This window comes from Kogia breviceps, chromosome 12, assembly GCF_026419965.1.
Source record: "Kogia breviceps isolate mKogBre1 chromosome 12, mKogBre1 haplotype 1, whole genome shotgun sequence".
Classification (NCBI taxonomy): Eukaryota; Metazoa; Chordata; class Mammalia; order Artiodactyla; family Physeteridae; genus Kogia; species Kogia breviceps.
Window position 1 is genome coordinate 76,864,286 of NC_081321.1, and position 144,179 is coordinate 77,008,464.

General features: G+C 39.8%; 4 protein-coding genes across 13 annotated transcripts; 2 read left to right on the top strand and 2 right to left on the bottom strand.

The window, feature by feature from the left end:
• Positions 1–13,112: 13,112 nt before the first annotated feature.
• Positions 13,113–32,323, top strand: NUDT4 (nudix hydrolase 4). Of its 2 annotated transcripts, none has more exons than XM_059081245.2 (5): positions 13,113–13,646; positions 23,950–24,060; positions 24,849–24,893; positions 26,698–26,785; positions 27,075–32,323. In XM_059081245.2, the coding sequence occupies exons 1-5, from the start codon at positions 13,548–13,550 to the stop codon at positions 27,275–27,277; spliced, it is 546 nt and encodes a 181-aa protein (XP_058937228.1). In that variant the 5' UTR covers positions 13,113–13,547; the 3' UTR covers positions 27,278–32,323. The 2 variants fall into 2 exon arrangements, with proteins under 2 accessions (XP_058937228.1, XP_058937229.1); XM_059081246.2 differs by having other exon boundaries at positions 13,137–13,646; positions 26,701–26,785.
• Positions 32,324–33,757: 1,434 nt separating this feature from the next.
• On the bottom strand, positions 33,758–70,757 carry UBE2N (ubiquitin conjugating enzyme E2 N). The gene is made up of 4 exons (XM_059081247.2): positions 70,514–70,757; positions 38,616–38,862; positions 38,282–38,422; positions 33,758–37,440 (listed from the first exon to the last, which is right to left on the bottom strand). The coding sequence occupies exons 1-4, from the start codon at positions 70,541–70,543 to the stop codon at positions 37,400–37,402; spliced, it is 459 nt and encodes a 152-aa protein (XP_058937230.1). The 5' UTR covers positions 70,544–70,757; the 3' UTR covers positions 33,758–37,399.
• Positions 70,758–77,200: 6,443 nt separating this feature from the next.
• LOC136792281 (uncharacterized) lies at positions 77,201–88,561 on the bottom strand. 3 transcript variants are annotated; one of them, XM_067009859.1, is made up of 6 exons: positions 87,992–88,524; positions 87,140–87,171; positions 86,513–86,762; positions 82,702–82,913; positions 80,132–80,293; positions 77,939–79,802 (listed from the first exon to the last, which is right to left on the bottom strand). In XM_067009859.1, exons 5-6 carry the CDS (start codon positions 80,227–80,229, stop codon positions 79,289–79,291), a joined length of 612 nt encoding a protein of 203 aa, XP_066865960.1. In that variant the 5' UTR covers positions 80,230–80,293; positions 82,702–82,913; positions 86,513–86,762; positions 87,140–87,171; positions 87,992–88,524; the 3' UTR covers positions 77,939–79,288. The 3 variants fall into 3 exon arrangements, with proteins under 3 accessions (XP_066865961.1, XP_066865960.1, XP_066865962.1); XM_067009861.1 differs by having other exon boundaries at positions 78,301–79,802; positions 86,513–86,633; positions 87,992–88,561; XM_067009860.1 differs by lacking the exon at positions 86,513–86,762 and having other exon boundaries at positions 77,201–79,802; positions 87,992–88,527.
• MRPL42 (mitochondrial ribosomal protein L42) lies at positions 87,820–121,124 on the top strand. Of its 7 annotated transcripts, none has more exons than XR_010835859.1 (7): positions 87,820–87,869; positions 89,448–89,586; positions 94,556–94,619; positions 95,362–95,446; positions 101,767–101,930; positions 120,581–120,796; positions 120,955–121,124. XR_010835859.1 is itself a non-coding variant. In XM_067009864.1 (6 exons), exons 2-6 carry the CDS (start codon positions 89,517–89,519, stop codon positions 120,998–121,000), a joined length of 429 nt encoding a protein of 142 aa, XP_066865965.1. In that variant the 5' UTR covers positions 87,830–87,869; positions 89,448–89,516; the 3' UTR covers positions 121,001–121,124. The 7 variants fall into 7 exon arrangements, 5 of the variants coding, with proteins under 5 accessions (XP_066865965.1, XP_066865967.1, XP_066865968.1 ...); XR_010835858.1 differs by having other exon boundaries at positions 87,867–87,904; XM_067009864.1 differs by lacking the exon at positions 120,581–120,796 and having other exon boundaries at positions 87,830–87,869.
• The last annotated feature ends 23,055 nt before the right edge of the window (positions 121,125–144,179 follow it).

Consider the following 144,179-nt stretch of genomic DNA (forward strand, 5'->3'; position numbering starts at 1 on the left):
AAAACTCATCAAAATATACACTTAACATCTCTGTATTCCACTTTATGTAAAGTATACCTCTATTTAAATAAGGAACAAAACCTCTAAATGTACATGATCTCAATTTTATAATGAAAACAATGTTTATATATGTACATGCAGAAAAGGATTTGGAGAGGATTTTTGGGTGGTGGAATTATGTTTGTTTAACTTTTTCTTTTTTTTCAACTTGTCAACCAGCATTTTAATAGTTAAAATAAACCCAAATATACAAACATATTCAAATGTGCTACAATGACCCTCTCTTGCCCTTAATCTAGATTTTCCTTCCCACTACCTCAAAGGGTAGCGTGTGGATTAACCAAAGCATCAAGGAGCCACCCTGAGGTTCACAGAGCCCTACGTTTCCATGGAGGGATACCACTGAGTATCCCTCCCTGGTGGAGGTCCTTCATGGTTTGCACTCGCTGGTCATTTGTTTCATCTTTCAGATAGCTTCATATGCCAAGTCACACCAAGAATTTGGTCATTTTGAAGCATGCTTTAAGTAGATCTTTTTTTTTTTTTTTTTTGGCTGAGCCATAAGGCGCATGGGATCTTATTTTCCCCATTGCACCCTGCAGCGGAACTGTGGAGTCTTAACCACTGGACTGCCAGGGAAGTCCCAAGCAGATCTTATTTATAGAACCCAAACCCCTCTTAGGTCCAGAGGAGGAAGCTTCAAATCACAGAAGGCAAAGCAAATGTTTTATGGCATGTGTCCTGCCAAGCTTCTAAGAATAGTTATGCCATTAGTTCCAACCCCATAAGCAGCTCAGCCTGAGCTCCACCCCCTCCAGTAAGCCTATTACAGATAAATTAACCCATCATTATGGGACAGGGAAGCCTTCTGTGCCAGGTGTGCTCATGGCCAAGGCTGGGTGTCTGCCACCTCTGGATGGTAGCAGCTCATGTTCACATGCAGCCCAGGAATCTCAGCATGGGCTGCTGGCTGCTTAACCATGCGGACACAATTACCTCCTAACAATAATAGCACAAACAACCTTGGGGCAGTTAGTTGATGGGCGAAGAAGATGAAACAAAATTACATTCCTCCTCCTTAAAACCCCTGCATGATGGATACAAATTGAGAACTGAGGTAGGTGGGAACAAGCGAAAACAGAAATCCAGCCTTTCCTTGGGATACAGCCAAGGAAGCTGGTGAACAAACAGTACTAAGAGAAGTTTGCACTCAACAACCTGGCTTGGATCTGGACAAGGATGCCCACAGGATCCATCTAACTAGCCCACTGGACAGCTTGCCAAAGATGTCCCACAGGACCTCAGACTTACCTGGTCTCAAATTGAACATCCCTGCACTGCCTCTACCCTGCTACTTCTTTTGCAAAGTCCCCATCTCAGTAAAGGACACCCCAATCTACCCCTTTACCAGAGCAAGAACCTAGAAGCCATTTTATACCTCCTCCTCCTTCATCTTCCACACATGATCTGCTACCAAGTCCTATAGATTCTATCTTCTAAATAATCTTTTTGACCAGCCTTTCCCTCCAGTTTGTGCCACCAACTGTCACAAAACTTGTTCTCTACTTTACTGCATGGCTGACCTTCCCAAATTACAAATGGCATCATGCCATTGCCCTATTCCAGTCCTTCCTTTGCTCTCCGTCGTCTACCCAGAGGTTTCTTGAGACAATGCCTTCACTACCAGGTATTTAAATACCTTCACTGCTCAGTATTTAAATTTGTGAAGTCATGTGATTTGATATAGCCAAGTAAGAGGCACTAAGGACCTGGAAAATACCTGTCCCACTTAAAGGTGTTCAAACCTAAAACTATTTTACAACAGCTGCACCAGTTCAGTAAAACTCTTTCTGATGTCATTTTGATACTCCTGTCTACACAACAGAGTCCAAACTCACTAGCCTGCATTTAAGTCTGTAAGGTAGCTAGTGTCTGCTTCTTTGGCCTTGTCTTCAGCTATTCTCAGCAAGCAGCTTTCGTTTTCCTGAAGATTCTCTTTCACACAGCAGTGCTTTTGAACATGACCTTCCCTTAGCCTGGGCCTGTCTTCTTTCCCTATCTTGCCTGGACACTCTCATTTTAAGACCTCTGCTGCCTTCCTGGAGACCCAGGGAGAGTAGTACTCTAGACATACATCCATTATTGTTCTACATCCATTATTGTTCTTCTTTCTCAACCTGCAACCATTTATTTTTCTTCCCTACTAGACAGTACTTAGGGGACTTGTCTAAAATTGCACAAATTATATGCTACAAAATAAACAGCAAAGGCAAAATTTTCCTAGAGACAATTTTCCTCCTCAACATTTTTTTAAAAATTAATTAATTTATGTATTTACTTTTGGCTGCGTTGGGCCCTCGTTGCTGCCCTGTGGGCCTTCTCTAGTTGTGGTGAGCAGGGGCTACTCTTTGTTGCAGTGCGCGGGCTTCTCATTGCGGTGGCTCTTGTTGCAGAGCACTGGCTCTAGGCGTCCAAGCTTCAGTACTTATGGCACACGGGCTCAGTAGTTGTGGCTCACGGGCTCTAGAGCGCAGGCTCAGTAGTTGTGGTGCGTGGGCTTAGTTGCTCTGCGGCACCTGGAATCTTCCCGGACCAGGGCTCGAACCCATGTCCCCTGCATTGGCAGGTGGATTCTTAACCACTGCGTCACCAGGGAAGTCCTCCTCCTCAACATTTTAAAGATTGAGAAAATATTGTTTGAATATCACAGAACACTTTTTTTTTGGTGTTAATTTTGGGTATCATTAAGGAGCTAATGGAGATTTTAGGGGGCCTCCGAATATGCACTACTCTATGTCTTTAGACAGTCTCTGCCCACGAAGCCTTTAGTGAATATGATATTGCAACAATCTTATGCCAGAAAAGCTGCTTTAGGCCTTGATCAATTTCACAAAATATTAACTGGGTAATATTAATTATTATCGTGAATTTTTAGTCTTCAAAAGAGAGAAAGGAAGAAACTGTTACATGCTCCAGTACATTTTAAAAAGTAACTCTAAGAAATAAAAGGGAACTCGACTCCACTCCCACAACTGGGTCACAAGCTCCATTGGCTGAAGTAGTTGAGTGCTCAGTCACATGAAATAGTTCTATTTCTCAGAACTTGTCCAAAGGGATCTCTCCTACCTGCAGAGATAGAAGTATGGAAAAAAGAATCTTTCCAATACCTTTAAGTTTGACCTGCTTCATTTTTTCCCTCCCTTCCTGTCCATTGATTTAAGTCATCGGAGAGGCATGGAAATAAAATGGGAAGTTGGAAAGGGAAGCGATAGTGAAGGATTAAGGGGAGGGAAGTAATGGGGGGAGCTTTCTAGGTATCTATGCCTGCAGTGGCTAAGGTTAAGTGAAGTCAACCACAAAGCTATAGTAACCTCACCACTTCCTATTTTGCACATAACAGGCTGAGCTCTAGCTCTGACTTAAAGGTGAATGGTCTGGAGTGAACTCATTTGTTGTATACCAGTTCCTTCCAGAACTTTTAAAAATCATTATTGTTGGGATTACACATGCTTTGATTCTTATTAACCAATGTGAAAGCAATTAAGATTTGGCTGGGGGAAGAAATACAGAGACACTCTATTCTAACATAAAAATGAACATGCTCATGATAGAAAACTGGGAAAATACAGAAAAGCGTAAAGAAAAAAACTCCACCTATACTCAAGGATCTATATATAATTATGACTATACTGTATGTACTTTTTACACTTTAACTTTGTAACAAGTTCTTGCCTTGTTTTTAGAAACTACTTAAACAGTTTTTTATAGTTACATAGTAAACTTTGACGTGGATATTGTAATTTGTATAACCATTTCTCTACTACTAGACATTTTGGTTTTTTTCAAATATTTTGGAATAATAATATGGATTTAACCCTTTTAAAAGCTCTCAATACCAGCAATGAGTAAACGAGAACTCCTCCAAGAAGGTGTAGGCAGCAGTAGGAGAAAAGTTTAGAAAGTACTGTAGCCACTTGTTTCCTTCAGCCAAGAAAAACAGGTACAATATAATGAATTATGGACAAAAGCAGGAAATACTCTGAAATTTCCTTAAGAAAAATGTATTTATTCCTCTGTTGACTTGAAGGTGGGACCAGTTCTAGGAAGGCTTTGGGGGAAGAGAGGAATGTTGAACAAGGAGTACAAATAAATGAGAGGTGGTGTAAAGACATGCAATTGGGAAAAAGAAAACTCAGGCTCTCATGAGACACCTCACAGAGTTTTTCTCCCATCGCTGCTTTTGATGGTGACTAGACTATCTGATAAGCTTTGCCACAAGTCCTTAGGTGGAACACTTCCTTAAACAAAGAACTTTAACAGCCATTTGTTGACAGCAATCTCCTTTCTACCCTGTCTTTTCACCAAATCATTCATCTTTTCCTAGGCTCTTTAAACTTTACCAGCAACAGAGTAGGGGGCAGATGTTATTGCACAGAATCCACATGGCTAGAATCACACTGTGGGAAGGAATGCTTTGAAAGTGATAGAGAATTTAGGGTCTCCCTAAAACCTAATTTCCCTGGATTTTTGTGGCAGTCTGGGGAAAACAAAATGCTATTTTCATTATACTTTCATTTGATTTTCACTTAAATCAAGTTTTTTTCTTATAAAGTTACCTTAAAATTTTGAGTTCATTCCGTTTTGCCAAAAGTGTTTCCAATTATTATTACAGTTTGTCTTCACAAAACCCTGAGAGATGGGTAGGCAGGTATTAATACCTCCATTTCAGAAAGAAAAAAACAGTTGAAGAAAATAAAGGCACTGCCACCAGAACCCAGATGTCTTGTCTTTTGGCCCAGTGTGCCTTTTCCTACAGACTGTCACAGTGGCTTTGGCAAATGGTATTGTTAGAAAGCCTATGGAGACATGGCTTGCGCTTCTGTGATCAAATATCTCAAAATGGTTTTGTACTTCAGTTTCAAACCTAACATATAAACCCTGAGTATTTTCCTCAAGCACATATTGATGTATTCTGTCTTAAAACATCCCTAAGTTTCTTCAAATGTGAATTTAAAACTTTTCTCATCTAATTAACCTACATATACATAGGAATCAAAGATAACTTTACCATTAATTTTTCCAAAAAGTTAAAAGGGATAAAAATGAATCTTCAGGGCTTCCCTGGTGGAGCAGTGGTTGAGAGTCCGCCTGCTGATGCAGGGGACACGGGTTCGTGCCCCGGTCCGGGAAGATCCCACATGCCGCAGAGCGGCTGGTCCCGTGAGCCATGGCTGCTGAGCCTGCGCGTCTGGAGCCTGTGCTCCGTTACGGGAGAGGCCACAGCAGTGAGAGGCCCGCGTACCGCAAAAAAAAAAAAAAAAAAAAACCAAAAAAAGAATCTTCACATATAGTACCATATTTGAAAAACTATGGTTGACATTTAAATGGCAAACAAAACTAGGAAATGCAAGTGTGTCTCTTAAATATAGAAAAAAACTACACTATGTGTGGCTTAAATAAGTGAATATTTATCCTAACATTTCCAAACTCTGTCAAATAAGGTAGAACAATACTTTTTTTTTTGATGACTAGATACATAAAGGTTCAGCCTGAAAAATTCATCAATAGAAAATGCATCTGTGTATGGATGTTTGCCTTTTAAACTAATGTGACTTGTATAGAAAACTGGAATACAGAGGACTCTTGGAGAACATAAAACTGAAATAGAAGACATCTTCTATACACAACACTTTAATGTATTACTAATTTTCTTTTCAAAAATGAAAGGAAAAGTGATAATGAAAGCTACTTTCATTAGCGATGGGGGGAGTCTGTGTGCACTGTGCATGTGCGTCTGCACATGTGTGTTATTGTTGAAGAGCAGTTTCCAAGAGCCTTCAATTAGCCTCTGAATGTGGTTATAATTTGGCACTTGACCACGCTGAATTAAATGCTCTACTCTATACTGCTATACTACTTTGTACTGTTTGATGTTTCCTGGAAAGACTGCAAGTACCTTTGAAACTGGAGGGAAGGGGGCAGGGCACAACTTTTGAAAAAATGACATAGCCTGAGGACATGACATAAACTGATTAGAACCAAATGGGTCCAAGATGGCAGACAAGTCAACTTCCACTAGACCTTGAGCCTCATTATACGCTCACTGTAACACATTAGCAGGCTAAATGACATACCCACAGGCACCATGACAGTTCCAAGGTGGACCATAACGGTCAAAAAGTGGGCAGTGGCCCCATTCCTGGAAATCCCTGCCTCTTCCTGAAATAGCTGGAATATTCCTCCAACTCGTTAGCCTATGAAATTACCCACCCCTATAAAAACTGACAACCCCATACCCTGGTGCCTTTCTCACCTTCTGAGATGGCTCACACTCTGTCTGTGGAGTGAGTTTCTCTCTAAATAAATCCACTTCTTACCTATAACTTTGTCTCTCACTGAATTCTTTCTGCAATGAGACATCAAGAACCTGAGTTTCATTAAGTCCTAAAACCAGGTGTGTGATCTCAGTTGGAAGACTGTGGGTTTTGGCCGGGTTTGAGTCCTGGCACGTGGGTTCAAGTCCCAATCTGAGGTGCATGATTTCATCTGCAGGTTAAGAACTCTGGCTTCTATATCTTTTGTATCCTCCATGCCTGCCACAATGTCTGTATTGAATTTAAAGAAATAAATTCATCCAGTATTCCATGAGAACCAGTCCTACTAACCATCCAATCTTTGAAATAAATTATTCTCATTCTCTGAACTATTAAACCAAATGTTATTATTACTTTATGGAACATCTTGACCCTTCAATAATCTGCATTTGTATATGGTTTCAAGATGATGATGATGACGATAAATAACCACTTTTCTATGGTCACTCCCTGAAGATTTTAAAGCCTCAGACACAATTTGGAAATGTAATGGCGGTAGTAAGAAAGTAACAGAAAGCAGGGAATCCATCATCCTTGAATCTCTTGTAAGTTGTCCATAGGGTATGGAGAGATCCCTTAGGAAGGAGAGTTGGAGTAATCACGTAGTTATCTGGGAGCTCAGACACATTCACTCGTACTGATATATAACTGTTACTGGGAAACTTCTTGTCTTACTCAAATCTAAAATTAATTCCTTTTCACGTGACAGGTATTTACTAAAACTGCATTCGTTGTGTTCTATCTGTTCCTCTTTCCTGGTTCTAGACAATTTCTGTCCCTACATCTGGATTCTGATTTACAAGCTTATGAGCAACCCATGACTATAATATCTTATTATTGAATCCCACATCTGGGTTATTGACAGTGTCACCTGATTCCAACTTTGACTCTAGCTTCCTAACAAAAGATTCAGACTCCTATTGCCCTTGTCTGGGATTTTTAGATGGGTCTGTTTCAGGTAGTGGTTCTTAATCCTATTGAGGGGTTCCCTGAAAAATGTATGAAAGCTGTTAACTCATCCCCTGTAAAAAAGATATATATGTACACAAACACACAGATCTGCATATAATTTCAAGAGATTCATGATCCTTTAGAGGCTCCTTCTGAGGGACATCTACTGGTAGGTTAACCTATAGTATAAAAAAGAAAAAAAAAAACTGCATCTGTTTTAGCCACTACAAACAGATGCAATTAACCTTTGCTGGAGTCTGAGAAAAGCTAGTGCTTGTCTTTATCACTTCCAAGATTTTCCTCCTAAAATAATCACCAAAGTAATATATGTACATTGTAGAAATGTTGGAAAGTGAGGAAAAGCATAAATAAGAATTTTCAAATCACTCACAATCCCAGCACTAAAGATACCCAATAGTCAATATTTTAGTGTACTAATTTCCAGTCTTTTAAAATTCATATTTGTTAGACTTTCACAACATCCTTCCTTCAAATTCTCCTTCACTTTTATATAAGAACCTGTTGTGCATTCAAAGACTTAGTTCAATCTTCAGGCGTATAAGAAACTTCCAGGTTGCCTAGGACTTGTCCCAGGCCTGCAAACTTTTGAGCTCTGAGTACAAATTTACCTCCCAGTTATCTTTATCTAAACAAAACATGGTCTCTAGCTGAAGGTTAGGCGTCCATCAGAGACTGCTATTGTGTCTTCTGGTTATTAGTTCTGCCATCAATGTTTGTCACTGTGATGATAATTGCAGTTCTGGAATCCTGAGTTCAACTCTTATCTCCACTGCCACCTTCTAATTTTGTGAACTGGGTAAATTACTTAACTCATCTGTGCTTCAATATTCTCATCTGTAAGATGGGAATGATAATGGAGAATAAATGAGTACGTGGAAACTATGTAGAACAGACTGTTACCCAGGAATCACTCAATAGATGCTAGCTATCACTGTTATCATTTATATATTGTTGTTGTTTCCATTCCTCCATGACGTTTTCTGCGTTGTTAGTTCTGTCACTGTTGATTGAAGAGGTAAAGACTCCCCTTTTCAAACATGATCACAGCCCCCCAAAATAACAATAGTTACTTAACATAAAATATTTGGTGTTCATATTCTCTAATTGTCTTCCAAATGTCTTTTTTGTTGTTGTTTGTTTGAATCTAGAGCAAAACAAGGTCTATACATTGCAACTGATTAACATGCATTCTCTTTTGAGCAAATATTCTTTTTTTAGCCTTTATCCCAAAACAAAAATGCAGAATTTGTATTTGTTTATGTAGCAAAAAACAACCTTCTTCGAATGAAGCAGAAGTTCAAAATGCTGTCCTGGAGAAGTCGGTGAAAATGTCAAGTCATTGCCTTTACTGAAGAGATAAGCACTTGGCATATACCTTTCTCTGAATGATAAAGAAGGAAAGGAGGAAGTGTACTTCCCGGGAAACTTTTTTATTAGCCACAGAGAACTGAATACAAACATGATGCTCGTGAAACAAAGTGCCCTACAGTAAACAGGAATTGAGGAAATAGAAAATGGATTGTAAATCTGGAAACCATTTCTCTATTTCAGTGAAAGAGAAGATTATAAATGGCCAAACCAAAGAGTCTGCTTTTAAAGTTTCGCAAACGCTGGTTAGATTGATGAATCCTTCTTAGGATTTTTAATCCTAAAGCTCGAATCTAATTTAAAGCCTTTGAATTTTCAAACTTTGCTCACTCCATTCTAGTCTGTGCCTTTGGTAAAAGAAACAAAATCACTTTAGGCGATATAAAATTAATCAAGAGTTCCACTTTCGGGATTCCCTGCTGGCGCAGTGGTTGGGAGTCAGCCTGACGATGCAGGGGACACGAGTTTGTGCCCCGGTCCGGGTGGGTCCCACATGCCGCGGAGCGGCTGGACCCGTGAGTCATGGCCGCTGGGCCTGTGTGTCTGGAGCCCGTGCTCCGCGGCGGGAGAGGCCACAACAGTGATAGGCCCGTGTACCGCAAAAAAAAAAAAAAAAAAAAGATAAAGAGTGCCACTTTCATGTCTCATTGTAAGATTGTCTCTTATAGATTCCACCTTAAACAAAGCCCCTTTTTCATTTTAAAATGGAAAGAAACCCCAGAATACAACACACACAAAATAGTAATTACCACGTAATAGAAGAAACAGGATAAGCACACAGTAATACACTGCAGGAGTTAAGAATGTGGGCTGCAAAGAGAGAATGCTGTCCTCTGTTTCTTTGCCTGTAAAATGAGGACAATAAATAGAAGCTGCTTCATAGGGCTGCTGCTGGGATCACTCATGAGATCATGAGAAGCACCGAGCACTGGCTAACACTCTGTAAAGACTGGTTATTATTATGATGAGAAAGACACAGGAAGGGATCTTTTGTCACAATTGGTTTTATCAGGAGAGGAGCTTACTTCATGGCAACAGCGTGAGTCAGTAACCAGATAAGGCAGCAAGCTCCCTGCACACATCCCTATCACACCGCCTCCAAGACACTCTACTACTATTAACAATACATTGTTAAAATAACCCAGGTAAAAGAACTATCCTACACAGGCAGTGTTAAACGGTTTCCCTCTCTGGTGTTCTAAACATCTGAAAATAGTACAAGAAATGGCTCTGTGTATAGTAGGTTCTAGGTAAGACAATACCGTGGTAAGTGAACTAAACAGAAATTAACCTGAAATTGGACTCTGATCCCCAGGGGAACCCGCCGGTGCAGCCCAGTCCTTACTGGCCCTGAGGAGGAAAAACAACCTTGCTTCCATCTCCACTGTGATCTGACTAGATATGATCTAAGCTTTGAACAGTGCATTTCAGAAGATGCATAATACACATTAGACAACACTAAGCAGGGAGCTTCAGGCTGGGGTGTGCACCCTAATACTGAGGGACAGACACAGGAAAATGAAGACCTAACATTTGTAATTCAGCCTTTCACTATTCTCTCACTTCAGTCACACAAGTTTCCTTTTCTGTTAGGTCCCTCTCAAATAATTGCAATAATATAGTAAGTTATTAATCAGTTAACAAAAAGGCGAGGGGGTAGTTATTTATAGTATCAAAACATTCTTCATTTTAAATGATTTGTTGCATAATTCCTTTTAAATAGACCTTCCCTCACAGTGTGAGAATCCGCAGCCCTCCCCAAGCACCTGGCCCTTTCCATTACTCCTCTACTCCTTGAGAAGAGGAGTCGGTGGACTTCTCTGTTGGCGCAGTGGTTTAGAGTCTGCCTGCCAATGCAAGGGACACGGGTTCGTTCGCTGGTCTGGGAAGATCCCACATGCCGCCCAGCGGCTGGGCCCATAAACTATGGCTGCTGAGCCTGCGCGTCCGGAGCACAGGCTCCGTAACGGGAGGAACCACAACAGTAAGAGGCCCGCATACCACAAAAAAAAAGAAAAGGAGGGAGAAAGAGATCTCCAATAACAATTTCCTTGTTAATAACTTAATCTTATGTTTCTTTAAATGCTTTGTAGTTTTAAAGGATTTTCAGACCCACTGTGATATCTTAGTTAAGCTTTGTACAAGGTGGTATAAATCGTATTATACCCACTTCAGAGGTGAGAAAAGCTACATATAGTAATTGGGTACATGTGAGACCTGAACTCAAGATCTTTTCAACCAAGTCCTATGGTCTGGAGGTGGAAGCAAGTGGCCCTGTGCTTTTGCTCACTAGTTTTGTGCTGTTGCCTTTCCTGCCTTTGGTGAGTTGGTTCCAGGCATCTTCCTCATTCCTCCCCAGTTAATTCTGATTCGTGTTTCAGCTCATTTAATTACTAAAATGGGAAGGACTTGAGTGAACCAACATTCAGTCAATCAGCATTTAGTGAATACCAACTAGAAGCCAGACCTTTGAAGAGTTTTAAGCAAAGAGAAAAGCAATCTTCCTTGTCACTTAAAAAGCCTACAGTGAGACTATCACTTTATCAATGTGAGCCAATTATCTAAAAATAATATTTGCATATTAGCTGTACTGGCGTCCCTGGCTAGCTGTGCTCTATCCCTGTTTGTAACTCTAGAAATAAACTTCAAGTGGTTTCTTTAAGAAAGCTAAGGCTTAGAAAATGTCTCTGCACAGACTTGATAAGGTTTCCAATTGTACCTTGGTAAAAATCTCATTTCTTTTTTTTTTTTTTTTTTTTTTTGGCGGTACGCGGGCCCAGCTGCTCCGCGGCATGTGGGATCCTCCCGGACCGGGGCACGAACCCGTGTCCCCTACATCGGCAGGTGGACTCTCAACCACTGCGCCACCAGGGAAGCCCCAAAATCCCATTTCTTAAATCACTTATTCAACATTAAGTCATTGTACAAACTTGCACCTGCTAGGCTCTGAGGGCAAGAAGATGAGTTAAATTCAACAGTCCTTAACCTAAAGGAGGTCAGAGCCTAGAAAAAGAAGACCAATGCCCACTCTGAGCTCTCCAAGGGCCCCCAGGCTCTGAACGGTCAGCCCTCACAGTTCCCTGGGCCAGAGATGGAACCCACCTCCCCACACCCGTGGTGCAGGCACACTGGCCTTTTTATTTCATTTCTACAAACTCTCCTCACTCCCTCCCCCTCTGGACTTTGCATAAGTCTCAGTTCCCCCAGCCTTAAAACTTCACCAGGATCCCAGTCTACTTAGCTCCTCTTCCTCCTTCAACCTCAGCTCCTGCCCTGCTGCCTTCTCTGACCTGCAGATCTGGTCAAATCTCCCCATAAAATCCTCTACCACCTGAGACCTTGTCACATTTGTACTTTTACCTGTACTTGTGTGATTGACCGTCTGCTCTCAGGTGCCTACGTTCCTGGCACGGCAGGGGCTGGTTTTAGATGCCAGCGCCTGGCACTCAGTAGGCGCTCCAGGAATGAAGACTGAACTGTCAAATGGGGCTGGACCTAAGCGGCCCGGGGTCTGTGGACAGGACAGGATGGAGGGGGTGAGGGGCTCCCCTGAGCTTCCTTACCACCTTCCTTAACACTAAGACAGGCCTCCTGGCTCCCATCTTGGCGCTTGCATGCAAACGTAAATATTAATTGTCCCAAGTCCCCGAGAGACTGTACGCCCCTAGAGAGCAGACATTCCATTCTATTTAGTGTTGTGACCCCAGCACCTGGCTGTGCCTGTTAGCTCAGCATGAGATACACTTGGGAGATATTAGCCATTGCCGGCATTAATGATGCATTATGGAGGGTGGGACAAAGTGAGAGAGGTTATCCAGGGTTTCAAACAAACGTTTAAGCTTGAGTTGACTCTTGAGAGAATATAAGCGACGCTACCCCCAACCAAAGACTGAAAAACAAAAAGGAAATCTGCCTTCTCCCTTCCCCTGCAAAACAAAAACAGTAAAACCTCTTAACCAACGTCTTCACCTTTCCAGGCCTCCACTCTCTTCTGTCCCCGCACTTGACGGGCGCTCTCTGGACGTGTACACAGTCACTGCGGAGACTGCCATCGCGGCGACGCCGCCAGGCATTTTCTGACCAGGGAGAGACTTTTCTGAGGAGGTATGTGGTTAGACCCCCTCTCGCGGAGAGGCTATTTAAGACCCTCACAGGGAAAATAACGGGATTTATAAACAGGGAGGTAAGGGTCTTTGCTTCTGTCCCTTCGCTGGCATTTTGGAGCCCGGTCCTCCCACGCCGAGCTGAAGGTCTAGCCCTCCGACCCCGCCGAAATCCAGCAGCCTGAAGGCCGAAGCCCCATCCCCGCCGCCCCTCCCCCGCCGCAGCGGTCTCGGCACGCAGGCGCGGAGGCGCGCAGGGCGGCGCGCCTGGGGGCGGGGCGTGCGCGGTCCCCTTAAATACGGCGGAGGGGGCGGTGCGAAGCTGCCGCGGTGCTGCTGCCCGGTCGGCGCCAGTTCCTGCCACTGTCGCCTCGTGGCGCGATCCTCGAGCCTCGCTATTTCTCCGGCGGCGGCGGCGGTGGCTGCGGCTGCAGGAGCAGGAGAGAGCGGAGGGGAGCGGGCGGTGGGCTCCATGGAGAGCGGCGGACGCCCGGGCAGAGGCGGCGCTTCCTCCCCGGCACCCGGGCTCCAGTGACCGGCGCTCGCGCCCTGCACCGCGTCGGAACGGCCGCCGGCTCCGGGACTGACCCGGCCTCGCTGCCCTTCCCCGCGCCGCCGCCTCGCCTTCTTGCTCCCCGACTCGCCCTCGCCCCCACTCCCCGGCTGGGTGGCGGCGGCCAGGTCCCCGCGGCGGCGGCCGGAGCAGCAGCGGCAGCAAGAGCCCGCCTCTATGATGAAGTTCAAGCCCAACCAGACGCGGACCTATGACCGCGAGGGCTTCAAGAAGCGGGCTGCGTGCCTGTGCTTCCGGAGCGAGCAGGAGGACGAGGTGAGGGCGGTCGGCGCGCTCGGTGCCCTCCTCGGGGGCGCCGGGGCGGGGTTGGGGTGGGTGTTCGGGCTGGCCGGAGTAGGAGGGTCCTTGCCCTTCCCCTCTGCATCCCCTGCCCAGCCGACCCTCCGTCTGGCTCCAGGGCTGGAAGGGATTAGCCCACTCCCTCCTTCTCTCCCGCCCTCCCTCCCTCCTTCCTTCCTTTCTCTGGGTTGATTGTGGAAACAAAGGGGCTCGCCCAGCCCTATGCTCTCCCACTGGGTCGTGCTTAGGACTGGAGGCCGAGACGCCTCCTGGACCCCGGAAAGGTCCCGTACCGTCTAGGTCCCGCCTAGGGGGAGTTACCACTTTAACCTGCGAACTGAGCGTGAAGCGAGATAAAACCATGAGTTGTAACAGAGAGGGTAGCAATGGCGTTGTTGTAGCCCAAGCCCTTCTGCCTCTGTTACATTTTCCTCCCCTGTTACAGCAGTTTGCGGTTTCAGATGAATGTAGGCACGATTATGGAATATCCAGTCCCCGTGCTTTAAAATAAAAACTCATTCGATCTAGTTCTGTCATTTCCACTTTCAAGTGGATCCTTTAACTTACAAGCACTTGGCATATTTATACTTGATTTTTTTTTAAACAAGGCCTGCTCTTGGAAAGTTTTCTGGCTATAGAATGATGGGTAGTGAAATATGTGGAATCACACCAGAAGGGAGAAGATGGACTAGAGTTGGGCAAAGTTGCCATTTTCAGACAGTAATCTCTAGCTGTCTGCATATTTACCAGGGCTTCTTTGCTATGTTTGGCTTGACGTCTGGATAGAAGCAGTCTTGTTCTAAGAGGAAGCAGCAGTCAGTCTTCTGTAATTCACCCATCAGCATTGGGTTGATAGGCCGTTGAGGTTTTCCTGGAGAACAGTTTTTATTTATTTGTTACATTTATTTAATTTAAAAATGGTTCACTGCTTTAAATTTCCATAGAGCAATAATAGGCGATTGGTAGCCGATGAAAATCTTTTAGCATTGCCACTTCTAAAATGGTTAGACAGGGAAAACATTAACATTCTGAGTTCTACTTCCATAACCAATTATGTCCAATACAATTACAGACTAAAGCTGGAGACGGGAATTTAATGGCTTCCTTATTGCCAGTCCCTGTAGTTAGGGTGAGTATGACATAGCGTACTCTCAGTGGCTTAGTTGTTCTTACTATGCTAACAAAGATCAAAGTGCCTCAGAATGGTGCTCTTCAAACTCTTGTCTTGCCTTTATTTTTTGCAAAGAAACCAAGCCCTTTAGTGCTGAGCTGGTGCTCAGTTGGGGGTCTCTAAGTGGTTAAACTTAAATTCCAAAGGAGTTTTCAAGGGAAATTGGTGTCTTTGAACTGGGCCTATTTAGGAAAGCCAGAAAGTAGAGAGGGAAAGGTTTTTAGCATTTACAAAGTCAACAAGCTTTAAGTGCATTCTGTTAAAAAGATTAGAAGGTCCTTGACAGAAGGACCATGTTAGGACAAAGCAAACTTTGAATATAAAATAATACAGTAGCCAGAAGTGATCAAGATAGGTCAAGAACCTTACCTGATTGGCTCCCTATTGTGTAATTATTTTCTTAGTTTGGTGCTTACTAGGTGCTGGGCACTACCTGAAGACCTTTAAGTTTGTTACATTTAATCCTCTTAGTGCAGGTTTATAGGTGAGGAGACAGTTGCAGAGCATAAGTACTTTGCCCGAAATGACGTAATTAGGAAGTGGTAGAGTCGGAATAAAGCATCGGGTCCCTACTCCTGATGCTGGGCTCTTAGCACAGGGCTCAGCCCCTAGCGACTGGGCACACGAGATTTGCTTGAATGAGTGAGATTTTGTGAGGCTGAGCTTGGAAGACTTTGCGAAAGTAGTGACTTTGAAGTCTTGCCATAACGTGAACTTGGAATTCAGGCTTTGTAAAAACAAAAGTTCCCATGGGAAGATATGGGAAATGGGAGGAAATTGAAATGATCTGTATTGTGTGAATGGTAAAGCAAAGTCTGAGGAAAGCTTCAGAAGTTAACCTTAGCAAATAAATGAGTTGTTTTTCTGCTTTGAAATTGTTTCCACTGTAATAAATGCTAAATTCCTAGCCTCTCTGGTCGACTCAAGAGACCAGTGCCATTATAAAATGAAATAAAGAGCAAGATTTGGAGAATTTAGTAGATAAGTTCATTGCATAAAACTTTGACAACCTGGAGGTTGTGAAACCAAGTGAATTGGTTTGTTAGAGAATATGCTCTGAGGGAAGGCTCTGGAATTCTCTAAATAATGCATAGCCAACTTTAATGTCTGGTTTAGATCTTCAAGATCTTCATTTCTGTAGTTGTGTTTATAGAATGTAAGTTGAAATAAAATAGTAATTGCCGTTTGACCCTTAAAAGCTATGCAGTGTTCTAGTCTGGCTGTCTGTACTGAAGGGGTTCTCAGTAGACCTTACTTTAGAATAGGTTATTGTAGGAAGGAAAGATGTTCTAACAGCAGGAGTCTTTATTCTTTTGGGTGTGGTTTTATGTATTTTCCCATTGTATCTCTTTCTGCCCTGTGAGCTAAATAATAAGCATTAGCATTTGTATAGGAAGAAATTAAGCAGCAGAAGTAACTTGTCCCGAGGTCACAGAAGCTGGCAGATCATTTTGAGCCCCTTTATTTCTAAATCTCATGTTCACTTGATCCTCTCTCCAGCTAGTTATTTCTGTGGGGAACCACCCTTACTTTTTGACAGTTGGGCTTCCAGTCAAGGCAAAAAGTAAGTGTTCCATAGAGTAGCTGGGATACTCTGCTTGTGCAGTGAAAGTGGACAATACATTCACAAAAGGTAACCCGAAATGGATTCCATTGAACATATTTTCATATATGATAGTTGAAACAGGGATGCAAAGATGAAAAGTGTCACCTCGTAGGGAACATGCTCTACAGCAGGAAGTGAGACAAATGACTGATAAAAAGGAAATAAAATAAGGTTAAAAGTACCATTAGGTACTCCAGGGTTAAGATTCAACGTGAGTCATTTGGAGTTGGATTTCAGTGAGTGGGAAAGGAAGAACCAACCATCACAAACAGAGCAAGACTTGGGGCTGTGGTCTAGTTAAGCTGCAGCTTAGGATAGCATAGAACAAATAATGGCTGAAAAACAAAGAGCACCTTAAATGTAAGGTTAAGGAGTTGCTAGGCAAGAAAGGAACTCTTACTTTTGAACAAGGAATATTTCGATTTTAGATGTATTCAAGTTTGAGAATGATCTGGCAGCAAAATAGGCTAGAATTCTAAAGAGAGAAATAGAAATGACTTGATCCTGGGTGGAATCCAGGCACAGTTGCAAGTGGGAATCATAGACAAAGAGTCTTAAGAACTTCCATTTGGACTTTTTGTTCCTATTAACTTTTAAGCTCCCTGAGCCAGGGGCTGCATTCTACAGATAGTAGAATCTCAATGCAGAATGTATGTTCCCAAAATGTCTGCATTCTACAAAATCATGCACTAAAACTAGGACTTGCTGAAAGAGTAGAGTCTCAAAACCTACGGAACTCTAAAACCAGAGCTCTCATAAACAAAAACTAAGTAATATTAATACTTCTCTCTACTAGCATTTTAACCCCTAGGATCAACAGTCCTTTTGAGACATATATTCTGGGACTCTTACTTCCTCAGAGATTTAAGTCCTTGAAGATACTTCAAATGGAAACCACTTTCATCAGAATTAACTATCCAAAGGTAGCCTTTTCTAAATCCAGGGAAATGTCACCAGCCCTCTTCATCCGTGCCTGCAGCTCTCCCAGACGTAGAGAAGGGCTACTTTGCCTATTCAGCCAGCCACTTCCTTCAAGGGAAGGCACTTCTGTACGATTCGCATCTGGTTTTATTCTTGTGATTTTGGTATATTGCTAAGGCTTTCTCTAATTTTGTAAAAGTTTATTTGCTTCATCACTTCAAAACATTAACATGCTAGGAGAAAAAAGTCATGGTCAACCCAACTTACCATTATCTACCCATCCATATAATCTAATTTGGGTTAAACACATTTTCAACACAATGCGCTGTGGGTGGATGTAATAACTATTGTTGTAACTTATTATCTTTTAAAATGTGTATGTGTGTAGTAGGTGTTCCTAATATGCTGCGGGCCTAATTTTGGCTAAATGCCTATGAAACAGTTAAGTATGGTAGAGCTAGTTTTAACCATTCATGCTATCCTTATTCATGATAATGTGGGAAGAAAGAACAACAACCCCAAAACAGCTTCTAAATAGCTACAATTCACAAAATAAAATTCTTCATTCTTAGATTTAGGGATCACTTGAGGGGTTCTCTGGATAGCTTTGTTTTTTCTAGGAAAGAAGCAGTAGTTTGTAGTGACTAGTTGTTCGCAGCAGCAGGCCATGACCCAGAGTGGTTCTAAGGATAAAAACTGAAACACGAAGGGCAATTTGGGGCCCCTTGGTGTAGGGAACTAATAATCCCATGTACCTCCAGCCTCTGAGGGCATGACTGCATTATATAGACGTTGAACAGAGTTTTCTAGTTTACACGCTTTTACACATCTCCAGTGAGGAGGACTTGGGCAATATAGAATATAGAATCTATATTATAGGTTATTCCAATTCACAGACAAAGCTTTGTCCAGCAAGACTCAGGACTGGTTCCAAGTGGACCACTATCACTATACTGTTGCTACTAAAAGTGAGGAATACTTCTGTTCCAAATCTTGAAACATTAGGTATCTTGGACTTCCCTGGTGGCCCAGTGGTTAAGAATCCACCTGCCAGGGCTTCCCTGGTGGCACAGTGGTTGAGAGTCTGCCTGCCGATGCAGGGGACGCGGGTTCGTGCCCCAGTCCGAGAAGATCCCACATGCCGCGGAGCGGCTGGGCCCGTGAGCCATGGCCACTGAGCCTGCGCGTCCAGAGCCTGTGCTCCGCAGCAGGAGAGGCCATGGCAGTGAGAGGCCCGCATACGTACCGGAAAAAACAAAAACAAAAACAAAAAAACAAGAATCCGCCTGCCAATACAGGGGACACAGGTTCGAGCCCTGGTCCGGGAAGATCCCACATGCCGCAGAGCAACTCAGCCCGTGTGCCACAACTACTGAGCCTGAGCTCTAGAGCCCGCGTGCCATAACTACTGAGCCTGCGCTCTAAAGCCCGTGCTCTGCAACAAGAGAAGCCGCCGCAATGAGAAGCGTGAGCACCACAACGAAGAGTAGCCCCCTAGCCCCCACTCGACACAACTAAAGAAAGATCATGTGCAGCAACGCAGCCCCAACACAGCCATAAATTAATTAATTAATTAATTTTAAAAATTAGATATCTAAGAAAAAGACAAATGTGAGAAATGACTTCTCAACAATGCCAGGTGAATAGTGTTTTATTCTGATAATTGCCCAGTACATGAAGAGGGATAAGATCTGGTAGTGTAGTAGGAGGAATGCTGATATGAAGGTGGTCAGGTTGAATCAGGGGAAGAAGTGTCTTCACTTTTCACCACTCTAATGCCATTGGCTTTGGGGTTTGAGTGTGATTCAAGTCCAACGCTGCAACTTGGTGGGTGGACTAGCCTCCTTTTTATAAACCTTTCCTTTGGTCTCAGCTCTGGCTTATCTGGAAAGTTAAAGTGTCTACTTTCATCTTTGTCATCTTGTCACTAATGTGGTGACAGACTGTCAACTTATTGGGTGCATAAAATCTTATATGCCTAGAAAAGTAGTTGAAAGGGAATTTAAAACCTGTGAATGACCATGTATGGATCTGTCAGCTGTTGATGTATCCTCTTACTGAATAAGCTTTTGTATCTTTTGTTACTTCAGTAATACCTTTCTTTTTTTTTTTTTTTAAGCATTGGTCATTTCCTTAATAAATAACAGTAATATATAAGTTTAAATATATTCATATCCATATATATGTTTAGTGGCAAATATCAGTAGACTTACTTCATAGCAACTGCTCTGTACCCTCATTCCTTTTGTCTTTTACACCTTATCCTCACTCCCTTCACTCTCTCTCACTTCCTTACAGTGTAGATTGTTTTAACCTCCAGCAAATTTCACCACTTTCTCTCAGATTTTGCATCACAGATGTCTAAGAGTCAACCTAGGATTGGAGCCTGTAGAATTATGGATTCTTTTTGGTAGTCTGAGGGAAGAAAGGAGAAGTTTGTAAAGGTTAATGCAACCATAGAATTAAAAAATTGTGATAAGCATTATTTTGAGACAAAGTATAGATGGAAGTGGATAGTCTGAGAACCGTTTTCTCTAGAAGTTTTTGTTTGTTTTTAGTAACACCATTCTTAGAGCATTAGTTAGCATGCTAAAGCTACATTATAGATCTAGTACATTGGGGATGTTATAGAATGTTTAGATGGCTTTGCAGGGGGTGAGAGGGAGATATTGAATAATAATGCTTTGTGATATGCTTCTATATGTTTCGATTCTTCCAATGTGTAGAAGCGGTTTTAATTGTCCTTGTTTCTGCTTATGGTGTTCAGATTTGTTTCTTCTACCCTGGCAGACCTCTGCCATAATTCTCTTTACTCTTGTCTATGGAGTATATCTCTCAGTTCTTGCTCTTTCTTAATCACCTTCCCCCCCCCCCCCATGTAGCCTTGACCTCATTTGAACTCCAAATCAAGTACTCAGGACGAGTAGGCAAGTACTTAATAACATACTGGTTTCCAAATCTGTACCATCTCCAAAGGCTCATTATCAGATTTCTTAAGTTAGTTGTTTAGATGCTGATCATCTAAACATTTAGATGGTATACCTTAGGTATTACTCATTTTAAATTGACCATTTTTTGAAAAGATACATTTGAAATTAATGGTTTAATCAAATTTAACCACTTTGGAATGTCAAGAGACTCTTGCAGCATCATAAGTTCTTGATTTCAGCTAAATCATTTGGAAGAGAAGCTTAGTCATGTGATAATGATATCCTGTAGATAAAGATTTGGTTTTAAATCGGAAGCTTAAGTGTTATTTCAAAAACAGGCACAGACTGTACTAATTGTTTTTCAACATTATTAACCTTATGTAATTTAGTTCTTAAAGACTGTCTTGGTCAAATAGGAACATAATAGTCATTGACCTAGATATATGACACTGAATTTCATTTTTTCAGAACTCAAACATTATAAATATTGATGGTTTTGAAACTGCCTATTTACTAAATGAAGATGTACTTTTCCGGTGGCTAGCCACCTGCACTGTCCTGTTCCATTATGAAGGTAATCAAGGAGGTTGCTTAGAGAGCATAGCATTGTGTAGTAAGAATTTTGTTCGGATAATAGAAACCAGATTATCCCTAACTCACGCCTAGTAACCAGGTAGAGGCTTCCAACTCTGTGGTCAGGACTGATGGTTACCATTTACTTTTCCCTTGATGTAAGATATAACACTTTGGTACCTTAAACATTTTTGTTTTAACTTAAAAACTTACATTCATTTGCCGGTCTTGATATAGTGTCAAAGTCTTTGAATACCGTAGATTATTGGCAAGTCTCTCTTTTTTTTTTTTTGCGGTACGCGGACCTCTCACTGTTGTGGCCTCTGCCGTTGCGGAGCACAGGCTCCGGACACGCAGGCTCAGCGGTCATGGCTCACGGGCCCAGCCGGTCCACAGCATGTGGGATCTTCTCGGACCGGGGCACGAACCCGTGTCCCCTGCATCGGCAGGCAGACTCTCAACCACTGCACCACCAGGGAAGCCCCAAGTCTCATTTTTGAATAAAATACAAAGGTGAAATCTGATTTGCAGTTCACTTTGTACATAGTAGGATTTTAACTGTCTGGATTTTTAAAATTTCCTTCTTTTAGTCTTTTTTAAGTTTCTCATCCATACTTAATTTGATAGCAATTTTTAAAAATTTATTTATTTTTGGCTGTGTTGGGTCTTCGTTGCTGCATGCAGGCTTTCTCTAGTTTCAGCAAGCGAGGGCTACTCTGCGTGCTGTGTGTGGGCTTCTCGTTGCGGTAGCTTCTCTTGTTGCGGAGCATGGGCTCTAGGTGTGCAGGCTTCAGTAGTTGTGGCTCATGGGCTTCAGTAGTTGTGGCTCACAGACTTAGTTGCTCCGTGGCATGTGGGATCTTCCCAGACCAGGGCTCGAACCCATGTCCTCTGCATTGGCAGGCAGATTCTTAACCACTGCGTCACTAGGGAAGTCCTTGATAGCAATTTTTAATAACATTTTAAATGAATCTTTGCAGACCCTTTTTTTTGATAATTCCTTCCTGCTGTCATTTATCATTAACTCTCAGTAATTATAAAAACAAGTACAGGGCTTCCCTGGTGGCGCAGTGGTTGAGAGTCCGCCTGCCAATGCAGGAGACACGGGTTCGTGCCCTGGTCCGGGAAGATCCCACGTGCCACGGAGCAACTAAGCCCGTGAGCCATGGCCGCTAGGCCTGCGTGTCCGGAGCCTGTGCTCCGCAACGGGGGAGGCCACAACAGTGAGAGGCCCGCATACCGCAAAAAAAAAAAAAAAAAAAAAAAAAACAAGTACAACTGGCAAAATTCGGGGAGCAAGCTTATCTTTTTTTTTTTTTAATTTATTTATTTTTTGCTGGGTTGGGTCTTCATCGTGCTCAGGCTTTCTCTAGTTATGGAGAGCAGGAGCTACGCTTTGTTGCTGTGTGCTGGCTTCTCATTGCAGTGGCTTCTCTTGTTGCAGAGCACGGGCTCTAGGCACACAGGCTTCAGTAGCTGTGGCTTGTGGGCCCAGTAGTTATGGCTCGCAGCCTCTAGAGCACAGACTCAGTATTTGTGGCACACGGGCTTAGTTGCTCTGCGGTATGTGGGATCTTCCCGGACTGGGATCGAACCCATGTCCCTTGCATTGGCAAGTGGATTCTTAACCACTGCGCCACCAGGGACGTCCCAACAAGCTTGTCTTGATAGGCTAATTCAACTCAATTGGTGGGAAAGCAGAAGAGCTAGTAATGGCCAACAGTGAGTATTTAGTCTAGGATCTAAAGCATTTAATACTCACTAACACTCAACAATATTGAAAGGATAGTTACTTCTTTTTACAGAGGATGACACTGGTACCCATCACCATGTGCATCAAAGAACGAAACACATCTTGTTTATGATTAGTAGAGTTGTAAACATCTTCAAGTTGAAACCTGTGCTTTCTAGTTCTTGCTAGATTTGTTTACTTTGGCTCTTTAGTTTCTAATTTTGATACATAAGCCCTATTTGCTGATACTTAAGAAAGCTTAAATTTAAGGCCGTCTTACATTTTACTTTACCAAAATTGCTATATTTAGACTTGGTGGTTCCCTCAATGTCAGCCATTAGTACTTTAGCTAAGGCTTTATCAACTGTTGTGTTAATTTACAGTGCTTTCTCTGGACTTGCCACTGTTCTGCCAGTTATATACTTGGAGGAGTGATGCTGGTAGGAGCAGTAGATTCCTATCCAGATCAAGAATGAGAGAAACGGAGCTCAGATCACTGGAGCATTAGTTGATCCACTGCTCTGTGGTGATGGTGTGTCCATAGGCAAAGGTGTGCTGCTTTTTTTCAAGTTGAGGGGGGATTGTGCACCTGAACAGGTGTTCCCTCATCTTCCAACCCTGTTTTAGAGGTTTGGGGGAAAGGTGGGACTTGTTAAACTGCTACTGTCAGCCTGGAACTTTCCATTTGGGGAAGGTTGAGTTCTGGCAACTCACTCAAGTAGGTGAATTCTGGGCTGGCTGTGAACTCCTGAGGGCCATCCGTTCCTCTGGCAGTAGGGAGGAAGCTGGGCAGACAGCTGGCACAGTATCAAAAAACCAGAACCTGCATTGGAGATCAAGCTTTGCTCTCAGTTGATTAATTTCTGGTGAGAATTCTTTGCATTTACTTGAAGGCAATATACTAAGGTAATTTTGCAGACAATTTTCGTTCAAGTTGGTCAAGATGTTACCTTCATGAACATTATTTGGTTATTTATCATAGCCTTTCCCCACCCCCCAACTTCAGTGAATTCCAACCTAACCTAGCACACAAATTTTCACTTATAGGATGAATATATATTTCCTGTTTCAGATACCATTAAAAAGTGAACTAATAGGATACTACTCTGTGATAATATAGTGTTTGTTTTTGTTTGTTTGTTTTTTAAGTGTGTGCACATTTCAGTCTTAATGCTGTTCTTGACCCAGATTTACAGAGTTTCCTGTAAAGACCAGTGTTTTAGGCTTTGTATGTCATACAGTTTCTGTTGAAATTGCCCAACTCTGCTGTTGTAGCATGGAAAAATGAATGTGAATGTCCATAGTGCTTCTGGGGCTGGAGTTTACGATTATGGTCCATCTTGCAGGTGCTGCTGGTAAGCAGCAGTCGGTACCCAGATCAATGGATTGTCCCAGGAGGAGGAATGGAGCCTGAGGAGGAGCCGGGCGGTGCTGCCGTGAGGGAGGTTTATGAAGAGGTAAGATGAAGAGTAGCACATTCTGGGTGAGATTCACAAACAAGGCACTTTGCTGCGTACACCGGGGAGAAGGCAAGAAGACAGGCAGATCCCACAGGTGCTGTTTGGTTGTCTAATTCAACATTTTAAAGCATGTGACCACAGCTAGTGCTTTGCTAAGCGGATTTTTTTTCTACACGGTAAAAATAGACAGTAAGTCTGATTGGTGATCAACATGTAACTTGATGGCCTTGCCCCAGAGCAAGGTTTGTATTAACTGAGCAAAAATGCACAGAGACATTCCTCATATGCTACAATTCCTTTTCAAATGAATAAAAAGCCAGTTGCTTTTATTTTACTGGCTTTATCTTAAAGTTCAGTAAAATAGGGGCGCACACGTGCACAGAAGCACACTTGGCCTGCCTGTCTTCTCACACCTGATGAGAGATAGAACTTGCTTTTACTCAGGGGCAAAACAGCATAGGTCAAGTGTCATAAAAACTTGAACAGCATTTAGGGCATAAATGAGAAGTGAATGGTAAGGCTGTCATTGGGTGTTGGTGCATAATTGGAAAGGTTTCCTAGGGACAGGTCTTAAGGGATGAGCATCCTCTAGGAGACAGCATGTGCCAGTTTGTTAGTTTGCAGTATGGGTTTGAATGGGGCACACACTGAAGTTCCAGTGTCACAGTACTAGGTAAAAGGAACAGGACTGTGCAGTGGAAGTGTAACACATAGAAAGAAAATAACTTACATATAAATTTTGTTATGTAGAGGTAAAAATTTTACATTTCATCTTTTTTTAATAGGCTGGAGTCAAAGGAAAATTGGGCAGACTCCTGGGCATATTTGAGGTGAGTTACGAAAGTAATCCTCATCTTGCTGGTGATAGAATTAATGATTTCTTCCTTCCTAACAGGCCAGCAGCCTGAACTAGACATTCCTCTAAAACTCTCAGTAGGCAAGCAAGTCATAAGGATTAGGAGGGAGGGAAGTAAAAGCTGCTTACCTTTCATATACCATTAATTATATACAGCATTATTACAGTGGTAATTTGTTTTATATGACAATACAGTGGGGCTGATATAGACAGACTTACCTCTTGGTTCACTGTATACAGTTTAGGTATAGACTTTTTAGGAGGTAATATCCTCAATATCACCTAAGGGCTTAGATCTCTCATGGATACTGTCTTGAAATGTACCCTTTGCCTTCAGCATGTAATGTTGGGTGATATACCTAATGACTTTATCCTGAAAGGACACCATGAGGATGCAGAACTCAGATACACAGACTAGATACTAGAAGCATAGAATTTTCTTGTATAATTTGTTATGACTGAAGTCAGAATGGAATTTGTGGAGAGGAAATTTGGAAGTGACAGGTATTCTATGGAAGGTGGGGAGAAATGAGGTCAGGTCATGAGACCCAAGCTGTTCTCAAATATATTTTCATCCAAAATTCAGACCTAGATACATGGTATATCAGACACATTGTGACTTTTTTTTCCCCCCAAGATACTACTTCAGTGTTAGTTTAGTCCTGCTGGTAGGACTATGTAAATACAATCCTTACAGATTTTAATTTTAAGCCTTTTATAGGGATTCAGAAAAAAATCTGATTGTACAGCACTTGACAGAATTGATGACTTCCAGAATACAGTAATTGTTAAGAATAAAGATACTATTCAAAATTTTGCAAATTCAGCACTTGCTTTACCCAGTTAAATAGCACCATCTCCTGGTTAAACTGGAAAACATATTGCGAGTTTTCTTTCATTCTCAAAGACATAAGACACTGAATGAGTGGGTTACTCAGGTGATTTGTGGTAGAAAAAAAAATAGGGCGATTATCTAAAGTCTTGGACTATAGCAAACAAGGCTAACTTTAATCAAGAGGAAGATGAGCCCCTTCATCTTAAGGCCAACTTGGGTTTAATTTTGAACCTAGACACAAGGCTAGGCAGCAGTTTTAATATGGTTGAAAATTGAGTTTGGGCATATAGGACTAAAATATTAATATAACATTCTAGAAATGGATTATCCTAGGTATTATTCTCAACCTTTGCTGTGCATAGTTCACTTGGAAGCTTTTAAATACTTAGGCCTCCTCTCAGACTCACTGAATCAGTGTCTCCTAAAAAAATTTTCATCCTGGGTGATGAAGTAGATGGTCAAGGTTGAGAGGCCCTAGTCTAGGTTAATAGGACTGTGCTCTGTATGCATCTTGTGACCCTGTAAGAGGCAGGTTCTAAGGGAACTGGGGCTATTTGCTCTTCTACAGAGGTCCTAAAGAAAGCAGTTTCCATAGTCACAAAAGACTGTTGGGATTAGCCCATAGGAATAGGACCTAGGATAAAGATGACAGGAATGCAGTTCTTTTAATATAGATTCCATTCCAATCTTAAGATTTTCTTTATGAAAATTGTCTAATAGACAGTAATCAAAGTGCTAAAAGTTTAGTATTGGGAGCTAATTTCACCATTTTAAATGTCTTGTCTCATATAAAGTCACTTTTATGCTGGGTTATATGACTTGAGTATACTTGCCTATGTTGGCAAATAGACTATGCTAATGTTTGCCACACTGAATTTTTCACTCGAAAATGTGTATATGGCTAGCTCTTGTAGATTAAAATGCTTTTCTTTTTATATTCAAGCAGAACCAAGACCGAAAGCACAGAACATATGTTTATGTTCTTACTGTCACTGAAATATTAGAAGACTGGGAAGATTCTGTTAATATAGGTAAATTCCCCTTCCTTTTGCTATCTGAATTCTCTTAATTCAAATACTACATATGTGTATTCAGTTTTCATCTTAAATTATTTTGGGTTACTTTTTAGAGAAGATCAATATACATCTCCAAATTTGAATTATCTTAAAATTGTTCCCCAATATATTGTCTAAGCCATTCCTCAAAAAATAGTCATTATTTGTGGAGACAGTTGAGGGGGCATTGTTAACAGTGTATAGCTTTTTAAAATTGACCTCATTATTTTTTATTTTTAGTAACCAATTTCATACTGTTTTTTAGGAAGAAAGAGAGAGTGGTTCAAAGTAGAAGATGCCATCAAAGTTCTCCAGTGTCATAAGCCTGTACATGCGGAGTACCTGGAAAAACTAAAGTTGGGTTGTTCTCCAACCAATGGAAATTCCACAGTCCCTTCCCTTCAGGATAGTAACACCCTGTTTGTAACTGCTGCACAGACCTCTGGGCTGCCGTCTAGTGTAAGATAGAGAGAATTGGAAGGACCTCTTCCACCATGTGCAGTCTCGTGGGCAGAGGCTTTATTATCCTTGGCAAACTCTGAATGACGCTTGCAAACTGTCTGAATTTGCCATGCAGGATTTTCAAACAATCTGCATGTTTTTCAGATGCTTTCAAATGTTCTTTAAAAAAAAAAAATAGTGTAAAATATTTTAATAAGCCAAAGCCATGTGGAATTTTTTTTAAATGCCTTAACTGTGCCCCCAGCCCACCCACCTTATTATTTTGGTTGGCATTTTCACAACATTTTTTTTTTCAGTTTTTTGTCCATTTGATGTCAGTCTGTGGTTTTTGTCAGATCAGCTTATTCGTGGGTATATTTTCCCCCTAAATTGTTTTCTCATTCACAGTATTAACATATTCAACAAATCCTTCTGTTGTGGGAATTTACGACAGTAATTCTTGATATTAAAGCAGTCCATCAACCCCAAAACTTGTTTCATAGGATCACAATTTTGATTCATAGATTCCAGATTTGGACTATTTCTATATGGCCCTATTTTCAGGAATTTGTCAACTTCTTTGACTCAGTTTTCACAACCGGTATTATGTCCCTAACTACCCGATATGGCCAATTCCCCTAAAACTCAGTAGTCCTTTAACACAAAGTTTAACTCTGTAGAGCTGGTGATTGTCAGGCAGGTACCGTAAGCAAAATGCATGTAGTACATAACATCACGAAAACTGTATTCATGGAATTTGAGTTAGCATGCTCCACTGCCAATTCCCTTCATCCATAATCTCTCTTTATACAGAATACATGAGAACCACATCTCCCTCAATGTAAATGGCTTTTAAAAACGTATTTCCAGTTTTTTAATTTAGTGACATCTCTTCAGTTAAACCTGCTGGTTACCACCTTAAATGCCAGTCAGTGCTGACTGCATCACAATTGAGTGAAATGGCCTTCTTGTTCAGCTGTTACAGACCTAGATTGTTAAGGCACCTTAGAACATCTCATCTTTTACAACTGGTTAGTAGGTACTATTTATCATATAACTAAACACTGGGGCACTGGAACATACCTGAATTAAGAATTACTTTGTCTTACACTTATCTTTATATTCACTTAAATCCAAGAATCCCATCTAAAACACATAAATACCTTGTCTGAAACACCTGTACTTCCCTGACCAAGTCAGAAATGAGGTGGGGCAAGTGAAAGATGATTCCATATGTAGACATTCGTTAGCTTCTTGTAAATAATTGTAACTGGTGGAATATAAAGTAGAAAATAAGCATAGTTATACATTTGTTCTATAAATTGTTAACCTTTAAAAATATAATTGCTGCTAAAAATACAGTGCTGTTACACTTAAAGAAAATTGGTGCCACTGTTTTGAAAATGAGATCTTGTGCCATAAATGCAGCTGAACTAAATATAAATATTAGTTCACAAATTAATGCTGTCAAAGGAATGAGTGAAGTAGAAAAACTTTTAACCAATGATATTTCATTCTAAATTATGTAGTGTGATCAAACATGATCATCCAGAATTTTTATATTTTTCTTTGTACAGAGGTTATGTATTCTGGGTGTTTTTTTAAAAGGAAACATTTTAAATCCCACAGATTGACACTTTATATCAATCTTCAATGGACTAAGTTTTTTTCTCAGTGATCTCTGAAGTTTCTTTAAATTATATACTTAACACAGCAGAGAAACTGGATTGTTTTTGTATATAAGACTGTCCACCTGAAATGTTGTCAGAAGTACTGGGGGTGGGGGGGAGGGCTGGGTATCCTGTATATGATATTATTAGAAGTAATAATGCATGAACTTATTTTATAAACCCTTGGACTATGTATTTGACATGTAAAATATGTACAGTATTAATGTCAGCCATTTCTTAAAAGTGAGCCTATAAATATTGTTGTATAATTTTCTTTGGTCAGAAACATTTGGACTAAGTAGTGCCACTGGGTCGGGTTTTCTTCAGTGCCATTTAGCAAACCACCTGTCTTTACTATGCAACTAGCAAAAATTTGTATAATGCATCAGAATATTTCAGTCATCACACTTTAAATTTCACATGAAGGGTTCTTCACTATTCTTTTGGAACCCAGCCTAGCAAAATTAGAGTAAAGGCCCTAAGGAGATTTATTTCTGTTAGGAGAAAAAAGCCTACATTTGCAGACTCAACAGTTGAATCTACTATAGATAACAAATAGTGTCTACTATCTCAACTCTTCAAAGTTTATAGTGTTGGGACTGTCATTTGTGCTTTCTGTGGGGTAGTTGGATAAAATTGGGCAGCTAAAGTTTTCAGTTCCGTGTGGCTCCTAAATTTTAAAAGGTTTGTAAATTGATTCACAGACACGAAGTAGCAGCTATCTTGCATGTTTGATGTTGGGTTTTTCGTTCGTTCGTTTGTGTGTTTTTTTGTAAACCGGTGAAATTTTCCAACCAGGCACATGCCATTCAATTTTCTGTTGATCACCCAGTTGTATAAAGCAGCAAAACTGAAGGGGGAATGATTGCTGTATACACTTTAAATTGCTTTGCATGGTCTCATTTGAGATAATTGGTGTAAGAATCTTGACTTTTTTTATATTTGGAAACATCAAATAAAAATGGGAATGAATTTTTTTTTAACATATCTTAACACTGTCCAAGTGAAAACTTGTCTGGCATTCCACAGTAACAACTTTACTGTTTTCCCATGGGTGGCCATATAATTATCTCTTAGTAGTGGTTCACGTATACACTTCCCTTTTATGATCCTTACTAGTGGAACTGAGTTAAAAGGAACAGCTCACCAGTAAGGTGCTGGCCATTACTCTCCTAATGTATGTTTTCCATCTTATTGGACACCAGTCATGCCACTGTGCTTATTTATTGCTAGTCCCCTTTCCTAATGGGGTTTGTGTTATAATTATGTTAACAATTTTCAAGGGCTCTTGCCTTATTCTATGAGTACTTTGCTGTAATATGTTGCAGACACTTTCTACACTACCATCACATTATTTTTTTTTTAATATTTATTTATTTTGGTTGCGCTGGGTCTTAGTTGCGGTGCTCAGTATCTTCGTTGCCACCTGCAGGATCTTTAGTTGCTGGATGTGGGCCCTAGTTCCCTGACCAGGCATCAAACCCGGGCCCCCTGCATTGGGAGTGTGGAGTCTTAACCACTGGACCACCTGGGAAGTCCCCATATTAGTTATTACAGCTCTGGGTGACTGGTGAGGCCATTATATTTACCCAAAATATTATTTACCTAAGATGAGCTTTAAAAATCCTCACATAAAAGTTCTACTCAAATCTCATTTGGTTTTTGATTAGGATTGTTAAACTGGAGGAAAAGAGAAAGCTTGGCCTTTTCTAATGTCTTCACGTTGGAATACAAGAATTCTCTACATGTCTCTTACACAGACTAAACACTAGTTGAGTTTATTAAAGTATAATTTGCAATGGATTTGTGACAGCTGGAACGTTGCTGTGTAGCTGATTGTCTCAAATGAAGTTTCCATCCAATACCTTGTTTCATAAATTCTTAATGCAACTGTTTACCATTAGCTGCGCAGTAGTCAGCATCTGCTTTATGTCCAGCATTAGAGCTACAGAACAGAGCAAGTTTGTACCCTCAAGGAGCTTATATTCTAGTGAAGTAGAGTGATAATTAAAGTTATTTATACATCAGAAAATGTCTTTCAAGGTGTTAGATCTATTTTTTTAAGACATATAGGTACCATCTTCAAAAGCAAAATTTTATATAAAAATGTGATCCCCATCAAATACTTTTATACATACATTTTATATGGAATTGTAGAACAAAGGTTGAAAAGTGATCTCATCCCTGGTGCTACTTTCCTTATTTTTAATACCTTCCTGACCAGTGCCACTGGCTAAATTCTAGCAATAAGATGAGAAGGCTCCTGAAGGCCATCTTGGCATTGCATATGTCAAAGACCCTAATTTACTCTGAAACTCAGTTTTGTTTTGTTTTTTTTTTTAATAGATTTATTTTTGGCTGCGTTGGGTCTTCATTCCCTTGCGCGGGCTTTCTCTAGTTGCGGCAGGCAGAAGCTACTCTTCATTGCAGTGCATGGGCTTCTCACTGCCGTGGCTTCTCTTGTTGTGAGCACAGGCTCTAGGCGCGTGGGCTTCAGTAGTTGTGACGCGTGGGCTTAGCTGCTCCGCTGCATGTGGGATCTTCCTGGACCAGGGGTCGAAAACTGTGTCCCTTGAGTTGGCAGGCATCCAGATTCTTAACCACTGAGCCACCAGGGAAGCCCCCAGAAGCTAGTCTTAAATTCCTCTACTGTGATGCAATTTCAACTAATTATGATCCCAAAAGTTACTCTTCCCAATATGTGGAACACTATTCTCTGGACATCCCATTTCCTGGTTCTAGTTAAACACCAGTGCCAGACATTATAATAGTACTGTAATTCTAAACTGCTTTTCTCAATTTTTACTCAAATTCATTCCTTAATCAAATTAGTGAAATAAAAAATACTTGGCCATCACTGTGTATCAAGAAATAAATACCTTTTAATCAAGTTACTACACTAGGAATCTAATCTCCGGGAATGTGGACACAGATGTACCTACCAAGATAAGGCAGCCAAAGTGGTGAGACGTGGAAATAAAATGCCCAGGCCCAAAGGGGTAATGGTTAACTAGTAATATATCCATATAATGGAATATTATGCAGACATAAAAATGGCATTCAGGTTAAGGATGCAGAGTAAACTGGTATGGCCTTTTTGAAAGCAACTGATTAGTAGTAGTAACTATCAAAATTTTAAATGCATATAACCCTTTCACCAATTCCACTTCTGGAACCTAGTCAACAAAAATACTTCAAGTTGCAAAATCAAAATATGGTCAAAGATGTGTATTATTTATAAAACTGGCATCAATTTAAATGTACAAACTGGGGGGTAAAATTATGGTCGTCTACTTGACAGACACTATACAGCTACCAAAGAAATGCGCTGCCACAGGTGGAGGTCCCTGCATGCCGAGACGTGCAGCCAAAAAAATAAAATCCTGTATAGTTTTTAAGTGAATGTTCTGAGAAATTTTCAATGTGAAAATGTTCAATAATCTCAAATGAAAAGAACTGGGTTTTAGAAGTGCACAATCTGTGTATAACTTATCAAAATATAATATATGTATTACTATCAAAGCAGAAAAAGGAAATCTGCGCCACAAGTCTTTTCCGTTATTGGAGTAACAGTAACGTCTCACTTTTTAAAAGGGGGAGGAGAGTCACATCTCCATCGGTTCTAACACAAGAGCAGTGGAATGGTCAATCACTGCCAAGGAGGTAGGGGTTAACTCAGCCTACAGACCAAATGGCGTCCCCAGCCTGTTTTTTGTATAGTCCACAAACTTGGAATGTTTTTTACATTTCTAGTGGTTGGAAAAAAAATACCTTGTGACATGTGAAAATTAAAGTTTTGTTAGAGAAGAGCACAGCATGCCCATTTGTTGAAAATTGTCTATGGGTGCTTTCTCACCACACTGGCAAGAGTTCAGTCATCGAGACAGACTCATGGCCTGCAGAGCCCGAAATATTCACCATTTTAGAATGAAAAAACACGGATTACAAGAATTTGGCCTTACTCCTTTGGTTACTTACAGTCCTAATGCTTCCTGCCAAAACATAAGGAAAACGGCACCAAGTTCAAATTTAGTGTAACCAACGTATCGTGTCTAACCTGCTTTTGACAGGTCTGAGTAAGTCTTCTTGAGTCATCTACTGCTGAACCTAAGCCAGAATACTTTGTAAACTTGCTAGGTTATAATGAAACGAGTTACTGGGATTTACTAATCTAGATCATGAACTATTTCAAAAGGAGTCACATGGTGGGTGAATATGGATCAGGAATATGTAAAATGGAAAAGTGCTAGTTATTCCACATGATAGGAAACTGAGTTATCAAATCTTTCATAATTTCTAAAACTTTTTTTGTCCCATAGGTAAAAATGCTTAGCAGAGCAATGTTAAAGCTCCTTAATGAGAACCATAAGATGTATTTCTACGAGATCATGGGATTTCAGTTGTTGCTCTGCTACAAGACAAGGAAGGTCTAAATATTCAGACAATTACCATATGCTTCTCCAACCAATCAGAAACAACTACATCAAGTCCACAGCGGCTCAGCTTGGTTACCAAGTCTGCATTCATACGCTTTTGAAATGCTACGCCAACTGGCACATATGAAATGAGATCAGCTAAAGGGTAGCAAAGATGAAATTGCAGGGAGAAGGGAGGACCCAGACTCTTCATGTTGAGTTCCATACTTAACAGGAAAAACTTTAGTCCAACTCCCAGTTTTGCAGCCACTGGGAACTTGTCCAATTTGTAACATAAAGCTGTAGCAAAGCCAACTCTTGGAACAAATCCTCCCCATTTCCAACCTCAATGATAAAAATGGAAATTAACTCAGGGGGTGGGGGAATTGGTTAAGGAAACAAAGTATCACCAGTCTGGATGGTGGAGTACAGATTTTTATTCTTAATATTTCAAGTTATTACAGTCAACATATTTTGCTTTTGTGATCAAGTCATTTAAAAATAAACCCCTGATATTTCTTAAACTAAGCAGCATGCTAAATAGCTCAATGAAATGTTGCCCCCAGCCCCAAAATACATTATTCCAATGAAATATTACATTTTTTAATAGACTTGAATTAGCTGCCCTATAATCATGGCATTTTTTTTTTGCCACCTTTTGTAGGTAAGGCTGTATTTTTTAAACCTTTGCTACTGCAACTAACAAAAGTTGATGTGGCTAGAGTAAGTAGCCAAGATTCCTGAACCATCAAATAGAAAAATAAAGCCGATTCCTATCATTCCCATGATACCATTTAGTTCCATTTAGCTAAAATTGTGTTTATGTCTTAAAGGATACCAGATTTCCCTGCCACACTCTCCTTTAATAGTGCTAAACCATAGCACCTATGGCTTTTGTGTATTGATTTTTAAATGCTCTGAAACTGTATTAAAAGTGTGTTCTTGGTGTAGAACAGAATTTAAGTTCTACATAATTTCATATCTGAGATCTCATTAGACAGCCTCTGAGAGGACCAAGACTAACTAGTGTGGAAGCAAATCACAGCAAAGGAGACAACAAAATTTAAAAATCACATGAAAAACAAAGCTCCTATTAATACCTCAGGATTTCAGAAAAGCTTCTGAATGGGCAGTTGACCTTCAAGAAGCACTTATCAATATATTCAGATTCTTTTCCTCTCCCAGGGCTTTGCACATGCTGTTCCCCAGCCTGGAGGTGCTGAATCCAGAAAAGCGACCCCTCCCAAGTGCTTACTTCACTTCTCCACCAGAGTGGAAACTGCTCTTTGTCCATGCCCCACTCCCCCGTTAGATTAGAAGGTCCACAAAGGAACGTCCCATGCCAATCTCATACACCTAATCGTCCCCAACAAGTAGTACAGTGTTGGGTACATATTAGGCACTTTTACTTGATGGGTAACTGTGTCCATAAGCTTAGTAGTTACAAAGTCAAAGGCTTACAAGCGTAAAGAACTACATAAAGGAGCAGGTGGGCTGGGAGAGGACTCTAACCAGCTGGAGAGTCACTGAATTAAGAATGACAGGCTCTTCTTAGGATGGCTGCTACTCAGCTCCTCCCAGAAGGTACCCTACATAAGGCAGCTCATGTCTGCTGCTGCCAGAACTTCAGATCATTCAAGTTACCAGAATTCTAGATTTTCATGTGAGTCTCCTGATTTTTTTAAATGTTGGCACTGAATTCAAAATGTTTTAACCAACCACACTGTGTGGGCCAAGGAAAATAGGCCCCAAAGCCAGATGTAGCTGCCAGTTTTCGAACTCTTATCTTGGACTCTTCCAGAGCCCCTTAAATCCTAAGAAAAGCTCAACACACTGGTTCTTGTTTCATCCCACTGGTTGAGAAAGGAAGTATTACCAAAACAATGGGGACTCTTATCAAAATTACACAGGAAAAAACCATGATGCCATGAAATGAGGAATTCATGTATTTGAAATGAACACAGTGAATTATTTCATTTCTGTGTTTCTATAACTCAAAAACTCAGTAGATATCAGAGGCCTATTTTAGATACATTTTTGTAGAGCAACAGATTTAAATCTGGAATTTTATAACTTATAAATCACTATGTAATACTAGCCATCATCATGAGCAGTGCCATCTGCAATAAATACAGCTGATCTCTATTTAACTGCTTGAAGTGTTCACTCATTTTGGCCCCAGTCAGCTTCCTTAGTGGCAAGACAACTTCTAAACAGCTCAAGAATTGTTATAAATGACAACTGCAGTTAAGTCTTTAAATTTACGATATTAGGGTTACGAACAATTTTATTCTAAATTAAACTAGCATTTGTTTCCAAGCAATGCATTTATTTGGAAGGATACCAGTTACCAGTCATCAAAAACTTTTGTATGTTGAAAATGTAATTTTAATAGATAATTCTTCATCTTACATAGGAGCACAATAAAATACACCACATTCTGAAAAAACTCCAGAAGTTACGAGAATAAGAGGGGGGGAAAATTCAGATGGGCTACAATATCCATTACCTTAAACTGCAAGAGACAAAGGTTCCAACCCACAGGTTAACATTTACATACTTATGACTGACTACATTTATGTCTTAAAAATAAAAGGAATCAGGAATTAGATATGGAAGGCTAGGAAAGAACAGTTTTGTGGGGGAGGAACTCTGTCAATGCAGAAAAAAAGAGTTGATTATCAAATTAAAGAAAAGGAGCTCCCACAGCGAATATGAGAGGGACGACAGTAAGAATCATTAATTGAGGATAGGATGCCCTCTAAGGGAGAAACCTTTCTGATGACACTTATGCAAGCTGGCTGCTTGAGATTTGCTCAGCAGGTCTGTAAGAAAGACTCATAAATGGCCTGAGCAAACCCCAAGTGATTATCAGATTGGTGTTTCCTAATAACACACACCAGTGGTCACACATGAAGTTCTGAGACAAGAATTAAGAGCAAGGTCATAACGCAAATGCCAGACACAAATGTGGCACATGTGAAAGTCCCACATAAAGCCAGTCACAAGTGTGGCTGTGCTGTGACTCTCCTCTACAGTAATTTTCAAACATTGTGACAAGACACCAATGATCATCTAACTAATCAGACAACACAAACACATTTATTTCAAATTTCTAGGAGGTAAAAAATGTCACATACTGATGCTTTAGGCATGCTCAGGGCCAGCTTATAAATACTCCATTCAGTGATATATCTTAACACAAATTTTGCATTAGTGAAAAGAAACTGGCAAAATCTACCTCTCGCCATTCAATTTGTCAGACGTTGAAGACCAAAAGAGAATGTTCCATCAGTTTTAATTTTTAAATACGATTGTCACATTGGGAAAAATGAAATAAACACAGTAAAATAAACTGTACAAAGGCAAAGTAGAATAACAAAAAATATTTTACTAAAACATAAGATTTACAGAAGTTTCCAGACAAGCCATACAAAATGGTCACAAGCTTTTTCTTGAAGGGAGAATTCTACACTTGACAGCAAAGTCACAACGTTATTAGTGAGGGCTGTGATGTTTGTTTAATGTTCCCATTTTGGTTCAAACAATCAAGCTTGTCCATCTACAGTGTCTAAATAAAGTTAGACTTGGCTAGAGAGCATATTCTAAAGAACTGGTTAGCTGCTTTTAACCAATGCAATTAGATCACCATAAAAAGGGGGAAAGGAGCCCATAAAATTAAAACTACCTTCCCCCCACCACCAAAAAAAAATAATAATAAAGAAAAACACCCACACCCCTGCAGCTAACCCTGACAACTACCTTCATTCACAGTGCTTTATACTCAAACCATGATGGGGAAATGAATAAAAGCAGAGAAGGGCCACTGCTTTTAAACGTTTCGCAACAATCCAGATGACACTTCTAGCCTCTGCTCATGCTTTACAACAGTGAATCAGGACAAGACATAGATTTGCTAATGTGCATTTAATCACCAAAGGACTGAAGATGTCTGGGCTTTTATTCTGTAATGTTTCTAAGACTGTGTCCATTAAATGCAAACAAAAAAGGAAGAAGTCTTGGCAGAACAGGAGAAGTGATGCACACTTGATGATCGGATCAATTTAAATATTATTCATGGCATATAGCCTAGTCCATGCTCTAGCTGTAGAAAAAAACAAGCACGCAATTATTACTTTACTTACTTCAATATGTTCCTTTCCAAACTCTATAAAAAGTAAGCAAACGGTATTAATTTAATTATGGAAACAGCATGCTGTAATCCCTTAAATTCATGCCATTTTCTATAAGCTGGATCAGAGCAGAAAGATTGTCTATATGTCTAATTACCAAAACACTACAATAGAATTTTAAAGTTCTACAAAATTCAACAGGATGAAAAGAGCTGTCTTCTTTTGTCTCCTTCATTTCTAGACATATAATGTTCCTCATTAATTATGTTAAAATCTGTAGCAAACTCCCTAACTATAAACTGACACATAGTTTAGTTTAATCAAACAGATTGCAAAAACAGCTCAAAGAAGCTTAAAGGTCTTCCATTATCTTTAAGTATTTCTAGATGAATGGCAGGCACTCAGGTATTTGTTAAGTCATGTGTAGTTATGCAAGAGTCCAAGATCTCCCAATTACAGGTCCTCTTTAAATTTGGGAGTCATGTAGCAGGCTATAAGATGGCGTTTGAACATCTTTTGTTAAGAGGTTATTTACATACTATAAGAAAGATCTGATTTCTTCCTTTGAATGTATTTTTTCTTTTTCTTGTTAAGACTCTAAACAATGTTTTTAAAACTGTGGTACAGGGGAATTCCTTGGCGGTCTCGTGGTTAGGACTCAGTGCTCTCACTGCCCAGGAGATCTTAGGCCCAGGAACTGATATCTGGCAAGCTGAGCACAGTGCAGCCCCTGCCCACCCCATCCCCCCCAAAAAAGGTACAGGTTGTTTTTTTGAAGTGGAAGTGGTGTGAAGGAGAATGAATATTAAATACCTGTTTCTATGGCTTGGGCTTCATTGGTCTTCCACTGCTCCGCTACATCATTTGCTAATGGATCATCTGGATTGGGAGCACTTAACAAAGCCTGGATGGATAGCAGAACTGTGCGGATCTGCAGTGCTGGGGACCACTTATCTATGAAGGCAACAGGCCCAGAATGACCAAGCATGAAAAAAACAGCCACAGAACTGCTGCATTTCCCTCCTACAGAGTTCTGTGGTCTTTATATTATATAAGGTAAGATTACAATATTCAGATTATCAAAAGGGAATGCTTAAGAGAAAAAGGAGAAATTTTAATAGCATATAATGATAAAGATAACACTTACCTTTCAAAATATCTAAACATATTCTTCCCAACTTGTCTACATTAGGATGATAAATTTTGGTCATGAAACGTACTTTAGGGGCTGCCATTGGGTATTCTTCTGGAAGGAATAGTTCAAGTTTAAAAGTCCCTCCCTCAAAGGGGGAATCCTGAGGGCCAGCAATGACCACATGAAAATAACGGGCGTTGCTCTCATCTGGTTCTGCTTTAATGCCGGGAACTGGCTCTGCCAGCAAACGCTGGGTTTCCTACAACAGAAAAACATAACACATTTGTGAAACAAATATCATTTTGCTAAACACCAAAATAAAAGTTAGAAAATTTATCTCTTGGAACTGGACATAAAAGAACCTCTCCAATCCCCCAAATGGTTTTTATTTAGCTTAATAAAATGCAAAGTTCAAAGGAAAAAACATAAATAATCACAATCAGCTGAAAGCAACTGCAAGCAAATACTGATATCATATACAACTCCAGCTACAAATGTCTACAAATATGTTGAGAATAAAATTAGACTAATGAAACTGATCTTATACTCAAGGGAAAGAGAAAAAAAAAAACACTAGAATTACTACATAGGTAAGGTAACTTGCTCTGTTTAAACTTTACCAAAACCAAGCTGTTTAAAAAGTAAAATTAGTTTTTAAAGCCATTGAAAATCTCCCCTCTGAAAAATATAATGGAACAAAATAAGTACAAGTGCCTAGGCACTTAAACAGGACTAGAGAAATATACACAACCATGCTGATTAGTCTCTAAAATTGTCAACGACTCAAATGGACCCTTCCTGCTCCCTCAGCAATCATATCATTAGTTCTCTTTTCCATCTTTCTCCCTCTCTCCTAAATAACTAATATCCTTCCTCTTCTCTGTTCAAACCTCCAATATCTCCATCCACATCCTCACTTTTGGCTGATAACTCTGCTTTGTATTTCACAAGAAAAGAGAAACCTCCTTAAGTTCCCACTGTAGCATTTGTATACCAACCCGCATGTGTGTGCCCATGTGCTCTGAGCCTTTTCTCCTGTTACTAAGGATGAAATGGCTGTCACTCTGGCTAAGACCAACCTCACCTCTAGATCTTATCTCCTTCTCACCTACTCAAGGACATTGCTCTAGCATCACTTTCCTCTCTTGAATCATCAGTTTCCCCTCTTTATTGGATCTTTCCCCAAACTGTACAAACTTTCTGTAATTTCTCCCCCCAAAAAGGAGAAAATGACCTTGACCTGACTCTCCCCCACCAGCTACTGCCCCATTGCTTTGCTCCTCTTTGAAAGTTATCTATACTTGCATGTCTCCAAGTTGTCTCCTCCCCTCCTATCTTGAACACAACTCTCCAATCAGGCTCTAGCCACCAACCTGCTTGGTGAGGTCATCAATGATTCCCACATGGTAAAATCAAATGGCTAGCGCTTAATCTTCATCTTAATTGACTTAAACACAACGTCTTACCCAGCTGGCCTGCCCTCTCCTTGGTCTGCAAGGCTTCATCCAGCTTCTTGCAGCCACACTCTCCTGGCTCTCTTCCTACTTGTATGGCAGCAGCTCCTTACAGTTTCTTCCCACCTCCCCAATACTCCAACATTGAAGTGTGCCAGGGCTCTGTCCTGGTCTTCTACTCTGCCTACACACTTCCATAGTGATCTCATCCAGTCCAATGAATTTAAATACTCAATCCACTCCATATATGCTGAAGCCCCAAAAGCATATCCTGCACAGATATCTCCCTGAATCACGCCTCTTCTATCCATAACTGTCTGCTCGACAGCTGTTCTTAAATGTCTAATATGCATCCCAAATTTAGCATGACCTTTCCCCACCCTCAACCTGCTCCTCCTCAAAGCCTTCCTCGTGTCAGTTAACCAGAAATCCATCCTTCCAACTGATCCACCTTTTCCTTCATACCCCGCCCATCTAACCTGATAAGCAAATTTTGTTGGTTTGAACTTCAAAATCTACCCGGAATTGGACAGAAGTCTCATCACTCCACTGCTACACTTCTGATCCAAGCCACCACCAGCTCTCACCTGGCAGACTGCAACAGCCAACTAACTTGTTCTACCTGCTTCTGACCCTCAACCCCCATCTGTATTCCACAGAACTTTAAAAAATCAAAGTCCTTATAATGCCCCCCAAAAGAAGCTTTACATGATCCCCTCATTCCACCTATCTCTTAGCCATCTTCAGCTATGCTTCTGCCACCCTATCCCCCCTCCTCGTCTGCTTTGTTCCAGCTAGACTAGCTTCTTTGTAGTTCTTCAACCTGCGAGGCATACTCCTCCCTCAGGTGCTTTGTGCTCACTTTTCTTCCCCCAACTTTCTATAGAGCTCACCCACCCAGTTTCCAAGATCTCCATTCAAATGTGTTTTCTCAGTGAAGCCTCCATAATCGAATCTGCAAACCCCACTCCACCCTATCCCACACCCTCCCCCTCTATCCCTGCTCCCCCCACCACCAACTTTATCTCCAGGGCCTCCGAACATACTACATCTCACTTGTTTTGTTTGGCATGTAAGTAACACAGAAGGGGAGATTTGTGTTTACTTATTGCTATATCCTCAGCATTTGGAACAGTGCCTGGCACCACAGATGTTCAGTAAATATCTTACTGATTTATGAATCTATCTAATGTTACAAAGAATGAGGAATAAACGATCAGAAATTTCATTTTTAACATTAATGTTATTCAAAGCAGGATGAGCACATCACAAGAAGAAAAAATACACTCAGGTGTGGGAAGAAATAATCTAATTTCTATCTATAAATTATTTAGCCAGAAAAATGTTAATATTCAATATACAAACTGACAATAATAGTACATGTAGTTTTATATATTAGTAATATATTTTCAACACTTTGAATATGTATGTGTAATCAAAAACATTTAGAACACTGCAGTATTTAAACTTTTAGGTATGAAAATCAATGAATGAGAATATTGTATTCACACTGCCTTCACTTAAGAAAAATTATACACCTTACACTACTTCACTCTACAGCCTGCAGTGCATATACTAAAAAAAGATTTCTCTGTCAGCACGGTTATATATTGAAATAGTCACAAGATGCATATACAAAATCAAATCCTTTCCCAAAATGTGTTAAACTCATTTAAAGTAATGCTTTTAGTACTTTAATTCAAGACTAGTTTGTTTTGTTTTAATCATGGCAATGCAAGGGCAAATCAAAAACTGAAATGCTATACACTACTTTCAGCAAAATATTCTTTAGATTCAAACAAAGTAAAACAAATCTCAAGAGGCAATAAAGAAGCCTCCCATCTTGGGAAGTCCTCATGTAACTAGAACATGTAACTAGAACAAAAGAGAAAAAGTAAAGATATCAGGATGAACAGCAGGCATGAAGGAATGAGAAAAGAAGTGGATGGTAAAATTCCTTGAATTTTGACTCCTCACCTCCATCCTCCTTTGGTTTTACCCCAGGTCTTCGTATTTTTAGAAAGCCATAAAGAGAGAGACTGGGGAAAAAAAGAGAAAGCTGGGGTCCAGGAGCCCCACAACACCATTCCCTGGTTACACGAAATAGTAGCTCTATTCAAAGCTATAAAAAGCTTCCAGAAGGGCCTCCAAGATCATATCCCAAAATAGCTTCAAAATCACTCTCTGCAGACATTGTCAGAGGCAGAGAGGGCATTCTCCTCATCTTCAGTTCACCCTCAAAATCAGACAGTCTTTCTAAAGAACGTACATATTAAACATATCATGTGGCCTGATCAAGTAGCAGATTTAATCAGAACACATTCTAGAATAAGCTCTTGGGTATGGAAAACTTTTTGAAATAGTTTTTATATGCTCTCAAGTCCTAACAGATTTTGATATAATGAATAGATGCATAATTATTTGACTACACAGCACTGATTTCCCAAACCCACAGCATAAATTACAGGAGGAAGAAAAGAATAAAATCCAAACCAAATGGAAAAACTCTCTCCCACAGAAGATGTCAATTTTTTTCCCTAAAAAGGCAAAAACTGGGTAGGAAATAAAATCCTTCCTGCTATTACTCTCACACATGGTTAACTGTGAAACACGTTCTAGTTTTATCCTATCCTTTGGTAGAAAGACAGTGAAGTATTCTTCAAGTCTAGAAATAATGGGTTCAAATTACTAGTGCATCGCTTAACTACAGTTTTGAGCAAGTAATTTACATTGCTCTGAGCCTCAGCTTCCTCATCTATATAGTTAACATTACCTCTCATGCAGAGGTGCTATGAAGAGCAAATGAGGTAACACTGTAAACGGACTTGGCAAATGAAGTCACATAAGAAGGCCACAGTCACATTATAACCAACTCAAAAAGAATCTAGGGTAAGAACAAAGCACAGTAACAAGTCTCAAGATTTATTAAATAACAGTGTTTGTTTTTAAAGAAAACAATAACCTTTAGTTGCATTTTGTGATCCTATTTGTTTAAAAGCAATCCTGGGACTGAATCCCAGGTAGAACTCAGGTTAGGCCATGCAGAATAGAAAGTAATGTAGACTAGTTTAGAAAACTGGTTTTAAAAGTAGAAAAGGAAGTACCTAAAAGGAGAAAAAGAATTTAAGTGGCAACAAGATTAGGTCGCAAGGAACCTATGTCATCTTACAGAACGCATATAGCAGTTCATGCTACCAATACTTTAAAGGATTTAAATAACATCAAATTGATCTGATTATCAATAGATCTACTGGGACTCAAAGAGCAAATCCCAGAATAACACCACAGTAATGACAACACTTGACATTCAATCAACTAAACTCAATTAACTTGGACTTTTCCTGTTTTTAGGTTCAGTAATAATTTGTGTGCACTATGAAACAAGGTAAGGTCTTACAAATTTTAAGGCAATGAATTATGTACAGTAAAATTTTAGATAATAAACCATTCTTAGAAAAAGCGTGGTAATTTTCATGTAGGAAAAGCTGTCCCACTTATTAACTGTATATACCCCCAACACATTATATCTACAGCAATTAGGTTTTTTCCCCATTTAGAATATTCTCTGAAACACAAAACTGCAATTGTGGATCTTTTAGCTTATCTCCCCTAAGATCTGACTATACTCAATAACTCTATCAGGGACTCCCTGGTGGCGTACTGGTTAAGAATCTGCGTGCCAATGCAGGGGACACGGGTTCGATCCCTGGTCCAGGAGGATCCTACATGCCGTGGAGCAACTAAGCCCATGCGCCACAACTACTGAGCCTGCGCTCTAGAGCCTGCGCTCTAGAGCCCTCGAGCCACAACTACTGAGCCCACGTGCTGCAACCACTGAAGCCCACGCGCCTAGAGCCCATGCTCCGCAACAAGAGAAGCCACGACAATGGGAAGCCCACACACCACAACCAAGAGCAGTCCCTGCTCGCCGCAACTAGAGAAAGCCCACACACAGCAGCAAAGACCCAACACAGCCAAAAATAAATAAATTAAAAAAAAAAAAAGTTCACATGCTGCAAGTAAAGATCCTGCACACAGCAATGAAGACCCTACGTGCTGCAACTGAGACCCGAAGCAGCCAAATAAATAATAAAATAAATTAAGTAATTTTTTAAAAAGTAATGTGATAAAAAGAAAAAGGTTAAATTAATTTTAATATTTTATTTAACCCAATATATTCAAAATAGCATTTCAACACATAACCAATATAAAAATTATTGATATATTTTATAATCTTTTTTCATATCGAGTCTTCAAAATCCAGTGCATAGGGCTTCCCTGGTGGCGCAGTGGTTGAGAATCCGCCTGCCGATTCAGGGGACACAAGTTCGTGCCCCAGTCCGGGAAGATCCCACATGCTGCAGAGCAGCTGGGCCCGTGAGCCATGGCCACCGAGCCTGTCGTCAGAGCCTGTGCTCCGCAACAGGAGAGGCCACAACAGTGAGAGGTCTGCGTACCACAAAAAAAAAAAAAAAAAAAAAAAATTCACTGTGTAATTTATACTTAGGGTACATATCAATTTGAACTAGACACTTTTCAATTGCAATCTCCACATGGGACTGGTAGCTACCATATAGGACACTGAAACACAAGACAATCCTGTTATGTGATGATTTTACTTACAGGTCATTAAGAATAATTTAACTTACTTCATATAGTGAGTAAAATTTGGTAGAGAAATTTTAAAGCATCACTATATTCCCCTCAAAAAATTCTTTATGAAAAGTACCGTCAGGGAATTCCTTGGAAGTCCAGTGGTTAGGACTCGGGGCTTTTCACTGCCAAGGGTGCAGGTTTGATCCCTGGTTGGCGAACTAAGATCCTGCAAGCCTCACAGCACGGCCAAAAAAAAAAAGTAATGTCAGAACATCTGAATCACTAATGACAGGAATGTGTGTTACTGTTTTTACAGTCACAAGATTGTGTTTGAAAATGATTTGTAGCAATTAAAAAAAACACTGCATGGAGAAAAATTAATTCAAACAAGGCAAGTTCACGATGAAATAAGGGTTAATCGGTGAGAAATAATTTTAATTTTTATGGTCCACACTACCCCCTAGTGGACATAAGACATCATCTACTTATATCAACCCCTTTTCCTTGGCAAATTAAAAATCTGACAATCATAAAAGTTAATTATTTTACCCTAATTCACTGTTTTTTAAAATGCTTATCCTAAAGTTAGATGAGAATAATGATTCTAAAGGCACACCCTCCTCCTCCTTTTTCTCCCTCTACTCCCACATACTTAAATCTCATCATTTCTTAGGTGGTACACTCAGAGACAGAAAAATGGAGGTAACTGTTTCAAAGGCTCTGGATACCAAGATATCACTTTGTTGAAAAGCTTTATTTCCAGTCAGACCGATAAGTAACAGTTAGGAAAGTACTCCTGTGTTCCACTTGGAGTAACACGCAATAGATAGGGTGGGATGACTTGGGCAAGAAATCTCTCCATTCTAATTTTTCTCACCCCAAGACCAGATCAATACTTCTGTTAAGTTCAGTGAAAAGGAATGGAGACTTAGGAGCCAGAGAAGGACTTTTCAAAGGCTAAGTATATCCAACCAACTTATTTCTCAGGTCTGAATTTGTCTGGAAGCATCTCCCTATACTTCCAGTTTCCTGCACATTAATACCTCCACTCCTCTTACTATAACTAGCACAATAACTTGGTTTACTTGTCAGACCCTACCCTATTGGAAGATGGGGACTCCAGCTAGCAAATGGTGGTGGTCTAAGTGCTAAATAAAGGCTTCTTCCAGGAGTAAATGCATGCACACTCAGGTCCCACACAGAGCTGACAAGAAGGATTACTATACCTGCTCTCAGTCAGTAACTTCTACCCCAGGAACAGCATGTATGATTATTCCCATCAGTGACAATGGACAAAAATCTGAAAATCCTACTAACAAACTGTGCATCCAACAAGGAAAACTATGAGGCTGAATTCCGTGACTTCCTTGTCTACTACTCCTCAATTCTTTTGCCCCCTAAACACATCAGGTTATGTTGCAGCGTTTCTTTTCCTCCCACATCACTAGCCTGTAAATTCCATAAGGTCAGGGACTCTATGCAATTAGCAAGCAATGTTCCCAGATCAGCAGAGAATCTATAAAAGCTCAAGTAATAAAAAAAACTAGGTCAAACACCGATTTAAGTGCTTTAAATGTATTACTAACTCATTTAATCCTCAGACCCATTTTACAAATGGAGGAAAATGAGGAACTAAGAGTGACCACTTAACAGTATAACCAAAGCTAGCAAGTGACAGAGCCAGGTTTGAAATCCACGCTATTGGGCTCTACTCACTGTGGCTTCAGAGCCTGTTTTCTTAATCTCAATGGTAAATAGAAAGACAATTAATATAAACAGTAAATATTAAATGTTTGGCAGGACAATAAATAGCACAGAAGTTAAGGAAGGGCTTCATAATCATGCGGAAGTGCTTCATGAAAAAGGTAAATTAAGCCGTGTCACTTATTTTTTTCTCTTGGGATTGTCAACTGAAGTATATAGTCTAAGATAAATAGGGTAGGAAAAAAAATCTGCTATATTTGATTTAAAAGTTGGTACAGACCAATTTTTGCATTCTTTTTTAAAATTTTAATAATGGTTTTAATTTATTTGTTTGTTTATTTTTGGTTGCGTTGGGTCTTCATTGCTGTGTGCTGGCTTTTGACCATTTTGACCCGAACTATCTGTTATATGGTAAGCCATTCTGTCTCTGATATTACAAAAACCATTATGCTCTGAAATGTTCTGTGACTTTGAAATATGAACTTACTAACAAATGTTTTAATTCCTTATTTTGCTCGTGGTATTGTGGCATCAACTAACTCTAAATAAGAGTAAAACAGAGTCCCTTGCCCCCTCCCACCCCAGGAATTTATTTCAATGTGAGTATAAACATACATAAAAGTCAGGGTTTTTTTAAAACATCTTTGTTGGAGTATAATTGATTTACAATGTTGTGTTCGTTTCTGCTGTGTAACAAAGTGAATCAGCTATACATATACATATATCCCCATATCCCCTCCCTCTTGAGTCTCCCTCCCAAACCCTCCCTATCCCACCCCTCTAGGTGGTCACAAAGCACCTAGCTAATCTCCCCGTGCTATGCAGCTGCTTCCCACTAGCTATTTATTTTACATTTGGTAGTGTATATATGTCAATGCTACTCTCTCACTTCGTCCCAGCTTACCCTTCCCCCTCCCAAAAGTCAGTTTTTGGAAGATGCGTTTTAGAATGGGTATCTCAAGGTCTTAGAGTAGGTACACATGTGAGTTAGGGACACTATATGAACAGGACTAGACTGGGGGCATATTTTTTCTTGGCTATTTCTAAAGACACTTTAAAAGTTTTCTGGAATGACAGAAACTTTACATCTCCATCTTTTTTTTGAAAGATTTCTAAATATTGGCATCACAGTTAAAGACAGTATCAACTACTCCTTCATACAGCACTCAGGAACTTCTTGGTGGTAAAAATGTCCTTTGAATACCCAGCACTGTAATTAGTAGACTGATAGAAGTTATGTTTCCCCATTTCTCTTGGTTTCTTATTTGATGATGCCATAACACTTCATGGCTTGAAATGACTTTAGCACTAACACAAAAAATAAAAATAAATCTTTAGTGATTTGAATACTTTAACTGTCCATCTTAATGAATTCTGTGTCTTAGGAATGATATCTTAGACCTCTGAATGAAGAGAACCTAATAACTTAGTAACACTTCATCAGTGGGATTACTATTGTGCCAAGGTACTTAAGGCACTGTTAATAAACCCATTAAAAAAAACTTGCATATTTAAGATTCTGGTAGGGAATGTGTAACTTAGCAGGTGGGGGAGGGAAAGTCTTCTGAATTCATCCTGAATGGAAACGGAAAAATTTTAAATGCCTGTTCCTGTATGGTGAACACTAATTATGAGTGATACATTAGCAAAAACCAGTGAACATGTACTTTTTAAAAAATTCATCTTAAGTTAGAAATGATCTAGATTGTGGGTTTCTTTCTTTCTCAAAGTTTTAACTCATTGTTTGAAGTTGATAATTCATTTTAAGGCCCTATGTGTGAGTTTAAACAGTTGTCTATAAATCAATCCACTATTAAGCAATGGTAAAAATTCCCCATTCATTCATACCTTTTCCTCCTCTTCCTTGGTGCAATGTTCAGGTTGGGAGCTTAAGAAGAATGCGAGGGACTTCCCTGGTGGCTCAGTGGTTAAGACTCACCTGCCAATGCAGGGGACAAGGGTTCGAGCCCTGTTCTGGGAAGATCCACATGCCACGGAGCAACTAAGCCCGTGAACCACAACTACTGAGCCCGCACGCCAAGAGCCCATGCTCTGCAACAAGAGAAGCCACCACAATGAGAAGCCTGCACACTGCAATGAAGAGAAGCGCCCACTCACCACTACTAGAGAAAGCTGGCACGCAGCAATGGAGACCCAACGCAACCATAAATAAATAAATAAATACTTTTAAAACATAACCATTAAATAATTTTTAAAAAAAGAATGCGAAAATTTGAAGTAACTGTTGTAGAAAATAGAAAAATTTATCTATGGTCACACAGAAGGACTGCCTGGCAGCAGAAGGCAAAATGAGGTTCGTAGTAGACATTTGTCATTGCTTTTGGCTATCCAACAGCTAGAACACCATTTTTTGGGAAGCACACTCCCCAACCTTCATGGATCCTCACCTCCCTCAACAGAAGCTTTAGTCTTATTTCCTAACTCTCCTGCAACCTAGCATGTGAGACCTAGGCTCAGTCAAAAACCTGTGCATCAGAAGCTAAGAAATAAGGATTCATTCTGGAGAGAACAGCAGTAGTTAGCTCTAGACAACCAAGTGCAGCCTCCTGTACTTGGCATCAGCAATCACACTGTAGTGTGTGTTGCATGCGATGCCCACAGTGAAGTCCGTGATGTGAGTCTGAGCCTCGTTCCTGACTGCCTCTCTCTTTGGCGCTCCTAAAGACTGTGTTAGATATCTCATAACTCAATACTACTGTGGATTAAAATAGCCAAAGTTGGCTTCCATTGTTTGCTGAAAACAAAGTCTAAATTAGACAGAAAAGAAAGTGAAGGAAAGGTTAAGAGCTAATAGACTGGGGACTTCCCTGGTGGTGCAGTGGTTAAGAATCTGCCTGCCAATGCAGGGGACACAGTTTCAATCCTTGGTCCAGGAAGATCCCACATGCCACGAAGCAACTAAGCCCGTGCGCCACAACTACTGAGCCTGCGCTCTAGAGCCCACCAGCCACAACTATTGAGCCTGCGTACTGCAACTACTGAAGCCCGCGCGTGCCTAGAGCCCATGCTCCACAAGACAAGCCACCGCAATGAGAAACCCGTGCACCACAATGGAGAGGAGCCCCCGCTCGCTACAACTAGAGAAAGCCTGCGCACACAACAAAGACCCAACGCAGCCAAAAATAAAAATAAATTAATTTTTTTAAAAAAGAGCAAATAGACTGCGGGTAAAATGAAGAGGTTAAGAAGCACCTATCTCTTTGGAATTAAATGGGGTCAAAGGAGGAGAGTACTGAAGCTGGCTAATTTCTTTATCAAAGAACTTCTACCTAGTTTAAGAGCCTTTAAAGAGGGAGCTAATTTACGTTAGAGAGCTAACTTCAACTAGGCATCCTGGTGTACCTACTAGGGAAAAAACTTTATAGCTAGGAATCTAAACTTAATCCCAGTTCTAATTGTACTAAATTGTTATATAACCATACAAACTCTTTTACCTCCCCAATCTACTAAAATTTAGTCCCTTGAACATTTCAAAGGTTCTCTCTAGCACTAAACTTGGCTAAACATTTTATTATTGCAATGGGTTAAATTTTACTGCTACATGCTTCCTTCTACTGGACGGTCCCTTTTTGTAATACGCTTTAACCTTGTAATTACTGTTCAATACTCAGTATTTCATCTTCCCTGTTGAGGGAAGGGATATAAATGAGTATACTGTATCCCCAGTATCTGTGACAATGCTTAATACCTAAATAAGGAAGAAATTTGTTGTGAATGTTACCTGCTTTTTCCCCCAAGTTTATTTCACCTGCTCATTAAAGAAAAATACATACGAAATCAACTTTAAATCGCTCTACTCCTAATAACCAAAATCCGGTTAATATTCCAGTACACTTGTATTTGTTCTGACAAAGACAAAAGTCCTTAAAAACAGTTTAATGTGTTTACACTTTTTCACTTATTATGTCCCTGCATGGTGCTTTCCTGGTTGCTTTATAGATAATCAATATTCTTTGCAAACCATATGACATAAACAGGAACTTTTCCTGGCCTACCAGCTAGTGGCTACACTTCTACAACTACCATATATTATTTATTCAATCGTTTTTCTTGATTACTAGTTATTTCAGGTTTCAAATGTGGCAATCACAGCAAAATTTAAGTGCTAAATGCCTGAGGACTCCACTAATAGGAAAGGCCTCTGTTGATATTAACAGACAAGAAGACAGATGGAAGCTCAGCAGTCGAAATTTTCAGTGAGGCAAACAAAAACAAGTTACAGTTGGTCCAGATTTGAATTCTCAATCCATCTGTGTCACTGACATAATTTTGTCCAAAATCCAAACCACCAGAAAGGAAAAATTAAGTTTTTTTCACGCTCTGCATGCAACTGTGTAATAAATTAGGAAGCAATCCGATATTAGGGTCTGTCTCCCCCAAATAAGCATCCTTTAACAAGTCTGCCACACTGCACAGCTCCAAGAAAGGACCATTCACATCACAGTCTGCATGAATGACACCCCTTGAAGTTGTGCAGTGCAAAATCCTAAATACTCTGGATTAAAAATAAAACTTCAGTTTAGCATCTGTAAAAATAAAGTTTAGTATTGTCTAACACGTGGAAAATTGACTACATATATGATAATTCTAATAAAATCAAAATATATTATTTACCCCAAACATCCCATTTCCCTACCCACTGTTGACAAATGGATGTTCACTATGCTTTAAAAATCTATGCCCGGGCTTCGCTGGTGGCGCAGTGGCTGAGAGTCCGCCTGCCGATGCAAGGGACACGGGTTCGTGCCCCGGTCTGGGAAGATCCCACATGCCGCGGAGCGGCTGGGCCCGTGAGCCATGGCCGCTGAGCCTGCGCCTCCGGAGCCTGTGCTCCGCAATGGGAGGGGCCGCAACAGTGAGAGGCCCGCGTACCGGGAAAAAAAAAAAAAAAAATCTATGCCCCATGGAACTTCTCTGATGGCACAGCGGTTAAGAATCCACCTGCCAATGCAGGGGACACAGGTTTGATCCCTGGTCCAGGAAGATCCCACACACCACAGAGCAACTAAGCCCATGCACCACAACTACTGAGTCTGTGCTCTAGAGCCCTCAAGCTACAACTACTGAGCCCATGCACCACAACTACTGAGCCTGTGTGCCACAACTACTGAAGCCCGTGTGCTCTAGGGCCTGCGTGCCGCAACTACTGAGCCTGCATGCTGCAACTACTGAAGCCCGCATGCCTAGAACCCATGCTCCACTACAAGAGAAGCCACCGCAATGAGAAGCCTGCACACCGCAACAAAGAGTAGCCCCCACTCACCCCAACTAGAGAAAGCCCGTGCACAGCAACAAAGACCCAATGCAGCAAAAAATAAATAAATCTATGCCCCATTTCAAAGTTATGTTTAATATTATCTTTTGTTGAACAAATACGAAATGACAATCATAGTTTTCCCACACAAAAGACGTTCATTCTTCTTAGACTTACAGTGAGGCAGTATCTTCGCAAAATCAGAAAACAGTAGTAAGCAATATTAAATAAGGGTCAGAATTACATTAGGCTCTGTTCTATGCAATCCAACACTCCCAACCACCCTAGAGCTAGATTAGTATATTAAGCAGATAAAGAAGCAGAGAGGTCAAGTGAGGATGTCCAAGCTAGTATTTGGCAGAGCTAGAAATCAAGCCCAGAGAGCCTGGCCCCAGATTCTGTACTCCTTCCACATATAACCACACATCTCCACATACACAAAATCCTTTTGCTCTTGAGAATTAGGAAGTAGACTTAAGCCATTTAAGCCATAAAACATTATTTTTGCCCACAAAGCAACATTTCTATAACTTTGTAAGTCAACTGTCAGTTAAGAGGTAAGCAACTGACTAAATGCTACTGAATATTGTTGGAAAGCAGGGGTGTACCTTCTGTAGAAGGCCATCCCTTATGCACTTCGCCACCCTACTGTTGGTCTCCCAACTACACCAGTTCCTATAGGTCAAGGCCCAGGTCTAATGTTTGCAGTCCCAATGCTGAGCACCACACAGTGTCTCACATTCTGTACCAGCTGAATGAACAGATCTAACTACTACTGACTGGGTAAAGGGGGATCCAAGAACTTCCAAAAATGGTAGGCCCAAGGCTTTAAGGAGCCAGATGTTAGCTGTATATGGCTGGAGCATGCGAAAACAAAACAACAAAATAGGACTTTTTAAAAATTCCAAACCCAATCTTCACAAACTATTTTAAACTTTTTGCTCAAAAGCTTTGGCCTTGGTACCTTCCCTACAGGTTGTGCACTTAAAGGACCAAATACTAAGCACCAGAGATAGCAGGCTTAAGTTTCTCTTGCCCCTTTAACAACTTTGAAGATCCAATAGTCATCTCCCTCAACTTTAATAATGATCATTTGCTCAGTACTAACTGGTTGACATATTAAAGATTCAGTCCTCTACCTCAAGGTTTTTGGAAGAATTTGGAATGAAATTGCTCAAGAAACCAAATTAACATGAGGTTAAGGATTTTAATATTTCAAAGATTATCAATTTGGTTGAAAGTTAAGTAATTTTAAGAGATCCACAGCTGAAGTATAACTTAGTACATGTAATTTTTTTTTTATTCTTCTGTGATTTCAGATGATTATTTTGTCCTGTGCTACTAAGCCACAGGAGAAAATGACCACGACAACTCAGATTTTAATATAACTGAAATAAGCACAAATTTACATACTAAGGCAGAAGTATTATATGATACAGCACCTGTGTACAGTAATACTGGTCAAATTCATCCACTTCATGTGGATATCCTGAGTCTCTGAAACAATGCAACCATATATCTGAAGAATATGAATGCTAGACTTAGGGCTTGCTGGCAATGTGAGCTAATATATTATGTAAAAATACATCTGAAGAACAACAAAAAAACCAGGCCACAGTATCATAAAATAACTGATTTAAATTGTCCAAGTAAACAATGGCTTCTTTGATGAAAGGAATTACCTGAAAGTGGAGACACTTTTCAATGAGTACCCCCCTTTGTTGAATTCTGTAACATGTGCAAGACCAAAAAAAAAAAAGTTTTAAAATAAAATCATCTAAAGAAATTGTGCATTTTGAGTAACCCTATTTTGAAAGTAACAATGTCTCATTATCAAGACAATCCTTAAAACTCAGAACAGTCAAAGATTAAAAAAACAATGCTATTTAGTGCTGTGGAGAAAACTCGATCTCATATACTTGGTTGGTGGGACTACACGCCGGCCCAACCTCTAAGAATTCCACCTCTTGGAACCTATCCTAAAGACAAACTGTGGATGTGCTCAAAAGTACACCTCTAGAAGTAACGATCAGAACAAAGAAAAAAGATACTGTAAATATAACAGTGTAGAAAAATATTCCTTCTATATAAAGTGAAAACACTTCAAAACAGTGATGATCTTTTAAGTGCTGTGCTGGGGTGATGGAATGTTCTAAATCTTAACTGAGATGGGTTTCACAGCTGTATACATTTGTCAAAACTCAAGTTGTATACTTAAAATGAGTGTGTGTAACTGTATGCAAATTGCACATTAATAAAGTTGATTTAAAAAAAAAAAGTACAGCATGTGCCATGCCTTAAGCTTACTGATGGAAGGAACTGGGTCCTAATTTAGGAAAACAGGGTTCTTTATTCACCTGAGTACTCGTCAGGATTTGGGGGCAGGAGCTACACAGTTTGACCAGGCATTAGAGAATCTGAGCAGCGGAGCAATGCAAGTGGAGAGAAATGAGAAGAGAAGAAAAAAACAAGAGCCAACAAGGTGAGTTACACCATTTGCTGCTAAACTCCTAACTCAATAAAAATCACTAAACTTGCAAAATGCCTGCAACTAATGGATTCTTGTCTCAGTTAATAGCATGTACAATCCCAGAACCACACAGACAAAAGGAAACTTCAAGACCTTAAACTACTAATAAATGGCCAAACTTTGGGCAGGACATTAGACTTTCAGAGCCTAAAGAACTGGAGAGCTAGATAAATTTTGTTAAAACTCCAATGTGCAGGGACTGACAACTGGAGTAATCCCTAAAATTGAGTTGGATGTTCACATACATTGTTTCATTTAATTCTCAGAAATGTGCACAGAAGCCTATCCAGTAGAAGTCCACTCTAGAGTCAAGGGCTCTTTTCACACATCACAGTTAGAGCCTAGAATCCTCAGCATCCAGCAGTACTTCACGCCTCTGCCTTCATGTTAGGTGAATGACAAAGGTTTATAAGTAAAAGGTGTAAAGAGAAAATATGTCTCTTAACTTGCTCTGGTAGTATACAAAGCACTGTCCTTAGGGCTAATACAGAGTCAAAGGCAGGCGGAACTTGTCCCCCTTGGCATTCACTCTCTTTAATCCCCACTTGAAGGCCTGCAGTTATGTCTTTCCTGAGATTTGAGGGCTGGCCAAATAAAGTGGGGGATTCCAGTGATTTGGTACAAAGGCATTTCTCTGTAGTATATAATACTTACCAAAAAAACCCCAACAAATCAAAACAAATACACACATTTTAAAAAACTGTATAAATTCCTAATTCTGTAGGACTGAAGTCAAGCCAAATACTGCCACATCTCATGAGCTTCTTGCCCTTCCCTATCATGGGCTGGACCAGAAGGTCAGGCAGCTTTCTATGTTTAAAACATCTATACTGGGGACTTCCCATGTGGCGCAGTGGTTAGGAATCTGCCTGCCAATGCAGGAGACATGGGTTCAAGCCCTGGTCCAGGAAGACTCCACATGCCGCTGAGAAACTAAGCCCGTGCACCACAGCTACTGAGCCTATGTGCTGCAACTACTGAAGCCCGCACACCTAGAGCCTGTGCTCCACAACAAGAGAAGTCACCGCAATGAGAAGCCCGCGCACCTCAACGAAGAGTAGTTCCCGCTCGTCCCAACTAGAGAAAGTCCACATGGAGCAACGGAGACCCAACACAGCCAATAAATAAATAAATAATTTTTAAAAAATTAAAAATGAAACCAAAACCCTCTATACTGGGAAATTTATATCTGTGCCAGATGTAAAGCAAGTATCTCTCACTTATCCTTCTATGCTTTGTGATTCTGGAGGTGGGACTCTGCAAACCACATTTCTGCTCTGCCAGGGGCTCCCTGTTGAACTCTGCAGATGGGGTGGACAGTGCTAAAGCTGCTAGAGGGGACTTGCCTCTTCCAGGCTTCCTGTCCACCTGAAGTGCCTGTGAGCATCACCCAACATCCCTGCAGCAATTCATCCAATTCGCAGTTTATCCCACACTGAGAGAGCCAGTTTGTCACAGCACCTCTTCCTGCACCGCCCCACCGGCTCCCCCACCAGAGGGCGAGACTCTCTTCAGAGGTCTGGATCCCAGCTAGGGCTCCTTCTCTCAAGTTTCTAAATTTTCATAACTTCAACTTTTTCTCTTCGTTTCTCCCCCCAGACTTAGGAGATGTAGCTGCTTCCTATAGCTGCTACCTCCACAATACCTTAAAGTTCTCTTTTCATCTTTCAGTCACCTAAGTAACAACTTGACATATGTGACAGCTCCCAGGTGTTCACAGACTGCCAGAGAGTAAGGATCAGCCCAGCAGCCTGCACTCCACCTAGTACCACCCAACCCCTCTGGCCCTCCACTCAGCAAAAGACACAAAGGACAGCTGGGAAGCAGGAGGGCAGCTGTGCCAGTTAAGGAAATGACAAGTCTAGAGGGAGCCCACACAAGCATCTTGGCCCACAGATGTCTGGGAGCCCTTCCACTTGACACAGGCAGAAGCCACAGTGCCCATATCCAACAACTAGAAAATAATCAAATTCGGGATTCAAAGGTGATTTATTGGTATCAAAGTGAGTTTCACAGAAGTCAGGACCAACCCTACACTAACTAAAAGCCACCTTTCCTCGCCTTTCAAAGCAGAGGACCTCAGCTAGATGCTCTTTAGAGAACAATCTGATAATGTGCTCTAAGTAAGCCACACCCAAGTATGAATAACCCAAACAGAATTTCACAATCGTGGGAGAATGCTGAGACTCCCAACCACTATCCAACTAACTTCTCCCCAACCCTACTTCTCCAGTACCCTGATAAAAGATTTAAAGTCCAGCAATTCTGCACACGGCTTGGTAATACTTTGAGGCAACAATTTCACATATTTGGGCATCAAATGAATCTCAAGAAAAAGGTAAGCTGTACAAATCAAGATTAAGAAAAGTGATCTTCCTGCCAGAGGATATAAATAACCTTTCTCAGTCTTTCTCACTTCCATTATAAAGCTTTTTCAGTAGATGTGAGAACAATAAGACTCTTGATACTGAGCAAAATGGGCAATATTTCTGTAGTTCGCAATCACATTTTTCTGTTTTCCAACAGAAGTTATATGATTAACTCTGTGATATAAATAAGAGAGACTAACTAGTATGATAATGTAAACACCTACAGTTTTATAATTATAAGGTGAATCTTTGGACTTGGACTGCAACATTTGGGGCTTTAACAAATACAATCTTCTCTTTTTTTTTTTAGTGAATGTCAGTGTGTTTCTATACTACCCCTCTCCTCTTGCTCCAGCTATACACTGGCTTTCATTTTACTAAAATCAAATATTTGAATTAAATCATTCTAATACACATGCCAGCTAATGGCAAAATGAAGTAGCTGATATGTACCAAGCAGAAAAAATTATCTTGAGTATTTGTTTTAGTCTGCCATAAACCATAGAGGGACCTGTCAACAATCAGTACAAGGAACACAGTAGATATTCAGTGTACTCACTAATACTCGTAATGTTTAAAATATTAACATACATTGGTCATAATGTACATAAACACATAACCCCAATTGGCTTAATGATTCAATCAAAGAAATTAAAGTAGCGGGACTTCCCTGGTGGCACAGTGGTCAAGAATCCGCCTGCCAATGCAGGGGACACGGGTTCGAGCCCTGGTTCGGGAAGATCCCACATGCCATGGAGCAACTAAGCCCGTGCGCCACAACTACTGAGGCTGCGCTCTAGAGCCCTCGAGCCACAACTACTGAGTCCATGTGTCACAACCACTGAAGCCCACGTACCTAGTGCCCATACTCCGCAACAAGAGAAGCCACTGCAATGAGAAGCCCACACACTGCAACAAAGAGTAGCCCCCGCTCACCACAACTAGAGAAAGCCCGCGCAGCAACGAAGACCCAACGCGGCCAAAATAAATAAATTAATTAAATTAATTTATAAAAAAAGAAAAAAATAAAGTAGCACTTTGCAGTAAAGAAGTCTATGCGTGCACTCTTAAAATATTAAAATTGGTGTAACTTGTGCACTCTTAAAATATTAAAATTGCTATAACTTGATTACTCATAAGAGGGAACATATGCAAGTTCTACTTTCTTTTTTCATTACAGCGGACCTAAATATCTGCATTTTTACATCCACACCTGAGGGGCTTAGGGAGTGAAAGCCTGCTGAGTAGGACTGGGTTCTTGGCTATCAGAGTCCCACTGCATACTAATACAGTAAAATCTGCTAGTGCAATCCCTACAACAAACAGAGATGACATTGGACTTCTCCAACTCCTATGTTTATGGCCCCGTTACAACTAACCCACTATTATCAATTAACCAGTAGAAAACAAAAGGCTAGTGTGTATGTATGGGAACCATGAGGGCAAGGGTATACAGGCTTTTTAAAAAAGTATACATGGCACCTAAAACCCTGACCCAAGGAGTGTCAAATATTTTATTTTTCTGACGGCTACAAAGAGCAAATTAAAATATCTTTTCACCAGTTTTTAAAAAAGAATGAAATCTTGCCATTTGTGACAATGTGGATGAACCCAAAAGACATAATGCTAAGTGAGATAAGCCAGACACAAAGACAAATAGGTATGTTACTTATGTGCAGAACCTTAAAAAAAAAAAAAAAAGAAAGTCAAACTCAAAATAACAGAGATTAGAAAGGTGGTTATCAGAGTCTGGAAGGTGGAGGGAAAGAGAAGATATTGATCAAAGGATACAAACTTTCAGTTAGAAGATGAAGAGACCTAATGTATAGCATGCTGACCATAGTTAATAGTAAGGTATTATACTTGAAATTTGCTAAGAGATCTGTAGACCACCAGAACAAAAGAGATGTCTCTGACCACCAGAACAAAAACAACAAAGATAAGTAAGTATGGAAAGTGACAGATAATATTAGTTTTTGGTAATCATTTCACAATGCATACATATATCAAAACATCACCTTGTACACCTTAAATACACACAACTTATATTTGTTAAAAGTTTTTTTCACTATGATGACAATTATAAATAGGACCAACATTTGTTTCCTAGAGTGCCTTTACAGGATTTCAGAAAATAAAGCAAATGACTTAAATTTTATCCCTGATTTTCTTTTCATGCAGAAAATAGTATTTCTAGTTTCTGTACCACAATATACTTCATACTAGAAATATAAGCAAGATGACTACAGTCAAGATTGTCTCAGAAGAGGAGAAAAAAAAACCCAATCCCAACCAACACAGAGTGCTGGGCAGTCACATTTCATACAAAGGATGTTCGCTTGCCAACATGGCATAATTCAAAAGTTGGAAAATACATCATTTTAACTGGTAAACATCATCAGTATCAGAGGTCGTATAGGAGAGGGGAGACAGGGAAGGAAATGGCAATGAATTAAGATGAAAAGACCAGGTTGTGAAAAAGCCTTGCATGCCAAGTTAACGAATCTGAACTCTAGCCTTAACACAGTAGAGTAACATGCTCACATTGGGTATTTTTAGAATAATGTGGCAATGTGGAAAATGAAGAAAGAGAGAGAGAAACAGCACGTGTGTCTGTGTGTGTGTGTGTAAGTGAAGACAGAAAGATTTGTTCTCCGATTACTACTGCAGGACAAGGTAAGAGCCTGAGAGGATGGGAGACAGGAATGGGTTAGGAGGACAGGCATTTCTAAGGTTCAGTAGGCTTATGACTGAATGTCTAAGAGAAGAGCGGGGAGGAGAGAAGAGGAAACAGAAGTAAATTGTAGGCAACTGGGTAATGTTAAATAAATCAATAAACATGGGAGGGGGAGACAGCAAAATGAATATATTCCACTCTAAAATAAAGTCGATTTTTAAATGTCTGTGAGACATCAAAGTGGAGATAAAAAGTAGGCACTTGGAGAGACCTGAAACTTACCACTAGATTTTGGAATCATTGATCAATGCTGACTGCAGCCATGAAAATGAATAAATGTGTTCAGGAGAATATATAATGAGAAAAGGTCCAAGGTCTGAACCCCAAGAGAACATGAACATTTAAAGGCTTTAAAACTACCATAGCAGATAGGATACAGGCCTTCATATTAGCTATACTGGAAAGCTACTCAAAATTTCAGAATACTGCTACTACTCAGCATTTGTCCCGGGTTGTTTTTTGTTTTGAAAACCGCTTAAAGCCCAAGTTAAAAGCCAAAAAGTTAAGTCAGTTCCAGGATTAAATGATCATGGCTTTGTATCAACGAGAAGTTGTTAAAAAGGAACTAGAAATAATGGAAGCCCAGAAAAAGTGAGTTGGCCAAGGTCACAAAGTTTCTTAATACTTAAGACAAAAATAAAAGTCAATGCTGTTCCTACCCACTATTCACCAGAATTGGCTCAAGTTTTTCATTCTCCAGCAATCAAAACCAATCGATTTTTTTTTTTTTTGGCCGTGCCGTGCAGCTTGCAAGATCTTAATTCCCTGACCAATGATTGAACCCAGGCCCGGTGGTGAAAGTGCCCACTGGACTGCCAAAGAATTCCCAAAATCCAATCTTTAACGATAAAAATTTACTGGCTGTTGACAATTTAAAAAATAATAATAATGGCTCACAAGGCTAAAGGATACTTCTTAAACGTTAGAAAGCAATGCAGGTTGCAAATGTGATTAGTTTTATGGAAACCAATACAGATTTACCTGCTACAACTTCTGCTTTGCTTCATTCAGCATTGTAATTTCTTTTTCTTTTTTCTTTTTTTTGGCAGTACGCAGGCCTCTCACTGTTGTGGCCTCTCCCGTTGCAGAGCACAGGCTCCGGACGCGCAGGCTCAGCGGCCATGGCTCACGGGCCCAGCCACTCCGCAACATGTGGGATCTTCCCAGACTGGGGCACAAACCCGTGTCCCCTGCATCAGCAGGCAGACCCTCAACCACTGCGCCACCAGGGACGCCCCAGCATTGTAATTTCTTAAATGTGTTTACTTAGAAAAATTTCAGCTAAAAAAATTTAAAAAGGAATGAAATACTGATACATACTACAACATGGATGAACCTTGAAAACATGCTAAGTGAAAGAAGTCAGGCACCAAAAGCTGTATTGTATGATTCCATTTATATGAAATGTCCAGAATAGGTGAATCCATAGAGAAAGTAGCTACACAGGTGCCCGGGGCTGAGGGAGTAGGGACAGAGAGGGACTGCTAAAGGGTAGAGGGTTTCTTCTTCGGATGATGAAAAAGTTCTGGAGTTAGAAAGTGGTGATAGTTGCACAACTTTGTGAATGTTAAAACCACTGAATTGTACATTTGAAAAGGTGAATTTTATATGTGATTTGTACCTCAAAAAAATGAAGCATTTTGGGCTTCCCTGGTGGTGCAGTGGTTGAGAGTCCACCTGCCGATGCAGGGGACATGGGTTCGTGCCCCAGTCCAGGAGGATCCCACATGCCGTGGAACTGCTGGGCCCATGAGCCATGGCCGCTGAGCCTGCACATCTGTAGCCTGTGCTCTGCAGCGGGAGAGGCCATGGCAGCGAGAAGCCCGCGTACAGAAGAAAAAAAAAAAAAAAAAAGAAGCATTTTGATTTTCCTTTCATATTCAGTAAGATTTTAGCATTTTTTCTATGAAGTGGAGACTGGAATAGCAAAAGAAAGTGAAATCATCTGTATTACTTGATTATTTTTAGTTTGTAACAGTTTGTATATTGACTTTTTAGTAATGACTATATATCCATGAATTACACTTCTAAAGGAAAAAAAACTCTTTCAAATTAAAAGACTGCATTTGAAGTGTCTGTGGTCCAAGCGAAGAAGTGCTGACTCATGTTACAGTTTTAGCACTGCTCAAATATCTTCCTAGAGTTTGATATGTCTAACCTGGAATAACATTCTTCTCCCCCCACCCTGCGTTTCTACTTATCTTTCAAAATTCAGCTCAAATGTCATCCCCCTAAAAACCTCTTTCCCTAAACCAAACTTGGAGGGTTTCCCTATCCAGAATGTCACATCTTCGGTGTTCCCACTGATGCTTTTGTTTTCTATATATGAGAAACTACTGGCTTTATGTATGATATTAGTTCTACCACATTCTACCCAACTTTGCACTGAAGCCAAGCATATATTAGGCCATTGTTTCTGCAAGGTGCACACTAAAATCATCTGGCGATCTTAAGACAAAACATAACAAAAGGGGCTTCCCTGGTGGTGCAGTGGTTGAGAGTCCGCCTGCCAATGCAGGGGACACGGGTTCGTGCCCCGGTCCAGGAAGATCCCACATGCCGCGGAGCAGCTGGGCCCATGAGCCATGGCCGCTGAGCCTGCGCGTCCGGAGCCTGTGCTCTGCAACAGGAGAGGCCACAACAGTGAGAGGCCTGCGTACCGAAAAAATAAAAAATAACAAATAACAAAAAAAATTCTGGGGCTGGCAACTATCAAATTTATAAACACCCAGATAATTCTGATGCACTATCAAAACTAACTGCTCAGATTATAGACCAGTATTCACAGAAAATATCTTCTACTTCCTACCACTCAAGACATCAGCAGCCTGCCCAGTTAAACTAAGGGAAGATTCTGATAAGAAATAGGCAAGGTTTGGCCAAGTGTTCACTGACCTCTAATCACGGTCAGCTCAGCAGCAGGAACCTGAACGGAGATTGCAGCACTTTTAGTTTAACCCTTATCTGAACCACAACAATAAAGACAGGGTAGACAGAGTACTTCATTCAGGGGGAAAAAAAATTTACTTAATGGGAATAGCTCTTTTACAGCTAAAGGTAAGAAACTTCAAGCTTTATAGCTGTAAATCACTGTGCCTCCAACTCCAACTGTGAAAAGAAATGACTTTTTAAAAAAAGCCAAAGCAAGAACTGCAGTGCAAATGTAGGGGGAATTTTACTGGAAAGCACTTTTCCTTATTCTCTCTAAATACAAGTGAGGAAATTAAGTAGGTACAAATACCCTCTGCTTAGTGGAAAACACAAAATTCAAATTAATATATAAACAAGTGTAAGATAATTCTATCTTTAGGCTTACTGACTGAAAAACATCTTGTTTAAAACTCACATTAGAGTCGTTATGGTCTGATGCAGTGATACCTCAAATGTATTTTCCACCTGCTCTTTAGTTCCTTCTCACTGGAACCCCGAACTTCCCCAATTCCAGGGACCCAGGAGAGCAGGAGAGGAATATGCCACCTCAGAGAGGCAGTCCATCTTAAGGTAAACTACATTACTAAACATGACTCACACAAAAGCCTGTAATTAAACTACAATAAGACACTATCCACCACACATAATGGATCTCTGGAATATATTATGCATTCATGCTCTCTCCCTCTCTCTCTCTCCCTCTCCTCCCAGCTTTCATATCTACTATTCCCTGTGTCCACTCTCCCCCTTGCTCTTCAAATTTAAAAACACTCCTCAATAGATATTGATACCTTTCCTCAGACTATGGTAAACCCCAGATATTCCTTCTTTTATAACACACCTCACTGTAATTTCTTGTTTCACAACTCTATTTTTCACCAGACAGGGATGCCTATCTTTTTTACTGGCTTAGTGAATACATACTATGCATTCAATAAATGTCCATTTAATTGAACTGAAACATGTTTTATGAATGGATAATAAAAAGGCAGACAAATCACAATGTTATGGAAGATTGAAATTTGGCCTTGGGCTCTTACTAGTTTACTAAAGCCACTTTTGCCCCTGCTCCACAGTAAGGGGGTAAAGGGGATGGTAATCCCAATGGTCCTTAAAGGTCACTAAAAACACAGTGACTTTACAGCAATAACATTTTCCTTAGTATAAACTATAAAGAAATCTTAGAAAGCTCTAAAGAAATAAAAAGCACCCATAGTCTCAAGACAAAGATAACATTTGTTAGATTTCTTTCTAGTATCTTCTCCACTACAGTGCCTTCAGTCACTGGATTGTAAAGACTTTAAAAATAAAAACTGATTTGCCCAAAACAGACCAAACCTCTGACAGTGACATATTGTGATGGTATTGAAAACTAAAGGAGTATGAAAATATGAAGAGGAAAAAGCCAATTAAAAAAAAAAAGCAAAATATGTCAACATTAGATTCTGAAACCAATGCCTAAAAGTACTTCAAATTATAGCCTAATCCTAATTATTCAGAAACAGCTGAGTTACAGGCCAACTCAGAACTATAAAAATTTCTATGCCTAAGTATCCCTAGGGGATTTTAGAATAGCTACATCCAGGATTTTAACAAACATACAATGCCCTGAATAGTGCGGTGTAGCTCTTGGAAAAATGGATAATAAAGAATGCTTTCTGGGCTTCCCTGGTGGCGCAGTGGTTGGGAGTCCGCCTGCCGATGCAGGGGACACGGGTTCGTGCCCTGGTCTGGGAGGATCCCACATGCTGCAGAGCGGCTGGGCCCATGAGCCATGGCCGCTGAGCCTGCGCATCCGGAGCCTGTGCCCCACAACGGGAGAGACCAAAGCAGTGAGAGGCCCACATACCGAAGGGGAAAAAAAGTTGCTAAGATTTTAGCTTAAGTTAACTGATTCCCTATTATTCATCTCCTAATTTGTATATATCCATGTTGATGTCCTTCATACATTACACTTCTTTCATATAGGAAAAAAAAGAATTCTTATTTCTTGATGTAACATTGCTACATATATTATGCCTTTCAGATCTATTTCATTTTTAGAAAGTAAAATTATATAATATAGTAATTAGGCACCCACATCAGAACTTTGATGACTACAACCATAATGTCCAAAGCTCCTGCTTAATGCCATCCTCATTTCCTTGGTTCTGCTATTTATTTCTACAGTGCTTATGCATCAATGTTCATGATAGCACATTCAAATGTATGTTCAGAATCCATACTACTTGAATCTGAAGTGTGTAAGTTATTTTCTTCTTAAATCCATTTACACACAGGTAAACCAAAACACTAGGTACAGCATAGGGAAAAAAGCAAAGATACTGACTTGCAGGCGAGGAATCTTTGTCATCCAATTTCTTTGGCCTACAGTCTCCTAATCAGAGAAGGAAAAGGATAGTGTTCTCTACTGTATATGGCTGTAAGTCATCACAAGTGTGGGAAAAAACTCAATTTCTACAAAGCAAATGCATAATATTTCTGAATCATTAGTATGCTGGATACTCAGAAGTACTTAATAATTTGACAAATCTCAACTTCTATTGTGTGAGAGCTGATTAATCTGGACTGAAGAAAGTGCTTGACAAAGAAGAGCTTAAAAAACAGCACTCGACTCAATTTTTAACCTACTTTCAGTTATGCCTAATTCCATAATCAAAACATTAGGTAGTATATTAAACAATATCCATATAGCCTGAAAGTTTAATCACTACCAAAAGTAGTTCAGGGATTCTTAACCTGGAATCCGTGGAGACCAAGGGGATTCACAAATAAGCTTGTCAAGAATCTGAATCCCCAGAAGTCATATGCAAAAAGTATGGTTTATTGTACTAGGAAGAAGGTCAGAAAATTCTTAAATTGGAACAACAACCAAAAGAGCTAAAAACTACACTGTTTCTACTCAAGTTTTTACTATATGAGTTTATCTGCTTCCTAAGAATGTTTTAATTACGATTTATAACAAGTCCATCTTCATCATAGTAAGTTTTCATGCCATTTTTTTTAAAATGGAAAAAAAACCATTATGAGCCAAAGATTCTCAGGGCTTAAAAAAAGGGTCAGTTTTCTGAATCGCTTTTCTTACTAAAAACTACTTTATGTACCAAATACGTATCAAATGAGTGGCTTTTATATGGTGATAAGAGGGACTTCCCTGGTGGTGCAGTGGTTAAGAATCCTCCTGCCAGGCTTCCCTGGTGGCACAGTGGTTGAGAGTCCGCCTGCCGATGCAGGGGACACAGGTTCATGCCCTGGTCCGGGCAGATCCCACATGCCTCGGAGAGGCTAGGCCCGTGAATTATGGCCGCTGAGCCTGCGCGTCCGGAGCCTGTGCTCCGCAACGGGAGAGGCCACAACAGTGAGAGGCCCACGCACCGCAACAAAGAGTAGCTCCCACTCGCCACAACTAGAGAGAGCCTGCGTGCAGCAACAAAGACCCAACGCAGCCAAAGATAAATAAATAAAATAAATTTATTATAAATAAACTATAATTTTAAAAATCTGTATATTTTAAAATAAAAATTATTAAAGTAAAAAACAACTCAAGACTCAGTCTGCTCATAACAGGTTTTTAAGAGTTTGAAACTAAACCTCACCAAACAGAAAATAAATTGTAGGGAAGACTGGTGAAATTCTAATTTCAGAAGGTTGGTTTGCTAGGTTTTAATCAAATAAGTCAACTGCTTGAGTAAGTTAACTGTTTCCTAAGCCTATATTTTATTGACTTCATGATTAATTTTGAGAAGAAAATTAAAGGAATGTCATTCTGTCAGTGTAACATGTAAAGCTGAAATAAATTTGTTTTTGACCAAGCCACACTACAGATTTCATTTATTTGTTCGCAAAATACTCCGGTTCTTTATGACAGATAGATTAAGGAGGATCTCTTATTTTAGGTGGCTTTCAACTTATGTGACTTCAAGCTTTAATTGCTCTGTCACTTTTAGAGACTAAAAGAGGTTTTGCCCAGGAAAAAAGAGAGAAAAAAAAATCCTATAATTCTAGCTAAACACTAACTGACAAGATTCAGTGTAACTCATACACGTGCAAAATATCACTATGTATAAGACCATTCATTGCAGCACTGTTTGTATAGCAAAATAAGGGGAACAATCTAATAGTTATCAATATGCAATTAGTTAAATTAAGGCCTAACCACAAGGTTCCACAAAACAGCTCTTTAGAAAATTAGTCACCTCAAAGACATAGGTGGGGGCAAGGGGAGGAATCAGGTACAGCATTTACTTGGGGAGGAGGGGAATAGGCCTAACATATATGCACTAAGTCTCCCTGGTCTTTTGGAAAGAAAATACAATAAAAGTTGTGGCTGTCTGGGGAGGGAAACTGGAATGCTGAAGGACAGATGAGTCTTAATTTTCCTCTATGTACCCTTTAGAACCTTTCAAAGGTGCTCTATGTATTTCCTAGTCAACAAAATAAAAGATTGATTTGTTTTGTTTTTAACTAATTTATGGGTAGAATTAGAAACATTTAGCTCAGGCACAGATTCAGATAGAATCTACTGAGCAGTAACAATGTCAAATTATACAGAATAACACTCCTGAAACCTTCTTTCAAAGAGACTGAAGCTCATTCATTCATTCAATCAGTATTTCAGGGCTGAGACATTAGATTTGTGGATTATGTGTTCTAGGCATTTGAGCAATGCCCAAGTCATCCAAGAATTCCTGCTTTCATGGAGCTTTAGTGGGAGTAGAGATAAACAGTAAATAATATAACTTTGAGTAATGATATGTGCTATAAAGAAGAGACAAAATAGGGGCTAAAGAGCAACAATGGGGGAGGAGGGAGGACTGTGTTTTAGGACAGTTAAGGTAAACCTCTCTGAGAACATGACATGTGAGCCAAGAACTGAACATTATGACAAAGCAAGCAACGCAATAAACAGAAGGAAAGCCCTGTGACTGGAACATGCGTAGCCTCTTATAGGTCAGGGTACAGCAGAGCAACAGTGTGGCTGCAATGGAGTGACCCAAGGGGAGAAGTGTGGGAGATGATCTCAGAGGTAGGCAGATCCCAGATGGATGGAAGGCCTTGTAGCTAGGAGGGAAAAAAATCAAGATTTTAAGTGTGCTGCAGAACCTCTGTGGAGTTCTGAGCGTAACAAGATCTATGTTTTTAAAAGTAACACTTGGGCTTCCCTGGTGGCGCAGTGGTTGAGAATCCACCTGCCGATGCAGGGGACACGGGTTCGTGCCCCGGTCCGGGAAGATCCCACATGCCGCGGAGCGGCTGGGCCCATGAGCCATGGCCGCTGAGCCTGTGCGTCCGGAGCCTGCGCTCCTTAATGGGAGAGGCCACAACAGTGGTAACAAATAATGGAACTGAACAGTGGTTTCAGAGAGATTGGGAAATGTGTCTGATTCAGGATATAATTTGAAAAATAGAGCCCACAGAATTTGCTCCTGTATTAGAAATGGGAATCTGAGTGGGATAGCAACTGGGTGAATAGTAATTCAAAAAATCATCTTTATGTGTATGGTTACAGTTGTTAAGGTACTTTGACATATATTACGTCATTCCATAATAACAAGAGGCAGGGGAAGGTCACACTGGGTCAAGATCCAAGTTCTGCCTCCTGCCAGTTTTAAGACCCTAGGAAAGTCCTTTGAATGGGTTTCTAGCCTATATAATGTATCGTCTACTTCACAAGACTTCTGCAGGTACCAAGTGGTTGAAGAATTTTGCAAATGTAAATAATGCCCATTTTGAGGTAGAAAGCATCACACTGTCCAATGAGAGATGGTACATTCCCATCATTCATTCAGGACAGTAGTGCTACCCCATTATATTCCACTGCCACCACTATTATATTCCACACAGAACCTTGTACTGTAGTTGACAGAGAAGAGACAAGCTTTTTTTTTTTTTTTTTTTAAGATGTTGGGGGTAGGAGTTTATTAAATTTTTTTTTTTTTTTCTGTGTTGGGTCTTCGTTTCTGTGCGAGGGCTTTCTCTAGTTGTGGCAAGCGGGGGCCACTCTTCATCGCGGTGCGTGGGGCCTCTCACTATCGCAGCCTCTCCCGTTGCGCACACACACATCAGACACGCAGGCTCAGTGGTTGTGGCTCACGGGCCTAGTTGCTCCGCGGCATGCGGGATCCTCCCAGACCGGGGCTCAAACCCGTGTCCCCTGCATTAGCAGGCAGACTCTCAACCACTGCACCACCAGGGAAGCCCGAGACAAGCCTCTTTTTAAAAATTCTGATATAAAAAATAAACATTTTCACAGATTATGGAAAAGCCTACATAATATAAGCACAGGCACTAAAAAAAAAAAATAGTATAATCTTTTAATCCTTCCTAGGGACTGGAGAAAACAGTTCTTTTTGCTATAAATGGCATTAAGGTAAAACCACCGAACTCTTACAAAATAATACCCAAATCAAGGGACCTTTCATTAGAGAGATGTTATCAACAAGACTGTAAAATTAAGAGTATATATGAGTTATCACTGTCTTGTTCTAAATAGCAAAATGCAAAAACCTGGTGTAAACTTAATTATTGTGTGCCAAATGAACTGAATTATGAGGACTTCAACTTACTGCTTCAAGTCATATCTATAAGTTTATATACAAGGTCCCACAGAATTTATTTTTCCATCTAAGACTTTCATATTATTGCAGAATATCTCCAGCATTAAGCAAAAATGGAAAAATATATGTAAAGTCTTTAATTCATTATTTATTTTGGAGAATTATCTTGAATGTCAATGTGTACTAGGTACTTAGTCGATAACCTGAATAACAGTAAATAAAAATCCAAGGATATCTGATGTATAGCTCTATCTTCCACCCCTCATTTTCAAGTGGGGCCTCAATAAACATGACCACTGGAGCCATGTGATTGTATTACAACCACATTGTTAAGCACCCTCCAACAAACAGCCATTAAACTGCCTTGGACGGAGTCGAAGACAAATCTTTAACGCAACAAATGAAGGTTTTACACAACACTATGAAGGTTCACATCATTAGACTCCAGCGCACAATGACAATCTGTTCTACTTGCTAAAACTTGCTACTTTACAAAACACGTCTTATTTCTCTAAATTAAGCACCTTTAGGTCAGACACACCCCCATCTCAGATATATTTCATTGAAATCGCACTACACAATACACCATCCTTCAATCACTTAGCATGCATCTCCCCCCAAACTTTAAGGACAAACTAGATTAAATACACGTTCAGAGTTACAGCAAACAAAATGATGCTGCAATTTAGATACTTTAACTCGTATATTGAGCAACACAGAGGTTCAACTAATTTCCTTCACTAAAATTGACAAAAAAACCTAAAGGTTTTGTCTTCGTGGACTGCAAGAAACATTTCACGTCTGAGGACTTGATATTTATGTAAAGAGTTAACAAAATCAAGATGAATTTTTCATGGTTCCATTGGTACTTGTCAAAGTACATATTCATGAAGAGCTGAAAAACGGTATTTATAATTTAAAGCGCACAAAATCGAGAGGCAAAAGGTTTCACAAGGTCCCCCGTACCTGTACTTCACCTCCTCCCCCAATCCCCGGCTCGGTCTCGTGTTTGAACTATTTCCTCTAAACAGAAACAGTCCTAAAAGAGTTTACCAACTAGAGTAAACTCACTTCGCGGAGACAACGAGCGGAAACGCATTTAAAGAAGAGGAGATCGCGGAAGCGAGGGCGGTGGGGCGCGGAGCCCCCACGTTCCCCGAACCCAAGCAGCCAGGGGCGAGCATGTGCCGGCGGCTGCAGGACGCGCGGCCCTCCCGGAGCCGCCTCCCGTGGCACAGGGCCCCGCCCGGCCTCACCCTCCCGGTTCATTCATTCTGAACCTGCGGCTGCCGCACCCCTGCGCTCCCGCCCGGGCCGAGACACGGATCCGAGGCCGAGGAACCGGGTCGGGCCACAACCCCCGCCTACAGTCCGGGCCCTGCCGCGATTCCCGCGCGCCCGCGGCCTCCGCTCGAGGGTGGTCTGAGAGGCCGCGGAGGCCCGCTCCCCAAACCAGAGTCCCGCAAGCCCGGGGCCCCACCCTCCGCCAGGGCGCGGGCCAGGCCTTCCCCGCTCGCGGGCCGACCGCCTGGAAGCCCCCGATCCCCGCTACCGGGCTGCCCCACTGCGGCCGGAAGTCTCCCCGGCGCCCCCTCCCCAGCGCCCGACTTCCCTCGCCGCCGCGACCAGACCCTCTCCGCGCTGCCTCGGGCCTCCCAGCGCGGGCCGCGGGCTGGAGGAAGCGAGGGGCCGCTCCGCCCGGTCCGCTGAGAGGGCAAGAGCAGAGCGAGTAGCCAGAAGCGGGCCCGGGCGGTTACCTTGATAATCCTGCGGGGCAGCCCGGCCATCTTGTCAGATCCCGAGTTCGGCCTCTGGTCTCGTCTCCGGCTCCGCTCGCCTCACGCACGAGTGGAAGTCCCGGGCTCCACTTCCGGGGGACGTTGCCGCGCCCGCCGCCGCCGCGCCGAGGCCCCCCGGGAAATGTAGTCCCTGCTCGGGCGCGGGCGGGCTTCCCTCGGACCTGGCCCCCTCCCCCGCGCTCCCCGCCCCAGCCGCGGCCTCAGGGTGGCGGAAGTGACGCGTTGCGGCGGGGCAGGGACTTGGGAGAGGCGGTGCGGAGCGGCGCGGAGCGGCGCGGAGCAGCACAGAGCCCCGTCGCTAGTGGCCGATCTTTCTGCGCGCTGGTGGGACTGAGTGGTCTGCGACCAGCAGGCCTCTTATCTGCGGCCACGCCCGCGCCGATGGGCGACGTAACAGAAGCCCGGCCGCAGACGTAGCCCATTCATTCATTCGTTCGTTCGTTCATTCAACGCTACTGCAGGGCGCGCGGTCGGGGCTGGCGCTGGTCAAACAACTGAGGTCAGGTTGATCCGCGAGCTCCTTCCTCACAAGTAGGGGAAGACCGAAAGTCAGTAGCAAAGCTCCCAACTGTGGGTCTCGAAAGTTATCTAGGAAAAGCCTAGCTAGAATTTTGATGTTTAAATTTCGCATAAATCGGGTGTCTTTGACACACCCCTTAGACCAGGGAAAGCTAAAAGGGTTTGGAGAGAGTTGGGGGCGGGAAAAAAGAATGGCCTCTGAACGCCTGGCCCTAGTGGTTGACTCGCGGATTGGAGAGCTGGAGGAATGACCCAGGAGAGGATTAGAGATCCCAGTGTAATCCCTAAAAGAGGGATTACCTTTAAAGTGCGGGGCCCTAAAAGAGGATTAGAGTGAGGGTGCCCGGAAATGGGATTGTTGGGGAAGCATTTCCTAACATCCTGATGATTGATTGCTTGTTCTGTAATGGGCTTTTTGCGAGAATTATTTTACTTTATCGTCATAGCAATCTTAAAGTGCTTCCTCCACTTTACAAATGAGGCTCGGAGACATTCACTTTTTCCAAGGTTATGAGGGAAATGGAGCTGTTTTGTTCCCAGGCAGGTCTGCTAAAACGTGGACCCCTTAACTCCTTAGCCACGGTGTTTCTTAGACAGTAGATGGTGAATAAAGATGTGCCAGATGCTATGTTAGTGGATGAGAATACAAAGAGGCTGACCCTAGGGAATTCCCTGGCGGTCAAGTGGTTAGGTCTCAGGGCTTTCATTGCTGCGGCCGGGGTCCAGTCGCCGGTCGGGGCATTAAGATCCCGCAATCCGCGCCAGGTGGCCAAAACTCAAAACAAAAAAGAGGCTGACCCTGCCTTCCAGGAACTTAGAGTCCAGCGGAGAAGAGAGACTAGTGAACAATAATTACAATCCAGTGTGTTAAGGGCCATAATAGAGATTCCTCCAAGGTGCTATTTGAGCCCAAGAGAGGCATTAATTGCTTGAGAAGTCAGAGAAGGCTTCTCAAAGGAGAAGTGGCATCCTAAAGGATGAGTAAGAATCTAACTGACCTGGTGGGGGGAGCATGCCAGGCCTAGAAAAAAGACTGTGAAATGGCATTGAGCTATAAGAAAAAAAAAAAAAAGTACATTAAAGAAATGGAGAATATGAATGCAAGAAACCTAGTAAGAGTAATAAGAGAAAACATTATCATTAGTACAATGCTAAATAATTACATGGATTATCTCATTTAATGATAAAGTATATAAGGTAGGCTTTCTTATTATTGTTGCTTTTCAGATGAGAAACCAAGCCTCAGAGGCAATAATGAGAACTTCAAATAACCAGAAGTATGAAATGAGTGGTTCTGTATTTAGAAGAATCTGGGAAAGTAAATGACATTGGAGAAAGATACTTCCAGAATATTTTAGAGAGGGTCCGGAACCCGCCCTGATAGGAAGAAAGGCAGAGTGAATATGGGGTTAGAAGGGTACTAGTCCAGTTAGCTGTTGCATAACAATTCAGCTCCAATTTAGTGCTTAAAAGAACAATAATAATTTTGTTTAGCTCTTGAATCTGCAATTTAGGCAGGGCTTGGCAGGAAAAGCACATCTCTGCTCCATGCTGTGTCAGCCTGGGCAGCTTGACTGGGACCAGAAGCACTTCTAGGATGGCTCACATAGCAGGCAAGTTGGTACAGACTGTTAGTTCCTCTCCAAGTGGGCCTCTCCCTGGAGCAACTTGGGCTTCCTCACTGCATGGTGGCTGGCTGGGTTCCAAGAACGAGTGTTCTAGCAGGCAAAAGTGGAAGCTGAGTCACCTTTTTCGACCCAACCTTGGAAGTCATGTAGCATCACTCCCACCGTAATCTATTGGTTGACTCATCACAAAAGCCCACCCAGTTTGAAAAGTAGGGGACATGGACCCCCTCTCTTGAAAGAAGAGTCCAAGATTCTGGAAACTAGCTGGGTATGTGTGATACAAGATATGGTTGTGACCAACTTCGAAAAACACAAACTGCCACAGGTATATTTATCACAGTATGCTTACAAGCCACCATGCTTACAGTCACCTGCAATGCAGGTTAAAATAAGCATTCCTGGGGCCCTTCCCAGAGATTCTAATTTTCTAGTTCATTGCTGAGGCCTGGGACTCTGCATGTAAGCATCACGGGTAATTTTGATAGATCCTAAAATTTGAGAACAAAAGATTTTGAATAAACAACAAAAATCGTTGCCATGTGCCTTCTTTTGGCTATTCTCTAATGGAATAGATAGTGAGTATCCTGCAGATTAAGAGTGAGGGCCCCGAAGCCCTGCCTAGATTTGAAAACTTAGAATTTGCTTAACTTGTCGGACCTTCGTTTTTTTCACCTATAAAGTATACTTCATGTTCTTGTTGTGAAGTTTCAATATATATTAAGTACTTAGAAGGGGTATTGTAATCTTGATAAGAATCAGGTGTAGTTTTCTTTAGGAAACCAGATTTTAAAAATTTGACAGTATAACCTTGTTTGGCAGAGATTCGTTTGATGGCATGAAATTCTCTTAGATAAATACATAATTTTTAATGTCTTTTCCCATTCTTTTCCCCCTTGAGAACAACTCACACTATATGCATCTGGAAAATAAAATCCGAACTTCTGATTCATGTAAGTCCTGTAGAACAGGATATATTCTAGAAGGACATGTTGCCACGTGGCTGAGATGCAGTGTTTATTCTCAGATTAGAAATCTGGTTAAGAATCCTACTTACTATACCCATAAAATATGGTTAAAATAAAGATATCCACAAAACTAATTCCTTCAAGGCAGGGGTGTCAGACAGCTCAAGAATAGAGGTAAAACAGACTTTTTACTTTATACTCTTGTACCTTTTGGATTTTGAGCTATATGAATGTGTTACCTATTCAAAACATAAAATAATCCAATTCACTAATTTCAAAAGTCTAATCTAAAAGGTGTTCAACGCTCTTTACATGCTGATCAAGAATGATATCATACAAATAAAGGGGAAAAAAGGAAAAAATAATTTAAAAAAAGAAAAAGAAAAAAAAAGAATTATATCATACACTCAAAATTCAAAAGATTCTGGTCCATGGTATGGAGTAAATAAGAGTGACCAAATAGCTTCACTAAACTGAACAGAGCTAGGCAGAACTCTTAGCTAGTTAATCTTTTTTTGGTTCTTCATCGGGCCTCATTCTTGGCCATGATTTTTTTTCCAGGCTCTGCTCCTTTCAGGACTCAAACTCTAAGTGCCTTTGCATTATAATATAAGAAAGAGGGCCCAAGAACACTATGTTGAAGAAATTAGAGGAATCCTGATCTATGCAAATCTTACTCCCCAGAATAATATTTAGTGCCTCCTGTTCCTTCCCCACCCCCTTCCCACAAATATTTCAGTTTCACTACTTTGGTCCTATAATAGCAGATACATAAGTACTGTTTACCCTGCAGGTAGTATCTTAAGACATTGATACCTGAGCTCCTCAGAGCCATGGATCTCTTCCATCTTGGGCACTCCTGGATCCCTGGGTCCTAGCTCAAGGCCTACAACATGAGAGCTCTCGAAAAGTACTGGTCAAGGGAATGAATGCATGAGTGCAGGATGAAGATAAACACCTGTTTGAGAATGGTTGCCATAAATTCATGATCCATAAGTGAAACACGGGATGTTTAATGTTCATCCCTAAACTTTTCAACTTGACTTCCTGGAAGACAACAGAGCTTTTTTCACAAACTCTCTCCTCCTTTGCAGAGACAAAATAGAATAGTTTGGAAAATGATAGTCAGTCACCTTTAATAGAGGTCCTGTTTCCATTATGAGCAATAGTCTTCATGGAGATGTATTTGTTTACAATAACCATATTGTTTCTTGCAGCATAGGAAAAGTTTCGTGGGCTATCAAGCAGAAGTATCTGTGAGAAGAGGGTTCCTGAACACTGACTCAGAAGAAGTGGGTGGGGAGGATGAAAAGGCTGCACACTGATTTTTAAAAAGAAAAAAAAAAAACAAAAAACACCTGCTGCCTCATATTCATGACTTCAACATAAATAGCTGAGTGCTTACAAACGGTTAACCAACACAATGCCAGCCCGCGAGAAGGATCGGAGCAGGGTCCTCCAGGGTCATAGGAGCACTATCTCAAAGTGGAAGGACTCTGGAAAGAAGACACCCAAGAGAACTGGAGTAATAAGGCTGACCTTTGTTTAGCGCTTCATGCTTTACAAAGCATTTTTGAATGTTATCTCATCCACAGAGAGCTTTAAGTGCGTGCACCACTGGAGGCATTCTGCAAAGCCCATCACCGATTCTGCGATGTTTCTATAAAGGTAGAGGAAGGGGGGGTATTCCTCTCTTTGTACCAGTTCCCAGTGGAAACAGGATTCCAGAGGATGGTGACTCAAGGCTTGGCCAGAAGCCTGGATGGAACAGGAACTCTGAAAGCAAGGCTCTTTCCCATGCCTCTGTGTGTCACCCATTCAGGTTCCCAAGAGAACTGTTTACATTCCATGTCTTTGGGCTCCAGTCGCTCTGTGACTCCACCTGTGAAGTGCCTACTCAGCCTATCCAGCCTAAACTGTTCCCCCACTTCTTCCCACCTGGTGTGCCCCGCCCTAGCTTCTTGTCCATACACTCCCATCACCTTTCTTCCTCCTCACCATCACCAGTCTCTCTCCAGTCCTACTGATTTCTCATATGCTTCTCACTTGTGTCTCTTGCTTTCTGCAGAAAACTGCCCACCTGCTTCCAGTATGATTAGAAATGTTTTGAAAACTTTGTTTTGCTTCTGAGTACAATGATTTGGGATCTGATATACTCTGAAGCAGAGGTTTTCAAACTTTGGAGTGCTGACCACCTCCTAGGCTGGTTAAACATACAGCTGCAGGAGCCCCACCCAAGATCTGTATGCAAGTCCCAGGCGCTATGCATCTGTGATTTTAACAAGCTCCCCCGGCACCACTGAAGGGTCCAAAGCTTGAAAGTCACTGTCCCATATTATCTGATCTGCTTAAGAAAACAAAACGGTTCCGAGAGCAACCTCGACTTACACATTTCTTCTTTTTTTGAATTTTATTTTATTTTTTATACAGCAGCTTCTCATTAGTTACCTATTTTATACATATTTCTGGACTTATATATTTCTTGTTCCTGTTTTTCTAATTCCTTTTCGCCCAATACCCATATCTTCCCTCCTAATTCTCTTGATCCAAGTGTTAGATATTCCAGATAGTTGGAGTTTAAGTTGGCCCAGGTGTTCAGTATTCCAGATTGCTGGGTTTTGAGGAGGCCAATAAATAACACCCAATTTTCACTCCTGAAATTATAACCAGCTGAAAGAGATGGAGACCAAAATGTCGCCTTCATTACCAATAAAGCTGATTGGAGAAAACAGTTCCAAGTGGGCAGTCATTTGGGCTTATTAATAGTCCTCCCACCAGCTCCCCAGTTGCAAGCACAGCCACCCAGTCGCTTAGCACAGCCAGACAACTGCAGGCCCCTTAAGCCAAGACAGAGCAGATGTGCATGCCTGAGAGCAGAAGACGGACTGCTTTAAAAAAAAAAAAAAAGAAAAAAAGGAAGGAAAGAAGAAGAAGAGAAAGAAATAGAAGGGAGAAAGGAAAAGAGAGGGAAAAGGGAGGGAGGGAGAAAAAGAAAGGAGGGAAGGAGACAAGGCTGAGAGGACCCAGCTCATTATTTTAAATTCACCAATTAGAAAACTTATTCCTCTCACCTTCTAATCACAAAACCACCTGACATTTTCTTAAACTACTGCTTACTTTCTATCTCAGTTCCCCAAAGGCAACCTCAGCCCACAGTCTGGACAATCTCATCGTTGCTTTGAATATCCTGTGATCCATCATACATATGCTCTCTCTAACATCATCATTTTCACATCTTGTTGCCTTGTCACTGATGTCATGTTGCCTTTTTACCCACCCATATTCTTATTAGCTGAGTGTCCAGCAGTAACATAATGCTTAGCACATATCCCCTCCTTCCTGCCTTCCTTCATTCTCTACCTGTTATGTACTAGACCTTCCCTAGGAGATGTTTTTTTTTAAATGAGCAAGATAGGATATTTGATCTTGAACTTACGTTCTTATAGGGGAGACAGACATTTAAACAAATTAATATATTTGATGTGATAAGTTCTGTAATTGAGATACCACATAAGATACAGTGAAGAGTATATGTAAGACACAGGGAAGGTTTTATTCACTCAGTTATTCAATAAACATTTAGTAAGAGCCTGCTGAGTGCTAGGCACTAGTTTCTGCAGGGAAAATGATGAGCCAAACCAGACATGGAATTACCCTGGGAGAGAATGGATGCAAACATATATTAATGACATTAATACAAGGTAAGTGTGAAATGTTATTTTAGTATTTATTTAATAACCCTAAAATGTTATTTTAGGGTTCCTGGGTGCAGCCATAGAAGCTGATTCAGACAGACAGATACAGAATTTATTGGGAGGACATCAGGTGTTTCATTTGGTCACAGGGAAGACTGCAGACCAGAGGATGCTGGCATTCTGGAGGTGGGCAAGGAAGGGAGCCCGGGGACTCACCTGGTCAGTTTCCCTGTTGGACGCTTCTCCCTTGCCCTCCTCCAGGTATGGTGTTCCTGAGTCTAGAGTTTCTCAGATTCAGATTCCCGTTTCTGACCAGGATGGGCTGGCGTGTATGGGAGTCTTGGGTCTAACTTCACCTTATACTGACCTTCAAATATTCCATCAGTTTTCAGCCCCTTCCTCACTCCCTCTTCCTGGATATATGGTGCTACCAGTTACTTGAACCTTGGTACAACCTGCATGCTTAACTTTCCTCTGCTCTGCTAAGTCAGGAGGCATTCCTGCATCTCTTGACCTTCCCATCTTGTTCTCGTTGTTTGAGTATAATTTTTGAGAGAGGAGGGCGAAAATATCTTTATGCTGACAAGAGTATTTTTGGTGTCTTTGAGGCAGTTTTCCTGCACAAGGAGATATTTCACAGATTAGTGTTTAATTAACATTCAATTTACTATAGTGACAGTAAACTCTAGTTTTTCCTTAAGCTTTCAATTCAGTTTACAAATCTTATTATTCTGTTTATAAGACTAGCAACTAAAATAAAACTCTTTTAAGGGAATTTTTCATAAAAGTAAATTACCTACATTTAAACATTTTAAATTGCACTTGTAAATTTAACATATTCAATTTTCTTTTCCAGCCCTTCAATTTTGACAGATAAACATTCCCAAGCACCTAAATAATTCTTATAAATGAAAAAAATTTTTAATACAGTGAGTCTTCTATTAAATATTGTAATACTGCTTCCAAACAATATAATTCTTTCACACCCTTCAACATAGAATCATAAGCCTAAATTAGTCACCTAATGACAAGTTCAAATTGGAATCACAATTTACAGAAAACACAAGGGACTTACGAACATGATAAGGTTTGCTCCAGAATGCACTCAGCAAAGCCCAGATTGTGGGAATCTCTACAGGAAAAACACCTGGTTTCTTTAACAAATAAGTACAAGGAAAAAAGAGAAAGACAAATGGAGAAGGAACTTATAAGTTAAAGAGACTTAAAAATGATATTAAGCAATCGAAAGGTGTGGATCTAATTTGGATCTGATTCAAACAAGGAAACTAAATAGAAAATATGACATTATGAGCCATTTGGAAAGTTGCATGTTGACTGGATATTTAATGATGTTAAATAATCATTGTCTTTTTTTTCCAGTTGTGTAATATGTGGTTATGTTAGAAGAAAGGAGGCCTTATCTTTTAGCATTTCTTACTGAGATATTTATAGATGAAATAATAGGCTACTTGAAATTTGCTTCAAAATGATATAGGAGAAGGAACATGGTGGGGGTATAAGTTTACTTATTTATTTATTTTTGGCTGTGTTGGGTCTCTGTTGCTGCACATGGGCTTTCTCTACTTGCGGAGAGCGGGGGCTACTCTTGGTTGCGGCGCGCGTGCTTCTCACTGCAGTGGCTTCTCTTGTTGTGGCACACGGCGTTGGTTGTTCCACGGCATGTGGGATCTTCCCAGACCAAGGCTCGAACCCATGTCCCCTGCATTGGCAGGCGAATTCTTAGCCACTGCACCACCAGGGAAGTCCCCGATGGTGGGAGTATAGATGAAACAAAATTGCCCATAAGCTGATAGTTGTTGAAGCTGAATGAGGGATACATCGTGGTTTATTATACTTTTCTTTCTAATTATGTATGTGTTTGAAATTTTCTGTAATAAAAAGTTTTTAAAAATTAGAATAAAAAAGCTATCTAGGCTGGCGCCAAGGGCCAGCGATGCGCCGCGGGAGGCGGCGCAGGAGCGCGGCATGGAGGGGCTGACCTAGCTGGGCCCGTGGCCCTGCGTCGTCTGGCTGCGACGCGGCTCCTGCGCACGCTGCAGGGCCGCAGCCGCCGGGCGGTGGGCGCCCGAGGGGCCGGGAGGTGAGCCAGGGCCCCCAGGCGGGTATGGGCATCGTGTCCGCAGCCAGCGTCCCCGAGGCCGCGCTCGGGCCATGATCACTCGTGAAGCTGAGCTGCGACAGCGCAGCCGACTTCCTCCCGCGCTGTGAGGACCTGTGCGCGCTGCAGGACTCGGTGCCTCCTCCCGCCGTGCGCGCTTCCCTGCAGGAGGGCCTGCTGGACTTAACGCCGAGCGCCTCCGCGGGGTGGACTGGGCGCCGCTCCTGAGCACCCTCTGCCCCTGATCTGTATCCAGAGCTTCTTCCAGCCACGGCTGGGCGAGACAGGTTGTGAGAAATAAAGTTTACAGAAGTCATGTTCCTGCAATAAGAAATAAAGATGTGACCTTCTAGTTGTGTAAAGCTCTTAAATGCTCTGTAAGTGCGTCGGTGCGCTAAGGAACCTGGAGCTAAATGGGCTAGTTCTGAGAGAGAGAGACTTAACTATGTTAACAAAGGGATTGAATAAATCGGCCACTTTTGGCGCACCTGTGTCTTGCGAATTGTCCCCTTGGAGATGGAGGTTTAGAAATTATTTGTCAAGGTGTAAAGAACTCTGTCACTCTTAAGACAGTAAACTTCACGGGGTGTAATCTGACATGGCAGGGAGCAGATCACATGGCCATGATCTTAAAGTATCAGACTACCTACCAGAAGGCATGAAAAAACCCGGGCTGAGAGTCTTCGTTCCAGGAGACCTGATTGACTCTATGGCTGGTTTGAGGCGCTCTGAACTGCAACACGCTCATTGGTGACGGGTGCAAGTGGTTTTGCAGAATCTCTTAGTGAGGATTTGTGGCTTGGAGGTAAATTCTAAAATGGAAAATATTGAATTTTTAATATGATATATGCTTAGCTTTTGGCATGATACTGTCGTGATAGGATTTATTTTTAAAGCCTCATTTTTCTGATAGGTTTTATTTTGCTTGTAAACTTTCTCTATGAGTTGCATATATTCTTTATAGAAAATGCAGAGTTACAAGAGAACAATTACCTATAATCTTAATACCCAGACATAATCACTGTTCATTTTGTTGTATATACTTTCAGTCTTTTTTTTTCTATGAATATATTTTGTACACTCAGGGATAACAAAAATAAAATTGTATTATACTTACTATTTCATAAAAAAAGCTATCTAACGGCAAATTTAACAGTCCAAATTCTCTTATATATTCTAAATACTTAAATATAAACATAGAATACACATGTTTGTGTGTTATATTCTCAATGCTAACTGGAAAATACTACTACTAGGTGGGTTTGATTTACATCATCATTTGTACATATAATTCAAAATCTTTATGGAGCTAAAAGTCACTTACACCCAAGGAAACAAGTAACCTCCAAGTAACCTGGGGTAAACTGTGTAAGCAGTTTGGGGTGCCTTCCAGGTTGGCTGTGAGGGTGAGGTCTGGAAGTGCAGTCTTCCAGGACCTTCTTCTATATGATCTGAAAGGAGCAGAGCCCTCTTTTATGGTTGCTGTGCCAACAGGAATTCCAGTCTATACTCTCCAAATGGAGTGGTCTCACCACCCATGTCACCTAAATTCACGTTATACATTTTACCAAATCTTCAGTGTGATTCGAGTTTCTAACCTCCTACCCAAATTGTTTCACTTATTTGATTTATCAACATATTCAATAAAGGTATTTACTGCTGGAAGCTATTCAGAATTCTTTTCACTGTCTATCAGTATGGGAGGGTCACCCTGTTTATATTTAAATAACATCCTATTGGATTACTAAACCAATGTCTGGCTTTACAGTCAATACCAAAGGCGTCCTAAGGACACATTCTGACATGGTGCCAGGAACCTCCCTTTTGCTCCTCCAAATCCACTCTTCATCTTGTCCACTCTGCTCTCTGCCCAGGAAGCTGACTTGAATAGACTACACTGTATGGAGGGGGGTTCCTTCACCTCTGGTTTCTGTTTGGTTTGGGCTGATGAGAAGCCCTTGCAGGAGATTAGAGAGGGAAAAGATAGGGAAGTCAGAGTAATTATTACCCTGGGTTGCTCCTGGCAAGGTCACCTCAGGCTGGCTATGCCCTACAAGAGATGACTGCTCTTCTCAAGGTAGCCAGCTACAGGATTCTCTCCTTCTGGGGTCCAGTTACTGCTCCCTCTCTTTGTCCCTTCTGGCCTGGAAGGAACAGCCAGTGGTACTAAGCCCAGGTTATACCACTACTGCTCCTGGAATGATAACAGTTTGAGCATGTCATCTGCCTTCCTCTGAGACTAAGGATATGCCAACTTAAAGCTAGAAATCATTATTGTCCATTTTAGACTAAGTCTATTTTTTCATTTTTAATTACATTCAGTAGATTATTCCTGACAGTCAAAATATATATTTTAATGCCAAAGAAATAAGTAATCTCTTTGGGTCAGATGTTCATAAAAATTTATTATACAAATATTTATTAAGCACCTACAAGATACAATCATTGCTAGTGTTGATTGAGTGCTTACTACATGTCAGGTACTTTGCAAAGCATTTTACTTACCTTCTGTTATTGAATTTACCCAATAATTCTATAAAGTAGGGAATATAATTATTATTCCCTTTTTTTTGCAGTACGCAGGCCTCTCACCGCTGCGGCCCCTCCTGTTGCGGAGCACAGGCTCCGGACGCACAGGCTCAGCGGCCTTGGCTCACGGACCTAGCTGCTCTGTTGCATGTGGGATCTTCCTGGACTGGGGCACGAACCCGTGTCCCCTGCATCGGCAGGCGGACTCTCAACCACTGTGCCACCAGGGAAGCCTTATTCCCCATTTTATAAAGAATAAACTGAGACTAAAAAATATTAAGAAAATACATTTCTCCAAATATCATAGCTAGGAAGTCATGGAATCAAGATTCAAATTTAGGCAGAGATTCTCAGAATCTACTTGTTAACGTCTGTGCTCTACTGCCTCCTTAACATTATGCTATACATGTGAGCTATATAGTTGGAAAATAAGGTCCACCTACATGCAGGAAGCCCAAGATCTTATGGGTAGAGAAGACATAAACGTAAAAATCACTTGGAGCATTCATAAGACAGCTTTTGAAGGAAAAGCTGTTTATAACTTGTGGTCCATATTATGTTCAGTGTTATGGAGGCCCTTACATTTTATTTTATTTTATTTTATTTTAAGAAGGAATTTCCATCTTCGGGAAACAACTTTATTTTTTTATAAATTTATTTATTTATTCATTTATTTTTGGCTGTGTTGTACCTTTGCTGCTGCCCGGGGCGACTCTTGGTTGTGGTGTGCAGGCTTCTCATTGCAGTGGCTTCTCTTGTTGTGGAGCACAGGCTATAGGCACGCAGGCTTCAGTAGTTGTGGCTCACGGGCTCTAGAGCACAGGCTCAGTAGTTGTGGTGCACGGGCTTAGTTACTCCACAGCATGTGGGATCTTCCCAGACCAGGGCTTGAACCCGTGTCCCCTGCATTGGCAAGAAGATTCTTAACCACTGTGCCACCAGGTAAGTCCGAGGCCCTTACATTTTAATCAGTACTAATCCTTTAGATATATTTTTCTTGAATCATTTGTGATTTGAACTATTTTCATTCTGTCATTTCAGTGAGGATTAGGTTCCACTATTAGAAAAGAGGCTCAAAGTAACACTGAGTTAAACAGGATAAAAGTTTACTTCTCTCTTGTAAAAATCCCTAAGTAGGAAGTGCAGGAACTAGGAGCTCTGGTCCACAAAGTTATCAAAAACCCAGACTCCTTCCAGCTGACTACACCATCATTCCTAAGTCTAGGCCCTCTAAACGCTAGTGTTCTAAGATAGTGACCACAACATCCACTCTCCTGGAGAAAGGATGGAGTAAGGGGCAAAAAGTGCCCACCAGCTATCTTTAAGGAAGAGAGCAAAGCTGCTGCAAGACACATTTGCTTACATCTCATTGGCCAGCACTTAGTCACATGACTACACCTATGCTTGCAAGGGAGGCTAGGAAATGTAGATTTTTAAATTCAGAGTAGACATACACTCAGTAGAAGATTAGGGGTTCTATTAACATGGAAGAAAGGGAGAAATAGCTATAGGGGAATAACAGTTTCTGCTGTAAATTTCTCACAGTTTCTGGTGAGATTATTTATCAATGTGATTAAAGGTGTGCAATTTATGTTCACAAGGCAAAACAAACACTTCTTAAGGACGATACTCAATGCATACTAGAAAAACGGGGTCTTGTTATTTTGGATAAGTTTCAAATATATGTGGTCTCCCAGAAAGCCCTTTGTAAGCATTACCTGCCAAGTGTGAAATAGTTCTTAAAAATATAAAATAGATCTGCCTTTGTCACCAGCCTCATTGTTTTTGCTAGCACTCTGTATTCTAGTCACATTGACCTTATTTTTGTTTCTTGTAAGAATCATACTACTTCCTACCTTAGGGCCCTCACTCAGGCTGTTCTCTCTTGTACTCTTCATCTTTATAACTTCTACCCTTCCTTCAGATTTCTGCTTAAATTCATATCCTCAGGGGACCCTTTCCTAACCTTAACAGACTAGTCAGACACCAATAGACTAGTTATATGCTCCACGGCATTTTTTTCCCTCTGAGCACTCAGGACAATGATAATAAAATAATTAATTACATAATTATACATTAACTATCTGTCATCCCCACTTGATGTATAATCTCTGAAGACAAACTGTTGCTCTGGTGTTTGGTACATCTAATAAGTGCTCAATAAATAGTTGTTGAATGAATGAACAAAGTAGAATAAGTTTAAAATTTAGGAGTCACAGGAAAGCATCTAATAATGAAATAACTTTAGACTATAGTGTGAGGATCTTTAATAATCTAAATTAAGTCCTGATGATCTCTAGGAGGCTTGCAGTTTGAAACCGACAATATTTAAGCTATTCAGAGGAAAGATGTTCATGATACACGGTTAAGTGGGAAAAAAGATATATTAAGAAAGAAAATCTATTGTACATGCATGTTTATCTGTATATGTATATTAACAGTAATAAAAGAAAACCTAAATATAATGTGTTTGTGTGAAAGAGAGGGAGACTGAAGGAGAAACAGGCTGGCTGGTTCACATCTCAGCTCCATCACTGGCCAAGGGCTTTAAAATAGTACACATCATGTGTCCAATAAATGTTAGCTATTATCATAATATAGATATACGAAGAGACAAAAGTGAATGGTTTTACATCAAAATATTAGCAGTGATTATCTCTTGGGTTTTGTTTTTAAAATCTGTGTTAGCACTTTTTTTTTTTTTGGCCACACTGCGCAGCTTGTGGGATCTTTGTCCCCCCCTCCCCCCTCCTGCCAGGGACTGAACCCGGGGCAACAGCAGTGAAAGTGCAGAGTCCTAATCACTGGACCATCAGGGAATTCCCTGTGTTAGTACTTTTTTAATCTACATTTTCTATTTGGAAATGAGCATGGCCTAGTCTAACTCAGTGGTTTTAAGCTCATGGGTGATTCCTGGGTTCAAATCACAGTTTCACCACATGTAACTTGCATGACTTTGAACAAGTTATTTAACCTATCTGTGCTTCTGTTACATCATTGTATAATGACAGTCACAATAATTATACCCAGCTCCTAGAGCTATCAGAAGGGACAGACAAAAACAATACATGTAAAGCGTTTGAAGAACAATGCCTGGTACATAGTAAGTGCTCAAAACCAGAGCCAATTTTATGTAATAATTTTTGAAAAAGTTTTTAGACAGATTTTCTCTAATGGCTTGGCAGTTGATTGCTCTGGAGACTTCAATCTCTGATTTTATAAAAAGTGACTTTATTCTGCAAAGTTAGAGAAGAAAAAAAGTCAATCCACTTTTCAACTGAAGCCATTTGAAACCAACTCCAAAGTTCTACAAATTTTTCTGTTTTGTCATTTTACTAGCATGAATTTGAACTGCTTTTGTGTAGGACAATGTACGTTATTAACTGGTACTTCAAGTTTGTAGTTTAGGAAATTATAGCTTTAAACTTGCTGGCACCGAACTCTAAAGTTATGAAACTCTTCCTGACATGCCTCTATCAGCTACTCTCATATTGCAGTCTCTTGGTTTTCATACTGCCTCTCTCCCTGCCACTTCTGAGAGGTGCTGGATGGCTGTCCTTCTCCACAGGACTGCTAAATGTTGGAATTCTCTGGGGCCAAGTTCTGGGTCCTTTTCCTTTTTTTCTGCACTCACTCCTTATGTGCACTCAACATTCCCATGGTTTTTAAATCTACATCTAGCCCAACTGCTATTTTCCAGACACATTTGTCCAACCACCTGCCTCATTTTATATCTCTACTTGGATATCTCAGAGGTATCTCACACTCAACAACTCCCAAATGGAATTATTTATTTCCACCTTCATCAGACCCCCCAGATCTGTTCCTCTTTCAGTCTTCCCTATCTCATGAACCACCCACCTTCAAGCCAGTCATCAAGGCATCACCTGAAGTGTCTTTCCACTCTCTCAATTCCCACAGCTAATCAATCCATCATCATGTTCAGTTATCATTTCTGTACTTTTACACTATATCTGGACTCCTTTCCTTTCTCTCCATCCCCACTGTTGACACCATCCATCACGTCATCATCACCATCTCTAAACTTGACTGCTGTGCAGCATTAGCCTCATTAGACTTGCCTGCAGTCTTGCCTCTCTCCAAACTGCTCTGCACAGTGCAGCCAGAGTAATCTTTTTTAAAAAATAAATCATATCATGGCACTTCTTTTGTGTTAACACCCTTCAGTGATGCCCTACTGTATTAGAATAACATCTACACAAATGGATGTGTCCTAATTCCATGTTATTACCACCAAGGCCTATAAAGCCCAACATGACCTGCCCCTTACCCCATCTCCTGCTGCTCTCCTCCACACCATACTCCAGCATATGATAAGCTCTTTCCACCCCCTTTTAGACTTTTAAATTGTTCCCTCAGCCTAGAGCTGTCTCTACTCTCTTTTACACGCACATGGCTGGTTTCTTTCCTGGTCTCAGCTTTGTGAACCTTTCCTGGCTGCACTGAGTCTCCCTGTTGTCAGTGGTCCCCACTCTACTCACAGCCATCAAGACATGTCCTGTGGAATCATCTTTGATCCGTCCCTCTTCTGCTTTGCACAGTGAATGTTTGACAAGTCCAGTTGATAGTTCATTCAAATATGTTTCTCCTCTCTGTCTCTTCCTACAGCATAGTCCAGAAAGACATTACGGGGTGGCTTTGAAGGATGGACAAGACTTGAAAGGACAGAGATGGGTTCTCAATGTGAGCTTCCATACGAGCAAAGATAAGCAGCAGAACCAGCCTGATATTCTGTGGGAAGTGAGGAGAGACATCACAGCAGTCCGCATTTATGCTGCGAATGTAAGTGAACTTACATTCACTTATTTTCGATATTAAGGACTACTTCCGGACTATGGCCCTTAAATTTTTGAGAGGTTGATTAACCCCCTTGATTACATGTTAAAAGCTATGAATACTTTTCAGAAAAATGTACACAAATCCGAAATGTTGCAGATCATGGAGGAAAGGAATTCCCAGGTGAAACTAGGCTTTATCAGTCAATCACCTACTATCTTGAATACATGCAGTGTTATTTAATTGTTTTATTCATTCAGCAAATATTGGAGGCCTATGATGAGGCCAAGCACTGTTCTAGATATTAGATTTGTATACCGTATAGAACATACCTGTCCTTCTCGGCCTTCATGGATCTTGAATTCTGGCATAAGAGACAGACATTAAACAAGGAAACAAATGAAAATATAATTTCATATAATGGTAAATGTTATAAAAAAGTAAATGAGGACAATGGGACAAGGGTGGGTGAAGCTATTTTAATGATGTGGTCCTCTCTGAAATGATATTTGAGCAAGAACTGCATAAACTAAGGCAGTGGTCAAGAGAAGCAGTGAGAGAAGACCATTGCTGGCAATGAGAACAGAAAGTGCACAGGCCCAGGGGCCTTTCCTTCCCTCTAAGATACATGGTGAGGTCCAGGATCCTTCACGTCCTCCTCGCATAATGAATAACTGTGCTGGTTAGCACAGTTCTCAGAACATAGGTTGAAGGCTGTCCCATGCTTCCCCATTTCAAACGTCAAATCCAACTCCACCCCGCTTCAGTACTTCCCCTGGGAAACCTAACTCATCCAAGGAGGGATCTCAAGTTGCTCTAATTATTAGTATAAACTTTAAAAAATAGTGTTCGTTACTTTCTAAGGATATGTGTGGGAGCAGTGAATTTGTTTTTTTGGATAGCGCCAGTAAAGCTGCAGGCGACTAAACGCGGGCGCCCGTTGGGTGGATCCCCGCCTTACCCACGGCACCCTGGGTTCTTTCCCGCTGAGACTACATTTCCCAGAGTGCCCCGCGAGCCAGGAAGGCGCGTGGAGCGGTGTCTCTTAGGACCCGGGTTGAGGTAAGATGGCGGGCTCGCGGTGAGTCGCGGTCAAGGTAACCATTTCCCACTCCTCCCGTCTAGGAGTCCCTAAGAGTTGGGCAGGCCCAGAAAGTTTATAGGCAGCTGTCGAGGTCTCCTACCTGTCGTTTGCGGCAAGGTAAAGCCTCTGGCATTACCAGACTCGGTCTGTCCTGCAGAAGGGCTGGCGTGTGGCCGCGCGCTTACCGTGGGGTCTGGTTCTGGTAGCCTGTTCCTCAAGCCTCAGTCCATCCTAGACTCTCCGCAATCCACTATTGCTCCAGCGTTGAATTCCGGGCCAAGGGGTTTACCGTCTGAATTCTCTCTCTGGGGTGAATAATGTGACTTCTGGGTCTCGGACAGAGGGGAACTCACGTCCCCTAAAGTGTTTTGTTTCTCATTTCGTGGTCAGAAGCTGTTGGCTTGCGTTACACCCATAGTACCTATTAAGCAGCGGTAATGTGGCAGATAAACCGTTTGAGCTTTCGGGGCCTCGATTCTTAGTGTTTTAAATGGAGACGCCTACTGCACAGACTTGTGAAGGAGCATATAATGTATAGGGAAATGGGTCGTAAAGTGTAGGAGGCACACTGTAGGTACTCAGGGATGGCAGTGCTAATGTACCGACAGTGCAAGGAATCAGCCTGCATAGTTCAGCGACTAAGACTGATGAAATACGCTTTTATCACTGTGCGTGGGGTGGTGGGAGGGGAATAGTCATCGAGGCCAATTGAAAACAGGGGATGTATGTCATTTATTCACGACAGACCTGGAGCTTGTGGTTGTTTTCCCCCATTTTACCGTGGAAGGAACTGAGGGTTGCTTCGTTAATGACTTGCCCAAACTTTTCCAGTTTGTAAGGGATTGACTCTGAAGTTCTTGGAAGCAATTTATTTAAATTCTTCACCTTAGTTTCTTCATGAATCAGAATAAAGATGCCTCTTATGATTAGGATGAGAGTAAAATGAATGGTAGTGGAAGCACCTTGGAAAGTTAAAAAGCTTATATAAGAGGGTGAAATTTTATTTGGGACTTTGGGTGTTTATATGTGTTTCTCCAAGTCAGTATTTAATAAGCCAAGGCTAGGCCTTGTTTAATATTTCATTTAATCAGAAACAGAATACCGCTTTAAGAGATGTAATAAAATCTTGTGTATGGTACCTGGGAGGTTGTACACCGACACATTTGCTTTGTGAAAGGAGAATGCTCTGTGTAGCATGTGTGAGTGACTGTTTCTAAGAGTAATTACACATTGGCTGAGCACTCATTGAATGGAAAGAACTACACTAGGTGTTGAGAAGTTTGCATTTAAGAGAAATAGTAATGGACATAGTTCTTGGGTTTCTGATCTTACTATACATTTTGATGATGTTGCTCTTTGTACTGTATTGCCTAGAAATGGAAAGTTGTTTAAAAGTTTTGTGTTAAGCAACTGTAGTTCTCGGTAGTGATCCTATTTTGTAGTATTTAGTGTATTGTGTCACTTTAATTTATCATAGGTAGCACTGATTTTTCTTTATCTCTTATGCCGGGGTGAAAATAGGTATACCTAGAAGCAGTTTTGTTTTGTTTTTTTAGAAGCAGATTTTAAAAGCAGTTTCTCTTCAAATCATCTTTCATACCACCTGATAAGCATCTTGATTCACCATGGCATTGGCAGCAGTAAAATGGGCTATATCAAGCAGAACTATCTTGAAACATTTATTTCCAATTCAAAGTAAGTGAGTTTTTTAATGTTTAAAAAGTGTTTGTGGTTTTTTAAAAAATATTTATTTATTTATTTTGGCTGTGCCAGATCTTCGTTTTGGCATGCATGCGGGATCAAGTTCCCTGACCAGGGATCGAACTCCGGCCTCCTGCATTGGGAGCGCGGAGTCTTATCCACTGGACCACCAGGGAAGTGCAATGTTTAAAAAGTTTTAAACTTTCTCAAATATTATACTAATACATGTTCATTGAAGAACATTTAATCTAGTTATTGTATATGCCTGCTATTGTATAGGAGTGTAACGTGGAAAGATCTCTGTATAGAAGGGGGAAAAAGTATGTCATAGAACAGTATATATCGTATGATCTTATCGTGCATTTAAAAGATGATCGATGGACTTCCCTGGTGGCGCAGTGGTTGAGAGTCCGCTTGCCGATGCAGGGGACACGGGTTCGTGCCCCGGTCCGGGAAGATCCCACGTGCTGCGGAGTGGCTGAGCCTGCGCGTCCGGAGCCTGTGCTCCGCAACGGGAAAGGCCACAACAGTGAGAGTCCCGCGTACCACCAAAAAAAAAAAAAAAAAGATCGACCATATATGTGTGTGTGTGTGTGTATATATATAATATATGTATAAATGCAGAGTAAAAGATGTGGACCAAGTAAGTTATCTCTGTAGACTACAAGTGGGATTTAACCGAGGGCAAAGGAGGGATTGATAAAGAGGAACTTTTTCTAGTTTGAATCACTTATATTTATATTTTCACATACTGCTTTTTTTTAGTAGTTCTTAAAATTAGCAAAGGGCAAATTTACAATTCCATCTTACAGGGTGATTATTGTTACTATTTTGGTGTGTTCTTTTGTGTTTTTTCTGTGTAATTTTTTAAAAATGTAATTTCTTCCTTTCTTTTCTGAAGAAACATAGTCACACGTTTTCTTCAAAGCCTATTAATACATGTTTGATAGTCAAAACATTGATCTATATAGTCTATTAGAATCTTATTTCCTGACCAAGCTTCTTTTCACTTTCCTTTTCCTCTGTGAACTGCATTCTCCCATTTGTAAAGAAGACATGGTTAGAAGGCTACAATAGGTTTGCTTTTTCATGTTTAGTCAGCCAACTTTTTTTACACATCTCTGCCTGACCTTAATTGCTTCCTTCATGTTTCCTATTGACTACCATTTGTAATTGAACATTTTATTGAATTAAGAGGAAAAGAGTTGTTTGAAGACTAGGGTAAAAAGCTGTATAAATGAAAGTATAATTAAGTAAACAGAGGAGATTGCCAAGAGACTGTAGGTATACACTAAAATCATAGTGAAAACAAAACAGTAGTCAGCTCTTGATTACCTAGGAGCATTTTTTGTTGTTGTTGAGAATTGGGGGAGAGACCTTTGCTGCTTAGTGTTCCTTTTGCCCTGATAGGAACTCAGCCCCAAGGCTGATGGGAACTCAGACGTAATCAGTTTTTACCTAGCTCGTGTCCTGAAACAGCAATTTGTCCGCACTCAGGTTAATCTGAAAACCAGTTCATCTGCTCCTGGATAAGTTAAAATTGTCTGTGTATACTTTACCAACTAGATTGTAAATTTGTACAGTGTCTATTTTAGTGTCCTCAGTGCCTCTCATACATGATAGGTGATAAATAAATGTTTGTTGAATGGATCACAGTGAATCGCAGTTGTCAAAGTATCTGATTAGTGAAGAATTAATTTGGGTTACTTCAGAAAATTATTCCATTATCACTCAGTCATCCTAGTAATTAGTGACTACCTAACTTCTTGCATCCTTAAGCCTCTTGTTCTACACAATTTCTATTATTACTATTGAAGGTAAAGTATTATTACTGTTACTATTGATATTTTATATGAAAAGGAAGGACATTAAGATTACAGGCAAAGCAAAACTGTGATTGGAAAGTTCAGTGAGCACAAATAAAAGGCCTCCCTGTATTCCAGAAGGAACATTTAAAACCTTCCAAAATATACAGTCAGTGTGGGAATTTTACAGCTTTTAAGCATATTAAGTCATTTGGTCTTTACAACTTTGAATTTTACAATAACTTACCTATCACGTGGCATCATCCTCTTTCTGAAGATGAAGGAACTTGAGTTCTCTTGCCCTCAGAAGCTCAACCAAAGTTGCATATCTGGTAAATTAGAGCTATGATCAAAACCTATTCCTTCCCAATATATTTTCTGCTATACTGCCTTTGTTGTTGTAATTTAAAGTATTCAACATTTGAAAATGAAGTGGGACTATCACCTTTTATAGATCTTGTCAAAATGCAATTGAATGTGTGTGTGTATAAATATATATATATGTAAAACAAGAAAAGCCTGTGAGTTGTGGAGAGCTGACTCTCATTGAAATTTTTTTCGGCACATTGAGTTGATTTGGATTGATTGATGTTAACTTTGGCATCAGTTCTAAATTATGCATTTAGAACCTCTGATACTTAACCATATCTAGAATTTTTCTCTTGATAAAATGTCAAATGCATTTTTCAAGTATTAATTAGCAGAAATTAACATTTTAGAGGCAGTTTGTCAATCTCTTCTTTATTAGTAGGAACTATAGGGGACACAGTAATGAACAAGATGGGATTCCTGGCCTTAAGGAACTTCAGACTTGTAGTTGAAACAGACACCTATGGAAACAATACCTGGAATATGATGTGGTAGAATGTGATGTATGTCATGAGGGTACAAACAAATGTCTAAGTCAGTGCAGAGTACAAATTTTGCAGTTTCCTATTGAACTAAATACTGTTGTCTTGAGTTTTCCCTCCTGCCTAGTTAAGAATGGTAAATTCTGTCTGTCCTGCCTCTGCCACCCAACCCTGTTTCTTTCAGCAAACATGTACATCACTTAGCTGTTGTATTCAGAGAATACAAACTGCTTTTAATTTTAATCCATACATAATTAAGAAGATCCCCAACAGTGTCAGACAAGAAAATAAAATATGTGTAAATGATTTTATTTTATTTTATTTTTTTGCGGTATGCGGGCCTCTCACTGTTGTGGCCTCTCCCGTCGCGGAGCACAGGCTCCGGATGCGCAGGATGGCTCACGGGCCCAGCCGCTACGCGGCATGTGGGATCTTCCCGGACTGGGGCACGAACTCGTGTCCCCTGCATCGGCAGGCGGACTCCCAACCACTGCGCCACCAGGGAGGCCCTGTGTAAATGATTTTTACATTACCCTCTGATTTGTCTTAATAAATGCTCTTCTGTATTAACACAGATAATTGAAAAATTAATAAATCTTTTGAAAGATGAGGTTATATTTCTAATTCTTTGTATTTTGTTATCTTTACATCAATAGAATTTTGGGGTTGACATTTTGCTGAGTAATCTTTTATGATACTAATGAATTTTGTTAAGTACTTATAATGCATTGGAGTAAGAATTTATATTTAGACCTCTAAGTATATGCAATCCTTGGGGAAAGACTTTACAAAGATGGAAAACACATCTTTGTTTAGACATCAGATACATATAAATAACTGATGCATTAAAAAAAAGGATACAATGATGGTATAGCAATGTCATATGTAGTGTTGGTTGTGGGACATGTAAAATAGACAACTCTTTCTGTGATGGGGGATGTAGGGCAGGAAGGGGGAAAAGGATTTCATGGAAGGGTAGCATTTGACTCTTGAAAGATGAGTGGTATTTGAACAAAGTGGGGATGGCATTCCATACTGAGGAGCAAGTGGCTCAGTTGAGAGAAGTTGATCCTTGGTTTTAGCCAAGATATATTCAGAATTTTTTTTTAACCATACTGAGCTACATTTACATTTTTTCTTTATATGTAAAAGAACATAATTTCTCTGAACATAGAGGGACCTTTCACAAACTTTAAAAAAAGTAGTTATGGCTCTTGAATTTGCAGGTATTCTAAAGGTGGAAAATATGCTTTGAAATGTTGCATTTTCATTAAGAAAAGTTGATTTTGAACAGTTTATTTTCTATTTCATTACTTAAACACTCGCCCTTTATGAACTATGCACCCCAGTCACACTAAAGTTTTTATTTTATTATTTATTTATTTATTATTTTTTTAATTTTTATTTTTTAAGAGGTTGGGGGTAGGAGTTTATTAATTTATTTATGTATTTTTGCTGTGTTGGGTCTTCGTTTCTGAGCGAGGGCTTTCTCTAGTTGTGGCAAGCAGGGGCCACTCACTATCGCGACCTCTCTTGTTGCGGAGCACAGGCTCCAGATGCACAGGCTTAGTAGTTGTGGCTCACAGGCCTAGTTGCTCTGCGGCATGTGGGATCCTCCCAGACCAGGGCTCGAACCCGTGTCCCCTGCATTAGTAGGGAGATTCTCAACCACTGCGCCACCAAGGAAGCCCTTCTTTCTTTCTTTCTTTCTTTCTTTATTTGGTTGAGCCACGCGGCTTGCGGGATCTTAGTTCCCCAAGCAGGGATTGAACCCAGACCCCGGCAGTGAAAGTGCTGAGTCCTAACCACTAGACCACCAGGGAATTCCCAACACTAAAGTTTTTAGAATACTCAGAAACTTTATGTTCTTTCTTTCCTCTGGTTCTGGCACTTTTTATTCCCTCTGCAAGGAACACTGTACTCATCCCCTAACAACTCCAGCTTACTCCATCATCCCTCAGAACACCTTAAACATCATCTCCACTGGAAAAGCATTCTTGAACCTGTACACTCCTGTTTTGTAATCTGTCCATGTGTCCCTTTTACTCCCAATGCTTATTACCCTTCCCAGCAGGACTTATCTTTATATTGGAATTGTTTATTTACTTGTCTCTCTCTCACCAGACTTGCACCCTTTTTGAGTTCAGGGATTGGATCTTAACTTGTTGAATCCCTAGCTCCATGAACAGCCCTGTTTCATAGTGAATACAGTAAATAGTGGTTGAATGAGTAAAACTAGCTTTACATTGGTGTGAGGACATATGCTCAAATTAACTAAATCCATTTTACTGTTTGGGATTTTTGCAGATGGAGCCTTATATTGTGTTTGTCATAAAACTACGTATTCTTCTCTTCCAGATGACTATAATTGGTATGTATTGAAATCCAATTTAAAAAAGAAATAAGTTCATTAGCTCTATCTGAAATGATTTAATTTTATTTTTTGTTTTGGTATTTTCTGCTTTCTTTTCTGATTATTCTTTCTTTAATTTTGTTTTTAAAAATTATTTCAGTGATCTTATTTACCCAGTGTCTGGGCTTATAAATGGTTTAAATAAAAATCATTATCATTGTGTTTCAGTGAATACTTCATTTGTTGTAAGACAGACTTGCTGATAGAAGTGCTGTCTTTTCTTCCTGAAGCATTCTTTAGCTTTTAGGAAAAGCTAAATACTTTTTATAGTTTTCTCTTAGGGTTCGTATCTATTAGCTTAAGCAGTTATTTATCTTATCTTTTGTTAACATTGAATAATAATGTTAACATTGAATAATCCTAAATTACAAATATTTAATTCAACCACAATTTATTTGGTACTTATTCTAGTCAGTATGCTAAGAACTAGGAATAACATATGAATGAAATATTGTCCTTTATCTGTATAGCAGTGTCTTATGTGCAGAAACTACAACATGTTTTTGTTGTGGTAGTTAAGCTGACATATTTTGTGGGTTGGTATGAGTTGTCCCCTGTAATATGGGTACCTGGTTTGCCAGTCCAGTGACATGATGGCATTTATTCTTCAGGGATTTGTGATTAACAAATTTTAGCTCTAATAAGCATTTTGCCTTGAATACAGTATAACTCTGTTTCTAAAACATTCTTTTTTTTTTAGCAAAGTAGAGCTTGCATTGACGTCTGATGGCAGGACAATAGTATGCTATCACCCTTCTGTGGACATTCCGTATGAACACACAAAAGTATGTATAAGAAAATCTCTTGTAATTTTTAATTTGTTGTTGGACTATTCACCCTTCTTTACAGTATCCAAAGAGAAGGGAATTGTTTGATTTTCTTTATTTGGTTTAGATCTTTTGGCTTTTTTATTTTACTGTTTTGATTTTTCTCTTATTTCTTTTCATCATTTTTCTCTAAAGGTATTTTTCAGTACACAAAGTGAAACATTTAAACACAATTACGGCATCAGTTTTCTGGTCTTAAATTTGGTAGATTTCTGACCAGGGATCAAACACACCTAGTATAAATTTTTTTTTTTTTTTTTTTTTTTTTTTTTTTTTTTTTTGGTGGTACGCGGGCCTCTCACTGCTGTGGCCTCTCCCGTTGCAGAGCACAGGCTCCGGACGCGCAGGCTCAGCGGCCATGGCTCATGGGCCCAGCTGCTCCGCGGCATGTGGGATCTTCCCGGACCCGGGCACGAACCCATGTCTCCTGCATTGGCAGGCTGATTCTCAACCACTGCGCCACCAGGGAAGCCCTAGTATAAATTTTTAAAACACATTGTCTCATACTACTATATATTGCAATCTAATAAATTATGAAAAGTTTGTATTTTAGTGTACTGTTTCGTAACTTTTATATTGTGTTGGTTTTGGTAATCCTTTTAATGTTTGGTGAATTTCTTCTTTTTACAGTTTTTTTCTTTTGCTTTTTTAAAAAATATTTATTTATTTATTTTGGGCTGTGTTCAGTCTTCGTTGCTGCGCACGGGCTTTTCTCTAGTTGTGGTGAGTGGGGGCTACTCTTCGTTGTGGTGCGCAGGCTTCTCATGGCGGTGGCTTCTCTTGTTGCGGAGCATGGGCTCTAGGCGTGTGGGCTTCAGTAGTTGTGGCTTGTGGGCTCAGTAGTTGTGGCTTGTGGGCTCAGTAGTTGTGGCTCATGGGCTCTAGAGTGCAGGCTCAGTAGTTGTGGTGCACGGGCTTAGTTGCTCCGTGGCATGTGGGATCTTCCCGGACCAGGGCTCGAACCCGCGTCTCCTGCATTGGCAGGCAGATTCTCGATCACTGTACCACCAGGGAAGCCCCTGGTTATTTTCTTCTAATGGACCAACATGGGCATATATTTTAAGTGGCCTAGTTTAATTTTTTCCATATTTCTTCAAAAGCCAGGCACTAGATAAAGGAGGTTTTGTTTTTATTTTTAATATAATTTAACTTGACCCAAGTCTTTTTATTGTTTTATATATGAATAGCTTCCTCATTTCTTTAAGCCCTCTTCTACTATATTTCGTAATGTTTGATTTGCTTTTTGAGGAGAAAATAATTCGTCACATGATGCATCTAGTGATACCTATTTTTAAAAATCATCATTAGGGCCAGAGTACCGTCGGTTTGACAAAACAAATTAATGTTATTTTACTAGTCTGTATTCCCTTTTTAAAACCTCACCATTTTGTCTGCCTGCTTTGTAGTCTAGCTAGATACCGTAGGCAATATTCCAGTATTCCTTTTTTGTTTCATTTCTTTGGACAGTGTGTAGAAAATAGGAGTAAGTCACTGACTTTTGGCCTGTAAACCTCTAGCTCATACTATATTGTGCCTTCTTACATTGTTATTTTTTGTTATATTTCTGGTTACGTGCTTTATCCTTGTTTTAGCAGTTTATACCAGGAAGCCCAGGACTGTGTGGTCATTTCTCAGTATCCAAACTCTCATCCCCATGTGGCTCTTTGCATCCCTGAATCTGATGCTTTTCCTATCCTTCCCAACTCTCAAAACTTTTCCGCCGTACTTTTAGAACTTACTATCATCATTAAAATCTCTCATAACCTTAACTTCTTCCAGAATGTTGCCTTCACCTTCTGACTAACAGAAACTTGGCTGTACCCTGGTGTCATTGCTTCCCTAGCACTCTTAAGTAGTTGTGCTTTTCTCTCCTAAACCCTTTTACTACTGAGCATAGAGACAGAATAGGTGTCCCTGTGGCTCTTCACTGTCGTATCCAGATCATCTTTCCTCCTCCATAACAATTTGTAGCTTTGTAGTTTGTATCATTAAACCGTACCATCTACTTTTTTCTTTTGCTGTTATCTGTCATCTGTCATCACGCAGTTCACTTCTCCTCACCCTAACATGCCCCATCCTTCCACTCTTCTTTGAAGATTTTAGATGTACTCTCACACTCTCCAACATTGTGTCCTAATTTTTTTTTATTTCAGTGTCCATGTAGATGAACTGTCTACTACCCCAGCCTCTTAACTTTTTGATCTTTTTTCCGCATGGGAGTGGAGCCCTCCACTCCTGTGGTTGTATCCTAGAGGGTTTTTTGTGTGTTTTTTTTGGCGGTACGCGGGCCTCTCACTGTTGTGGCCTCTCCCGTTGCGGAGCACAGGCTCCGGACGCGCAGGCTCAGCGGCCATGGCTCACGGGCCCAGCCGCTCCGCGGCATGTGGGATCTTCCCGGACCGGGGCACAAACTCATCCCCTGCATCGGCAGGCAGGCTCTCAACCATTACGCCACCAGGGAAGCCCCCTAGAGATGTTTTAATCACAAATAACTCCTCCTCCTTCCTCCCAATCTAGATTTTTAAGAATTCCACTAGCTTACTACCAACTCCCCCTAGTTTCCCAGCTTCAGGAATTATTCATCCCCTCATTAAGACCTGCATCAATTGATCGAACCACTTTTTCACAGTCCTTCATGTATCTTGTACATGCTCACTTCTTTCTTTACCCAGCATAGATTCCATGGTCATCATTATAATCACTCCCTTGCATAGATACCCGTCTCCCTGCCTCTTTTTCTGTTGAACTCCCTTTGTTGTATCAGTTGTCTCCTCTCCCATGTCCTCAGAATTCCTCTCTCTAGTCTAGGAGATCACTCCTGTCAGTTCACACTAATCACTCTACTGCCACCACACTGGCCTCCATGCTGTTCTTTAAGGTAAGTACTTAAGAAGCTCCTGCCTCCGGGCCTTTATAGTTACTGCTTCCTCTGCCTGGAATGCTTTTCCCCCAGAAATCCTCATAGTTTATTCCCTTTCCTTTAGATCTTTCCTTATTTGTTACCTAGAGACCTTCCTTGCCACTACATTTAAAATAGTAGCCCTGGGCTTCCCTGGTGGCACAGTGGTTGAGAGTCCACCTGCCGATGCAGGGGACACGGGTTCGTGCCCCAGTCCGGGAAGATCCCACATGCCGCGGAGCAGCTGGGCCCGTGAGCCATGGCCACTGAGCCTGTGTGTCCGGAGCCTGTGCTCCGCAACAGGAGAGGCCACAACAGTGAGAGGCCCGCGTACTGAAAAAAAAAAAAAAAAAAAAAAAAAATAGTACCCCTGCCCCTGGAATCCCTATTGTCCTTCACTTTGCTTTGCTTTTCTTAATAGCATTTATCATTTCTGGCGCACTGGATATTTTCTTGCTTTTCTGTCTGTCTCCCTCCTTTAAAATGTAAGCTTCATGAGGACAGGGCCTAGTCTCTTTTGTTCCCTGCTATATCCTCAGCAGCTGGAATAATACCTGTACTTGGTAGGTGCACAATAAATATTGTTGATTAAATAAATAAATTTGGCCCTCTCTCTTCATGCTTAAGGGTTTTCTGTTTTAAGGCTAAGAGATATTTACATGGAGAAGCATGGACATTTTTTGTTTCTAAAGTAATAAATTATAAATTGGATTTTATTTACAATAAGAAACATTCTCGAAAACGTTACTTTTAAAATATGTTCTTTTTGAATGCAGATTTACAAATTTCATGAAGATAGTACATAACATTAAATAACTGTATTTAAAGGTGACTTAAAATTTAGATTTGATTTTTTTCTTTTCTCAAGGAAGTAGCTGCAACTCTAGTGGGCCCTTTCATTCTCTAGGCCCTGGAAAGCATATTGCATACAGAGATCCTGGTTATAAGTAGAAATACCTACTGACACTGGCTTTAGGAAAGTTAAGATGATTTGTATCTTTGGTTTTCTGGTAATTTACATTTGAATCTAAAAGATGTTCATTATTTTCCATGGATCCAGGTAAAAAGATCTTTCTTTCTGTTTCGGCCAGGTATGTGTTTTATTAAAACTAAAAATATTTTTCTAGAATTTAGGATTTCTAGTTTAGGAAGATAAAGATTTTAAACCAGGGGCAAAAAATAATGATTTGGAAAAATAAAGTAAAAATGGAGGTACTCGAAATTCTTTTTAGTGGTTGATTTAGTGGAAAATTTCAAAAGTCAAATTTGAAAATTCTTAAGAAAAACAAGGGAAATTCAGGACGATAGTTCTGAATTATTTTTTAAAGTTGACATTCAGTTTTATTTTAGTTTTTACTTTTTACTGAAATATTCATGTACCCTTTCTTTGAAGTTTGATCAAGGAGATCAAATACAACCTAAAAATCAGTTCTGAGTCTGCAGAGGCTTTTGGTTTAGACTTCGAAGAAGACGTTAATTCCAATGTCTTTTATCTGTGTGCCTGGAAAAGAAATACAAAGAAGAGAGAATTTGTGATATATTAGAACTGAGCCTGTTGGGAATAGGAAGAGAGACAATGTACATTTATTAACACTTGAAAATAACTGTTTGATAATAGTTAAAACATTTGATCTTTAGCAACAAGTATAGTAACCTAAAAGAGAGAAAACTAGAGGCTCTAATCTAGCATTTGCTAGTATACCTCAGGGTCTGATAGTAACTTGCAAAGGCACAAATATTAATATTTCACTCTACATGTAAGAGATGATCATATAAAATTACTTAAAATGTCTAAGGAGCGCTTTTTCTTTAAATAAGTTTATATCACTGTTTTCCTGTTTGAGGCCTTAAAAGAAATGTTAACAGCTACCTACCATGATTGAACTCAAAGAGTACAAGGGACAGCTCAGCGTGTATTATTTCACTTAATTCTCATCAAACCCTTATTAGGTAGATAATTACTCCTTAGATTTTACGAAAGGGAGATTAAGAGCTTAAATAACTATTCCAAGATCACAGAGATAGTAGTTATTGCCCAAAGCCCAATTCTTAACCTCTTCATTATACTTTCTCCTTATTCCCTCCCACACTAAGGAAGTGGTTCCTTATTTCTACTTAAATCAAATTGTTACACTTAAATCTAACTTTGAAAACTTTTCATAATCTGATTTCTCGAGATCCCTTTTTTAGGATCACCTGCTTATTGTATGTTTTTAAGTACTTTGCTTTATTTATAATGTTTGTTATTCCTTCTAGAATTCATTCTGCACTCTGTGACAAGGTTCTGACTTGGCTCCCGTTCTATTTCTCACTAATATCTTTGTTAATTTGCATCTCTGTAGTACTTAGTCAGTTGTGCCACCATCATGTACTTATCTATTGCCTTTTAAAGAGGTTTTATTTTTTCATGTACATAAACTAAATAAATATGAGTCTATGCTGTAACATTCGGTACAGTGGTAGAATGTAGCAGTTGTCATTAATAGTGTGTGAATGTAAAGAAGACATCTGTTTGAATTGTTTCCTTTTTGATGGTAAATTCAGGTTTTTATTGTGTTGTAATACATATCTATGGTATTTGTAAAGCAAGGCAATGTTACAATCTTGTGTTACATATGTTATCACTTAATATTTAAAATATCGGTAGCTTGACTTTCCAAGACACTGATTTTTAAGGGCTTTAGTCAGCCAGTGTTGCTGATGGGCATATGTTATATCACTCATGTGTTGGGAGGAGATGAGTTTTTTTAAGTAATTAATGTCTTTGGGGGAAAAAACTACTCGAATTACCATAAAGCATCATTTGATGGCATTTCAGGCACCTAAAATGAAAACATTGAAAAATTTCCTGCTTCTTTTGGATATAAGAAATGTCATTTTCTATTAAAGGTTTTTCATTGTATCTCACTTTAATGGTATGCAAGGTAGAGACTAAACTTTTAAGTTAAAAAATAATAATGGGCACAATTTATAGTTTTGAGAAATAGAAACTAAAGTAGTAAGTACTTTATTATTGGGGGAAAATAACTTTAGATAAGAACTTTATTATTGGAAAGGAAACCCAAAACTTGACATGAGAAGAAATATATTTCTGGGGAATTCCCTGGCGATCCAGTGGTTAGGACTCTATGCTTCCACTGCAGGGGGCACGGGTTCGATCCCTGGTCAGGGAACTAAGATCCTGCATGGTGTGGCCAAAAAAAAATTCTGATTCTTTAATGAATAGTGCAGCTAAGTGAAACTGTTCTGATGACTTATTTACCCACCTTTAGGTACGATAATGAAGTACTCAGTGTGGTAATTATTTTACTGTAAACTCAGTCAGATGCTGGCTAACATTCCTACATTTTGATGTTGTTCATTGCTGATTATTTTGCAGCCTATCCCTCGGCCAGATCCTGTGCAGAATAATGAAGAAACACATGATCTAGTGCTGAAAACCAGATTAGAAGCAAAAGGTGAACACTTAGAGCAAGGACCCATGATAGAACAACTTAGCAAAATGTTCTTTACTACTAAGCACCGTTGGTATCCTCATGGACAGTAAGTTCTATTTTCTTCTCTTCTTCAACTCTCACTGAACACTAAAGAAATACATAACTTTCCTTCTATTAACAAACTTCTGAGGTTGTACTTTGCATGAAGGAATTAACACCCAGTATGATCACCTATTAAATTGTATTTTTAAATCTACATATATAGAGTAGCTAAAATGAAATAGTACTTCTTTTCCTTTATTTTAGTGGGGGAGTTTAACCAAAGCTTTCAGGGACTTTTGCAAGAGTTCTTGAAAATTTTTCTATTCCGTGGTGTAGTCATTTTATGTATTATTTTTATTCATCTCCTTGATGAATATTTGATCTTGTCCTCAGCCTTCTATCCATTTATTTAACAGATTTTGAGTTTTTGCAGAAAAATTTGGGAAAGCAAATGATTGGGCAGTATGTATATTTCTCAGTTCCTTTAGGAACTACAGTTGCCCCTCTGTTTCCCAGTACTCACGTTTTATTGCGTTGATTATTACCTCGTATCTAATTCTGGCTTTAATTTGTTTACTTCTTTTGATTCTTATTTCTTTCATAGCTATCTTATTCCCTACTAAACTAAGAAACTAAAACTAAGAAGTGGCTTTTTAAAATTGTTTGTTTGAGCAAACTTTGTTTTTATTCACTTGTTTTATTCACTTTGCATTTATTCACCCAGTAACTAGCCCTGGGCTGGCACATTTATGGCAGGACATGCTTATGGAGTTAATGAATATGCAATCATTGAGCTGCTTGAAGTGATGGGTGATCAAAAACACAATCGTTGTTTGTAAGTTGTTTATAGTCAAGGAAGGAAGATAGTAGAGTAAATAAACAAATCAAGAGATTGACCTTTGAAGGATGGTTAGGAGTTAGCCATGCAGAATGGGGAAAAGGCTTCACAGGCTGAGAACAGTATGTCATAGAGTAAGCTGGGGAAACTGCAAGTAGTTCAGCTTGGATGGGACCCAGAATATGAGGAGGGAATGTAAGAAGGGTCTTATGAAGGATTTTGTGTCATGCTGAGGAGTTTAGGTTTTATTTTCATTGCCAGATTCTAAGAATCAAACTGACATCCCCAAAGTTTATGCATTAGGAAATCCTTAAGTAGGTTCTGTATTTGGGATAAGGTGATACATGGAAAGATTGGAGTCCGAGGGACTTGCTATGAAACTGTTAACAACAGTCCAGGTGAAATTTGTTGAAGATCTACATGAAAGGACCAGCAACGGGAACAGAAAGGGGGAAGGTTAAAGAGAGGACTATGTTTAAGAACTTTAGTTAACAGCAGTAGTTCACCGGACTTGATGTGGGTAGGGAGAGATAAGGAAGAGGTAGGAGACCTCTCGAGTTTCTGACAGAAGTGTTCAGGTGGATGACGGTGCCACTCATACAAGCGGGGAAACAGTAGAGAGTGAGGAAGATGGACCTGTTGTTGGTTATGTTGAGTCTGAAGACTCTGGATCATCTGGGTGGGGAGCAGTTCTGAAAGCAGGTGCATGTATGGACCTGGAGCTTGGTTTACTTTTTTAGTTTCTCTTTAGAAGGTACTTTCCCTTATCTGTAGTTACAATAGAGATTCCTCAGGGCTCTGCCTTATACTCCATGTCTTGCTAAAATTTGTTCTGAGAGCTTCAATTACATTCATTATATAGATGATATGCAACCTGCTCCATTGTACATTTTTTAATTTCCTCAGCCTTATTCCCAACGTCATTGTTCTTAGATTACTAACTAGATAACTGTCCAAAGTTTTAAATTCATTATAACAAAACACAGCTCTTCTTTTCCTGTCTTAAAAAAGCCCCTCCCTTAATAATCTTTCTGTAATAAAAGTGATATTTCTGTATCAGTTTCCCAGGGAAAAAATCTGTGATTTTTTTGGACCATTGTAGTGCCTTTTTAAAAAAAATTAGTTATTTTATGTATTTATTTTTGTCTGTGTTGGGTCTTCATTGCTGCATGTGGGCTTTCTCTAGTTGCGGCAAGCGGGAGTGGGCTTCTCATTGTGGTGGTTTCTCTTGTTGTGGAGCACGGGCTCTCGGTGTGTGGGCTCAGTAGTTGTGGCATATGGGCTCTAGAGCACAGGCTCAGTAGTTGTGGCGCACGGGCTTAGTTGCTCCGCGGCATGTGGAATCTTCCTGGACCAGGGCTCGAACCAGTGACCCCTGCGTTGGCAGGCAGATTCTTAACCACTGTGCCACCAGGGAAGTCCCCTGTAGTGCCTTTTTTTTCTTTTTAAGGTAAAACAGTATTTGTTTTTATTTATTTGTTGAAGTACAGTCAACCTGCAATGTTACATTATTAGTGTACAACATAGTGATTGAATATTTTTATAGATTATACTCCATTTAAAGTTAACAGAAAATAATGGCTATATTTTGCTGTGTTGTGCAATATATCCTTTTTGTTTATTTATTTTATACATAGCAGTTTGTGTTTCTTAATCCCATACTTCTATCTTGCCCCGTCCCCTTTCCTCTCCCCACTGGTAACCACTAGTTTGTTTGCTATATATGTGAGTCTTCTGTTTCTGTTTTGTTATATACATTTGTTTGTTTTGCTTTTTAGATTTCACATGTAAGTGATAACATAGAGTATTTGTCTTTCCTGTCTGACTTGTTTCACTAAACTTAATACTGGGAATCCCCTGGTGGTCCAGTGGTTAGGACTTCACACTTTCACTGCTGAGGGCATAGGTTCAATCCCTGGTCAGGAACTAAGATCCTGCAAGCCACACACACTGTGTGGCCAAAAATAAATAGATAAATAAAACTAAAGTTTTTAAAAAATATATAATACTATCTAGGTCCATCTGTGCTGCTGCAAATGGCAGAATTTCGTTCTTTTTTATGGCTGAGTAATATTCCATTGTATGTATTTATCACATCTTTTTAATCCATTCATCTCTTGACCACCACAGTGTCTTTCAATCTCTGCATCTGTTTTATGTCCCCTTCCTTGGTTTTTCTTTCTTATTTAGTATCCACTTTGTTTATGCATGCAGTCTGGGTTTTTCCCTCTTTGTAATTGTAAGTTAGGTTATGGGAAAACAAATTAGCAAGCCATTATATAGCCCCGTATCTAAATCACTGCTGTATTCTAAGATTTCTTCCATGATTCATAATATTGTTCATGTTTATCTTTTATTTCTGTCCCATTAGGTAGATACTTTAGTTCAAGCCCCACCTTGAAATTTTTCTATAATGGGTTTCAGTACCTGTTTCTTTCCTGCATGTTTCATATTGCTGCAGTTTTTTTGCCATCTTTTGCTCATAACCGAATCATTATGAAAATCCTCTGTAGATGTGTAACATGAAGGGGGCAAGACTGAAGGCAAGAAGACCATTGGGGAGTCTTAAAAGCAAACATATTATCTCCAGACATTTTTGTCTAGTACCTCATCGATGTTTAATCTTATTACTAATTTAATCTTATTACTGCTAATTAGCTTTGACTGCTAATTAATTTAATCTCTATGATATGTCTTGTCCCATCAGGATTTCTAGGCACTTTCAGTTATAAGCAGACTTTAATTAGACACAATTGATTATCCCAATGTCTCTTCTAATAAAGAGTTCAACAGGAAAACTCCAGATGCTAGCTTATGTATATAAAGAAAAGTTTAACCTGTAGGCATTATCCTTGTGATGCATCATCTTTCAAAATTTTAAATAAGCTAATGTGTGATTACCGATACTCAGCAAGTATTTATTTGGTATCTACATATATATTTTGGATTAATGTAAACCATTTTCAAATGTTGGTTTCTAGATGTTAGCACCTCTTAAACATCAGGCAGTATACAGAAGGATGTTTTACTAAATATTTCACAATTTTAAAGTTATAACAGAAGAATGGGACCCATTATGAATTTAATAATTAGAGATATATAACATCTTTTTAAACATTTTTTAAAATTTATTTTTGGTTGCATTGGGTCTTTCTTGCTGTATGTGGGCCTTCTCTAGTTGCGGCGAGCAGGGGCTACTCTTCGTTCCAGTGCACGGTCGGTCTTTTTATTGCGGTGGCTTCTCTTGTTGTGGAGCACGGGCTTTAGGTGCGTGGGCTTCAGTAGTTGTGGCACACGGGCTCAGTAGTTGTGGCTTGCGGGCTCCAGAGCGCAGGCTCAGTAGTTGTGGCACACGGGCTTAGTTGCTCTGCGGCGTGTGGAATCTTCCCAGACCAGGGCTTGAACCCATGTCCCCTGCATTGGCAGGTGGGTTCTTCACCACTGTGCCACCAGGGAAGCCCCCTATAACATCTTTTTAAATATGTTACTGAAAGGTATAAAATGCTTGTTTAAGAAATACTTTTAAACAATTCAGAAGTATTTAAAGTGTCAAAAATCTTTTTTATATCTACTAATGCCCTATTCCCCATAGATGAACACTGTTAAACTCTACCTATGTGAATAGCGCAACCTCATATTATACTCAATTTTGTGCTTTTTGAACTCCAGTAAAGTAGAACACTTTTCTGAGAGTACAAGTTTTTGTTAAAGAGGCCAGACTGACTCAAATCATCTTGTCTCTGCTACTTAATAGCTAGTTATTCAATCTTATTATCTATTAAAGGAAATAGAAATAATAATGCCTAATTCACTTGGTGGTTTTGAGATAAAATATAATCATTTAAGTTAAGCACCTGGCATACAGTATATGTACAGTAATAATGTGGTAATGATAATTATTAACATTGTCTCCTACTCATAGCGACATCTCAGTTCCCTGATCAGGGACTGAACCTGGACCATGGCAGTGAAAGTGCCAAATCCTAACCACTAGACCACCAGGGAACTCCCTGAAGCATCTTTTCTTAAATAGGCTCTTTTGAGGTATAATTTACATACTTCACATTTACCAGTTTTAAGTGTACAATTTCATGAGTTTTGACAAATGTTTTAAGTAAAGCATTCACCAGTTTAAGTACACAGTTCGATGCGTTTTAACAAATGTATACAGTTGTATAATTGTTACTGAAAATGGGGGTCCAGCTACTTGCCACTCAAAAGCCAATAAAGAGGCAAGGTTGGTGGGAAGGAAAGTTTGCTTTATTTTGGAGGCTGGCACCCAGGGTGGGGGTGGTTTACTGCTGCCTGTCCAGAGGCTGAGCCCCCCACTGACTATCAGTGGGCAAAAGCTTTTATAGACAGAGGGAGGGAGCTACATGCAGGAACAGCACAGTCAGCTCTGACAGTCATCTTGAAATTGGTTATCAGTGGTCTGGCCAGCATCATCTTGATTGTTTTAAGTACAGGGTCGGTTTGTTCCCATTTCTTTGAGGCCAGCTCTCAGAATTGTGGCAGCTTAGGTCATGGCCACAGTCTGGTCATCATGTAATTAACTTCTTCCTCCTGGTGGGGGTTTCAGTATCTATAAGACAGCTCACAGGATACGGCTCAGAATATTATCTACAGCCCTTGAAGAGGAACTATAAGGTCCTTGACTATGTTTAATGACTAAACTTGGCTTGTTGGGCTGTTAGTCTTGTTGGGCTGTTTTCCTTTGTTTCTGCATTTTCTCACTTCTCTGATTAAACTTATTCTTCGGCTAAAGTTTTTCCACAGACATAAGGCAGGCTGAGGACATGGGGGGCAAGGCCCATAGCATCCTGCTATGTTTCATAATCACTACTGCAATCATAATATAGACTGTTCTCATAACTCCAGAAAGTGCTTCCAATGCCCTTTTGCAGTCAGTTCCCTTCCTATAACCCTCACCCTGGGCAATTACTTCTCTGCTTTCTATCACTTTCTAGAATTTCATGGATTTCTAGAATTTCATGTTTTACCCTTTCTAGAATTTCATGTAAATGGAATTATACAGTACGTAACCTTTTGTGTCTGACTTATTTCACTATGTACAATGCTTTCAAGATTCATCCATGTTGTTGTGTATACCAGTAGTTTGTCCCTTTTTACTTCTGAGTAGTACTCCCTTGTATGGATAGACCACAGTTTATCTATTAACCAGTTGGACATTTGGGGTTCTTTCCAGTTTTTTGGCTGTAAATAAAACTGCATAAACATTCAAGTACAAGTCATTGTATGGACATGTTTTTATTTCTCTTAAGTAAATATCTAGGGGTAGGATTACTTGGTCATGTGATAAGGACATGTTTAAATTCATGAGCCACAGTTAAAGTGGCTGAACCATTTTATATTCCCACTTAGCAGTGTGAGAGTTCTAGTTGCTCTACATCCTTCCCAATACTTGGTATTATCAGTTTTTAAAATTTCAATCATTCTGTTGGGTTGAGTAGTAGTATTTCATTGCGGTTTTAATTTATGTTGCCTAATGAATTACTAATCATTTTGAGCATCTTTTCATGTGCTTATTGGCAATGCATACATTTGTTTTTTTGGTTTTTTTTTTGTTTGTTTCTTGGTTAAGTACCAGTACAAATCTTCTGACTATTTTTAAAAATTTTTTATTTATTTATTTTTGGCTGTGTTGGGTCTTCGTTTCTGTGCGAGGGCTCTCTCCAGCTGCTGTGAGCGGGGGCCACTCTTCATCGCGGTGCACGGGCCTCTCACTGTCGCAGCCTCTCTTGTTGCGGAGCACAAGCTCCAGACACACAGGCTCAGTAGTGTGACTCACGGGCCTAGTTGCTCCGCAGCATGTGGGACCTTCCCAGACCAGGGCTCGAACCCGTGTCCTCTGCATTGGCAGGCAGATTCTCAACCACTGCACCGCCAGGGAAGCCCTCTTTTGCCTATTTTTTAAAAAGCAGATTGGTTTTCTTATTAAGGTGTAAAACTTGTGGATCAAAGTCCTTTATGAGACAAATGTTTTGCAAGTATTTTCTCCCTGTCTGTGGCTTGCTTTTTCATGTCCTTAATAGTGTATTTTGAAGATCAGAAGTTTTTTAATTTTGGTAAAGTTCAGTTTACAAATTTTTCAGGCTTTTTGCATCCTACCTAAAAAATCTTTGCCGAGCCTAAGGTCACTAAGACTTTCTCCTATGTTTTCTTCCCAAAGTTTTATAATTTTAGTCTAACATTTAGGTCTATAACCCATTTAGAGTTAATTTCTATGTACGGTGTGAGGCATAGGTTGGGGATCTTTTTTTTTTGCATATGTATATCCAGTTGTCCCAATACCACTAGTTGAAAATATTATATTTCCCCATTAAATTGCCCTAACACCTTTATTGAAACCATATATGTGGGTCCTGGACTCTATTTTGTTCCATTAATATATGTTCGTCTTTGGAATACCACACAGTTTTGGCTATTATAACTAAAGTCTTGAAACCAGGTAGAGTAAGTCTTCTCATTTTGTTCTCTTTTAAAAAGTTGTCTCAGCAGTCATAGGTCTTTTGCATTTTCTTACAACTTTTAGAATCAGCTTATCCATTTCTGCAAAAAGCCTGCTGGGATTTTGAAGGAGATTACATTCAGTCTCCCGATCAATTTCAGGAGAATTGATGTCTTAACAGTATTGAATCGTCCCATTGATTAAAATAGTATATTTCTCCCTTATTTAGGTCTTTTAAAAAATAACACTTAACAGTGTTTTATAGTTTGCAGTGTATGAATATTGTACATTTTTTGTTAAATTTATTCCAAACATTTTGTATTCTTTTTTTTTTTTTTTTTTTTTACGGTACGCAGGCCTCTGACTGTTGTGGCCTCTCCCATTGCAGAGCACAGGCTCCAGATGCGCAGGCTCAGCAGCCATGGCTCACGGGCCCAGCCACTCCGTAGCATGTGGGATCTTCCCAGACCAGGGCATGAACCTGTGTCCCCTGCATTGGCAGGTGGACTCTCAACCACTGCGCCACCAGGGAAGCCCCATTTTGTATTCTTTATGCTATTGTAAATAGTATTTTTAATTTAAATTTTCAGTGGATTATTATTCATATGTAGAAATACAGTAGATTCTTGTATATTGACATTGTATCCTGTGATCTTGAGATAATTCTAGTAGCTTTTTATTTTTTTTCAAGTTTATTTTATTTTTTTTATACAGCAGGTTCTTATTAGTTACCTATTTTATACATATTAGTGTATATATGTCAATCGCAATCTCCCAGTTCATCCCACCCCCCCACCCGCCCCCACTTTCCCCTCTTGGTGTCCGTATGTTTGTTCTCCACATCTGTGTCTCTATTTCTGCCTTGCAGACTGGCTCATCTGTACCATTTTTCTAAATTCTACATATATACGATGTTTGTTTTTCTCTTTCTGACTCACTTCACCCTGTGTGACAGTCTCTAGATCCATCCACGTCTCTACAAGTGACCCAATTTCGTTCCTTTTTATGGCTGAGTAACATTCTGTTGTATATATGTACCACATCTTCTTTATCCATTCGTCTGTCAATGGGCATTTACGTTGCTTCTATGACCTGGCTATTGCAAATAGTGCTGCAGTGAACACTGGGGTGCATATGTCTTTTTGAATTATGGTTTTCTCTGGGTATATGCCCAGTAGTGGGATTGCTGGGTCATTGATAATTCTATTTTTAGTTTTTTAAGAAACCTCCATACTATTCTCCATAGTGGCTGTATCAATTTACATTCCCACCAACAGTGCAAGAGGGTTCCCTTTTCTCCACACCCTCTCCAGCATTTGTTGTTTGTAGATTTTCTGATGATGCCCATTCTAACTGGTGTGAGGTGATACCTCATTGTAGTTTTGATTTACATTTCTCTAGTAATTAGTGATGTTGAGTAACTTTTCATGTGCCTCTTGGCCATCTGTATGTCTTCCTTGGAGAAATGTCTATTTAGGTCTTCTGCCCATTTTTTTTTTTAAATTTATTTAGTTTGGCTGTGTTGGGTTTTTGTTGCTGCACGCAGGCTTTCTTTAGTTGAGGCGAGCGGGGAGTACTCTTCGTTGCAGTGGGTGGGCTTCTCACTGTAGTGGCTTCTCTTGTTGCAGAGCATGGGCTCTAGGTGTGAGGGCTGCAGTAGTTTTGGCACTTGGGCTCAGTAGTTGTGGCTTGTGGACTTTAGAGTGCAGGCTCAGTAGTTGTGGTGCACAGGCTTAGTTGCTCCGCAGCATGTGGGATCTTCCTGGACCAGGGCTCGAACCTGTGTCCCCTGCATTGGCAGGCAGATTCTTAACCACTTTGCCACTAGGGAAGCCCCTCCTGCCCATTTTTTGATTGGGTTTTTTGTTTTTTTTAATATTGAGCTGTATGAGCTGTTTATATATTTTGGAGATTAATCCTTTGTCCGTTGATTTGTTTGCAAATATTTTCTCCCATTCTGAGGGTTGTCTTTTCATCTTGTTTATAGTTTCCTTTGCTGTGCAAAAGCTTTTAGTTTCATTAGGTCCCATTTGTTTATTTTTCTTTTTATTTCCATTACTCTAGGAGGTGGGTCAGAAAAGATCTTGCTGTGATTTATGTCAAAGAGTGTTCTTCCTATGTTTTCCTCTAAGAGTTTTATAGTGTCTGGCCTTACATTTAGGTCTTTAATCCATTTTGAGTTTATTTTTGTGTATGGTGTTAGGGAGTGTTCTAATTTCATTCTTTCACATGTAGCTGTCCTGTTTTCCCAGCACCACTTATTGAAGAGACTGTCTTTTCTCCATTGTATATCCTTGCCTCCTTTGTCATAGATTAGTTGACCATAGGTGTGTGGGTTTATCTCTGGGCTTTCTATCCTGTTCCATTGATCTATATTTCTGTTTTTGTGCCAGTACCATATTGGCTTGATTACTGTAACTTTGTAGTTTAAAGTCTGGGAGCCTGATTCCTCCAGCTCTGTTTTTTTCCCTCAAGATTGCTTTGGCTTCTAGTAGCTTTTAAATATGTTCCTAGTAGTTTTCTGCATAGATAATCATGCCATCATTGAATAAAGACAATTTTATTTCTCCTTTTACAACCTGTATGCTTTTTATTTCTTTCTCTTGTCCTATTGCACTGCTTAGGACCTTTAGTACACTGTTGAGTATGTGTTGAGTGTGGACATCATTGCCCTTTTCCCAGTTTTAGTGGGTCTTTAAACATTAAGTATGGGCTTCTCTGCTGGCACAGTGGCTAAGAATCCACCTGCCAATGCAGGGGACATGGGTTTGAGCCCTAGCTCAGGAAGATCCCACATGCCACGGAGCAGCAGGCCCATTCACCACAACTACAGAGCCTGTGCTCTAGAGCCTGCAAGCCACAACTACTGAAGGCCATCTGCCTAGAGCCCGTGCCCTGCAACAAGAGAAGCCACCGCAATGAGAAGCCCGCACGCTGCGATGAAGAGTAGCCCCCACTCACCGCAACTAGAGAAAACCCGCACACAGCAACAAAGACCCAACGCAGCCAAAAATAAATTAATTAATTTAAAAAATCATCTAAATATTAAGTATGATGTTCAGTGTGGGTCTTTTTTTTAAAAAATAAATTTTATTTATTTTTGGCTGAGTTGGGTCTTCGTTGCTGCGTGCGGTCTTTCTCTAGTTGCGGTGAGCCGGGGCTAGTTACTCTTTGTTGCGGCGTGCGGGCTTCTCATTGTGGTAGCTTCTCTTGTTGCAGGGCACAGGCTCTAGGCACGCGGGCTTTAGTAGTTGTGGTGCATGGGCTTAGTTGCTCTGAGGCATGTGGGATCTTCCTGAACCAGGGATCAAACCCATGTCCTGGGCATTGGCAGGCAGATTCTCTACCACTGCGCCACCAGGGAAGCCAGTATGGGTCTTTTTGTAGCTGCCCTTTATCAGTTTGAGAAGGTCCCTCCTATTCCTAGTATGGAGAGTTTTTTTATCATGAATGGGTGTTGAATTTTGTTTGATGCTATTCGTGTATTTTTTAAGATGATCATATAATTTTTCTTGTTTAGTCTTTATATGATGGATTAAATTGAATGATTTTAAATGTGAACCAACCTTTCATTCCTTGGCTAAACCCCAGTTGATCATGATATATTATACTTTTAATGTATTGTTGGTTGTGATTTGTTAAAATTTTGGGTAGAATTTTTACATCTTTGTTTTTAGGGATATTGGTCCATGTTTTATAATATTTTCCCCTGGTTTTGGTATCAAGTTATGCTTGTATCTTAGAATGAGTTTAGAAGTATTCCCTCCCCTTCAGTTTTTTTGCAAGAGTATTTGTAGGATGGTTATTATTTCTTTCTTAATGTTAAAATTCACCAGTGAAGCTGTCTGGGTCTGGAGTTTTCTTTGTGGGAGGATTTTTAACTACAAATCCAATTACTGTAGTCAATAGCTAGGGCTATTCAGTTTATTTGTTTTGTCTTGAGGGAACTTCTGTAGTTTATATCAAGGTATTTGCCCATTTCATCTAAATTGTATATTTGTTCATATTTTCTCATTCTTTTAATATTTTTATAATCTGTAGTGAACTCACCTTCCTTATTCCTGGCATTGTTATTTTGATCTTTTTGAGAACCAGCTATTGATTTAATTGATTCTATTGTTTTTCTGTTTTTTATTTCATAAATTTTTTGCTCTCTGTTTTTTTATTCCTTCTGCTTATTCTGGGTTTAATTTGTTCTTTTTCCAGTTTCTTATGGCTTATTGTTTGGAAGTCCGTCTTCTTTAAGCATTTAATGCTATAAATTTCCCTTTCAGCCCTCTTTTAGCTACATCCCAGAAATTTTGATATGTTTTGTTTCTCATTCAGTTCAAACTATTTTCTAATTTCCCTGTGATTTCTTCTTTGACCCAAGAGTTATTTAGCAGTGAGTTAATTTCCAGATGTTTTGAATTTTTCCAATATCTTTTTTAAAAAATTTGTTTATTTACTTATTTATTTTGGCTGCACTGGGTCTTAGTTGCGGCATGCGGGATCTTTAGCTGCGGGATAGCAGTGTGTGGACTCTTAGTTGTGACATGCGGGCTACTTAGTTGCGACACGTGTGTGGGATCTAGTTCCCTGAGCAGGAATCGTAACTGGGTCCCCTGTATTGAGAGTGCAGGGTCTTACCCACTGGACCACCAGGGAAGTCCCTCCAATATCTTTCTGTTCCTGGTTTCTAGTTAAATTCTGTTGTGATCATGAAACATACTTCGTATGGTTTCAGTCTTTAAGTTAATTGAGATTTATTTAATGTCCCAGATTATTGTCTGCCTTAGTGAATGTGTATTTGAAAAGAAAGTGTATATTGTGCCATGGTTGGGGGTAGTTTTCTAAAAATATCAATTAGGTCTACTTGGCTGGTGGTAGTGTTCAAGTTTTCTACAGCCTTACTAATTTTCTGTTTATTTAATCAGTTATTATGAGAGGAATGTTGAAATCTGCAGCTGTAATCACAGATTTTTCTGTTTCTCCTCCCAGTTCTGTTTTGTCTTCATATATTTTGAAGCTCTGTTATTAGGTGTATATTTATTTATTATTGTTATATTCTCTTGATAACTCAACACCTTATCTTTATGAAGTGTTCTTTTTTATTTCCACTGATATTTCTTATTATGAAATCTAATTTGTCTAGTATTAATATAGCCTGTTCAGCCTTCTTTTGATTAGGGTTCGCATGATATATCTGTTTCTATTCTTTTACTTTTAACCTACATGTGTCTTTATATTTAGAGAGTTGTGTTTTTCTAACATGGTATACTACTTATTTATTTTAAAAATTTTAAAGTTTTTATTGGAATATAGTTGACTTACAATATTGTGTTCATTTCAGGTGTACAGCAGAGTGAATCAGTTATGTGCGTGTGTGTGTGTGTATCCTTTTCCAGATTTTTTTCCCATATAGGTTATTACAGAATATTGAGTAGAGTTCCCTGTGCTATACAGTAGGTCCTTGTTAATCTATTTTATATGTAGTAGTGTATATATATTAATCCCAATCTCCTGATTTATCACTCTCCCCCATGTGTCCCCTTTGATAACCATAAGTTTGATTTCGAGATCTGTGAGTCTGTTTCTCTTTTGTAAATAAGTTCATTTGTATCATTTTTAAAATTAAATTCTACATATAGATGTGCTATTATATGATATTCTTTCTCTGTCTGGCTTACTTCACTTAGCATGGTAATCTCTAGGTCCATCCATGTTGCTGCAAATGGCATTATTTCATTCTTTTTTATGGCTGAGTAAAATTCCATTGTATATATGTACCACATCTTCTTTATCCATTCCTCTTGTCGATGGACATTCAGGTGACTCCCATGTCTTGGCTATTGTAAATAGTGCTGCAGTGAACATTGGGGTGCATGTATCTTTTTGAATTATGTTTTTCCCCAGATACATGCCCAGGAGTGGGATTGCTAGATGATATGGTAGTTCTATTTTTAGTTTTTTAAGGAACCTCTGTACTGTTCTCCATAATGGTTGTACCATTTTACATTCCAAGAACAGTGGAGGAGTGTTCCCTTTTCTCCACACCCTCTCCAGCATTTATTGTTTGTAGATTTTTTGATGATGGCCATTCTGACCAGTGTGAGGTGATACCTTAGTGAAGTTTTGATTTACATTTCTCTAATAATTAGTGATGTTGAGCATCTTTTCATGTGCTTTTTGGCCATCTGTTTGTCTGTCTTTGGAGAAATGTCTATTTAGATCTTCTGTCCAATTTTTGATTGGGGTTTTTGTGTTTTGATATTGAACAGCATGAACTGTTTGTATATTTTAGAGATTAGTCCCTTGCTTGTTGCATCGTTTGCAAATATTTTCTCCCATTCTGTGGGTTGTCTTTTCATTTTGTTTATGGTTTCCTTTGTTGTGTAAAAATTTTTAAGTTTAAAGTGGGTCTTTTTTAATGAATAGAATATAGTTGGATTTTGCTTTTTTATCCAATGTGACTTCTCATTTCAGTGTCAAGTCATCTTAAGTGCTTTCTGTTTTGATTTTCAGGACTTTCACTCTTCCTCTGCCATTTGCTCTTAGCTCACTTTTTTCATGAAATTTAATTTGATTATAGTCACTTTGAATAGCTACTACCCCCTATTAGCATAACTATATGCAACTATATTAGATATTAGATTTCTGTTATTAGAGATCTGTTAATGTTATATTTGTGGATAATTTTTTGTTTTCATCATTTGCTCTTGATTATTCTGTCTTTATCAGGAATGCACCTTCTGTTTTGTAGTTTTCCAGAAGACCTCTAATACAATATCTTTAATACAATGTATGTGTGTTAAGTTACTGTCTGATGGAATATTATCTTACCTAATTATCTTCACAGCTTCTTGAAGGTGTTCAGTTTTTCTTTGAGACCATACTTTATGCTAGCCTTTGGGTTGGTCCACTGGTAAATTTCCCAGTGATTCTTGGAAGTTTTATTCCCAGAGTTCAGCTATCAAGTCATGTGGATTTATCTAATTTCCATTTTATCTAGGTAGTCACCTGTGGATTAAGATGTTCTTCATTATCAAATTCTGAATCAAGGTCAGCAGAGGCTTTATGATCCCAGGGTGTTGCCCAGCTCATCCAATCCCGAACCTACCTGCATTTAATTATTGGCCTCACCCAAGGTGGGGTGGACTGAGAGTATAGGTAGTATGACTATACAGAATTGATGCTGAAATAGTCTAGTAGGCAGTAAACACTGCAGATTACATTATCTCAAGTCTAGAGATCGAAGGTTAAACTTGTTACCACTAAATTTATGATTTGGATATTACTGTTTCCTAATCTTGGTGATCCTATTTGCTTTAGGTTGGCAATTCAAAGAGTCTTCTTAGATTTAGGCTTTATACTGAAACTGGATACTAGAACTGTTTGAATTTTTAGTGTGAGAAATTAGTGGTGAGGAAATCCAGGACATTGGGTTTGAGGTTAAATTGAACTTTTAGTTCCCTGCTCTCTGCCTTTGCCTGAATAACTGTTTTTATATTCAGTTGTGCAAAGGTTGATTTAAAAAAAAGCATATGTAACCATGAGGCTCCTGCTACTTCCTGTTTGATGATATTACAGGTGATGAAAACAAATTAAACTAGCTTAGCACTACATTATAATTTACCTGAAGTAATGGGGCTTTGAACATATTCTTTGAAAGGTGCTCCTTATGCAAATCAATTTTTGTGTACTCCTGTAGCAATTTGCATTAGATAGCTCCTCTGTAAATAGTTGCTGGGGACGTGATTCTGAGTTGTTTTGCCCTTCTCTGCAACCCCTGCGTTATCTCCTGTTGGCCTCTAGTGTTGCCAGTAATCAGGAACCAGGACGTATCAGTGCCCTCAGTTGCCAGCATCTGTGTACAAGCTCTTTTTCCTTTTTTCAGTCTTCCTCAATTGGCATGAAAAAAAATTAAAACGTCAGTGGAGCATTCCTTCCATTATAATTCTTTGCAGAATACATCATTTTAGCAATATGGCAGAGTTCCTAATGGTTTTGTTTGAGTTTTCCATTCTTTTTCCTCAATAATTCAACCTTAATAAGTTTGTTGAAGCTCTTTTTATGTACCCAAAGTTCATATACTATCTCGGTTTTTCTCTTGCTGATTCCATTTCATTTCCCTTATCTCTAAATTTTGGAGTTTCCCAAGGATCAGTCCTTGGTTCTCTTCTCTTTTCTGTCCCATTCCCTAAGACAGTGATCTCATCCTGTCTCATGGCTTTATATACCATCTGTATTGGCTCCCAAATCTATCTCTTCCTGTCCCTTCACCTCCAGACCTGTATATCCACGGGCCTACTTGTCTAATGGACATCCCTAACTTAATGTGTCTCTAACTGAGCTTTTTGTGGTCCCTCACAAACCAGCTTCTTTTGCAGCCTTCCCTGTCTCAGTTAATGCTGGTTCCATTGTTCTAGCTCCTTGGGCCAGAAATCTTGATGCCATTTTTGACTTCTCTTTGTCTCACACCCAACATCTGGTCTATCAGCAAATCCTGTTGGCTCTATCTCCAAAATGTATCCAGATTTGACCATTTATCACCATTCCCTCCGCCATCATCCTGGTACATGCCACCATCTTCTGCCTGGTTCATAGAAGTGGCTTTCTAACTGGTCTCCCTACTTCTGCCTTTGCTTCCCTGTGGTCTGTTCTTAGCACACAGCCAGAGTAATCCCATTAAAAATTCCATCAGGTCTTATAATTTTTCTGTTGAAAACCCTTCAACAGTTTTCCATCTCACTTAGAGAAAAGCTATAGGCCTTAACTATTATCTACTAGAACCTATGTGATCTGACCCTCTTTTACCTTTCCACTCTCATTTCCTACTATTCTCTTCCTTCTTCACTCTGTTCCAGCCACATGACCTCTTTTCTGTTCCTTGAACATGCCTTTCTTTCTGCCTCAGACCCCTTATACCTGCTGTTTACTCTACATAGAATACTTTTTCCTGCTGATATCAGCAAAGATAGCTGTCTTACTTCTTTTGCGTTTTTACTCACTGAAGCCTTCCCTGGTCAACTTGTTTATCTTGTTTTTTCTATCTAATACACTAGAATGTAACCTCCATGAGGGTGGGGATTTTGTCATGTTTTGTGTACCATGGAAACCTTAGCACCTAAAAATGGTGCATGGCGTGCGGTAGATGCTCCACACATTTAAAAATGAACGAATAAATGAATGAGCGAATGAATCTGATTTTCATAATATCTCTTAAAAAAGAAAATAGCTAACATAACTCCACTAAATGTAAAGTTATGTTGAAAGAAAGAAGGATGGAAGGATTGAAAGAAGTCTGGATAGAAAGTAAGAAGGATCTGGAAAGTAATTCTAAATTTCTGAAATATAAAGCAATTCTATAAATGTATGAATAGCTGCACGACTTTACTTAAAGGACTACTTTAATATTTTTCCATGGAGGCAACAAAAATTAGCTACCACCATGAGTAGAAGACATTTGAACATCTAGCTGTGTTGTGAACCAGGAGGTGAAGTTCTATCTTGGACTAAGAACTGTAGACAAATCTTTCAGATATCTCTGAGTCATTGTGTAATTTAAGAAGGATAACAATATGTTTTGGTTTGCCAGGGACAGTCTCAGTTTAACTCTTTTGTTAATTATTAATAGAGTGGGTTTTTATTCTTTAAAGGATCCCAGTTTGGATGATAAGTTATAAGAGCACTCTAAAATTCAAGTGCTTGCTTCTGAGTGATTATAGCATATATTGACATTCATGCATGATAAGAAATCTGAAAATGCTATTTAACATTTATTGAGCATATTTCAGAGTTCGACTTTGTTAGATTTAGGGCTGTCAGGGTCTCAAGCATTTTCAGTCAGTCTTGGGTAGTGAAAATGGTTGAGCATTGTAAGCCGAATAACACTTTTATAGGATAATGCTTAGAGTTTTAGGGCCACAGACTTCATTGAGAATCTGATGAAACCTATGAATCCACTTCCCAGAAAAACACATATACAAAATTTTTATAAATAATTTCAGGAAGTTTGTGACTTCCCAAACCCCCCTATTCTGGTATCTAACTGCTTTGAGAGAACACCTTTCAGGGATACTATTGCACTAGTAAAACCTTGATTATCTGGCACATAACTGGAACCCTTAAGAAAGCCATAATTTTCTCAATGCCAATATAAGTACATGTAGAAATGTTTATTTAGATAAGTGATATTATGCTGTATGTATTATTCTACAACTTAGAGTTCCATGTTAGTATATATAGATGTGCTTCATTTTTTTAAGTTAATTTCTGTATTTTACAGTCTGTCAAAAAATCAATATCAAAACAGTGTATAGGAAAGTTGCCTTATGAAACCTTAAGATAAGCAAAAAATACTGAAGATCATCTTTTTTAAAAAATTTATTTATTTAATTGGTTGCACCAGGTCTTAGTTGCTGCAGGTGGGCTCCTTAGTTGTGGCTTGCTGGCTCCTTAGTTACAGCACGTGGGCTCCTTAGTTGTGGCATGTGGCCTTCTTTGTTGTGACATGCAAACTCTTAGTTGCAGCATGCATGTGGGATCTAGTTCCCTGACCAGGGATCGAACCCAGGCCCCCTGCATTGGGAGCACAGAGTCTTATCCACTGTGACACCAGGGAAGTCCCCCCCAAATCATCTTAATCACAACAACTAAAGAGCATAAGGACATGTCTTATCATTTATGGTATAGAAATCTTTACATTGAATGTCCACACTAGCAAAAAAAGTTAAAAATTAGCTCAGACCAACTTGCAAGATTCTGGCCTTAAGGGAATTTTTGAAGAGAATTCATTACTGAAAGCAAATGTACTCTGTGCAGACATTTCCTTAACTCAATAAAGAAAATAAGGAAATGTTGAGAAGAAGAAAGAATTCTCCATGACGAAATCACTCAGTCACTGCTAACAATGCATTTTATTTCTTTTTCTTTCTATACATAAATTTTATTAGTTTGCGTAAATTTTTACATGGTTTTAATCTTTATTAGTTTGCATAAATTTTTACATGGTTTTAATCATACTGTATATATAAATTTGCATCCTGTATCATCCCTTTCCCCATTAATATTTTAATATTAAAATAGTTAATATTTTAACTGCTTACTTATTGCTTTAGGATAGATTTCCAGAAGAGGAATTACTAGGTCAAAAATTACGATTATTACAAAAATTTTTTAAAATATTGCCACACTGGTTTTCAAAAGTGTTATACTGATTAATACTTTAAGCAGTTGGGTCTGATATTACTTGCTTCACCATACTCATACTTGGATTGTGCATTATAATTTTTTAAATGTTTGTGATTGCAAAAGTAAAAACGTTTCTCACTGTTTTAATTTGCATTTCTTCCATTTTTGTGATGTTGCACATTTTTCCATATACATATTACTAATCGTATTTTATTATTAAAACATGATCTTGCAGCTTTAGAGGCCTCCATATAGAGCTGATCATCCGCTTTTGAATAAAACTTTCATAGAGCACGTTCTGCATGTTCACAATGTTTAAGGAACAGTCATCCAGATTACCATGTTGAAACTACCTCAGGATCTGAAAAAAGACTTTCCAAATGCTTAATTAATAGAAGACAATTTTCACAGCAGGAAAATGTGACTTATTATTAAGAAGTATCTACCTGAGGTGTGTCTAACTGTGTGTGTGTGTGTGTGTGTGTATTAGATTTCACTGATTTTTTTGAATACCAGTAAACAGCAGGGTAATAAAAATTTGATATTTCTATCAGAAACAGTTAACTTTTATTAAAATAATCTTATCTTAAATATTTTCTTCTTTTCAAGGTATCATAGACGTCGTAGGAAACTGAATCCTCCAAAAGACAGATGATATTGAGGTTTTCAGGAATCAAAGAGAAATGTTATCCTGCGTCTCATTTGCCATTTGAGAAAATACAATTGGGTATATTCACTAATATGTTATATAGTAAAATAATAAAATGTCTTCTCATATATTAGAATGTGTATTTCTTTATATATATTAAGTAAGTCTGGATTTCACTTTCTTATTTATGGAAGCCTATTTTTATTTTCCTTTTGAGTTATTAAAGTCTACTATTTATTTTTATGTGCCTAGTATGATTAAGAGTATGATTAAGTACTTTTACATTATCAGCCAAATAGTAGAATAAATATGATTAATAAAAACGTGCATGGGGCTTCCCTGGTGGCGCAGTGGTTGAGAATCCGCCTGCCGATGCAGGGGACACGGGTTCGTGCCCTGGTCCGGGAAGATCCCACATGCCGCAGAGCAGCTGGGCCCGTGAGCCATGGCCGCTGAGCCTGCGCGTCCGGAGCCTGTGCTCCGCAACGGGAGAGGGCACAACAGTGAGAGGCCCTCATACCACCAAAAAAAAAACAAAAACAAAAAACAAACAAAAAAACGTGCATGATTCTCCTGAAGATTTTTAAACTGCCTTTGAAAAGAAACTCATGAGATCCACACAGAAAATAGATGTTACGGGGGTTTCCCTGGTGGCACACTGGTTGCGAGTCCGCCTGCCGATGCAGGGGACACAGGTTCGTGCCCCGATCCGGGAGGATCCTACATGCCGCAGAGCAGATAGGCCTGTGAGCCATGGCCACTGAGCCTGTGCTCCACAATGGGAGAGGCCACAACAGTGAGAGGCCCGCATACCACAAAAAAAAAAAAAAGAAAATAGATGTTACAGTGTTTACATTTTTGTGGCTCTAGGAAATAATTAGTTACATTTTAATCAGTTTCTACTACCTGCTAGGTCCTTAGTTTACATTATTATTAAATTCTCACAATAATCCTTTGAAGAAAGTGCATCATCCCCATTTCACAGATAAGGCTAAGTGACTTGAAGCCTACCTACCTACCTAGCAGGTGGGAGAGCCAGGATCCAAACTGTCCAGAGCCTTTTTTTACAAGGCATCACTATGACAAGAGGTGTTTTCTTTCACCCAAGAATGTGCTTTCCTAGAAAGAATATATCATTCATTCTGAGATTTTTTTTTCTGGCTGTCTTAAAAATTATGCTTGCTTCAGAGCACATGCAACTCTGTGATTAAAATGTTAATATTACTAAACTAGTCTTACAAAAATGTTAATAGTCTATTCTGTTGATTATCCTTACCAGCTTATATATGATCCTTAATAGCATTGATGCCCCTGTGATTTCTGTTTAGGAGGTGAGGAGTCTTTCTTAAGAAGGTGAAAAGGTGCTTTATTCAAACTTGTGCAATATTTGTGATATTTTAAAATTTGGTGTGAAAAATGATTTCACATTCAAAGTCTATTGCTTAATCTAGTTCTTTGAATAAAGGAAGGTGAAGGGTCAAGTGTTGAGTAAAATGTAAGGAATAGTGAATAGGAAAGAGTAAAGAAAATAATTAATAATGGCCACCCTCTATTACAGAAGGAAGTGTTTTTAGGTGGTTTATGCTCTTTTCATTAGTATATTATTCATTTGGGGGGAAAGATCAAAGGAAAAACAAGTCAATAGAATTTGATAATCAGAAATATTAACTGGCTGTGTTTGGTGACATAGCTTCGAAAATAGTTTTTTTTCTGGTTGATTTATATCCAAATTTTTACAGAGATTGAGATATGCCATGTTATAAAAGTCGGAAGAATAAAAATTAAATTAATTAAATAACAAATTTTCTTCTAAGTACAAGGATCTACTAAATAGAGATTGTTCAATTGTAAGATGCCCAAACCACACATTCACATGTCAGTGCTTTGGAGAATTTACTTAGTTTTTGTTGTACTGGAAATATAGTACATTGTAGTTAACACTGTAGTTCCTGGAATTTTGGTCTTCGTGAGTTGCTGAATAAGTACGAATTTCATCACTATCACTTCCCCTCTGCTTCTCCACCTCAGAGGAGTAACCTATTATCCACTATCACTAACACTTTATGAAAGGTCAGTTTGTTTTTTTCAGAAATTTTAAAAGTACATAAAGTCTGATGGTTCTTTAAATGGAATAAATTTAGTTTCATGAAAATCTTACTACCCAGTTCTTACTCGTATGTCCTTCCATTGATGAAGTGGATTAACACAATTCAAATTGATAAAAAGCATTGTCAGTGAAACCACCAGAGGGCACTCTCACATAGGGTTTAATTTGAACATCCCTCAACCAAAGGGTAGTGACTTAACATTCAACAGACAATATGTGGATTTCTTTAGGTAAGAATGACTAGTAGAGTAAATGACCTAGTGAAATTAAGTGAGGCCGTTATTGTATTCATTCTATTGATGTAGTCATTAAGCATTTATTGGACCCCTACTACATATGGAGAGGCATTATACTTTTTGGCAGGCCAATAACAAAAAATGGGCCCTTCTTAAGGAGCATAGTGTCTACTTAACTAGTATCTGTTGAGCTACTTAACTTTTCTAATGACGTTGCTTTTTCTTTTTTTTTAAATTAATTAATCTTTGGCTGCGTTGGGTGTTTGTTGCTGCGCATGGACTTTCTCTAGTTGCAGCGATGGGGGCTCCTCTTCGTAGCGGTGTGCAGGCTTCTCGCGGTGGCGTCTCTTGTTGTGGAGCACAGGCTCTAGGTGCACGGGCTTCAGTAGTTCTGGCACACGGGCTCAGTAGTTGTGGCTCGTGGGCTCTAGAGCACAGGCTTAGTAGTTGTGGCACAAGGGCCCAGCGACTCCTCAGCATGTGGAATCTTCCCGGACCAGGGATCCAACCTGCGTCCCCTGCACTGGCAGGCAGATTCCTAACCACTGCACCACCAGGGAAGTCCGACATTGCTTTTTAACCATGAGTATAATGCATCATTATTTTTTTAAATTAGAGACTAAATAAATAGAAAATAAAATTACCCATAATTGCCCCAGCTAAAGATAACACTAACATTTTTACTACCTTTCTTTCTTGTTATTTTGCTGCATAAATATATTCCAAAAATAATTGCATTTATTATACATACTGTTTTATAACTTGCTTTTTCACTTAATATCATGAATTTTTTTGCCATATCAGTAAATACTCTCATTTAATGGATTCATATTATTTTATAATCTAGATTGTTGTAATTAACTCCATACTGTTAGACAGAATCCTTGTTTCTGTTTGTTCCCTGTTAGGAAGAATGTTGTTATTAATATCCTGGTAGATACTTTTTCTTTTTATTGAAAGCCGTTTTATTTTTTAAAAATTTTATTCTGATATAGTTGATTTACAATGTTGTGTTAGTTTCAGGTGTACAGCAAAGTGAATCAGTTATACATATATATATATATATATATATCTATATATATATCTCCATTCTTTTTCAGATTCTTTTCCTATATAGGTTTTTACAGAATATTGAGAAGAGTTCCCTGTGCTATACAGTAGGTCCTTGTTAGTTATCTGTTTTATATATAGTAGTGTGTATATGTTAATCCCAATCTTCTGATTTATTACCTCCCCCCATGTTTCCCCTTTGGTGACCATAAATTTGATTTCGAGATCTGTGAGTCTGTTTCTGTTTTGTAAATAAGTTCATTTGTGTCATATTTTAAATTAGATTCTACATATAGATGTGCTATTATATGATATTCTTCTTTCTCTGTCTGACTTCACTTAGCATGGTAATCTCTAGGTCCATCCATGTTGCTGCAAATGGCATTATTTCATTCTTTTTTATGGCTGAGTAAAATTCCATTGTATATATGTACCACATCTTCTTTATCTGTTCCTCTGTCAGTGGACATTTAGGTGGCTCCCACGTCTTGGCTATTGTAAATAGTGCTGCAGTGAACATTGGGGTGCATGTATCTTTCCGAATTATGTTTTCCCCCAGATACATGCCCAGGAGTGGGATTGCTAGATGATATGGTAGTTCTATTTCTAGTTTTTTAAGGAACCTCTGTACTGTTCTCCATAATGGTTGTACCAATTTACATTCCCACAAACAGTGGAGAAGGGTTCCCTTTTCTCCACACCCTCTCCAGCATTTATTGTTTGTAGATTTTTTGATAATGGCCATTCCAACCAGTGTGAGGTGGTACCTCATTGTAGTTTTGATTTGCATTTCTCTAATAATTAGAGATGTTGAGCTCATTTCATGTGCCTGTTGGCCATCTGTTTGTCTATCTTTGGAGAAATGTCTATTTAGGTCTTCTACCCATTTTTCGATTGGGTTGTTTGTTTTTTTGTTGTTGTCATTTCTATCCCTTTCTTTTTAACCTATATGTGTCTTTATGTTTAAAATAGGTTTCTTGCAGACAGCATATAGTTGGTCTTGTTTTCTCATCCACTCTGACAGTGTCTTTTAATCGGTGCATTTAGACCATTGACATTCAAAGTGATTATTGATATAATTGGAATATTATCTTCCATATTTGTTGCCCTTGTTCTTTGTTCTTATTTTTTTGTCTTCTACTCTTTATTTTATTTTATTTTGTGCTAGGCGGGCCTCTAACTGTTGTGGCCTCTCCCATAGCGGAGCACAGGCTCTGGATGCGCAGGCTCCGCGGCCATGGTTCACGGGCCCAGCCGCTCCACGGCATGTGGAATCTTCCCAGACCGGGGCACGAACCCGTGTCCCCTGCATCGGCAGGTGGATTCTCAACCACTGCGCCACCAGGGAAGCCCCTTTGCCTTTGGTTTTAAATAATAATTTTACATGATTCTGTTTTCTCTTTCTTAGCATATTTCTCATACTTCTTTTTTTTAGATCTTTTATAGTGATTGCTGTAGAGCTTGCAATACATATTTGCAAGTAAGCCAAGAGTACCCCATACTGCTGGATTATTTTGTTATTATAAGGTTCTTGCACTACCCCATAACCCTATACTGCTTCATGGGTAGTGCAAGAAACTTATAATAACAAAATAATCCCGATTCCTCCTTTCTATCCCTTATATCATTGCTGTCATTCATTTCTCATACACAAGCATATATATGCATAATCAAATACATCGTTATTATTTTTATTTATTTGGTTGCGCCAGGTCTTAGTTGCTGCCCGGTGGGCTGCTTAGTTGTGGCTCTCTGGCTTCTTAATTGCAGCATGTGGGCTCCTTAGTTGCGGCTCTATGGATCCTTAGTTGTGGCATGCAAACTCTTAGTTGCAACATGCATGTGGGATCTAGTTCCTTGACTGGGGATTGAACCTGGGCCCCCTGTATTGGGAGCGTGGAGTCTTAACCACTGAACTGTCAGGGAAGTTCCAAAAAAAGTTTTTTTTTTCACCTTCACTTATTCCTTCTCCACTGCTCTTCCTTTCTTTATGTAGATCTGCATTTCTGACCTCTATCATTTTACTTTTCTCTAAAGAACTTCTTTTAGCATTTTTCACAAGGCAGATCTACTGGCAGCAAATTCCCTCAATTTTTGTTTGAGAAAGTATTTATCCTTTACTTTTGAAGGATAATATTGCACGGTACAGAATTCTAGGTTGGTGGATGTTTTAATCTCAGCATTTTAAATATTTCACCTCATTCTCTTCTTCCTTGCATGGTGTCTGAAGAGAGGTCAGATGTAATTCTTTTCTCCATTATACTTGATCAGAGTTTTTAATTAGGCATTTTTTCGTGTATATGATTGTTTGATAAATGTCCATCTTCCCTACTAAACTATAAACTATGACTTGCAAAGACCCTCAGTGGCTATTTGTACCACCATGTCCCTAGAGCCTAATATGGCCTGGTACATTCATTGTACCATAAGCATCTTAATATGATTTGTAAAAGAAATTACTCTAGTGCAGAAGATTTTAACTTTAAGGATTTTGTAAATGGGATTTGGGGTTGGGATTATCTATGAAACTCCTGAAATTATGTAGAATTTTGAGAATTTTATATCTTTGGTTTTTCCTGGGAATAGTTTTTCAGCAGTTCCTTAAAGACTGTGTCACATTATGCCCCAGTTCTTATTTGCCTGCAGCTAGGCATATAGTTACAGTAGTACTGGAATGATACTGATATGCCTGAAAGAAAGTGTGCTTTCTACATATTCTCAGAAGCAACCTTAATTAGATTCCAGCATTTTTAAGAAAAGAGGAAAATAAGACATCATGTGTCTTCATTTTGGATGGGATAATTCCATCAAGGAATATTTTTCCAGTTTCAGATGTGTATTTGGAAATGAGTCAGCTTGGATATCAGTGCATAAACACAAGAAGTTAGCAAACCATTTCTTTTGCTGAAGGCATAAATAAATGTCTCCATTGCTTATAGTCAAAGGGAATGATTTCTTAGATTTTTTTCCCACAGAAATTCAAAATTACTTGCTAATATTTTTACCAAAATAATTTGAAAATATTCTGATGCTAAAGACATTTTTCCCTATTACAGCTCAGCTATTAGCCCCTTACTATTTTCTAATGTGCTGTTTAACCTTTGAAAGTTAAACAGTTAAATGCACTGGGAAGAAATGCTCAGAAAGAGTATGTACTGTGTTTTCTAATTCTGAAGAAAGGCATCCACTTAAATTTAGTAACATCACCTCACATTTATATAGCATCTTCCTGCAGGAAGCCTAAAATACTTCACAGTCATGATTGCCTGAATTTTTGTTATGTTGCTTACAAAATGATTGCCTGTTTTTAGATGGAGAAACTGAGGCAGAATCTCACTGTTACACCTGGTAATCTCAAGTAGAACTTCATTTCAGCAGGATTGTATCTTCTAAAGTTTTATCCAGGGGCTAATCATTTCAGCAGATTTTATTAAGCACCTACAGAGTTCAAGCCACTGTGGATTCAAAGATGAGATCTCATTCCTGATTGATAAAATATCTTGCCCAGACCTTCTCTTCTTTCCCCTCTACTCAGAATTCACCTCTTCCTCCTCCATAACCCAAAACACATTTAATTACTACTATACCACCACTTTAGTTTGTATTGAATTAGAGCAAAGTTTGTCGTTAGTAGCATGGTCAATGTGATCATTTGAATTGCTCCCATTGGCCTTTTCTGTCATTGCCATCCAGGCATAATTACCATCATTAGGATCATAGAAGATAGAATAGTAGACCTGAAAGAAACCTTAAAGATGGTTTTTGGGCACAGACTGATTTTACAGAGATGGGAACAGATTCAGCAAGACTAATTGACTTGCCCAAGATCATATATCATGGCAGAACCAACCAATGTCGTCGTCTTTTCTTTTTCTTTTTAGATTAATTTATGTATATATACTTTTTATTTTTGGCTGTGTTGGGTCTTCGTTGCTTCACGCGGGCTTTCTCTAGTTGCGGCAAACAGGCTTCTCATTGTGGTGGCCTCTTTTGTTGCAGAGCATGGGCTCTAGGTGCACGGGCTTCAGTAGTTGTGGGCTCAACGGCCCCAGAGTGCAGGCTCAGTAGTTGTGGTGCATGGACTTAGTTGCTCCGCGACATGTGGGATCTTCCCGGAGCAGGGATCAAACTCTTGTCCCCTGCGTTGGCAGGCAGATTCTTAACCACTACACCACCAGGGAAACCCTAAGGATGTTTTAATGTGTATATGTATGTATACACCTACTGATGAAATTTGCCTCCAATAGCAGATGTGCCCAGTGGTATACTAGTAAAGGTTTAACAACTGGCTCTGATTGGGAGTGCTTGCCAATTTCCATGGTGTAAATATACTCATCATGGCTGATTTAATCTACCAGTGGTTTAGCAACTGGCTCATAAATTCTCTGAAAATTTAATAATTGGATCTCACAGGTTGGTGTGAACTAGCTCTAGCATTCCTCTGGCTGTGCCCCTGAAATCATACGCTTACTATTAAAGCATTAGATTACTTCCTCACTCATTCTAGTTATCTATTCAGAGACACTTTACCTTATTTTCTGATTAATATTTCCAGGGAGAAATAAACGATTCCTTATGTCGCAGCTTCAACCTTCACTTTCTGTTTCTTTTAAGGATTTAATGACTTGTTGATAAGTGTCTAAAATTACTTGGTCTGTCTTTTAAGAGAACTTTGTATGAATCCTTGAGTATTTGTTATCTATTGCTAAGTTACAAGTTACCCCAAAACTCATTGACTTAAAACGACAACTTAGTTCACAGTTCTTTTGAGTACTCTTCTGGTGTAGTCTGGGCTTATACATCTGAAGTTATTAATTGGGTTGATGAGACTGGCTAGTCTTGGATGGCATCATCCATATGTCAACAGCAATTGAATGGTTGTCAACTGGGGCAATAAGAGGACCTTTGTGTTTCTCATTATCCAGCAAGCCCCCTGGTTTGTTCACGTGGCTTCAGGGTCTCAAGGGTACAAGACTGGAAGCTGTAAAGTCTCTTAAGGCCAAGCCTTTGAACTGGCTCAGCATCACTTCCACAAGGCCATCCCAGGTTCAGGGAGTGGGGAAAGAGACTGTCTTTTGAAAAGAGAAGCAGCGAATATGACAGACACGAACCCGTGTCTCCTGCATCGGCAGGCGGATTCTCAACCACTGCGCCACCAGGGAAGCCCAGTACCATACTTTTGATGATGGTAGCTTTGTAGTATAGTCTGAAGTCAGGGAGCATGATTCCTCTAGCTCTTCTTAAGATTGCTTTGGCAAGATAGAGAACATTTCCATCATCCCTCAGATTGACCTCTTGCCCCTTTTGCTGTCTGTCCTCCCTAACTCCCAGCCTTAGACAATCAGAGACAAGTCCAAAGAATTCTCTTTTTCAGCTTCATTGCTGACAAACATAACTAACTGTAAACAACAGAAAGCTGTGACAGATTACATTGTCAATGAATGTGGTTTGAAAGTTTGAGTAGGAATACAATTAGATGCATAGCTGCAATGATAAGAAAACATTCTGGAGTAGATGCTTAAATTAAGGACCTTGACCCAGAATATGTTAACATACCACTTCTTTCTTTCAGAAAGTCTTAGTATAAAAAGCTCATCAGCTGAATTAAAGTGTCCTAGTGACTTAGTAAATATTATAAATTACGTAAAGGCTAATGCAATAAATTTGAAATTATTCTTTATTATGTGATAATTGGGAAACATCATAAAGAACTATGATTTCATGCTGAGATATGATGGTTATCTGGGGGAAAATACTCTTGAGTATATTTGAATATTTAGCATCATTACAAGAAACCAGCTTGGTCCCAACTTTTTAGATATAAATTGGCCAGCTAGAGTTATTAATTTGTTTGATATCTTCAGAATTTTAATCTTCAGAATTTATCCACTCAAAGGAAGAATGCAAGGTGTTTTTTAGTGGAAGATAACATCAAAGGACAAAAACAAAATGTAGAAGCCTGGAAGAACAGGGTTTCTACAGATTGTGATTACATGTTCCATAATTTAACAATTTTCAGTGGAAGAGGTGATTATCTTGATGTTGCACATCTGCAAAAAGTTATCAAACTATTATTAATTTGATAGCATGCTTTGAATTTTATTTTCCATTAAAAGAATGTCCAGACAGTAAATTCATAGATGTGGTATCCATTTATTTCATCAAAAGATGATTTAAGTTTAATTATAGACTTACAGGATACATTGTTCTAACTGGCAACTAATGAAGAATTAAAAATAAAATTTGAAATTACAGGATCACTCCCTTCATTTTGGACAAAAGTTAAAAATGAATAGTTTGAGCATGCTGAAATTATTTTAAAACCTCTCTTTTCCATTCCCATCATCATCCCTTTATAAACTCAGTTCTTCTTTTTTTTTTTTTTTAGATGTACATCATTCCTTGAAAGTACCATTGTTGTCAATCCAACCTGGATTAAATTTTTTAAAAAAATAAATGTATTTATTTATTTTGGGCTGCATTGGGTCTTTGTTGTTGCATGCTGGCTTTCGCTAGTTGCAGCAAGTGGGAGCTACTCTTTGTGGTGGTGCGTGGACTTCTCATTGCGGTGGCTTCTCTTGTTGTGGAGCACGGGCTCTAGGCACACGGGTTTCAGTAGTTGTGGCTCATGGGCTCAAGAGCGCAGGCTCAGTAGTTGTGGCGCATGGGCTTAGTTGCTCTACGGCATGTGGAATCTTCCAGATCAGGGCTCGAACTCATGTCTCCTGCATTGGCAGGCGGATTCTTAACCACTGAACCACCAGGGAAGCCCTGTTGTAGATATTTTAACAAGAAAGAAACAAGCTTGTTTGTCACATGGTGTTTTAAAATATTAAAACTTTAAAATATTAATATGCAAGGTATTTATTCAATGTATGCATATATTGGGCTAATCTAGAAAACTGCTAATTCACTCATAATTTTTTTCAGTTACAATTGAAGAACAACAAAATGTTAATAGTTATAGAAATTTTCTATATTAATCCTAAATGTACATGTTCAATGAACAAGTTTTATCATTCTTTTTTATTTCCTTTATATTCTAATTCTGTTTATTAAAATTTAAGTTTATATTCATTGAATTCGGTATAAAACTTTTGAACTTGTACTTTTAATTTTTTTCTTTTCATTCTACTAATTTAGTTTTATTATAATTTATAAAAGTATTGGACCACAATGGATTTTATCACAGATGGTTTGACAACTCCTGTTTTATAGCATTCTTTCCAGACAGTTATTCAGCTTTGGCTTGAACCCTTCTAGTAACCAGGAGTTCATTACCTTTCCAGGCAGCTAACTCATTATTGGACAGTTCAAATTATTAGAAAGTGTTTCCTTATACTGAGTAGAAATCAATCTTCCTATGATTTGTAATCCTCAGAATTGATCCTGTCCTCAGAACTATACAAAATATATTTAGTCCCTCCTACATGTGACAGCTTTTTGGATATTAGAAAATACTTGTCATATCCCTATTTTTCTTTAAGCGCCACTTTTTCTGATTATCCATATGACATGGTTTCCCTGTCCTGGTTGCCCTGTTCTGGACATATTTTAAAAATAATGTCTTAAAATGTATTCCTAGAACTGAACTGAACATCATTTTCTTGTTCTGGACAATATACTTCTGCTAATGGTGTCAATAATGCATTGTTTTTTAGCAGTCATGTCACTCTGTTGATTTGTATTGAGTCATAAGGCATATCAAAATAGTGTCCAAATTCAGCTGATTCCTTGTGTAAAAGTAAATTCTTCCACCCTTCTTAATTCCTTTTAGGGAGAAAAGAAAAGTTTTATTTCAGTGCTAACCTCTGATTTTTAATTTTACCATTTAAATGTTAGCAACATGACTGAAAATGTAACCAAAGAAGATTTTAAGCAGGGATGATATTTTTAGAAACTTCATTCTGGCTAACGGGGGGAGGGTAGAGGATGGACTGGAACAGGAGCAAGATGAAATGTGGGGTGACTGATGTGGTAATTCAGATGACAAATGATAATGACCTGGATTAGAGAAGCAGAAAATAAGATGGAGAGAAGGGGACAGATTCTAGAGATATGTAGGAAGTAAAATTAACAGGACTTGGTAAGAAATTTATATGTGAATGACAGAGAGTAATGAATGAGAAAGAGGGGAAAAAAGCAGCTGTTGACATCCAGAAGCTGACCTGGCATTCAGAGTTAAGCCGTGTTATTTTCTGTTGGCATAAGAATCTCACAGAATACCAGCATCAGATAAGATAATTCTGAGACCATCAGAACATGAGACAAAACAAGTCCAGTTGATAATTTTGTCGAAGCACAGACAAAAACAGGGTCACTGTGCCATTCACAAAACACAAAACACTCCGCCCCTCTCTCGGCTAAAATGAGTGACAGCTACTTCTTTACCAATATATAGTGCTATCCTTGCTCTGGGACATCCTTCCTGTAGATAAGATGTATTGAGATGCCGATCATAAAATGCCTCTTCTTTCCAACAGTGGCCGATCTAGAGCGGACCCCTGCTTCCTCAGCCCTCTCTCAAATCACCCAACCAAATCTCACATTCTCTAATAGTTTCCTTCAAACACTCTTTCTGAGTCCTGGGGCTCCCTAGGCTGTGTATCCTCCTTCACTACAATGAGTAATAAATTCAGTTTGTTCAACTAGAGATGTATTTCCGGTGATCTCTGGCTGAAGTTCACTGACATTAAGAATAACTCCAGAGTTTCTTGCTTAGACAGTCAGATGTTGGTAGTATTGGTAATAGTAATAAAGAATACTAGACGAGGTGATGAAAATGTCTTCAGTTTTTAACAGGTTATCTTAAGAGATATCAGTGGGTTAACTAAGTAGAGATATCCAGGAGGCAATTGGATGGACTTATGGTTCTGGAGCTTTAAGAGAGTTGTCTGTGCTAAATCTATCTCTCCTCTGCTACCTACACATAAATATACTTGGAAGTATATATTTGAGAGCCATTGTTTATATAATAATTGAAGCTGTGGGATTAGCTAAGATCACCCAGGGAGGGAATAGAATGAGAAAAGCGCTGAGGACAGAACCCCAAGGAACACCTGTATTTATGAGGTGGGCAGAAAATGGGATACCCTGAAAAGACTCATAGAAGGAGCTGTTATTGAGAAAATGACCAGAAGTTAGAGGACATGAGAGTTTCAAGAAGGAGGATGAGATTAATAGTTTTATATACTGCTAAGAATTCAGTTAAGATAAGGAGCCCTACAAGCTCTTTGACATTCCCCATCAGTTTTGAGTGCCTCTTTATTTGCTGGTACAATAAGATGTTTCAGGCTCCTCTTGTATTTGCCTCCTCTAGCTTTGGAATCAGCCGTTTCTAAGGACTCCTGTTTCCTTTGAGTGGAAAATGGTACTTAGCAACCAAGATCTTGTGTACTGCTCCTTTTAAGAAGCATGTCTGTGAAGGGCTGTGGCTATGCAGTGTCACATAGGAGAATGGAAGGACGGAGAGAGGGGGAAGCTTTGCTTAGGTAAAGATGAGCAAAGCAGAGGTCTGATTATTAGAATTGAAACTTAAGGTCAAAAGCAGGTGAAAGATGATTTGATCTTGAGTCCCAGAGTGGCACATAGAACTCCGAGGTTAAGGTTAGGATTCATTTTAGGAAATCTGGGCAGAGCTCTGACTTTCAACAGACATTACATGATCTCAGCAGGGTAGGGAGGCCATCTGACAAGGGTGGACAGTGAGCAAAGCCTGACACCACCTGTGAAATGTTTGGGTTGTCTGCCTGTGCCAAGCATTTTATCTTGGTGTGTGGTCTTTAGCATTGAAATTGTACTTATTAAAGTGATAATTATGTTTATTGGCATTAATATTCCTTATTATTAAGAAAAAAATTATATGTTTGATGTGAACATTTGTTTTGTTGACCTAGCATTTCAACACTCTTTCTTCCGGAAAATGCTTATTTTTTAACACAAACATCTTGTAGGGAGTCCCAACTCCTGGCCTTAGCAAATTGGACTAGAGATGAGTAACCATATGAAGTAGGGCTGATCAAAATACAGTGTTTTGGTCCTGAGTTTGCAGATAACCTAAACCAGGCCAATGAGAGTCCTTCTTCAGGATTTGAAAAACTGGCCCTGGGCAAAGAGGCTTACTCCCTCCCTAAGACAAATTGAGAAGTCGAACATTCGATTTGTTTTTGGCATAATTCCTAGGAATAAAGCCAGCATAAGAGAAACAGAGATAGGGATTAAAGGAGAAGACTCTGGGTGGTGTTTGAATCTCTGATTCCTTGTCTGTGAGGCCCAGGTGTGCCCTTGCCATCTCAGGACTATCTGAGCCTTCCAACATAGATTCTTTTTTGCCTAAGCTAGTTTGATGTGGGTTTCAGTCACTTTTTACCCAAAGAGAGCTCACTCATATGACTTCAAGTAAATCAGGGTTTAACTGACATTGTCAAAAGCTAACCACTTATATTGTCAAAAGTTAACTTCATTTTTTTTAACATCTTTATTTGAGTATAACTGTTTTACAATAGTGTGTTAGTTTCTCTTTTACAACAAAGTGAATCAGTTATACATATACATATGTTCCCATAACTCTTCCCTCTTTTGTCACCCTCCCTCCCACCCTCCCTATCCCACCCCTCTAGGTGGTCACTAAGTACAGAGGTGAACTCCCTGTGCTATGCTGCAGCTTCCCACTAGCTATCTAATTTACATTTGGTAGTGTGTATATGTCCCTGCCACTCTCTCACATCGTCACAGCTTACCCTTCCCCCTCCCCATATCCTCAAGTCCATGCTCTAGTAGGTCTGAGTTTTATTCCCATCCTACCACTAATCTCTTCATGACATTTTTTTTTTTTAGATTCCATATATATGTGTTAGCATACGGTATTTGTTTTTATCGTTCTGACTTACTTCACTCTGTATGACAGATTCCAGGTCTATCCACCTCATGACAAATAACTCAGTTTCATTTCTTTTTATGGCTGAGTAATATTCCATTGTATATATGTGCCACATCTTCCTTATCCATTCATCTGTTGATGGACACTTAGGTTGCTTCCATGTCCTGGCTATCGTAAATAGAGCTGCAATAAACATTTTGGTACATGACTCTTTTTGAATTATGGTTTTCTCAGGGTATATGCCCAGTAGTGGGATTGCTGGGTCATATGGTAGTTCTATTTGAAGTTTTTTAAGGAACCTCCATACTGTTCTCCATAGTGGCTGTATCATTTTACATTCCCACCAACAGTGCAAGAGTGTTCCCTTTTCTCCACACCCTCTCCAGCATTTATTGTTTCTAGAGTTTTTGATGATGGCCAATCTGGCCGGTGTGAGATGATATCTCATTGTAGTTTTGATTTGCATTTCTCTAATGATTAATGATGTTGAGCATTCTTTCATGTGTTTGTTGGCTATCTGTATATCTTCTTTGGAGAAATGTCTATTTAGTTCTTCTGCCCATTTTTGGATTGGGCTGTTTGTTTTTTTGTTATTGAGCTGCATGAGTTGCTTATAAATTTTGGATATTAATCCTTTGTCAGTTGCTTCATTTGCAAATATTTTCTCCCATTCTGAGGGTTGTCTTTTGGTCTTGTTTATGGTATCCTTTGCTGTGCAAAAGCTTTTAAGTTTCATTAGATCCCATTTGTTTATTTTTGTTTTTATTTCCATTTCTCTAGGAGATGGGTCAAAAAGGATCTTGCTGTGATTGATGTCATATAGTGTTCTGCCTATGTTTTCCTCTAAGAGTTTGATAGTGTCTGGCCTTACATTTAGGTCTTTAACCCATTTTGAGTTTATTTTTGTGTATGGTGTTAGGAGTGTTCTAATTTCATACTTCTACAGGTAGCTGTCCAGTTTTCCCAGCACCACTTATTGAAGAGGCTGTCTTTTCTCCAATGTATATCCTTGCCTCCTTTATCAAAGATAAGGTGACCATATGTGTGTGGGTTTATCTCTGGGCTTTCTATCCTGTTCCATTGATCTATATTTCTGTTTTTGTGCCAGTACCATACTGTCTTGATTACTGTGGCCTTGTAGTATAGTCTGAAGTCAGGGAGCCTGATTCCTCCAGCTCCATTTTTCGTTCTCAAGATTGCTTTGGCTATTCGGGGTCTTTAGTGTTTCCATACAAATTGTGAAATTCTTTTTTCTAGTTCTGTAAAAAATGCCAGTGGTAATTTGATAGGGATTGCATTGAATCTGTATATTGCTTTGGGTAATACAGTCATTTTCACTATGTTGATTCTTCCAATCCAAGAACATGGTATATTTCTCCACCTATTTGTATCATCTTTAATTTCTTTCATCAGTGTCTTATAGTTTTCTGCATACAAGTCTTTTGTCTCCTTGGGTAGGTTTATTCCTAGATATTTTATTCTTTTTGTTGCAATGGTAAATGGGAGTGTTTTCTTAATTTCATTCTCAGATTTTTCATCATTAGTGTATAAGAATGCCAGAGATTTCTGGGCATTAACTTTGTATCCTGCTACTTTACCAAATTCATTGATTAGTTCTAGTAGTTTTCTGGTAGCATCCTTAGTATTCTCTATGTATACTATCATGTCATCTGCAAACAGTGACAGCTTTACTTCTTCTTTTCCTATTTGGATTCCTTTTATTTCTTTATTTTCTCTAATTGCTGTGGCTAGAACTTCCAAAACTAGGTTGAATAAGAGTGGTGAGAGTGGGCAACCTTGTCTTGTTCCTGATCTTAGTGGAAATGGTTTCAGTTTTTCACCATTGAGAACAATGCTGGCTGTGGGTTTGTCATATATTGCCTTTATTATATTGAGGAAAGTTCCCTCTATGCCTACTTTCTGCAGGGTTTTTATCATAAATGGGTGTTGAATTTTGTCAAAAGCTTTCTCTGCATCTATTGAGATGATCATATGGTTTTTCTCCTTCAGTTTGTTGATATGGTGTATCACGTTGATTGATTTGCGTATATTGAAGAATCCTTGCATTCCTGGAATAAACCCCACTTGATCATGGTGTATGATCCTTTTAATGTGCTGTTGGATTCGGTTTGCTAGTATTTTGTTGAGGATTTTTGCATCTATGTTCATCAGTGATATTGGCCTATAGTTTTCTTTCTTTGTGACGTCTTTGTCTGGTTTTGGTATCAGGGTGATGGTGGCCTCGTAGAATGAGTTTGGGAGTGTTCCTCCCTCTGCTATCTTTTGGAAGAGTTTGAGAAGGATAGGTGTTAGCTCTTCTCTAAATGTTTGATAGAATTTGCCTGTGAAGCCATCTGGTCCTGGGCTTTTGTTTGTTGGAAGATTTTTAATCACAGTTTCAATTTCAGTGCTTGTGATTGGTCTGTTCATATTTTCTATTTCTTCCTGGTTCAGTCTCGGCAGCTTGTGCATTTCTAAGAACTTGTCCATTTCTTCCAGGTTGTCCATTTTATTGGCATATAGTTGCTTGTAGTAGTCTCTAATAATCTTTTGTATTTCTGCAGTGTCAGTTGTTACATCTCCTTTTTCATTTCTAATTCTATTGATTTGAGTCTTCTCCCTTTTTTTCTTGATGAGTCTGGCTAATGGTTTATCAATTTTATTTACCTTCTCAAAGAACCAGCTTTTGGGCTTCCCTGGTGGTGCAGTGGTTGAGAATCCGCCTGCTGATGCAGGGGACACGAGTTCATGCCCCGGTCTGGGAAGATCCCACATGCCGTGGAGCGGCTGGGCCCGTGAGCCATGGCCGCTGAGCCTGCGCCTCCGGAGCCTGTGCTCCACAATGGGAGAGGCCACAGCAGTGGGAGGCCCACATACGGCAAAAAAAGAGAAAAGAACCAGCTTTTACTTTTATTGATCTTTGCTATTGTTTCCTTCATTTCTTTTTCATTTATTTCTGATCTGATCTTTATGATTTCTTTCCTTCTGCTAAATTTGGGGGTTTTTTGTTCTTCTTTCTCTAATTGCTTTAGGTGCAAAGTTAGGTTGTTTATTCGAGATGTTTCCTGTTTCTTTTTTTTTTTTTTTTTTTTTTTTTTTTTTTTTGCGGTACATGGGCCTCCCACCGCTGTGGCCTCTGCCATTGCGGAGCACAGGCTCCCAACTCACAGGCTCAGCAGCCATGGCTCACGGGCCTAGCTGCTCCACGGCATGTGGGATCTTCCCAGACCGGGGCATGAACCCGTGTCCCCTGCATCAGCAGGTGGATTCTCAACCACTGCGCCACCAGGGAAGCCCTGTTTCCTGTTTCTTAAGGTATGATTGTATTGCTATAAACTTCCCTCTTAGAACTGCTTTTGCTGTATCCCATAGGTTTTGAGTCGTCGTGTCTCCATTGTCATTTGTTTCTAAGTATTTTTTTATTTCCTCTTTGATTTTTTCAGTGATCTCTTGGTTATTTAGTAGTGTATTGTTTAGCCTCCATGTGTTTGTATTTTTTACAGTTTTTTTCCTGTAATTGGTATCTAGTCTCATAGCGTTGTGGTTGGAAGAGATACTTGATACAATTTCCGTTTTTTTTAATTTACCAAGGCTTGATTTGTGAACCAAGATATGGTCTATCCTGGAGAATGTTCCATGAGCACTTGAGAAGAAAGTGTATTCTGTTGTTTTTGGATGGAATGTCCTATAAATATCTATTGAGTCCATCTTGTTTAATGTGTCATTTAAAGCTTGTGTTTCCTTATTTATTTTTATTTTGGATGGTATGTCCATTGGTGAAAGTGGGGTGTTAACGTCCCTTACTATGATTGTGTTACTGTTGATTTCCCCTTTTATGGCTGTTAGCATTTGCCTTATGTATTGAGGTGCTCCTATGTTGGGTGCATAAATATTTACAATTGTTATATCTTCCTTTTGGATTGATCCCTTGATCATTATGTAGTGTCCTTCTTTGTCTCTTGTAATAGTCTTTATTTTAAAGTCTATTTTGTCTGATACAAGAATTGCTACTCCAGCTTTCTTTTGATTTCCATTGGCATGTAATATCTTTTTACATCCCCTCACTTTCAGTCTGTATGGGTCCCTTGGTCTGAAGTGGGTCTCTTGTAGACAGCATATGTATGGGTCTTGTTTTTGTATCCATTCAGCCAGTCTGTGTCTTTTGGCTTGAGCATTTAATCCATTTACATTTAAGATAATTATCGATATGTATTTTCCTATTACCATTTTCTTAATTGTTTTGAGTTTGTTTTTGTAGGTCTTTTCCTTCTCTTGTGTTTCTTGCGTAGATAAGTTCCTTTAGCATTTGTTGTAAAGTTTGTTTGGTGGTGCTGAATTCTCTTAACTTTTGCTTGTCTGTAAAGCTTTTGATTATTCCATCGAATCTGAATGAGATCCTTGCTGGGTAGAGTAATCTTGATTGTATGTTTTTCCCTTTCATCACTTTATATATGTCCTGCCACTCCCTTCTGGCTTGCAGAGTTTCTGCTGAAAAATTAGCTGTTGACATTATGGGGATTCCCTTGTATGTTATCTTGCTGCTTTTAATTTTTTTTCTTTTTATTTAATTTTTGATAGTTTGATTAATATGTGTCTCAGCATGTTTCTTGTTGGGTTTATCCTGCCTGGGACTGTTGGCGCTTCTTGGGCTTGGGTGGCTATTTCATTTCCCATGCTAGGGAAGTTTTCAACTATAATCTCTTCAAATATTTTCTCAGACCCTTTCTTTTTCTCTTCTTCTTCTGGGACCCCTATAATTCCAATGTTGGTGTGTTTAGTATTGTCCCAGAGGTCTCTGAGACTGTCCTCAATTCTTTTCATTCTTTTTTCTTTATTCTGCTCCCTGGCAGTTATTTCCACCATTTTATCTTCCAGCTCACTTATCCATTCTTCTGCCTCAGTTATTCTGTTATTGATTCCTTCTAGAGTATTTTTAATTTCAATATTTGTGTTGTTCATCACTATTTGTTTACTCTTTAGTTCTTCTAGATCCTTGTTAAATGTTTCTTGTATTTTCTCCATTCTGTTTCCAAGATTTTGGATCATCTTTACTGTCATTACTCTGAATTCTTTTTCAGGTAGGTTGCCTAGTTTGTCTTCGTTTATTTGGTCTTGTAGGCTTTTACCTTGCTCCTTCATCTGTAACATAGTTTTTGTCTTTTTTTTTTTTGATGGGTCGTGTTGTATTCCTGTCTTACTGGTTGTTTGACCTGAGACGTCCAGCACCAGAGTCTGCAGGCAGTTGGTTAGAGCTGGGTCTTGGTGCTGACATGAGGGCCTCCGGGAGGCCTCACTCCAACTGATAGTGCCTGGGGTCTGAGATTCTCTGTTAGTCCAGTGGTTTGGACTCAGAGCTCTGACTACAGGAGCGTGGGCCTGACCTCTGGCCTGGGAACCAAGATCCTGCAAGCTTTGTGGTGTGGTTAAAAAAAAATAAAAAAAGGAAGAAAGAAGGGGAAAAAAGGAGCAGTATAATATCAAAGAATAAAAAGTAAAATAAAATTAGAAAGGTAAAAAATATGTTAGGAAAAATAAAACTATAATTGAAACAACTGCAAAAAGGTCAAATAAAACCACAACAGAAAAAAGAAAAAAATAAAAGAGGTGTGTGGGGAGGGAACAAGCCAAAAGGAGAGAACATTAACAAAGTATAAAGAATAAAATAAAATTAGAGAAATAGAAGATTTATTAGGAAAAATAAAAACATAAAAGAATCAACAACAGTGAATCAACAAGGTAAAACAACCCCAGTCTAAAAGAGGGAAAAAAAAAAAAAAAAGCCTTGGCTAAGGGGGCAGATTTTTGGCGGGGGTGGAACTTAGGCAGGAGTGGGGGCCCTAGGTGGGGCGACGTTCAAGCGTGGGGTGGGGCCTCTGCTTAGGACCTGCGCAGAAGGGGAGAGGCAGCCGTGGAAAGGAGGGCCTCTGGAGTGTGGAGTTCCGGAGTTTGGAGGTAGGGTCCTGGGTGAGGGTGTGTGGATGGGGTTTGGGCCCAGCACATTGGAGGCGGTCTCTGAGTGTATAGGTGGGGCCCTGGGTGGGGGTGTAGGGGCGGGGCTTGGGTTCTGTGGGGCAGGAGGGAGGCTCCAAGGGCAGAGCATTAGGCCCAGGAGCCCAACAGGCTCCCGGGTGCCTAAGTGGACAGGGAAAGTGCTGGCCCCGTTCCCTTCCGTTCCTTCATGTCCCTCCCCCACCATCTCCCCCAGGGTCCCCCCCATTGCTGCTGGACCCCTAACTGTGGGTGGGTCCTGCTGGGTGTAGGAACTCCTCCCCTCCCCCAGCCCCCCCTCAGGGGTGCCAATCTCTGAGGTCCAGCCTTTACTTTTGCTCCCCCTTCCCTCCCTCCCCCTCCCTCAGGACCCACGCAGCTGGAGGGGGCCTAGGTGGGCAGAGGATCAGGCCCGAGATCTTAGCGGGTTCCTGGGGGCCCAAGTGGGCAGGGGAAACCTGGCCATGCTCCCTTTTGATCCTCTGCCCTCCCAATTGTCCCCCAGTTTCCCCCTTTGGGTGTGGGATCCCTTCCCCTCCCCCAGCCGCCCCTCAGGGGCGCCAGTCCTGTCCCACCTCCACTTCTCCTCTCCCTTCACTCCTCCCACACCCCACATCCTACCCAGTTGCTGGGGGTTCCTCCCATCCCCTTAGGTGTCTGTGGTCCTCCACCAGTGCCTGGTAGGTGCCCTTACATTTTCTTGTTAAATAAATTAATATATGGATTTTGCATGAGTCCCTTAGTTTTTCATATGTTATTTAGGCTAACTGGTGCAACAACGTCAAAACATGAGTGCCTGGACAGAGGAAGGGCTTATTTCTCATTACTGCTATACTCTCACTTGGGTCAATGAATGGGAGAAACATCTCTGCTCCATAGAGTCATTTAGAGACCCAGGCTCCTTCCAGTGGGTGGCTTCACCATCCCTTGAGGCCATGAACTCCTCTACTGGATCCCATGCATCTGGATGCCAGGCAAAGGAGAAGAGAAAATGTGAAGAGAGGATTGTATGGTGGGTCAGCCCTAAAGGAGGGGGCTTCTGCCATATTTCACTGGGCAGAAACTTAGTTTTCTGCTGCTCTACCCCTCCAACTGCAAGAGAGCTAGGAACAGTGATCTAGTGATGCACCCTAGAAGAAGAAGAGAAGCTCATACATCAGTTAGAATTCACTTTCTCTGCTTCACTCTCTGAGCCCCAACTTCTGAAAAGAATTAACAATTGTTATTTGTCAACACTTTATGGGGATTTAATTAGGCAATAAATGTGGAAGTACTTGGTAAAGTGCTAATCAAATGTTAGTTATGCATATTCCTGGGAAATTTAGTCCCTTTACTCCTGCTTTCATGGGTGAAATGTATAGGCTGAAAAGCCCTCTAAGAATCCTTTCCAGCTCTAAAATGCTTAGCTTCTGTGGTTCTTTTAAACCTTCAGCATGCAGGTGCCTTTCTGACTTTGTGCTGGTGCCTAGGATAAGCCCTTTAGGATCCTACAACCCAACCCGCCTGTCCCCAAACCCTCTTTGATTGCTATAATATTGCCTGTGTTCTTTCTGAGACATAAGCTGACTCAGTCTTATCTCATTTTAATTCTGTTCATTCCAACTATGGGTAAAAGATAACTTTTGCTTCCTGTTGCATCAGCAAGTTGTAGCCCATTAGATTCATTTCAGAAGAAAATTGTAGATGGGGGAATAGAACCCAAGAAAGCATTCTACAGATTTGAAATACTAAAAACAAACAGGATTACTTTAATCCTGCCTCGAAAGATTCTGTGTAATAGAATTGGTTCAATCTACTGCCTTTGTGGTTTCTTCAGTTTCTTACCCCAGCTTCCCAACCTTTTTCTCCAGCTAAATTCCCTTTGTGGTTCATTGACAACTGTTTTGCACAACTCCTAGAGGAGGTGAGCGAGGAAAAGTCTGAATTCTCCTCTGTTAAGGACAGAATATGCATTGATGATCTGCATGGATGCTCGGGGGTATTCCAGCTTCTAGGTAATTTGAATAAAGCAGAGGAAATGACCTACCCACTTCCATTCAGGCCCCTTCTTATCTTTCTCCAGACCACAGCCAGGGGGCTTTTTTCACGTTGCAAATCTGATGTCATTCCTGTGGCTAAACAGTTTAGTGTGTATTGTACTTTTTTTAAAAAACTTTGATATATATTATACAAATAATACAATGCACAGATCTTCAGTACATTTTGAGGAGTTTTGATAATTGGATATGCTTGTGAAATCACCACCCCAAACAAAACACATGACATTTTTATCACCTCAGAAAGTTCTCTTGCTCCCCTTTTCCAGTGATTTCACTCCCTGCCCAGCCCATTTTTGGATCCATACAAATATAAATACACAGTATGGACTTTTTTTGTGCCTGGCTATTTTTACTCAAAATAATCTGGACAGCATTCTGTGTTGTTGTGCGTTCATTCCTTTCAGTTGAGTATGAATATACTGCAATTTATTTATCCATTCTCTTGTTGATGGACATTTGGATTATTTCCAGTTTTAGGCTATTTTAAGGCAGCTGTGAATATTCATGTTAAGTCTTTTGGGGATATAAGTTTTCATTTCTCTTGGGTAAATATCTAAGAGTGGAATTGTCAAGTAATAGGGGCTTTAACAGTCTGAAGACCCATTTAGGATGAAGACCAAAACCCGGCATGACCTTGATCATGGGGTCATCCCACAAACTCCCCCCTTCTCTTCACTCTGTGACTGCAGCCCCTCTGTTCATGCTCTTCCCTCTGCCTGATACATACTTTCTTGCCTCTTTTCCAGCTTATCCTTCAGATCTAAACTCCAGCAACAGCTGCCCACCTTCCCCATTAAGGTAAATAAATCCTTTATCAGAGGCATCCACAGCTCTGCATTCTCAATGCCCTGTACACACCAAGACTGTGGTCTTATATGCATGGGCA

Bases quoted from the DNA above. Each gene is read 5' to 3' on its own strand.
- NUDT4 (XM_059081245.2), top strand. From the start codon at position 13,548: ATGATGAAGTTCAAGCCCAACCAGACGCGGACCTATGACCGCGAGGGC. The intron at 24,894-26,697 runs GTGAGTTACGAA...TTTATATTCAAG, and splicing joins GACTCCTGGGCATATTTGAG to CAGAACCAAGACCGAAAGCA. The intron at 26,786-27,074 runs GTAAATTCCCCT...ACTGTTTTTTAG, and splicing joins GGAAGATTCTGTTAATATAG to GAAGAAAGAGAGAGTGGTTC.
- UBE2N (XM_059081247.2), bottom strand. From the start codon at position 70,543: ATGGCCGGGCTGCCCCGCAGGATTATCAAG. The intron at 38,863-70,513 runs GTAACCGCCCGG...TTTCTGTTGTAG, and splicing joins TGCCCCGCAGGATTATCAAG to GAAACCCAGCGTTTGCTGGC. The intron at 38,423-38,615 runs GTAAGTGTTATC...TTGCCTTCATAG, and splicing joins ATGTTTAGATATTTTGAAAG to ATAAGTGGTCCCCAGCACTG.
- LOC136792281 (XM_067009860.1), bottom strand. From the start codon at position 80,229: ATGAGCGTGTTGCAGTTCAGAGCGCCTCAAACCAGCCATAGAGTCAAT. The intron at 79,803-80,131 runs GTAGGTAGTCTG...TTCTTATTGCAG, and splicing joins GGGTTTTTTCATGCCTTCTG to GAACATGACTTCTGTAAACT.
- MRPL42 (XM_067009864.1), top strand. From the start codon at position 89,517: ATGGCATTGGCAGCAGTAAAATGGGCTATATCAAGCAGAACTATCTTG. The intron at 94,620-95,361 runs GTATGTATTGAA...TTTTTTTTTTAG, and splicing joins CTTCCAGATGACTATAATTG to CAAAGTAGAGCTTGCATTGA. The intron at 101,931-120,954 runs GTAAGTTCTATT...CTTCTTTTCAAG, and splicing joins CGTTGGTATCCTCATGGACA to GTATCATAGACGTCGTAGGA.